General features: G+C 39.0%; 3 protein-coding genes across 10 annotated transcripts; 1 reads left to right on the top strand and 2 right to left on the bottom strand.

Annotated features, from left to right (window-relative positions):
* Window positions 1–6,182: 6,182 nt before the first annotated feature.
* Window positions 6,183–63,199, bottom strand: GSTCD (glutathione S-transferase C-terminal domain containing). Of its 3 annotated transcripts, none has more exons than XM_027890486.1 (12): window positions 63,195–63,199; window positions 58,127–58,558; window positions 56,398–56,859; window positions 52,841–53,095; window positions 52,057–52,150; window positions 20,294–20,409; window positions 20,027–20,071; window positions 19,488–19,616; window positions 15,890–16,023; window positions 14,090–14,120; window positions 10,205–10,274; window positions 6,183–6,863 (listed from the first exon to the last, which is right to left on the bottom strand). In XM_027890486.1, the coding sequence occupies exons 2-12, from the start codon at window positions 58,535–58,537 to the stop codon at window positions 6,727–6,729; spliced, it is 1,884 nt and encodes a 627-aa protein (XP_027746287.1). In that variant the 5' UTR covers window positions 58,538–58,558; window positions 63,195–63,199; the 3' UTR covers window positions 6,183–6,726. The 3 variants fall into 3 exon arrangements, with proteins under 3 accessions (XP_027746287.1, XP_027746286.1, XP_027746288.1); XM_027890485.1 differs by lacking the exon at window positions 63,195–63,199 and adding an exon at window positions 61,756–62,503; XM_027890487.1 differs by lacking the exon at window positions 63,195–63,199 and adding an exon at window positions 59,840–60,546.
* Window positions 63,200–63,254: 55 nt separating this feature from the next.
* Window positions 63,255–80,318, top strand: INTS12 (integrator complex subunit 12). 6 transcript variants are annotated; one of them, XM_027890488.1, is made up of 7 exons: window positions 63,255–63,341; window positions 69,009–69,172; window positions 71,126–71,269; window positions 71,820–72,007; window positions 75,816–75,975; window positions 77,313–77,465; window positions 79,354–80,318. In XM_027890488.1, exons 2-7 carry the CDS (start codon window positions 69,017–69,019, stop codon window positions 79,933–79,935), a joined length of 1,383 nt encoding a protein of 460 aa, XP_027746289.1. In that variant the 5' UTR covers window positions 63,255–63,341; window positions 69,009–69,016; the 3' UTR covers window positions 79,936–80,318. The 6 variants fall into 6 exon arrangements, with proteins under 6 accessions (XP_027746289.1, XP_027746294.1, XP_027746295.1 ...); XM_027890493.1 differs by lacking the exon at window positions 63,255–63,341 and adding an exon at window positions 63,651–63,673 and having other exon boundaries at window positions 79,354–79,935; XM_027890494.1 differs by lacking the exon at window positions 63,255–63,341 and adding an exon at window positions 63,904–63,914 and having other exon boundaries at window positions 79,354–79,935.
* Window positions 80,319–86,634: 6,316 nt separating this feature from the next.
* ARHGEF38 (Rho guanine nucleotide exchange factor 38) lies at window positions 86,635–122,794 on the bottom strand. Its single transcript, XM_027890506.1, has 14 exons — window positions 122,608–122,794; window positions 112,566–112,756; window positions 110,122–110,245; window positions 105,705–105,852; window positions 102,754–102,771; window positions 98,620–98,819; window positions 97,995–98,128; window positions 96,227–96,331; window positions 94,942–95,064; window positions 92,214–92,534; window positions 90,139–90,279; window positions 88,770–88,968; window positions 88,315–88,574; window positions 86,635–87,604 (listed from the first exon to the last, which is right to left on the bottom strand). Exons 1-14 carry the CDS (start codon window positions 122,792–122,794, stop codon window positions 87,419–87,421), a joined length of 2,337 nt encoding a protein of 778 aa, XP_027746307.1. The 3' UTR covers window positions 86,635–87,418.
* Between the last annotated feature and the right edge of the window lie 4,731 nt (window positions 122,795–127,525).

The following is a 127,525-nucleotide window of genomic DNA, read 5'->3' as shown; positions in this document are numbered from 1 at the left end:
AAAAAAAAAAAAACACACCAAAAAAACCACCAAAAAATCCCATAAGCAGTTCTTACCTCTATCAATTCAAACAGCCACAGATAACCCAGAAATGGTCCACAGTCCAGGAAATACCAGATTAAAAACCTTTCTACAAACATATGGCAAGGTAGGGAAACAAAATTGCTAGAGGGAGAGAGTTCCACAGCTAGGTTATGTCAAATACCCATAATCCATTCAACTCACACTTCCTTCTCTACATTTATGCCTCACTGCTCCTCTCCATAGGCCTGCACCAGAAGTACCCCAGCCCTCTTGAAAATATCAGGTTAAAACACCTGATCAGTGGAGTAGCTACTGTATGGGGGTTTCCTCTTTTTTTTTTTTAACCCAAGTAAGTTAACAGTTACATTGTAGACTTGTTCATGTTTATTTCAGAGATCAGAAAACTTACCTGTTTCCTCCATGTTTAAGATTCCCACAGCCACAGCCTGTTTCCCCCACTTGGATGCAGTTCTCTAACTCATACAGATCCATAGGAGTAGATAGGACCCATCTGAGGATACTCAGAGAGCTGGCTGGCATCATTGTGAGGCTGCTGTTTACTGTCTTTGAAAGGTTGTAAAGCCTGGAGAGGTTCCCCAATCATTTCAGCAAGAAGGACAACACAGGGAACTACATGGAGGTCACTATTCCTAGGTCTCTTGGAAACCCTATAACCCAATACATCTATGATTTCCATCTAACTCCACAGCCTCCTTAAGAAATGGACATCACCTCCCCACACAAGCTCCTAGAACTACAAAACTTCTCTATCCTTCTTACCTGCAACACCATTTTGAGAGCATTTGGCCTGTCCACCCCTAATAATTCCAAAATGTTACATTTCTAACTGGAGTCATGCCAAGGCCTTTGAGATGTTACTGCTTGCAAGTGAATAAAATTTCAGAAATTCACTGAAAAGATCCTTATTTAAAGTCTCTGAAGTCTTGACATTTTCAGATGTTCATCTATTCCTCTGCCAGAATTTCACAAAAGGGCTGGGAGTTTTGCTCTGCTCTTGGGGACAGCATCTTCCTACCAAGCCCTGCTCTGCTATGAAAGGTGAGACAACCAAAAAAGTCAAATTAAAATTCCATTTGCCTTCTAGCCAGTCTGCCACTGGGCCTGCATTTAGAGGGATCAGCTGGGGCTCCTGAGAGAGGCAGCGAGCCTGTCTTAGCCCTGCCAGATGCAGGGATGCTCCTCAGCCCCTGGTCCCAGGGGTATTCTCAGGTATGGGGAGGATGGTGAAAATTTATCTAAAGCTGTGGATAGTGTAAGGATATTTTCAGCTCATGTTCTACATGAGGAGGATCATTTCTTACAAAAATTTCTGTTATGACAACTCTTGCTTTTAGGTAATTGGCAACATGTTAAGAGTTGTAAGAATGTGTGAGGATGACCTTCCCATTTTCCTGAACCCTGTGTCTGGGAACTGAAGCAAAGGTTTCACTCATTGTATTTGTGTACCTAATTTCTCATATTCAGTGCTTTGAAACCAGTACGAGGTACTTAATTATTCGTATATTAAATATGAATTACTTTAGCATCTTAGAATTTCTATATCAAGCCTTACATCTCCTTTATGATTTTTCTAATCTAAACTTCTGCCCTTTGGACCTAACACTTTTGGAAAGCAAAAGTGTTTAAGCTGAGATAAACACAAGGGGATTTACTGGAGTATGAAACATCCCACATGTTTAAACAGGGAGCCAGTCCACTCACACTCCAGGTACAGCTGAGATTGGCTGAACAGACTAGGCACCACTTCTGTTTTGGTGCAGAACTGGATGGCTTTTAGCAGGAATGTGTCCTCAGGGGCAAGGGAAGAGGAAACACTGAAGAAAAGGAGAGGCACCTTTTAGTAAGCCAAACATTTGAAGGCTACTGGGCTTGATCTCTCATTGCTGCTAGACAATCGCAGCAGGGGGCTGAGAGACCCTTATGGTAAGGCCCAACACTTCTTAATTAAACCTGCTTTTGAAAATACTCATCACTCAGTTGTGGGAGGGAGAGAAATCTCCTGCCCATTCTCTGCACACCCCAGGGAAGCTGTAAAGGCCACATACCTGTTTTATCTCCTCCCATGTGGGCCAGTTTTGAAGCGAGGTGTAAGACCTCTGAAACAACCACTGCCTTTCAATCTCAGGAAGGAAGTAGTTTATTAACTTCCAAAAGGAAAAGGTTAATTATAAGAGATGCTGATTTTGAGCTGTGGGTAGACAAACAACTGGACTACACAAGGTGGCATTTCAGTTCATTTCAGTCCTTGGTCCTTGGCACAGGATTGATGATGGGTCTCACTGAGTAACTATGGCCTGTAAGGGGGGAAAATTGTTATTGAAGATTGTTGAAGCAATGTTCCTTCGCTTTTGAGAGGTGCTGTTTCCAGCTGCTCCCTCAGGCAGTCTTAATACTTAGAGTCTGTGTTTTCTAAGTGAAAATGAGTAACATTATTCCCACATTACCAAGGGGAAAAAATGAAAGTGAAAGTGCGTCACTTTCACAAGGGATGACACACACCTGTGGGGACAGGGACAGCAACTCATGCAGGCTCACTCCTGTTCTGCTCTGCAGGTTTAATGCCCAGGAAAATACATTTCAGGCCTGAAAAACTGCAAGAGAAACAGAAACCAAGGGAAGTTGCAACTTCTGATCAGCTTTTTAGAGGCTAATATTGGCATAATGTTAACTCCTCTCCTTTTATTTTTCTAATTGACCTAAGTGGTTTATTGTTAAAACTATCCTCAACACCCTTACCTATTTTAAAAATACAGGTATTTTCTTAAATTCACTTTGAGGAGAAGAATGCAGAGCAGGATATTTCATTCAATTTTTCATTAATTAAAAGCTATAAGCAAAGAGAAAATTATTTTGGTTTCAGTTTCGCTGCTTGTATAGAATCTTCATATATTAATGTAGAAAATTTAATTTCTTTTAATGATAATTGTAATAAGCTGAAACTTGCTAAAAATAAGCTACTGAAACCATGACAGCCAGGTAGTTTAAGTGCAAGTCTGAGCATGGAAAGTTCAGAGGTTGTCTTTATTTTATTAGAAGCATGTAAGTAACACTAGACATATAGAGAGGTAAATGTATGATACCTAGTTTTTCCTTTTGTTAGAAAAGAATGGTAATAAAATCACGGGAATTTAGACTGAGACTGTACATCAGGAATTTGTTATGACAGGAAAATGCTCCCGGGCAAAAATACTGAAAGTAGTACCTGGCTTAAAGGAAAATGTGTTTCTCTTTGTGCTGACAACTAAGCACTAAAACTGAAACCAACGTCAACTGTTCAGTTACTTTTTGCTAATCGATACTTTTCTAGCTCAATACTTTTTTCAAATTATATGTATATTCATTGAAGGGTAAATTACTAATGCTAAATCAAAATCTCAAAGAAAAAAACCACAGTTGGAGTTTAGCCAAACTAACATCTATTTAAACCCATTATAAAAACCAGCTGTATGCCATTTCATTGCAGGTTACTTAAAGCTCAAATTTATGTGACCATAAAGGGTTTTTTAATTGTTCTTTTCAATGAGAATACCTGGCACATCGTGTCACCTAGGAAATACAGCTACTTAAAACATTTCTATTGTTATTGTATCCATCAGGTAGCTAAAAGTCAGGTAATAATGAGGAACAGAAGACATCAGTCAAAAAATTTATGGCCATCCTGTGAATAAATCATTTTGTATGTGTCTTTCTAAGAATGATCATTGAGTAATTTTGAGAACTTGTAATTTGTCTACTAGGAATGTCCCTTGTTTATTACTACCCCTGCCTAAATATGGCAACAGGACTAAGAAAGCAGATCATTAACACACTAAAAACAAAAATGAAAAACCAAAAATCAAGATACATCTACACACAGGATGACTCACTTTAACAGACAGAGCAGCTCAGTTCAGTTTGGTCATCTGTTTCCTGTTATAAGCTTACTTTTTCCAGCTTTACAGGCTACAAGGGTAACATAGAAGAAAACTGTCAAAATGATTGAAAATTATGACTGCGCTAGGACAACATTTTGTTCATCCTAGAGCTGGTCCCAGTGGGGCCAGACACAAAACAAACACAAATAATATTTAGGGATGCACCTTGGACATCAAACTAGCTTCTTGTATAACAAGCTGCTAGAAGAACAACAGCAGTCCACTCACCAGGACCACACTGTGTAGTCACCTTGTTTGGGGAATTCTAGGCTCTATTTAAATTCCTTACCATTTATGTATACAGAAACATAGAGCAAAGTAACATAGCTAAAAATTAACAGAATTGCATTCACATCTCTAGAGGAAAGTACACGGCAGAGAGTAGCAATTTTATCTGTGGTAAATTAGGTATTACCAGTTGCTGCAATTATCTTCTGCTTTTTTTGTGCGTTTTTTTCATCTGCTCCTCTTCAGTTTTCAATAGACATAATTTCATCTCAAGTATCATCCTTTACTATTGATAATAATATAGCTCAATCCTTAGACATGAGGAAGGTTCTGTTCTGAGAAGAAAAGAAACCAGAGCCCATTGATGCCAATAGCAACAAGGTTGCAAAGCAGTATTACAAATGGAATGCAGTCTCACTAATCCTGTAAACCATCAAGATGACAGACACTGTGAGATGCCATCAAAATATTCCCAATCTCTAGGGGAAGGAAAAAAAAAAAAAGTCACAAACTCACTTTCTATAGCTTGGCTCATCCAAGAAAAATGGGATATCATGACACATATAAACACAGCTCTACTTTTTCTCCCTTGCTTCTATAAACCTTTTCCTCCTGTGAAGCCTATTTCTATGTGGGGCAGCAGATATAAAATAATTTACTCAAGTTACAAACAAGAAACACCTGTGGGAAATTGTCATCAACATGAAAACAGGTACTTAAAAATAAATGGGGAAAAATCCACCATATGAAACAAAGATTGGCATTTGGGTTCTTGCGTGACTAATTATTTTTCTTGACCATCCAAAGCCTCTAATACCCTCTTAGACTATTTGTTCAAATAAGGCTCCTTTTCCTACTCTGTTTCTAAGAAATACTGAAATTTTTATCCTTTATTCAGTAGCACACACGCTCCCTGTGGCACATCCCACACACCTTCTTTTCAGGGAGATCAAAAAACTATTATAGACTATTGATACAGGTATTGTAGAAACTGTGAAGCACGTAACAGCACAGACTTTTGCTCTACTGAAAGTCATTTATTATTGCATAACATCAGACCATGCCAAATATTCAACATCACCATAATTAAAACATTTATGTTGCTACCCATTGCCTGGAGCAGAGCAGTATGAAAGTCCTTACCGTAAACAGCATCAAAGTTTCCAACAGGTATCTCACCTTGGTTGAGTTCTTCTTTCGGCACAAAAAGGTCATGAAGAGACATTTTCTCACTCAAGAAAAGTAACTTAACATGTTCAGATTGACACCCCACTACCTTAGAAAGTGAATTCTCTTTAGGCAAGTGTGAGATAAAACCCTGGAGATAATTGGTATCGCCATGTATTTTATACCTGCCATTTATACCATTGCCATACCAACCTCCAGTCACTCCTATAACTACAGAAAGTTGCAGAAAAAGTATTCCATCATTATCTACTGAAGAACTCAGGATAAAGGTAGTAATTCACTAAAACATGGTAGAAGTCATAAATGTGTAAAACACTTAAACATGCAGAAAAAATTTCATTAGGAGCTATTTTCCATTGTGTTAGTGTCAACAGATAATTTTAAATTAGGGTAGAAAACTGAACATATAAGGTTTATTTTCACTTTAGAGTAACATGACTGTGACTGATCTTTTCAAATGGTTCCACAATAGCAACTTTGACCAAATTTTTAGCGGAACATAAAATCAATGAAGAGGGAGTATATAGACACATGAACTGTTCTTAAAAATTTCTTCTGACAGCAGAGTTTCTTACAAACAGGAGGCAATACACTTCAGCTAGCAAAGGTGACAATGAAGTGTGCATTTGCTGACATCAGCAGCAGCTCCCACTATCTGGTCAATGGATAACTAGGGGCTTGATTTCTTTAAACACAGTTTCAAATACCTTCTAGCAGAATCCTTGTGTAATACTTAATACTTAAATCTTATTAAAAAATGATTGGCAAGTTTGAATAAATTTTTAATAAACAGAATGAGGCCCAAAGTAATCTGATGAACTTTTATTAAAAAATAATCTTCCTTCAGTAGTAGGGAATTCTTTATCAAAGTCAAGCCACCACCTGTTCCATATCCTTCTTCCCTAACACTGTAAATCTGATCTTTGCTGTTCCTCTAGTGATCAGCACTGCTGGCTGATAACTGCTCTGCTTATAAACCCAAATGCAGTTTTGACCACGAACGCAATTTTCAAGCAGCCAAGAAACAGCTTTACCGAAAAGGAAACCACCTCCCCTTCAATGAGACCAACTTTTTGCTAAACCTTTACAGATGGATATAATTCCACACACAGCCATTAGATCCAGAAACTTCTCAGAAGAGAACCAAAAGTTGCTTAATGACACATCGCAAGTTGATTTGTGATGCTCTGCGTGCAGTTTGCTCTTTCAGACTTTTTGGGCTGCTTCCTCTTCCGAGCGCAATGCATTCAAGATGCGTGATGTCTGGTTCCCAGCTTTGCTTCTATCTGCTGGATGTCATTACGCACGGAAGATTTATGTTCGATTTCAAATCGAATGCAAGTTTCACACTCTAAGTAGGGGTGCCCACAAACATATTGTTCTTTGGAGAACAACTCTCTGGCTCCATAGATATAACTTGGACAGAGTAGTTCTGTTCTTCTGCAGCCCATGCCCGATCCAGATCCACAAGCCCCATACACTGTTTTCCTAAAAGGAGAGCAAGGGAGATCATGGAAACTCAGAATATAGAAACATTATCAGAAACGTGCACTTCAATGTTAGCAATATTCAATGTTAGGAAAGCACATCAGTAAGCCATCTAAAAATAAGTTCCACATCTACTTTGAAAAACTATCTTAATCTGTTTTACTTCAAATAGACACTCATTAATAGTTCCAAATCACATCTGTGACTCGTAACCCTCATTTAGCAAAGATCTTGAGAAGATTAGCTCCTTATATATGAAAAAGCTTAAAAACAGTCGTGCCTTTCTCAAAATATACAGAAAAATCCATACTTTAATGTAAAGACCATAGGAGGAAGAAAAATGCCTTGTTTACCCCTTAGCTCTCTGAATTACCAAATTTCTTCTCCCTTTATAACCATAACTGTTTTCCTCCTGCACTTTCATCTAAAATCCGAAAATCTCTGATTATTGAACTTCAACAAAAGACTACAGTAAAAAAAATTATCCAGTCTAATTGATTTGAGGCATATTAATGTAACTACCTGTAACCAAAGATACAACATTGGTAATGTAAATTAAGCTTATCTCAGATTTATCTGCAGAAAAAACAGGAAGGATAAATCAAGGGAGTTTTTCAGCTTAGACATTTGTCTTTTCTTATTTACTCATTATAATTGATTATTATGTTCTGAAATACCGAATTGACTTGTCAGATTGTATTTCGGCAGTTTGAAACTCTATTGCAAGAAAGATTTAATATTTCCCTGAAATGTTTTATAACTAATAGTCATACAGTCTCAAGTTCTGAACAGGGCACAATCCTCCTTTGGTCTCAAAGCCAATGATCCTACCTCTTCCTGCTCCTGAGGAAACTGAATAATTAAATATATTTGGAGTCTGAGACAAAGGGAAGACACAGGAGCACATCATGTTTACCATCAGGATACAAGTCTGGCATATTCCTCTGTAGTTCCTCTGGAACTACTTACCTCTTCCCTGAAGGTAACATACAGCTTTTGTGCCTGTACCATTATAAGCCCAGTTATTTACCCTGGTTAGGTGCCTGTAGAAGTTTTGGTAAGCAGCACAAGCGCTCCTCTGAACCCTTGTATTTCAGAACAGCTGGTGCAAATCACTGTTTAATATAGTACTCAGTCCAACCTATTCTGTCTTTCCACAGTGAGCTGATGGCCAGAACTATCTTCTCCTTCTCAGCTGAATTCCTTAGTTACAAAATAATGTCACTACTTTGAATTCATCAACATTATGACATTTGGACTCTGTTCTGTTGGTGGCTTGGAATTTGAGAGGGGCAGTAATTGGGTAGGAGACAATTTACAGACAAAATAATAAGGGAGGGCCTGAAAAAAATCCATACTTTCCAAATCAGTCCTGTATGGATCTATATGCTGCAGGGAGAAATTAGCAATTTATAAACCCAGGACACAACCCTGCAAATTACTTTTCGTGGCACTATTCTTCCTGCATTTGTGGCTTCATAGAAAATCACCTTCTGTGGCTGGTTGAACAAGATGGCATGTACACACTCCTGCCACTGACAGCAAAACCCTTATTATTCCATATATGCACACTAAAGAGCAGCTGGGATTGTCACAACTGGGGCCTGGCTATCCAGGTGCTCTCAGTAAGACTGTGTGAAATGCATGAAGCAGTTCTGTGTAAGCAGGTGGGCTGCAGCAATGCCCACAAAACCATTTAGCCATTCAGTCTGCGCTGCTGCACATAGTGAAAAGCCATACGCCCAGTGAAAGTGATACACAGAATTTAGTTCATTTAAAAGGGAACTGCTGTGTGCACCAGAACTGGGTTCAGCTGCATATTTTTACCTTCACAGATACTACAGAAATCGGTGATAACTCCTTCTACAAATGTGTTGTTTCAGCGATGAGTCACAGACAAATGCTGTATGTTAACTTACAGGTAATGAAAGCACATGATTTGTCACTTCTCTGAAGCTGCAGTGGTAATTGCTAAAATGTTTACATATATAATCCTAAAATATTCAAAAAGTAGCAGAATAAGTGATTTTGCCACCATTTACAACAGAGAAGAAAAAGCCTCCACCTGCTCAGGAATACTCTCATTAAATGAAATACACAGTTTTCTCAATACCTGATCATGCATTTACCAAAAACATTCTCACCGTGGCTGTAAAACCGATCTCATGCAATTGTTTGCAAGGAAAACTTAAAAATACTGCTAAAGAAGATTCTCACAAAACCAGTTTCAAAGCTTCTTCAATGAAACAGACTAGAAAAAGTAACATTCTTGAAAACAGAAAAAGCGATGATGTAGGGGAAGAGGAGAATAAGATTTATATTTATGGTTTTTGTCAGAGCAAAACACATGAAAGTTACATTTGTGGAAAAAAACCCTGCAGTTTCAGACACGGTCAACAGATAAAAATTACAATCTTTAAAAAAAATTAAAAATTTAAAAAATTTTGGGTCCTATTTCAATTTTCAGTCCACAGTGTGGGGTGCTACACTGGTAACTGAATACTGCCCTTTTTAATTTCTTTTTTCCAAATACTGTGATGATAACAAAAGGAGCACAAAAATTTGTTATCAGCTTTTATACAGAATCTGTATAACTTACTTCTGGTGCAGCGAGCATTGAACGCTTCAAATCAAGCTTTTAAAAAACATTATGATTATTTGCTACTACTGCTTTAATGTCATTTGTAAATATTTCTTCTAAGCCAAGAATGGAGAGTTATGTTCTTAAGAGTTCCAAGCCCGGTCTGTCTTTTCTGATCTGGAAGCTCATTTATATCTTCCATCAGAACAAGGACCGCGTTATATGCTTTTGTAAGTCAAAGATTATTCCACATATTTGAAGTGGTTTGTATTTTGCTGTCCTTCTGACCAAAGCCAGCCCAACCTCTGCAATTTACCCTTACTGTTTGCAGCTGGCATTAGATGTCTGCCCTTCTAAGAGAGTTACCCCCAGTGACTACAAGCAGGAAAAAGAGGGCACACTGAAAGTCACTACTATGAACTGTCTGTGCTTTTAATGTAAGATAAACTGGCAAAAGCAGGACTTCAGTGAACTTTACAAAGATCATAGAATGGTAGGGGGGGGGAAAAAAGATCAAGCAATAAAATAAAATACATCAGTTAAATGCAAACCCTCTATCTCATATTGGTGATTTCGAAAGAAGGGATAGTTCCTATACCACAGATTGTAAGAGCAAGTGAAATGTGACAACTTGAATTTCTCAAGTTTTATGTGAAGACAGCAATCTAATGCCCCATTCATAAAGGTCTACTTCTTCCTTTATATATCAAGGTGAAATCATTACTGAGGTGGTTTACACAACAGCTGCAGAAATTCATACCAATTAGCCTGCGTTCAGGTGGAAGCTGAACAGCTGTCTGATCTGCAAATCTGCAAAGAATCATGTGCTCCTAAAAAAAAAAAAAAAAGATAAAGCAAGAAAAATCTAATTAAATGTTTTAAAGTATTAAAAGTGCTATTACACTGAAGACTATATTTCTAGAAAATTTATCTGCGTGAAAATCCCAATTCTTATTCTGCAAATATGTGTGTAAATCAAGAGTTTGTAATCATTGTCTTATTTCTCCTCATCAGTATTTGTTTCTTTCTAAACTTCCTAATTCTTTTCAGCAGTTGAATTGGGTGCAGTGTATACAAGAGAGCATTCTTCAGAGACATACTGCAGACTAATTTTGCCTTCAATAACTGATAAGCAACACGGTCATCTTTTAGCACAGTCATCACAGAGCTGCATCTCCGCATCAATAAACAGCCAAGATAAAATTCTTAAACAGGTGATTTGAACTACTGCACATTTCTCCAAGCAGTGATTTTGAATCTCAGAAGAAGAGCCTCATGGTCAAACTTCCTCTGCCCTGCCAAATCCAGATCCTGAAGGCAAAAAATACCTGGCTGTGAATAGGAAAGCCTCCTCCATCAAAATTGCCATAATGCAATTTCAACCTATCCCTGTTCCACTAGAAGTTTTTGCAAAGGCTTCCACAACAGCTGCTGTTGATTTCTTCCTGTCCTGTCAGCCAGGGGAATGGTGCAGTGGAGGATGCATTTCACTCCCTGCTTAGATCACTACACAAGTGGGCCCAACCCCATATCCTCATTTGCCTTCAAATCCCACCACCTATGTCAGCATAATCATTCCTCAAAGACCAGCCAAGCCAAGGAACGCAAGCTAGCCAGATGGTGAAAGAAAAGGCCTTGCAGGTGTATCAATGAAATTAATGCTCTGATGACAGCTGTGCTCTTTGGGACAGCTGCAATATGTAAGTACAGGACAGCGTAAATCAGAACCATCTTAGAATTGTACAGCATTCCCAAGTCTCCTACAATGTCACAGGGAGAAAACAGAGATGGACAACAACAAAAAGTGCTCTCCTAAGCAAAGCTTCCAGAGCTATAGTTCTGAAAAAAAAGCATGTGTCTTGCATCAATTTTTTTATTTTTTTTTTAATTCTTGCTTGATAGAAAATGATGACTTTAAAGATTTGGTTCTTGTACCAGGCGGAGAGAGCAACTTCACCTAAGGACACTTCAGGTTCTTTCAGTATTCTGAAATAAGGATACTTACTCCAGCTTTTAATTAGAGGGACATAACATCCAAGAGTTTTTATTCCATTAAAAAGCTTCATATTAAATCAAGATGGTAACTACCCCCACAGTACACTCCATCCAGCTCATAAATTTAATAGACACCTGACCGCAAAAAATTTTCTTACATATTATAAAATAAAATATTATCACCATTTGATACTCAAATATTAGTCATTTAAATAAATTAACACTATTTTGAGGCAAGGGTATTTGTTCTCTAGTACTGCTCATTGGCATGAAGGTTTCCAGCTCACAGCTTCGTAAAAGATATGGAAGCAAAATGAGAACATATTATAATACATTTAGGAGTTAGACACACTCCACCCACCCAGTTCCATTCAAATGTGGATACTTTTGTAGTACAAAAGAGTTGAAAATGTTGACCCAGACATGAGTACTGGAGAATGAAGGAGAAAGAGAGCCATGGGCAACATGGTCACAACTAGAGGAGAAGAGAAGCAGCAGTGAAAGGCAGCTTGGGCAGAAAAAGAGGGATTTAGAGGAGAAGGAAAAGATCCATCTTAGCACACAACTCCTCACCAGCCTTCAGGCACCCAAGACAACTTGGCTCTTTGTAACATCAGTGTTCCAGCTCTCTGGACGAGACCAGAGCCAAGGTAAGCCTTGTCACTTAACCTGAAAATCTGGACTGACTCCAATGCCTTGGCTTCTTAGAGAGGTGATCCAAGGAGATAAATTAGAGCATGTTATGACTACATGTTTTACCCATGACACACGTTAAATTTTCAGAAATAAGAAGAAAAGCATTTCTAAAATAATGAAGATTATAGACTGCCCAAACTTATGTGTGTGCATTTGCTTACTAGAACACCCTTACCTTCAATTCCTAATAAATTTCCAAAGTGAAAATTATGTGCAAAGTTATACAGTTCTACTTTCCAATTCTCCTTGTTTTTTGAGAAACAGTCTCAAAATGTATCATGCTAGAAATCTACAGATATCTTATTCTTTGCAACTATCAACTAATGAATTACAGCATAATGTTCTCATCAAAAAAGTTTTGGAAATGCCAGACTTCTGGATGTCTTATTAGATCTCACGAAAATAAAAGATAAGAGAAATTAATTTAAAATGAGAACTGGAGGGGGTGACACAGACAATGTCTGGCTAACACATGGCAACTTTGACTGCTAGCCAATAACCTGCAACAATTTATTAATATGAAATATAAAAATGCATACAGCTAGCTGCATAACAAAAGTTATTTATAACTAGGATTACTGGAGGCACCAACCAGCCTGGACCATTTGTATAGACTTTTACATTATTAAGAGTAGCAGTATTTTTTAGCCTTGTCTTTGACTCCTGTGCCCTCTGCAACATGAATAATAAAATGCTGGAATCTACAGTGTTGACAAACCCTGTGATTTAAATCTCCATAGAATAACAGATTAGGAAAAAAATTCACTGAGTTGTAATGAGGTTATGCACACTATCCTAATCCAGGCACCCCTGACTTTGTAACAGTCACCATCTCCCTCTGTACTGTTAACTGGTTTACTTTTAATAATGTTAGTAAATGAGGTTTTTCTAAACTGAAACCTGAGTTCTTTGTGATTATGTGCTAGAAACACATAAATTTAAACAAGGGGAAAAATAATAACAGGTCCAAATCCACTGTATGGCTTTTGTCATCTCAATCTATGAGCATTTATTTCCATGTAAATTAGTAAAGTGTACATAAACCAGACTGTCATGAAGGTAAAATCAGTGTATTAGCAGATAACTGAATTTCCCTTAGAGGATGGCTGGAAATTTTCTTAATTTTTAAAGCTTTCACATTTCTGTTATAAAGAATTATTCTGCATCTCCAACATTTATTTCTACATTGTAAACACTAAGAACCCTGTCTAGAGTTTGACACGTAAATTTAGTAGTTTCTCTATAACCTTGCGTCTCTCAAAAGGAAACATTTTCTTTCCATGCCACAATAAGTGCATCTAAACACACATGACAAAGTTTAACAGATCAGTGCCAGTTTCCTGTTGTCCACTTCTCTGCTCTTGTCCTTTTTCACTCCCCTGTTATCCTCACTCTGTCAGGCCTGCGTGCTTCATTGATTCTTTCTCCCACATTTCTCTCGGGCTGTCTCCATAGACCCTTCCTTTGCAGGGTCCAAACACACTTGAATACTTTTAAAATAATTTTGAGCAACATTTTAAAAACAATACTGCATGAAATTCTTGCTAATCAGTACAGGCTTTTCCTGCTTAGTATGTCCAATCTTTTAGACATAAATTAGAGGGAAAAACCTAATGATTTTTAGAAAATCACAGCTCTACTTAAGACCTAAATAAATTGGCATCTTGTAATTGTTAACAGGTACATGCTGAGTACTTCAGAAATGGCTCACTTATACATTATGATAAAACAAGGCTTTATTTGTGGAGAAACTAATTTCATCGAAGAAGAAAAGCCTTAAAACATGTATGGTGGAGAAAAAACATGACATCTGCACTATTAATGAATATTGCACATAACACATGCCACTCCTTGCAATTAAAAGATAATCACCTATACTTCAATTGATAAGATAACCCAGTGAAACACAGGAAACTGCACATAAACCTTCCCCTCCCCCCGCCATTTTACATACCTTGTAGGACAAAATTTCTTTGAACTGATGACTGAAAAAAAATTAAACATACCAATTTAATGAACATCTAAAACCAGCAGAGGTGGAAAATAGAAGCAATCATTTAATACTTGAACACATTTTAAACAAAGTAGCAGTATTTGTATCCTATGGAAAGGCTTTCAAGAATACCAAAGCCCATTGCAGCTCCCATTCACTGGAAAAGGAAAAGTGTACCTGATGGGGTCTTTTTTTTCCCTATCATGTTATTCATAAAAACATTCTCTCTCTAAATCATTATAAATACACAGATTTACTGTTCTTTCCTCATTGTCATATAAATACTTTATATATATTTAATAATACCCTAGGTAAGCATATATTACTTTTGTATCACAAAAGTAAGGGGCCTCTACAAAGGGATCGACCACAGAACACTATGGGGATATGGGCAGACTATCATATTTTATGATCATATAACATAAGGAAAAAAAGAAGAAGCAAACCCTAAAATGCAGCTTGAACTAGGGTTAATAATTTTCTACAGAGGCTTGTGGTGTTAGATTCCAAATTTTAGCAAACACAAAATCCTAATTTATATTCTTGCAGCACCTATAGCAACAAAAGTTTTCTATCACAGGGAGCATTTCTACTCTCAGTACCAAAACTGTAACTGGTCAAAAGTCCAACATTATACAGCCAATTTTAAAACAAGCCAACTGAGAAAAGCTATATGCCTGCTAATTTTTGAAGGCTTAAAATTTTATTGCCTCTTCCTTAAGAAGACTTTTTGGTTTCATTGTGTCACAAGAGAAAACAAAAATGGACACACACAAAGAGATGGCAGAATCACATGGACTAAGAAAACACTGTTAAATCCAAAGCTTATCAAACTGACACATTCTAAATATTTATTCTCCACACTTCTGTGCCAGCACACTTGGACATTACAGAAAAATATGAAAATATAAAAATATTAAATATGGGTGCATACGATTTTTTAGATTTATTGATTCCTTGTAGGACTGCATGTTTCAGTTTGTTATTTTAGCTAATATATACTTCACTCAATTCCTAGTAGAATTAAATCTTGGACATCAAAAATGCAAAGCTCAGTTTTATGGAAAAAAAAAAAAAAAAGGCCAACTAAAACACAACCCTCTTCCTCCATCTAGTTCTGATTCAGAAGGCTACAGCCTCTTCTGCCACTTTATGCTCATCTTTTACATTTTATTTATAGCAAAGGCATTAAAATTCTTAAGCATAAGATACATAAGTATCTCCCACATGGCAGATTTGAAGACAAAATATGTACACAGTCCATTGAAAAAGTACTAAAAATGTGAACTGAAATACAGGAGAGCTTGTCTACCTGGGAATAAATCAGAGAAGTTTCACAAGCAGTAAATTGTGTTATAAAGCAGACCCACTTCTTAAGCTGATTGCTTACATATTTCTGCAACATTAAAATGTCAATTCCCCTTCTTACAGTAATTTTTGTGAGTTTTCTATTAACTTTGTGATTTAAAGGTAAAAGGTCTGCATACTACACGCTATATCTACTATGCTCCTTGCACAAAAGTCTCCTGAACTATGAATAGATAAATCCAGAAAAAAAATAATCCAGGAATTACCAATCTGCCTCCCTTTCACGATGGGTTGGCAAAGACAAACAGGAGGAAACAGTTTCATTACAAGTGTGAGTCACCTTAGCCCAGAAACGCGCAAAGATCCCCAACTGATTAATTCTATACTCTTTTAGTATTTTCTTCCACCACTTAAGTTGATATTTTAAGGCTTATCTTGTTAGCTGTCATTTACCTTCGAGGATACTTGAACTTGACTGTGTTTTGAATGAAGCCATAACAGCACGGGGAGATGACAAAGGCTGCCCGTGCCCGGACGCAGTGCTCAATCACCATGTCTGTGGCCACACCACAGGCGTGCAGAGCCACCTACAGCAGGAAAAACAAAAACCAAGGAAACAAGAAAATTCCTTATAGCAACATTCTAAATACAATCCTGTTCAGCATCAACACTGAAGAAGGGTCACTCGCCAAAAGCACTCAGAAGGCAGGTGCACCGCATTGTGATATCAAATAAATAAAAAGCAAAGTTCCAGAAAAATAGTAACAGAGAAACTACTTGTGGTAATTAGTCAAAAGCTTTCGTCAAGGAAAAAAGGACTTAAAAATACAAAGAACTGTTTCAAAACTGGATTTCAACTCATCAACAAGACAAGTAACAGATATAGCTGAAGGTCACATTCGAATGAGAAAATTTAACATAATTTTAGATCATTATATTTTAAGATGTTGAGTAAAAACTTTAAAAAAATAAACATTGGAGGTGGGGGGATGCATCCAACACAACTTGCCCTCCTTTTTTTTTTCTTCTCCTTAATCTTTTCTTTCTTCTCCTTAGTGATGGGCTCTTCAGCTAAAACTAGAATAACATTTCATCTCAACTACTTGTGAACACGGACATGTGTTTGGGCAACACACAGGTTGCACCCAAATTCTTCATGCTCTGCTGCAGAAACCAAGTTACTGCAGCAGTCAATATACTGCAAGGAAAGGCAAGCAGCTCTCTCATCTCTGTGACGCCAAATAGGCCAGGTGAAATGGAGACATTACTTACCCTGTCTCCTCCCACATACTCAGTACCTCAAAGAGTAAGCCTGGTGCATAGATATTGCTCTGTTTTCACTAAACTAAGGACATTTTTGAGACATTTGTAATTTTATGCAGCAGTGTGGATTTATAAAACTACACTGTTTTCTTTGCTTCTGGTTCCCTGTCAATTTAGGGAAAAGCTTTAAAGCTGCACAGCTCAGATTACAGGACTCAAAGTTGTTTTTCAAGGTAGAGCAATTGGAAGATAAAAACTTTGCTCTCAGATACAGATTAAAACAAAGTCTTTGTTGTTTGCAGTCTGCTTGCTGTAAGCTCAGCTGAGCAGACCATTAATCTTCAACTGAAGTGTAACTGCATACAGACGGAAACAACTATTTTTGTCTCAAGCAGAACATTAAAAAATTAACAAGAAAATAATTTCACAATGAAAATTTTCTGCTCATATGAATTTAAGAACAAAAATAAAACCAGTTTAACATCAGAAATAGAGTCTTAATATCACAGCTATCAGATTAGCATGGAATGTAATTATAGTTACTTCCTCATCTATCCAAGCAGAAAACAAAGATTTCTTGCACATCTGAAAAAGAGACCTTAGAACAGCAGCAGATAAAACCAGTAGCTTTGCTGAGCCCATATGAGCTGTTACACCAACTGGTTTCTTCTTTGTGTTTCTCGGAACCAATCTACTTATGGAAAAAAAAAATCACAGAATTAATGACAAAGCTTTCTCAGGATATCCTGTATATCCAACTCACTGCCTGAAACAAAATAAATTGTGAAGACTAAAGCAGATATGCAGATATTTGGTCCACAAATCCAAACATCTGTAGACACAGGAAAGCAAAGTGGTCTCTGAAAAGAGCAAGAGAGCTAATGCAGTGCAAGACCATCACCCTGTATTAGCCCTCTGGTACTGCAACTGCCCAGAACACTCCAGTGCACACAGAAAAGCAAAGGGAAAAGAATGTTTCCTGAAACTTCAGGTTCACTTTAGTGACCTTAAAAACAAGAGTACTCAATACACTACAAAATACCCCTGCTGTCCAAGCAAACATTAAACTTTTCAACTTGTTGTCACAAATTAGCTGAGATACTGTGAGTACTATAGAAATATTAAAAACAGCTGAGACCTCAAAGACTCCTTTGGGTGTTGGCATGTAAAGGAACACTGCACGCAAGTATTTGGAAGCTTTCACTTTAAGATTGAAATAATTTATTGTGGTAGGTGGTTGTACTACAACATGTAACAGTACAATGCACCGGTACGTTTGGCAACTCAAACATGTTGTTTCAGACCCTTGACCATCATTATCCCAAGAGTTTATAAGGGTAGAAATTTTGTGCAGAGCAAAAGGTAAGTGGTTGACATAGGGTTTTTAACCTGCTTTGGAACTCTTGACAGATAAAGAAATGGATAAATAACTTACACTTGATGTCAAGGTAACTAAAATGCATATAAACCTATTTTAAATGAATACCAAAGCCAGAGACAATGACTTCTGTCACATTCACTTTTCTATACCTCTTTAAATTTCAAGTACTATTACCAGTGAATTTGTCATTGTGTCCTTCCTCAGATTTACACTATTGTTTTACTAAAAATGATGAAGTCATGCAATGAGTGAATAGCTTTACAAGTCTAAGAAGATGGGTTTAAAAACAGCACATTGATAAACTTTTCATTTATCTATGTATTATGGTATTCTACGCCCATTTATGTATCAGACCAGTGTTTATGACATAATGAGGCAAAAGCAGCTAAACTTTATATTTTTATGTTCAAACACAGGTCAGCAAACCAGGTAGCACTCATCTTCAATAGGCCAAGGAAAGCTAATCCTAGGTTAATGAGCTAATCCTGAAGATTGAATCATGGCATGATACAAACTAATTCTGAAGTTGACACTGATACAGGTCTCCCAAAAAGGGAAAGCTCCAGGTTTGTCTGTTGAATAGAGAAATCAAGTCAAAGAAACTGAAATCACAGGCCGGGAAATGAAGAATTCCCAAGTGAATTCTTCTGACATATAATGCAGTATTATCCTTGTCACAAAACTTGAAAGAGAGAGTATAACATTTTTTTTATTAAATAAAAACTCTACAGAGATATTTAACATACTTTTAAAATAGACCCCCAAGAATTAGGACAGCAATTCCAATGAACACAAAATTGGAGATGCATTTCACAGAAAAACTATTAAACATTTCACACACACAATTCAGGAAATTATTCACAAGATCCTGATATTCCTGAAATAGATCTCTAGTTCATCCACTGAGATTTATATGACAATGTAGCACAAAAGATAAAGCCAGAGAATTGGAAATTTACACCTGAAAGGACTGGGCTAAAACTATTTAATCTTTCCACTTTCTCCTGCTTTATGTTTCTTTTCCTTTATTAAATAAACCAACCAAATAGTTAAATGGCCCTGTTCATATACCATAAACCTTCAGCATTAAATGTCCTCAGTTACAGCCAAAACAGGTCCTTAGATGGATGATTTAAAGAACAGCATGGAAAGCTTGAACCTTGCTACAGAAGTTCATATTCTATTAACAGAATCAAAATTAGAAGACAGGAATATTTAGAGAGTTACAAAATACTATTTATACCTTATTCTACACTAGGGCTGCAGAATTCTAGAGAACATTCATCTCATTTTATTTACAGGATCTGTAATGACACAGAGAATTTTCTTCTCTTGGCTATTTTAGTTATTCTAAGGATAATGAACCAGACACTGAAGTTTTGAACTGGAAAAGGTATAATCACTTACCCCAATGTTAAAAGTCCCCTTAAAATAGTCCAAATTTGCTTGAATGAACCAAATGTTGTTTAAACCTAGTTCATCACTTCTGTCTTTAGCACGGATCAGAGACAACTCCTTATTTTCTATGAGTACCACCTAGATGTCATACATAAGAGAAAGAAAATAATACTGAGAAATCAAAGTACAACATTACCAAGTTGTACCAAGAAAACTTTCTAGCTTAGCTGAGAAAACCTCTGAATCACTTGTAGCAGAGTCTGTGATCTATAAAATTATTATCTAGAAACCCAATAACAATTGAAGGTATTTAATACTTGCCAATATTGATCAGCTTTCAAATATTTTATATTTTCATACAAACTTTTGTCTTCTCAGGAAAGCACCATGCACATTTGGGAGTTACACTAAATATTTCCATGTTTCAAACCTAAGTCCTGTGCTGAGACAACTGTGACGCTATGTGCCCTCCTGACATGCACATCTTTTTAAAATGATCATCAGAGACCAAAAGCTCATACTACCTGTACTTCTTACTGAGAATTTACCTGGCATGATGGTATCATGTGAGCAAGGACAATTCCAACATGGCCCTGTGAAAACAAAAACAAATGACAACGACCTGAATGACTTTTCAGTGTTCGCAGTTGTTCGCTCATTACATGATGAGCATCCCATAAACAGTGACAGAACCTTTGAAAGCAGGTAAAATTTCAGCATTTGTACTTCTGCTTTGCTTTATGGCAGCAACCACCTAGAACTGCAAAGATGAAGGCTGAAATAAATGGTACCACATAAACAGAAATATACATTACCCCTCCACTGCAAAAATCCACAATCACATTTCCAGGCTTTGCAAGCTTTGTCACCACTGCTACCAAATTGTTCAGTTGCTGCTGCTTCCTGAGAGCCCGGTCTCTAGACATCTTTCCTGGGAACGACAGAGAAAATGCCTAAGTAGAGACCTGCAGTTCTCAACACTGATACTTTTAGATGGGTAACTGCAAAGCACTGCAAATGAAGTTTGAGGTTAAAACCGGCTGGAACACTTGTGCATCTTAATCCGCTTCAAACCAAATTCACATATATTTGGTAGAAATTCCTCTAAAATTAAGTTTCTACTTGTTGCTGTTAATGTATCCTTAGGAACAGACTTGTATAAACTTAATGTAAAGCAATCAAATCAGTGTCAGATCTAGCCTGACTATACTCCAATCCTGTGACTCGTTCCCAGAAAAAGAGCTCAAACTTTCCCTAATAACCAGTCCTGTTTATTTAAATGACTGTGTGCAAAGGGGTACTTTTCAAAGCAACTATTCTTACATAGTGAAGTCTGGCTTTCCAACACATCTGTAACACAACCAGAAATGGAAAACCTATTAATTTCTTTCAAATGTTCTTAGTAAAATCCAACATACGGTTGCTTCAGATATAACGAATTTGTTTAGTCAGCACTTACATGTTTGTAAAAATGCATTTTGTCTCAGTGGGACTGAGTGCTGACAGACCTATTCAATACTCCTTTTGCTCCTTTCAGAAAGCAGAGTTTGGCAGAGATTTGACAGCTCATCTTTACAATAACAAAAAAGGTACTGAAACAACTCTCTTGAATAAGTTTTCACAAAAGAGGTTTAGCTGTACCAAACGATACCAGTGTTCTCTGAAAAAAGGAACTTTTTCCTTGGAGCACCACGCTAGTAGGGACACTCTTCAGTTTTACATAAAATTCCTTACATTTGTCTATCTAAAATTCATGTTTCCCAGTCCTGATGTGTAGTTTAGAATAAAATCCACAAACCAGTGAAGTTTCTAGGTTACTATAAATAGAAGCAGTTCAATTCTCATCATCATCATCAATTGCTTTTATTATTAAGTTTATTTTTAAAACTATCCTGAAAATGTATATTTTGTATATTTTATAACAAATAACATTTCACTTTAGAAACAAACCATCAAATTCAACAAACTCAGATAAGATTATTACTACACTGCTCTACACAGAATGAGAAAAAAATCACTTTTCAAGATATTACATTCTATACTGTCAGGGCAAAGAAAAGAGAAAAACTGCCAAGAAGAGGCAGAGGAAGTAGGGCAGACTTCATCATGTGCAGTTACTGCATACTTTTTAAAAGAACAGAGTCATGACATTTTAAAAATATATTCCTAGGTCACTGCATGGTGATGTATTACAATGTGTCCTACTTCTTAATGGAAATAAGAGACTGAACACAACCTCCTCACTTATCAACTCTGTATGTATAAAATTGTGCATTTTGTAAAAACAAAAAACATGGTTATATTTCAAACATTTTTTACACTCTGTGAAAGTTACCATAAAGAAGAGTCCCAGAAATTTTATCTTTCCAATAATAAAAATGTATACAGGGACTATAGATATGAAGCCTTTAACATATTACTTAAAATGATAAATACATTTCTAGGAATCATCACTTACACGAGTAGACCCTTGGGAAAAAAGACTACACCGGAAACCCTAATTTCTTGTGTCTGTGTCAAGTGTCTATGTGAACTGCTCCACAGCTTGTCTCTAACTTCCATGCTTCCATCTGATAAACTAATGTTCAACTGTCCTCAACACCTACAGTTCTGACTGTAGTCAATGAAGATGCAGGAATTCCAGCAAGTGTAAAATCAAGCGCTGTCATGATGTTTGAGCGAGAAGTTCAGCTTCTGAGGTCAAACCTGTAATTTTTTAGGTAGACAGGTGTTGTAATTATTAATACCCAAAAAATCCTGTACCTAAACCTCACTCAAATATATTCTCTGTATATAAGTACACATATATATGTTCACATACCTGCACGCACAACCACAATGGATTGCTTGAGTTTTAAAAAGGAGCAGTTGTCCTGAACATAACTTTAATCCCACTGAGGCTACCTGGGTAATAAATTAAAAGACTCAAGAAATCTAATTCATACTTGTCTGCTACATGCCCCAGACCTGAAATACAGCTGTGACAAGGGGAACACAATTAACAGGGACTTTTATCAGGACATTACAGGCTACTACTTGGGTTTGTTCTCAGCAATCAACATATCTTACTGTTGCAGCCCACTAGAAGCTGTCTGTGCACAGTATCTACATCTGACTATGATTACACAGCTGTAAGAGGTGTGACTGCAGCTCAGCGTGGTAAATCTGAGCCTGCTTTAAACAACCCACTTTGGACACCAACAGCGATCCTGCCCTGCATTTAGGGCAAACTAGTCTTTCAAAAAATCTGTTCAGCTCCTATGCTGCTAAAAACCAAGCCACCAGCTTAAAATTAGCTCAGCTTATGTCTATAAACCAAAAGCACACTTCTAACTGCAGCATAAGCCTGCTCTTGTGGTATTGCAGATCCAAGACTATTGGACAGCAGCAGCAGGTCTAAATAGCAAGAAGTAAGGAGAGATATATCCTGGATATTATCCTGGACAGAATTTCAGGTTCAGCTAAAAACAGAGGTTTTCCTCTGACAGAATTCAATATGGACTTGCCCTTTTAATAATCTCAAGACTGCCAAAGCACACAGAATCCCTTAGCTAGAAACACACGGTGAAGATAAAAGCTCAGCTCTGTTCTCCAAAATGAGTTTGAACACAATAAAACTTGCCTCATAAGCTTAGGTAGCTTAATTTATACTGTAACTAATTTTTAAAAGGTTGGTTCTCACAAGTATTATCTTAAAAAAATAACTTCTACCTTCACAAATTTTCTAATTGGTGAGCACAGGTAATATAACTACTTAAAGCTCATTCATGATACAAAGTTGCAAGCTCTCTTGGTGGAAAGCCTTTAGAATTCAAGACTTCCTGAGTTCAAGTAGCTGTCACAATTAATTTAATGGGATTGTTTTAAATGTTTTTTTTTTTTCCTGATAACTTTTGTATCACTCCCTTATATCCACTTTCAACTTCAATCTTCCTAATTATGAGAGGGACCAGGCCGGCAATTTTGTTTCCAATCCTATCTCTCAACAGGCATTAACACAAATGTTCTGAGTCATTTTCCTGCACAACACTGAAGGACAGGACACACCTGCCATGTCTCAAACAGCACAAAAATCCATGTATGGAAATGCTTGTACTTCCTTATCCAACTTCTCTGTTCTTATTCCCCAACACTAAGGTTTTCCTAAGAGGCCTGGGATTTATTAGCATCAGGTCCAAATCCTGAAAAGCACCATCAATTTTCATACTGAGTAAAGTTAGCGAAGAGATTCTACAGTCACTAAAAATAAAAAAGTAAAACAGTAACAAATATCATCAGCAAAAACAGATTCACTGCTTAGTATTCAGTTAGTTGATCTCATGAATATTAAAGAAATAAGAAATATTTTTGTAAAAAATTAGTCTACAGCCTTTAAAAACTCTAGAAATTAACTCCTCATGGTCACAAACCAACAAGGTTTCATCCTCCCTTAACGTGCAGGCAATAAGGAGCAAACATTCCCTTGAAAGATGGATAAAATCAAGCTTGAATCAATAGGTCTTTTGTCTGCTCTACCTCTGTATTTTGAGCTCAGTTGCTAGAATTACAGAAACACAGCAAGCTGTGACATTGCCTGTAGAGAATGTTAGTTAGCATGGCTAACTGGTCCTTCATTACAGGCAATAAATTCAACTAAAACTTCTGTATCTAAAAGTACTACAGCTCACTTCTCATTTCTCAAGCCCTGTGATAGCAAATAATGTTAATTGTTGTCTGCAAGAACAGTAAGAGTAGCTTGAAATTTAGCCCTAGCAGGCAAAACCTTGAAGAATGTGACCTTTTCCTACAATACACTGAAAGGCCCCCATAAAATGATTTGTTCCCTTCGTAAGAACCCAACTGACAGACTGCAATACAGTCCCAGTAAGATTAATTTTCAATAAATGGTCACAATAAAAATATTTTATTTGGCTTCACAAATTCAACATTACTTTTAATTTAGCCCTTGTCAAGCAGAACTTTAAAGTCTCTGTGGCACTTGGAGGTCTTGCATTTTGGCACAAATAAATATTAACTTCTAAGAAGGTAACCCCCCCTTTATTTTTGTATTACCTTGGTCAGTATTCAAGTTCACATAATCCTTTAGTCCTCAAATAATACTTTCATGTTTCCCAAGTTTAACTTGAAAAGTCATTAAAGCATCCTTAAAAAAAGCAAAACCCAAATCTCACCTGTAAAAATTTAACCTTTTTTAACTTTCAAGTCCTAAGGTAGTACATCTGAACACTGCTACCAGCACATTCACAAAACAAACAATATGTGCATTCTCCTATTCCATGGAGTACAATTGCACACTTCTATTGTTTTAGCACAAGTACCTTTTTATTAGGTTTTCTGTAAGCTGCAGTTAACTAATTCAAATGATAACTCTACTTCTCATGGAAATTCAGGGGAAGTATATTTATTGCTATATTGATTAAAGACAAAAATAAGTACAGCAAAAAAGGCTCAGTAACTACACAGCAACAATAAGAGTTTTATTACTTTATACTAAGCTGAAGAAGTTTTTCTGAAACCAATGCTCCAAGGCTTTTTTTTTTTTTCTTCAGGTAGTTCCTTATGATAATTCAGCATATTCTAATTACTTCTTAATACTCACAATATATCCTTCTAAACTGGTTTTGATAACTGTTGGGGGGGGGGTATTTGCTTATTTGTTTCGTGGGTGGTTGTTGTAGTTTTGTGTTATGGTAGTGTCTCATTTCTTTTCAGCTCGGGCTTCCGGTATTGGCGTAACTCAATTTTCTCTTAAAACAGTTTTCTGATTTAATTTCAAAAGTTATAAGAGTTGGGTCAGATTAAAAAAAAAAAAAACAAAAAACAAAAAACAAACAACCAAAACCAAATGAACTAGTTCTGATTGTATGAATATTTCCTTATTTCTGCATCAGAATTTTAATGCCTTAGTCCTATCATGAAACACACTACATAGACATTGTAAAGGGAGCCCCCGGTGGTCCAGGGGAAAATACACTGCACTGTCACTGCAGAGACCCGGGTTCGATTCCCGGTCGGGGCCACTCCCCAGGCAGATGGAGCTCGTTAGCCCATAAGGCAATCCATCTACGTCCTGAGGACCTCGCTGCCACCGTCCAAGCGTGCTTGGCCCCGGCAGATGAACCTCAGGATTAATGGGTGGGCTCAGTTCCGCGCACACTGTGTCTCACCTAAAAAAAAAATCCAATGCGCAGGCTGGAAGGTGGAAAGACCTTCCCCGGTTCTTCGTTCGCGAAGAGACTGGCCATTATATTATTATACATTATAAAATAGAACGAGTAATAAACCACAGCAACATTAACTGAAGGACTGTGCTTTTATTACTGTCCTCCACACCTCACCTCCTCCCATTTTTAAGTTCTGTCTCCATACACTCCTGGAAGATGAAAGCATGAGCTAAAGATTCAATGAAAACACTGTTTTATAGATCAAGTTGCAATGGAGAAAGCCTCGTTTTCCTTTATTTTTACATTTTACGAAATAACTTGTTTTATGAAATGCCTGTTTGAAGTAGAAACAAACATATCCTGCTGCCCAGGGTGTATCAGCAGCCACATTTATCCAAACAGTTCAGAGTAAGGTGGTTGGGGTTTTGTTTGTTTGTTTTCAAGGGGTTTTTTCACTCTGAATGGATGTTTATCAAACCATATTCTGGAACTATGAGGTTTGGAAACACCCTACATGCTTCTACTTGTTGGCAAAAGGGTTTCTAAATGCCTTTTAAAAATACTTTTAAAATACTTTTTAAAAATACTCTTTAAAAGAAGTAACAGGCACAATATGCCAATTATGCAGCTTCATATATTTCTAAAAGCAGCAATCCCCACTAAATGAACAAATTTACTATTAAGTTGTCTTGGCACAGAGTCCATTCACCATTTCCTATCAGAGCACTGCCCTAATTTAGCTAATCAAAACAATTACTAGATTTTTTGGGAAGTTGTATTATTATTTTGTTTTTTAACAAACCTCTGAGGAGGATGGGACCTACAAATGGGTTGACAGAAGCCAACATTTGTTGTCCGGAGCCTCCTTACAGCCAAGAACATGAGGCTGCCCTGCACTTTGCAGTTTAGGATGCACCAGTCTACGTTCTGCAAAGACCAGACTTCAAACACTTGGATGTTACTGAGAGGTCTAAGAGAACTAAAGCATTCACATATGCACATATGTAAAAACAGCCTTAGTAGTCACTGGGGTGGGGAAAACAAACAATCACTAAATATCATTAAAAATAAATCCTATAAACTACCCTTCTGGGGAATGTGTAGCATGTACTGTCAGTCAACAGGTAAGGCCAGAAGAGAAAAATATCAGAGTCCACGTTATTTTTTACAACATAAAGGGTTTTATGATGAAATGTGATGATGTTTTAGCTGCAGTCAAGGGAATAGGAGAAGAGAATGCTACAATGCCTGGTTTAAAATATATGGGGCAATAATCAAAAGGACAGGAAAGACAACTGAACTTCGTGAGAGCATTTTATTGGGATTTTTTTTAGATAGAAGTCCCTCCTGATCTTACTAACCAATCTGCGCTTTATTAAGGCAAGCTGTGCAAAATAGCTTTATCACTTCAGGCATAAAAACTCCCTTCATCTCACATACACTATCTTGGTGTAGTCTAAAAAGGTCAGACAGCTATGAAAACTGACCCTTGACAACCTCAGCAGGAATTTGGCCTGTTTTCTTTTTTTTTTCATTAGAGGATTTTAAGCAAGCAAAGAATAAGTCACCTTTAAAAAACAACGAAAGATCAACAGATGTCAGAAAAAAGAAATTAAAATTAATGTTGCAGTCCCCCTGAATGTAACTGTATTCTACCAAAAAGAGATTTGTTCTTTGGTGGTTTTTTCCAATTGCTTATCTTCAAAACTCATCTTTGGAATAATCTACAAACAGCAAGCCAGGCACAAAGAGCTAGCATAATGTTTAAACATTAATCTACTATTTATAATATTTTTAAACTATTTTGTACTAGATTATGAAGCTTCTATAGCTACTCAAATTAATGTGTGCTATCCACACTAGTATGTATCTGCGAGCCATGCTCTTCCCAGTTTTTCACATTATAATATTGCCAACAGCAATCTTCAGAGACATCATGTAGCAGCACCTTTCCCAAAACACTAGATTTGTTCTAAAATTCTGAGCTACTGCGCATTTCAGCTAACTGACATTGTCTGTTCATCCTTCTCATTCTGAAGCCTTCTTCTAGAATCCCAAAGATTAGGGAAAAAAAGACTTTGCATACACCCTTCTTTCACATTTTTGCACATAACTCATATACTACTTCTTTTCCACTCTTCTCTCTTTTTCTTCACATTTCTCCCTTACCTTCACCCCTTTAGGGTCAAGACACCATAAAGTGAAGACAACGTGTTCAGAATTCATGAGCAGCTGCAGGACCTCATAACTGAGTTCCCTTCCAACCTGAAATATCTTACCATTCAAAAACGGGTATGTTACAGGTAGTAAGCGATAAACATTTTGCTCAAAAAGCAGGTGTCAGAGCAGTGTCAACACAGCAGACAGGTTATTCTAGCAGCTTTATAGCAGTGGTGTTCCTTTCAATTTTCATCTTCTGTCCTCACCTTGCCTCCTCAATTGCTGCTACCTGAGCACTCAGCCTTTTTGTCAGTATCCTATGTGCCCAAACCCACCCACCACTTAAAGCAAAGTGTTAAAGTAAGATGTGAGGAGGAAAGCACAGAAAAGCAAACCTTCAAAAGCACAAGATGATAAAATATTTGGGGAAGAATAGAGGAAAGGAAAAAGCAACCTCTGCTGTACTAAATGTTGGAAAAGATCTAAAAGATCTCTAAAGGGAGTGCTGTTCTACCGACACACAATGCTATACCAAATGTCAGCAACATCCAGGCTTACGAGGCAGGGGTTGCTCACTTTCTGCAAAATTTCTTCAGGTGAAGATGTCACTGTCTGACAACGAAACAAGAATCAAACAGTTTCTTTACCTCTCACAAGCCTAATATACTGATTAACTGCTACTGTCTTGCTGAGAAAGGGGAACAACTAATTCCTGTTGAAGTCGGTGCTCACCGGGGGCTAAGAGTGCTTGTCTCCTGCAAAAACAGGAGAGCTACTTCCTCAGCAGGAGCCAGAGACGGCTGCTACCGAGGTCAGAATAAGGGCCAGAATCCCCTGCCATTCACACCCACAGCTGTTCAGCAGCAGGTTGCCTCCAGGGGATCAGCTCTCAGTAGTCAAGAGGCAGCAGGAACAGGTTTCCCTTTCTGAGCTCTGAATGCTGAATCGTTTATTACTGAATGTTAAGGAAAAGGTAAGGGCTAAATGCCTCTGCAAGGTAAGGAGTAGTGAATCACAAGGAGTTGAAGAAAAAACCAAAAGATACATCATCTGATACATATACCATCTCATTAATCCCCATCACTGCCTCTAAATAATAAAAAAATTTACTTTCAGCTTAACTTCACATGTTATTCCTGTTTACTTTTCAAGGGTTACTGGCTGGAGGAATCCCTCCAAAACACTTACCCTGATGAAAAGGAATTTCATCCTTGAAATTTCCTCCTGCATTTCAGCCATTACGAAAATTAAATCCCACACTGCAAAGGTACGATGACTGATTCATAATTCATTCACATTTTAATATGCAAATAACATCATTTCACAATGGCTGTATATAACAACCAAACAAAGACATTTTAGTTGCACATAGAAAGGCCAAGGTTACACATTTCTATATTGTCTGATCTACACTGCAATTACCGCAGCACTTACAGCTTGCTCCTGTACAAATCTGGAATTTATGAAAAATTTAGTAAATTCAATCAGATTTGCTGTATTAAATGAGCATCTCTGGTATTCATGTGGTTTATGTTAGTCAAAAGGGCTGAAAAAACATTCAAGAGTTGAGAGGAAATATAGGAATTACAGAACTCCATCATAAGGTTTTAATTCACTAATAGTAACTGCTTGACCACTTAATTGTTTTCCTTTCATTTCTTATTTTTCCAATTAATTTTCTAAGCAAAGTTGGGGCGGGGGGGGGAATAAAAATGAACTGCAGTTTATAATTAATTAAAGGAATTAACTGTGCTTGCTGTCTACAGTTTAAGTGAGTCACCAGCTTTGAATAAGTGCTCTTTTAACCTCTGATGTTGAAGGTCAATATCTGCTTCTGCCATGTTACCAGTCTGCCACTGTAAATACCGATGATCAGCATTTAAGTTTATATAACCTCCAGAGTTCATTCTATAACAAATAAACTTCTGTTGTAAGTAGTACACATGACAGATTAAAACACCACCACCACCACCACCACCACCAAAAAACCCAGTTCAACTGTGCTTTCTCATACTAGGGAGGCAAAATGAGTAAGCCACCAGTGGCTGAGACAGCAGTCCTTCAGCCATAATTAAGTACCTTTTACAGAGTGCCTGATGTGCAGGTGGCACACCACAGTCAAGTAGGGTTACTAAGTAGCCCTTTGATAGGTTTATGGTGCTCTGGGTAACCAGTTTGGGTCAGAACCAACACATATCTCAGCATTCTCAGCTTTGAGGAGTTCTTTAACTATATAGAACCAGACCACTTGCTAATCAAAGTTGCGTTTACTATCATGAAAAAAACCCCAGGCTTTGTAACAAATACATTCATAAAGACAACCAGTCCGTTGGTCCCCCTTCCATCTTTAAAGTTGTCACAGATATTTATTCACACTAATAGAATCAGGGCACTTTGCAGAATGCTCCCGTTCAAAGTGCTCCTTTATGTTATAGTCAGTTATCCAAACCACCCATACAAATCCTGCCAAGTTCGGCAAAGCCCAAACTGACTATAATCAGCACGAGCAAATTATGATGCAGTAGAGGACAACCCAAAGAAATGAAAAGGATAAATGTCCACTCCTTTCCTTTCAATATATAAAAATAATGGTGGTATCACCTGGATCACACTACATAGCAATAATCACCCATCATGAACACATGCTACTTTATTTCACCTTTATGTCAGAAGGATTGTGAAGTTAAACAATCCTGCCATCAACAGAAATTTTTCATGACAAGTCAAAACCATGCAATGTGCAGACAATAACCTTTTGCATCAAGTTTAAAAGAGGAAAACGGAATAAAATTTCAACATGTTTTAATGCACTTCTGAAAGACTATAAATTAAAAAAAGGGGAAATGCCTCTCCACAGAATTGTTGGCTTATGCTATACAACACTTCACAAATAAATACATTCCTAGAAGATTTTCAGAGCATGTATAAAACACCAGTTAGAGACAACTGATTGTATCAATTCAGAAAGCTGCCTACAGATGGATTTTTTTTTTAATTCTTACTAATTCCAACGTAAGATCACCTCAGAAACACTGCTGAAGAGCTAACTATACATATAGTTCTCCCCTACATACATACATGCCCGACAAAAGAGAAAAAGAGGGTCTTCTCTTACTGATATTATAAGAAATAAAAGCTTGAGAAGGTTGTCACAGGTTAACTTACTTTCTTGAAATCCAAAGCAGAGTTGGATTTCTCAACTCAACCAAAACTGAGTTTCCAAGACAACAAATATATACAATTGGCACTTGTTGCCCAATCAATGGTTCCAGTAACAAAAGGCTACTTTTACTTGTGTCTTAAGCAGCTTTTTGCTGAGTGGCCTTTTGTATTATTCTTACATAGCTTATGAAAGCAAATAATCAGGAAAATCCATAAATCCCTTCAACCATCTTTGATACAGAGAACTAGATTTAAATGGGGAAAAAAAAAAGTTAATGAAACTGTGGGCATCAGCCCACTACTGCACTCCAGTTCCCCAGGCTTTTCAAGTAAAAAGCATTAGGAAACAAAGCCATGACTTCATTTGGCCCTCCCATAGGAAGGGCCTTGGAACAGCTGGCTGCTAGACAAAGAGTAGCACTTTCAGCTCAACTTTACACATCACTCCTGTTTACTGTACAAACTACCAGCATACTTAAGTCCATCTAACTAAACAGAAAGGTCACCCATAAACTTATCTCCAACACAAAACCTCAGTAATAATTTATCTAAGGGAGGAAATGAATGACGGTATCCTCTTGCTTTTCATGTTCTCCCTTTTCATTGCTTTATTGTACTTGAACAAAATGAGACAAATAGTTTTGAGGGGATGGAAAGAAACAGAAAAATTGTGTAGCATGGAACAAAGTCATTCTAACAGCTCGCTGAATTTCTATAAATTGAAGCCAATAGAAATGAAAAATTATGAAGTCTTTTCCAACTGAAATTAATCAGCTCAGTCAACTAAGCACTCAGGCTAAAGAAACACTCGCCTTCAGAAACTTAGAAAGAAAATATATCTCCCACTAATTGCCAGGTGGCAGGTTCATCAAAACATCTTCCTTAATGAAAAAATACACAACTAAACACGAGCAAATATAAAAACACTAGGTAGTTGAACAGTAGTATAGAATATAAATCTGAAATTTTAAAAAAACAGACCATTTTTTGTAGTGCAACGCGTAGAAGATGGTCTCTGATGCCAACTTTATGTGCCAGTGTGATGTCAAAGGAGATAAAGCTGGAAAACAATCAAGAAACTCCCATATCAACAAGTCATCACAGCAATGTTTTTTTTTTTTTTTGGATAAGACCTCTGGAGGCCCTACTGCCCACCATCATAATAGGACACCAAGTATCTGTGGCTACAGACCCCCTCACCACTTAAATAAACTGTGATAGGGCATGTTCTAGTATTGAAAAAAAACAAATAGTTTATAGATTTTATAGAAGTACCTGTCACAGAAATGCTTCAGTGGTACATCTGCCAGGCAGCGCCTCAGCTAGTAGTTCTTAAACATAAAATCTACTCTAATGCTTATAAGCATAGATATTTCTGATAAATGACTGCAGGAATGCTTCGCATCATTTACAAATGAGGACACTCTAAAATCGCTACATAAAAGTGGAAAACTGAAGATATTATTTTTGAAATTATTTAACTTCTAAAAATGTACATAGAACATACAAAAGCTACTTTAGCATCACTTCCACCTTAAAATTTCTTCTTTTATATATATAATGCAGAATTAATAAATTTTTCTTTTCTCAGGAAAGCAAGCACAGTCATATATTAACCACAGTCATATTTTAAACAAAAATCAAGAACCACTTCTGCTAGAAAGAGGAGAATATAAATGACTCAGTATATCAAGCTCAACAACATTCACACTATCAAGACTAATAATGAACCCAGACCAGTAGCAATACAAGATTCTACACTGCAAGGGTTGTTTGGTATATTTGAACAGAGTTTGCCTGTCACACACAGGTCCACACACAAACTGGGCTCAAGCAAACATATATGAAGCTCAGACAGCAATGCAGTCACCTTCTTCAGAGTGGGATTAATAGTTTGCACGTTTTGTTACCCCACTGTCCTAAGTTTTCCTATTCACAAACCCCACACAGAAGAATCTGCAAGATTCCTACTGCATCCCATTCTACGTACAATGTACGCACTGACAGCCAGCATTATCTATCTGGACTCGTAACTGTGTGGGGAATTGAGAAGGAAAGATCCCAGTAACACCTCTCTCAAAGAAATCAAGGCTCCTCTAAGTAGCTAAAAGGAACTGAGAAACATGGGGATGGATCCTTCACCTTTGTGTGGACCCCACCTTTGAGAGCAAGGAACATACACACTCCTGCTGATAGTTCTGAGACAGATGTTCTGCAGATGCTCAAGCCATCATATACCCAGAGAGCAAAGTAAGCATTCGGAGGAGAGCGAGCTGTGGGGGTATTGACACTGTGCACAAATTCTCCTCCAGGCCAAAGACACAAAACTGTTTTGGCAGTAACTAATACAGCGTAGCACAAAGCCTAACCTACAGTGAAAAGGGCCATCAGTCAGATCAATAGTGTTATACAAATAAAATCCTTAAAATGGATGTTTGTGGTTTAAGAGTGGGATTGTTTTGAGGCTATTTGATGGGATTATTTTATTTAGATTATACCACTTCTTGAGTAAACCAAGATGAAAAGACACAAAGCCAGAACAAGCACCTCTGTATTAAAAAATTATATGGCAATTACAGGGAGAAAGCATTTATTACAACAGGGCAAAAAAAACCCTATGCATGAGTACAGGAGTATCCATTAATTAATTAGTACTGAGTTGAAAATACTTCAGAATATTAACTTTAAAAAATTAGTTGAGCACTGTGCTCAGTCCCTCTCGGACACACAACAAAATTAAATCCAATGGAAAATTAATGCAGTAGGGAACACTCGACTATGCAGCACATTTGTGATATAAAACCGAAAAAATACATTAAGTCTTGCTACTCAGTTTTTACACATGACCTCCCTCAACAGGACTATTTCTACCCTGAAACAAGGTACACATATGGTTGCAGTGAGGAAGAGTAAGCTCTAACAGCCACTGTAAAAATTAAATTTACTGAATTAAAAAAAAAACCAAAAGGAAGTTTCCTTACATCTACTTAAGTAACTTGAGAAACAGATGGATTTTTAGGCAAGTATTTCCTGATGGTATTTATCAAAATTAACAACAACTTGAACAAAAAAAGCTCTACATTCATAAAGTGTCTTGAACTAGATATGATATATTACCTAATTATTAGAGATTAATTTATTCTTGCAGGGTCTTCAGGAAAAAATACACCACAAAATCTGCCCATCTCTCCAAAAGCAAAATCATGATACAAGTATGTTCACATAAACCTCCATGTTTTGAACTTGACTCAAAACCAGGTGAAGTGGAATCTACAAACAACTACCATGTTTTGCAGAAAGATACTGCAGAGATTTTCAGCCCCACTGCTTGCCATTGCAACAGCTACAAACCTATCTTTATATAAAATTTCTGATTTATGGGTCAAGTAGGAGCTCAACATTTATAATCTTCACCATATGTTTCACTTGCTACCTAGAAGTGAGAATCAACTGTGATTCTTCATGCCACAGTTAAAACCATACAGAGATGTAAAATGCATGTATTAAGCACAAACAAGAAAAAAATGGGGGGTACAAACACAGAAGGAATGATCCAACCTTTGTTTACAAAACAATTAAGATCCAAAATGTTGAGAAAGCTTGATTGAAGAATGATTTATTTTCTGCATCACGTCCTACCTAACATCATCCAAATAAGTTATAGAGAGCTTGTAATGCCAATATACATCAAGTGAGATCACAAGTGGGCCAGAGCATCCTGTAACAAGCACAAGCAGAGGAATGTCAAGTACGTGCTGCAGATAAGATGGAAAGTAATCCACTTGGCAGATGTTTCTGAATAGCTTAGAACAGAGGATTAAGAAGCGTTCTGTCTCCGCTCAGATTGGTTTTTTGGGAATTCGTTTTTAGAGAAACAGATTATTTTAATTAAGAAATCATTTCCAGTCTTGCAAAAATTATAAGAAATACTGAAGAAATAATGGCAATGCTTCACAAAAATAGTACAGCAATAGATTGAGTTAAAAAAAATAATTTAGAGAACATAGGGACTCTAACAATTTTGAAATGTGGCTATATATGCATTTTTGTTGGCTTTTATATTCCTCAATATTCAGGATTAGTCCACATAGAAAAGCTATACAGCTACTTTATAGTTAAAGTAAAGGGACAAATCACCTACAGGAATAAACTCAGAAGGTGTTCAAGAGTAAATAGTTGTTCTTAGCCCTTGATTCTAAAAGTTATGTAAAAAGAAAATTACTCTAAACCTCCTGGTTACAAGACTTTTCACAGTACTTGCTTACATTTTCATCTTTCCATTATAATAAGAATCAAACATGTCCATATATACTGATCCATAAACATAATTATTTTAAAGGATGTCACAAATATCCTACAATACAGTTTTACATTAAAAATAAGTTCTTGCTACTTGCTTAATATGACACCACCCTGGTAAGTAACAGGTTTCTGGATTACAGGTAGATTAGGCCTGGAAATCCCAATTTATTGTTTTGGAAACCATTGAAATTATTATCAGGACTCCACAGAGTCTTCAACAAGGCGAAAAAATGGGAGAGGAAAAATTATTCTAAAACCAGTTAAATCCCACATTTCAGCCCAGCTACGATATTCAGAGTCGAGTATGATTAAAATGTATTCATTCTTACATTATTACGCATCACATCTAAAGTTTCAGTTTTGTTCGAGAAGAAAAAGATGGGTGATTGGCTCATATGCTAACATAGAAGCAGAGTTCAGGTTTCAGCTGTTTCTTATTTCTCCTGTGGACCTCCTAAGGCACATCAGCTAAGCCCAGTGCCTCGGCTGTTATGTGGGTATTACTGTTGTCCCATGTCACAAGTCAGCTCTGATTTTTAACATCTGAGAAGCCATAAACCACATACTACTGTAATACCAGCAACATAAACATCTATGATTAAAAGGATACAATTAAAAGTCTTCCACTTCTGGAAGAAACTTGTGAAAGAGAGCTACGCTGGAAAAGAACAACTAAGGAACAACCACACTGCACCAATGCATTCGTCAGGAAGAGATTTTAAAGGTACAGAAAATTAAAGTATTTCAGAGGCTGCACAGACAAGGGGGAAGAAAACCACACAACAATTTGATTTTAAAAAGCCAAGAAGAAGAGAGATTGAGATGAGCATTACATGTCCTTTCTTGTGGTATTTTTTACTTTATTTTTAGTGCCAACGTATGCTAAAAGACTAAACATATATTATTCCACCTCCTTCTGTTCTGCAACCTCTTCCTCCTTCTTCTACAAAAAATCACTAACTACTACTAGGTCAAATGCAATCAGGATTTTCTGGAAAAACAGAAGTCGGTAATAAGAAATGTTAAAAATACATATTCCTGTGATTATATTAATTGAATATGTACAGATATATCCATGTAACTGTCTTGCAAACAATTGCAACTACTTGGATAAAGACAGAATGAAGACTTGATGCCATAATACCTATAACTTGGGTTTCCTTATTTACTGATTATCAGTAAATTTACTGCTCAAAGATGCAGTCTTCTCAAGGAAATTATTTCAAAATCAGTCATATTACTGAATTATTCTCAAAAGCAACAAAACAGCACATTGGTTTTATATTAGTCCAGACTTCAGCTAAAAATGTTTTCATAGGGTTTGTGGGAAACAAATTTGATAGTACTGAAATGGTGTAATGGACAGACTGGTCATACATCCTTTCTGATGTTCAATACGAGAAGTGAAGTTGATATTAGAACTGAGATACCCATAACTCTCTGTTACAATTCTATATCCTTATCTTTTCTTCCTCAGGAAATTACTTTGGAAATTAACCAAGTGGTAGAATAAGACAACTCCAGGAAGAACAAGGGACAGATTCTCCAGGAAACAAGCTCTTCTGGGAAAAGGACTTTAAATACAGGTACATGCAGTATTAAGCAAAAGAAAGAATTTGAGATCAGGGGGAAGCTAAACAAGTTATTAAATGATGCTTGTGTGCTACGACCGATCACTGGACCAAAAATGAAGGTTCCTCATATGGCAAAGCACTGATTCAATATCTCCCTGGGGACTCAAATAAACTATTCTAATTCCACCCCCTTCCACACCCCCCACCCCTCCTTTTTTCCTTTTTTATTTTTTTTTTTTTTTTACATTTATCTTGTACTGAAACAGCTTTAATTTAGACAACATTCTCTCTACAGTCATGTTTTCAACCAAGTCAGGTTTCAGGTGTCCTTTCACGACTAGCACAGCAGTGTCTGGGCACAAGTTCCAAACTGTGTGCTAATTTGTCGCAGATACAGTAGCAGGCCAATGTCTAATTCAGATCAGAACTGTGCTGCCAAGAGATCTGGCAGTGAGGCCATTGCTTCTGTTGTTAAATTGATTGTTGCTAAAGGAATACAAACAACAGGGAAGTCCCCGGCCTTAGAACTCTGCAGACCAATAGATGACTACTGTGATAAGAAAACTCAGTTTTCTAACAGTAACACGAAGCTTGTTAAAAGTAAAACCAGCAATTCTGTCCATAATAGTTGAGAAGGTTTAGAGAATTAAAGTTAAAAAAAGTCGAAATCATCCACTTAAAGTATTAAAAATGTTAGAAATTTATCCATATTAATGTCAAATCTGTCATTAAAGTAAAAAAAATTTACCTTATGTAGACACTCTTGTTTCTCAAGCTTACGTATATATATATTTGATACCCTGGTTGATTTTTCATGTAACTACTTCTAAACAAAGATTTAACTATATCCTTTGCCCTGCATGAGGGGAAAATGAGCTACAAACACCAAATCCATTATTGAAACATGAATTCTGAGAACAGACAACACATACAAGTAGTTTCTGTTGATGATACAGAAACATCAGAATTAGATAGATAAATAAAATTTCAAGCAAAATATACCCATTATTACTGTAAGACACAAAAGAAGTATGAAAAAATTCAAGGTATTATATCTACAAATTGACTTATTTCTTTCAAAAAGTTAGTAAATATGGCACAAGTAACAGCACTGTGTTCTTTCCTGAAGACACCAGTTAATTAAATTCCACTGAAATTGTACCTAAATGCATGTACCCACCCATCCAGGATGCAGCATGAAATGCCAGCTCATGGAAGTCCATGACACATACAAATATTTCCCCATGTCTTCAGTGACGAAGGACAGGGAAAGAAAACGAGCTTCCATATGCAGTCTTGAACATCACACATCCAGCTTAAAACCATTTACAACCTGATCTGACTTTCAGTGCAGCCTTAAAAATACCAAGTACAAAGTTTAGGACAGCAACGAGTGTCTGTATAAAACAGAGGAAGGTTTTAAGAGTGCATTTTTACTTTTGTCCAGTATACTCTGGTTCCTAACAAATGAAATCCTGCAGAAGACATGCAGTGCAACCAAGAACTTTGGCCAGTTGAACTTCAGGGAAGCACTCAGAACAGTTTATACCGATAAGATGTATCTTTGGGGTGTGGGGACATTCTTTTTTTCCTTATGCCTTGTCTCTAAAAACGCAAGAACACAAGAAAGATCTACAAATGGGATATTCAAAAGCATTTAAACAGATTTAAGAGCACTTCACCAATTGGACACATTAGAAAGTTCCAGGTAGTGTGTGCTGCTGGAGTGACTACAAGAATAATACCTCAACTGGTCTGCTCACAATACTTACATAAGCCATTTCAACATCAACACAAAGATCAACAATGTGACAGACCTGCAAAAGTCTTAAAGCACATACTGAAATTAAATAAAAGCATCATATCTCTCTCTCTCCATTACATCTGGATTCTTAGATCAATGTTCTGTACTAAGAGGGGACAAATTTTATTACTTCAGATTAGGTTTAGCTGATTTTAATACTGAGATTATTCTCCAGTTCTTCTACACTTACAAAATAATTCTATGAACAGATGAATTTCCTACTTGCCTTTGCTCTTCAATACTTTGAAAGTCTTTAGAGGATGTGAATTCCTTTTGATATTGCTATGGTAGGATGCCAGAAATTTGACACGAGACATGCACCAAAAATTAACTTTTTAGAAGCATTTCCAGACCATCTGGAGAAGATGCATTTCAAGCACAAAATAATTATTATCACCTTCACTAAAACACTAAAGATACAGTAGTCTTGCCTTTCCTTTGTCTAATTAAAAGCTTTGAAAGTATCAAACTATTCAGAACAGACTACAAATCGCTCATAACCAAATAATTTTATCTTATTTTTTTAATACTATTCGGTTTATGCTTTTTTTTCCCTAAACACAGAGGTGCTGTATTCCTTGAAACTGCTGATTAGACGAACAACTGTGCATAAAAACTCACTGTCAGGAAGAGCCAAAATGATACTCCTAACCTTATGCAATGTAAAATTGTATCCAAACCAAGTAATGCATTCATGGTTCTTAACACGGATATCTAAAAACAATGGAAGTGCAGATGGAAGCCATAAGTAACTTCAAGACACGGAAAAAATTCCTCCCTAACTCACGTGTTGTCACAAGTGATTTACGGATTGGAAACAAATTCTGTACTTCAACTCTGCCCATAGAAAAGATCGAGGGATGGAAGAAGATGAGATGTGTAGCCACTCGCACAACGCTTACCTTTGAGTGCCCACTCAAAGCACAAACACCCTGTTCAAGGTATGTTTCATAAGCACAGGGCTGTTGCATTGCCTGGATGAAATATGCTGTGATCCATAAACACCTCACTAAAGGTCAGGGAAGAGCTTACAGGAATTCACCAGTGCTGCACAAAACTTCATAAGTACCTCAGTACTGATTCTGACAGTACCATGAGGCAGTCCCATACCTGCAGCGTACTAAACTCTGACACTGGAAAATAAAGCTGTTCAAAACCCATTTGCCCACATTTATGAAGGAAACTGTCTAGTTCAATAACCACAAAATAAACAACCATTTTATTTATTATGAATTGACATAAAATCTGGGTAATCACAAACTCTGGAAACAACCAGTAGCCTTAGCAATAACTAAGTAAGAGAGATGAATAGAGTTTCAATAATCAAGTAACATAAGAAACTGTGAATTAAGAATGCAACTTGAATTACTTTTTTCACAAATAATCTACAAATAACCTAATGGGTTCTCCAAAGACCATTACAAAAAAAAAAAAAAAATTAAATCGTCTATGAAGAAGCATTTCAACTTCCAGCAAGTTCGCTTCTACTTCCCTCACAAATAAGTAAGAAATAATACTTTTAAAGAACTTATTCCCACAACAAAATATGTCTGAGAGTCAATAAAATTAAGTGAGAACACTATATGAATTCATTTGATGGGTTTGCAGTGTTTTGTTCCAGAAGAAGAGGAGAAAGAGACACAATCAGCTCAGTTTCCTTGGTTTTTTTAAGCTGCAGTCTTTTCTGTGCTCAAGCACAGAAACTAATCCTTCTTTCTCACATTTAGTTAATCTTCTGATCTCAACTTCTGTGTAATTTCCCAGTGACTATATTTTTGAAAGCAAGATTACATCAGGAAGAGAAGTCATAAGAGGTTCAATTAAGAGAGAGTATCTTTTGTGACCTGTTTCTGGCGTTCATCTTCAAACGTTTGTTTAGGCTAGACAGCTCTTCACATTCTGACTACTTTCCTCCCTTCCTAATGAGGAGGATCACATATTCTTATGGGCTCACAGTGTTGTTACAAAAAAACCTCAAACTTGGTAAATTACTAGTTAGTTGCTTTACATCCTTTCATTTGTCTATTTTTTTTCTTCTAACACATTAAACAAATTATTTCCCTTTCCTCTGAATTCCAGCCATAACCCAACCTTCAATGCTACCATGTTTTTTAATTAATGAAACACTGGCCCTTGAACTACGGCAGCCTTTATTGATCACCAAAAAAAAAAAAAAAAAAAATCCCTTGCATAAATCTTCTCATGTTGTTACTTGTAAGCCAGGAATAAATTGCTGGAAATTTCCATCAAGCTCCTCATTTTCTTACAAATATCTTCTCAGTATTATTCCTTTATCCCAAAGAATATAACACTCCAGCAAAAGTCGAGCTGATCAACCTTCCCCCTCCCTCATTTTCTGCTCAGCTGTTACCTCTTCTTTCATGAATGTGAAAACATTCATGGCGGAAGGTCTTTGTATAGCACGTAGCACAACAGATTCTGCAATTTTTGCCTTTAGGTGTTTTCTAACACTATCTAATACACCAACTGTTAAATCATCAACTCTAATTTAAAGAGTTAAAAAAAAAACGGCCGTAAATCACTTTTTCCAAAAGGTCGTCCCAAATTTTGGGATTAGAGGTTACTGAGCTGAGAACTGCCACTTAAAAAGCATCTTCTTCGTAGGTGACACCCCTTAGGCACAGAGCACAGCTCCATCCATCCAGGTACAGCTCCATTTCCAAAGACATTCTGCTGCCCTCCTGTGGCCTGTGAAGATTTTTAACCTTCAGAAGTCACACATGAGTTCAGTGGCGAAGCAGCTAAGAAAATATTCTCATTTTTCTCTTGAAAGACAGATTGCACAGCTCAACATTACACTTTGAAGAAAGTAAAAAAGCCAAAATGTTGTTACAGAGGTACTGGAGGTCTCTTGATGCCTCTGTTTGAAAGGACCGCTTAGACTTTGTAGCAGAAACACAGAGAACAGTCCTGCTCACTTAACGTTGAGCTGATAAATTTAAAACTCAGCTGTCTCTCAATTATAATGGGTAGAAGACAACGATGTATGTCACCTATAAAAATACTGCAAAGAAAGGTAAAAAAATCCCTAACTTTATATCCTTGAGTTGATTATGCTACATAGCTATGTGAATTATGAATCCCCACACCCTGGGAAGTGGCAAATGGATGACACACAAAAGAGCTGAAGGACAAAAGCTGTACCACCTATCATTGATGTAGCTGGGATTTAAACCTAATGAAAAAATGAAAAAACTTAAAAACAGCCTTCAAATAAGCAGTGAAGACGTTTTACAGCAAGAAATACCAGAATATTGAAGCAGATTAAGTATCTCTTTTGCTACAGAAGATCAATTTAAATCACATAGCAACTGGAAATACTAAGATATTAGTATATTCTGGAAAAAAATTATGAAGACTAATGTCATCAACAATTTTACTTTTTATCAAATAGCATATTCAGAATATTTGGAGACAGACGGGTGTTAACTCCTTCTCCTCCTAAATCTTTCTAATTAATAGAAATATGATAATACATACGGAATTCATTACTACAAGATTTAATTAAAATATTTAGAAAGTTAATACATCTTTCAAAAAGGGAAATACTGGTCCAACAGAGGTAAAAGCAATCTCTTTCACTTCCTAACGTGGAAATGACAGGACTTCTTTACGCACCCTTACAATTTTTTAGATGGTATCCAAAAGTTTTTAAAGGAATTTATATTCCAAAACCCAGGCGCATCATTACAAAAGCATGAGGAAAAAAATTAGGTGCATACAGAATTAAAACTGGATGAGGCATAAGAATAAATATGCTGTAAGTCTGAACACTTGATACACTCAGTTGGAAAGTTCACATCTGTTGTGCAAAGAGCGAAACTCCTGGAACAGGCATTTAGCTCTTCCTCACAGGGGCAAACAAAGTCAATTTTGACCTCATTAGAGGCAAACAAGAGAACAGGAACAAAAGCCACAGAATTCCTCCATCTAATGAACTGTTTATATTTCGCTAAATTCTAAAACAGGTAAATTTTTTGACATCTAGTTATCCAGCTGCCACGAGGACCTTCTGAGGGCAGCAGTGCGCACAGAAAGGAGAAAGAAATGCGTCGTCACTGTCTTCCCTATGAAGTGACACTTTGTACCACAGCATCACTCCTGACTACACCTTATTGACTACTGAAGGAGATAAATTTCTATATAATTCCTCTTCCCTCAAAATACCCTGATTTTGAGCCAGGTTCAGCAGAAAACGTCGTTTTGAATCACATTAATCATCTGTCCTGGATTTTTGCTGGACATTGTTCCAAAACCGTAATTGCTAGAATGGACCATTATTCCTTCATTCCTCAATAGTAATCTTCCATAAAGAATGACCTGCACCTCCACACCACAGAGTACTTAGCACAAACTTAATCTCTAAACCTCTGGCTTAAGAGATAAATAATATAACTTTGGGGCTCTGCTATCCTATGAACAAGGAATATAAAAGTTTTAAAAGGGAGAAAGAAACTAGTAAACTCCACTACAATGATAACAGGAAGAAAAGAAAGACTAAATAGTTGAAATGAAACAAAGACCAGAGTTACATAGCAGACTATTTAACATTCAGTAAAGATTTCTGATAAGATATGGAAAATTAATTTTAAAATTCTGTTAAAAAAATACCTGTTAGGCATCTATGAGTTAATGCTTTTGGGGTTTATGTCCTTCCATGTGTCTGAGAATTTTAGAGACAAAAAAAAAGAAAAAAATCCTCACGGTCTAACGAATAAAACTACTTTTTCTCTCTAGGGCAGATCACACTCAAATTCTATCTAGATACAGCCAGTTTAGGCCAATCACTGTCAAGTGCAGACACTTTGTAAAAGTTCACTCTGGATTAATCAAGAACACGCTTCAATTTAACTGTCAGAAGACTACTGTGAATTTACAAAAACTAATCATTAAGAATTGCCTTCAGTACTGAAATCATAAATCTGTAAAGCATTTCAACTGGCAAGTTACAGTATTTAATTTTAATCTTTATGTATGTTCAGTAAACAAACACAAAACCACAACAGGACTAAAAAAAAGGTACATTGAACTTTATATACTGTATTTTACAATAGAAATCTCTCAGAAACCTAATAAACTCACAATTAACAAGGACTTGTGAATTGTAAAATCATACCTCTAGGAATTAGACTTCATCAAACCCTGAACTCCTGTTGTAGGGGATATCCAATATGAAGCATTAAAGCTTCAGAAATTCTCTGAGAGATTATACTTATTCCACAAAGCAAGGTACTAAAACAAATGCAAATGTGACACTTTTCAGTATGATTATCAGTCTTATGAAAATCCATCAATCACCCTCACCAGAGCAACATTTTACAGAATAGGCCAAACACCAAGGAGAATGTGTCCCAACTGATTCAAAATGCAGCTGTTAGAACGTGGTATTATTTTAGTATGATTTTCAATAAGATGCACTAGCAACTGTTGTTTTTTCTTCGCAGATTTTGAATATTTCAGAGGCTGTAAGCATGTCATTTAGATCAAACTGTTACAAAAAAACGCAACAGACTTGTATCCCTCATTATGCATATGCACTGATTTCATGAGACATAGAAACCATCTATGTTTTCAAAGAAGAGTATTCATTTTAGTGCCTAAAAATCATTATTCATACTAATTTAATTTAGTCATATAATAGCTTTGCCTCCTGTCTCCAAATAGGGATCTTTAAAATAATTAATTCCCTTCCCTTGTTTTGCTTGGTAACTAGGACAATCACAAATGAAAAATGGAGGAAGAGCATAGTATTAGTAGGAACAGTGTACCTTGTCATGGATGAGTTATCTGGTTTGGTGGCATGCCTAAATTATTACTTCCAGCTACACATAAAGAATTTTTTGTCCAAAAATTAGTAATTGCATTCAAACTTCAAAAAAAATTGTCCTCAGGCCAACTATGCAATGTTATATCCTTGAACAGTCAAAAGACCCAAAGAAGTCACATATGAAAACTGAAGTTTTTCAAGAATCATCAACAAGTCACATAAAAGAAGAGTGAAATCAAAGTAATAAACTTCCATTTTCTTATATTTATCATCTCAAACACCCATGTTAAAAATAAGCATTTTCCTTTCTCTTTGTTACTGCAAATTATTTACTTCTCAAGCTTTTATCAAGAATATGAGGCAACCTGACTCTATTGCCATCACAGGTTTTTCCAGATCTTGAACTGCAAAATACAATACACACATAAATGTGGTTTAAACTTATTTAAATGAGTGCAGCAAAACTGTAACTTTAAGGAGATAATGAGAAGCAGCTTCAGTTGAGTTTCCCTTGGATTGTTACCCATGTGGCTTGCAGGCAAAGAGCTGTCTGATATGGAAAAATCAGTTGAAGAAGAAGGATGAGTTCCTGCTTCAGGATGCCTGAGATACTGAAATAGGCTAAAAAAAAAACTATTAAAAAAAATCTTCAAAGTCTTTTAAAGTTCTGACAGGCTTGAAAGGGAAATAGAGATCTTTAAAGTGTTTCTTTTAACTCTTTTTGTTTTACAGAATAAATGACTGCCTGGATCTAATTTTAAAAATACAGTTGCTTTTAACATTTAAAGTAAAACACATAATTTGCATCTCTTGATTAGCAAAAATTTTATTAAAATATCAGATTCCCTAAACCAGCTTTGATTTTTAAGCACCATGTATTCTCAACTCAGAAAACATCTCTCAAATCTAAATATTCAAAAGATAATACCAATATAAAAAGAACAAAATAACAATGACCTATCTTCACAAAACAGTCCTAGAATCAACCTGAATATATTGAATCAATTTTGACAACAATTTTAATCATATAACTGCATCTGAAACAGCATTTATTCCACAGTTATTATGTTGGTCGGTTCTATGAGCAATTACAAACAACTTTAATATGGACACCAAGTCACAAACTTTTTAATTGATTAGAAGGTAATTACATCACTAAGTGCTGTTCCTTTAATTAAAACTAATTTTGTTTATGATGAGAGTTAGAAAATTTTCAAAGTTTTCTTCTTTCCCAGTTGAGAGGCTGAACTATATTAAAGTACCCTTTACTTAAAATCAGTTCTGGAAGCTGATCCTTCAGGGTTGTTGTCTGGTACACCACTAGGACTGTTTAATCAAAATATCAGTTAATTCCACAGAACTGTATCACTATGTCCTGTGTTATTGTTCCAGCCTGTGTTATTCAAAGGTACTTCAGTTTTGAAGATGTTTCCAAACTATAAGTGTAAACTTCATTTTATTCTTGTTGGTCCACCTGATAAGTTTAGCAGAAGCTCTTTTAAAAACTGGTACCCTTTCTAAATTATTCTTTCAGTTTACAATATCTAACTTCAGTTGATCTAGATAGGTATCTAATATCTAATTTTATCTAGTTTAATCTGCATTCTGAAGAACTAATATCATAATGTGAACTTGCCACTCTTCCTTCAACCAGGTATCTTTTTAACATTAATATTCAAGCAATTACAAACTCAGCTTATAGCCAGAATCAGATAGGAGAAAGGTACAGATGATCATACCATCTATGTAGCTTTAAAAGGTATGAATTGATGAGTTTAAAGTGTGTTCCTGCTATAAAGAAACAGTACATAGGCATTACTAGATTAGTATTTCAGGTCCTGACCAAATAAAAAGAAAATAAGAGTTATTGGGAAAGGCAGGAGGGTAGGAGGAGCTGGGGAAAGTTTGGGGACCTGAGAAGTCATTTTACAAAACAACACCCTAGTAAAAAGGTAAATGAATTTTAAAAATAGCCTCATGACTATTTGTATATTTCGTTGTCAAAGAAAGACCAGAGACGTTATCTCAACCGTAGACAAATCAGCTGATGCCTTAATTCATTAGTTATGCACACTAGAAGAACAAATTCACAGCTGATACAAATTATTTAGAAAAAGAAGACAACCGAAACAATATTATGTATCTGTATTTCCTGAATGCTGCTTCATTTCACCTCCCTCTCCAAGGAAAAAAAAAAAAACAACAACCCACATTTACAGTATAGTATTAATTATTCTACGGCTTTTAAATCAAGGTAACAAATCTCTTCATAACAGTGATTTAAGGGACAGCCTTTTCACTGAACAGCAGATGTTGGGCTTTCCAAATTTTGTCTCATTTTAAAAGCTAAGCATTCTAAAAATCTAGCAACTTTCTCTAAAGTCTGGAGACTGGAATGCAAATAAGGGGCATGTATCAGTCAGGTTATCATTTTATTCAGGCCAACCTTTCTCTGACAGCTTTATATAGCAATTTAATTTGGCCATCAACTCTCTACTGACCACAAAGCAAGCATAAATCAAACGAACTTGATCAGAGTCATTTTGTCTTCAGCTGGGCAAGTACGCATTGCCTTGCAATGAATTAACACCCTTTTCTGTGTGCTGGACCCAGAAGATGTAAGGCCTTTCCATTTTCCATATGGGCCTTTTAAATTTGTACATGGAAAATTTCACCTCCACAAGTCAAAACACTTGTCCCAGGAATCCATTTCTTACTAAAAATACTGAAGCATATGATAGACTTTACATGATTCACTGGAAACTGTATTTATATTCAAACCATTGGATTTGTTTAGGACCAATCAAACTTAAAGGACTACACGTGTTCCATGGATTGGTAAGAGCAAGCTGCACTAGTAAAATGCATTCAGTTATTTTGATCTAACTTTATTTATCTGCCTACAGTTTTTAAAATGACTTCCTTCTCCTCAAATTCTTTACACATTTTGGAACTGATCCCTCTATCTCCTACTGTGCATGCACAGTGATCTTTCCAGTTCCTCCTGGCAGTAAGTCATATTTCAGCTAAGGAGGTCTTTTTCTGACCTACTATAATGCCTTCATTCAAGAAAAAAAATATTTTTATGAGGAAGAGGGCATCATCTACAAGCTCACAGAATGTAGTTTACTACTTGCTACATTCATTCTGTGGCAAATTTCTTCAGAAAGAATAGCAAAAACTTGTTCACAACTAACCACTACCTTCATAAGCATGCATATTGTCAGTCTAGATGGTTAACTTCAGAATGAGATATCACAAACAAAGAACTTCTTTTAAGTACTTTTTGCTTAACAAGTATTTCAGCTTGTGAGAAAAGAAGTAAGAGTTTGTGAAACTGAGGGTCAGTTATTTCTCATTCTTGAATTTCACATCAGTAAATAAAAAGCTGGTTTAGAAAAAAAATAGATTTCTGCAAAAAAAATCTTTTTTTCTTTTTTGTTTCACAGGGAACATAATGTTTGATGAAAACACATGACAGTACCAAAGACTCCATATCATATCACACATATATCATCAGAATAATAAAGCAATGACAAGGGTTATTATCACTGTTGTGGTTATCACCACATTCACACATTTTCCCACTCCCTTTAATGTGCTTTGGGTGAGCCTAAAGGAAGCATCTCTAATCATAACCAATCAAACCGATCTTAATATCCACAAAGCCTTTACAGGTGGTAGGAAATTAACCTTAGGACAATGGATGGTTTAATACACACAGGACCAGGAACACAAGCAAAGACTGCACACAATTGACTGAAGTTTCAAAAAGGATTAAAAACTCCCATTCTACTGCTGCCTCATATGATTAGTGAAACCACAGAAAAGATGTTGCATTTCTTTGTTGCTCACGAATCTAATTAAACATAATCCCCTTTTTCCCAGACCTCGCATTTAATTAGCACTAGCACAGAATTTCCACTCAACATTCTTATTTCAACAAGCACCTCTTCCAAAAATTTCAGCCACTGCCTTGCTGGGGAAAAAAGATGAAAACACTTTCTATTATGACATACATCCTGCAATTATTTCCCTGTACGGATGTGAGTATTTCATTTTCCTTCTCTCTCATTTTCTCTGTCTCTCTTTCCCTCCTTTCCTGTGACCACCTACACTTACATATTCTGACCTGCCACCCTTCTTTTCTTGTTTGTACATATTGATAACTAAATGTACCTTTACTTCTATGGAAAACTCAACCAAGTACTGAGCCTGGTTGGGACTTTTGGATTGTGTCTACTGCCAACTGAAGTATTTATTGGAAGTATTTCAATAAATATATTAATGGCATATAAGTATTTGCCTCTAATACAACTTAAAAATTCTTTTGAAGTTTTACACAAATTATTTTATCAATATCAAGATTTATATTTAGCCAGACAGACTTGATTTGTGTGCTTGGGGGTAAGTCCTGATACACTGTGGTTTGGAAGAAACAGCAAAGTGCTGAGGCATTTTGGCTTCTGTATTTAATAAACAATAACAACATATTTCTGACCTAAACATAGATTTGGAAAAATAAAGAACTGGCCAAGTTTTTATACACTCAACTAGAAAACAGCATTTACAACACATTTTAAAATAAATGAAATATTTTGTGTTAGATTCCTTCAAAATGGGAAAGTTTGTAACAACAACTCAACAAATACAACATTCTAGAACATAAACAGTTACAGAAGGCACAAAGATATTATACTATGGGATATATTCTTTCAAATACAGTCCAGATGCTCACAAAGGCTTATAGACTCGCATGTCTCAATACACACAATTGTACAAGCCATACATTTTAGAAGTAACTGACATAATGGCAGAAATTTTAAAAGGCTGGAGGAAATCTAAAATGGGAACATGACTCCATTTTAGTCAATCAAATACCTTTTACAAACTGCATCAGGACTAGAACTAACAGAGGTTTGCACATGGAAGTGGTTCCAAGCTGCACCAAGAGAGGTATAGACTGGACAGTAGGAAGCATTTAATTACTGAGAGGGTGGTCAAAGAAAGGAAGAGGCTTCCTAGAGAGGTGATGATGCCTCAGGCCTGCCAGTTTAAGAGGCACTTGGGCAATGCCTTAACAACAACCTAATTTAACTTGGTCAGCCCTGAAGTGGTCTGGCAGTTGGCCCTGATGGTCATCACAGGTCCCTTCAAACTGAAACAGTCTATTCTATTCTATCTCACTCTGCTTCAGAAATATGACTAAGCAAATGAAATGCAAATCATGATGAGATAATCTTTAGTTGTGCAACAGTAAATAATCCTCATCAAAAAAACTGAACCATCTTAAATGTATAATCTAAATAATACATTAAAACTGCAATCATCTGTAATTCTTTCCTGTAGTAAATAGCTGTGACAGCAAGGTGGTCTAATTAGACTTACAAACAGACTAAACAATTCAATCCCAGAACTTCTACAGACATATAACACAAATTGTGAGCAAAGAAAGTAAACCATGTATGCTATTAAATTAAGATTTGCTGCCAAATTAAATTTACTGTGGATAAAAAAAAACAAAGGGAGTTTTAACTGAAACATTCTCTACTTTGTCTGTCAACATTAGTAAGAGGAAATTTATTTACCAGTCATAGGGGTAATCTGTTTGAAAGCTTGAACTGCATTTCTCAGATGCAGTTTAAAACCCTGCCAGAGCCAGTGACTATTTTCTGAGTATGCCAGGTAGGATTTAGTAATGAAATACTGAGAATTCAATTGATATAACAATGATTAGGCTGCAGTAGGAAAAGAATCACGAAACAGAGAATAGTATCACTTAGAACAGCAGAGGCAAGTATGCAGATGTATCCTACTGAAAAGCAAAATCAATTTTCGTATCAGGAAACGTCTTTTTGTCCTGTGTGACTAAATGGACAACCATTTGGACTTTCCCTAAATTAGAAAATGGCGTTACTGTGGTCTTGAGTGAAGGAAGCTGAAATATCTCTCTCAGCTCCTTCTTGTTAAGCTAGCAAAACTTCCCAAAAAAATGGACTGAAATTAAATTTCATAGATCAATGTCATTAGTAACCACTTCAGGAAACATGAAGAAAAGAGAGAGCAAGCAGGAAACACAGGCAGGGAAACAGCAGGAGTTGATTTTTCTCCACAGTCTAACCAAGTCCAAGAGCCTCCTTACAGCAAAAAATTTCCAAATATATATTCAATATGTGTTTTTTTTATGTTATGCATCTTTTTCACAATTTTCTTTGAAACAGAAGAGATCTTGACAAAAGTATGAACTAAAACTTTAGCCAAAAGCCTAAACATTGGAAAGTAGCAAAACTGTTCATTCACTTCTGACAAAATACTGGAACTTATCACAGAAGTTCAAGACAAATAATCCTCCCCAGGCATTTCAGCAGACTACAAAGGCTATTTTAATATAAGAAATAAATCCAAAACATCCACAAAAGTCTGAAAAAGCATGATGTAACATAGACAGAAGCAAATCTAAGTTTGGTTTTGTTTTGGGATTTTTTTTCTGCTATGCTAAAGGAAGAATCTATAACTAAAGCAGGGTGTGTAACATCCTAGTAAACTTTTCTCTCAGAACAAAACCAGAGGAAAATAGTGTTAGAAGGATGGACACTTCCTATAAAATATAAATCTACTAATGGTACACATGTGAGCTTTGTTATAGCTTTGTGAAATACACATAGATCCAAACCAGAGGACATCAACTTGAAATTTGATCTTATTTTTACAGCTTGTATATCAGAGACAAGAACACATGATTGTATTCAGTTAGATAATTTTTTAATTATTTTTTTTTTGTAAATGTATAGGTCTTCAGTGACTTCTAACTTATTCAGTGAGGAGTTCCACATATTGGTCACTGAAGACCACCTGTACATTGCATGTGTATTTCTGTATTCTTCAAATCAGTAGCCACCGAGTATAAACTGACTCCAGTATCCAAATTATTTTAGTTACCCAAAACAACACAAACCTTTTTTCTTTCTTGAAGAAAGAACTTCTTACTGTCTGGCAGTATACATAAGACATTTTAGAGGACACTCTACATCCGGGTGGAATTGGTATTCAGTATTCACAATAGTGATGAAAACAATAAATGTTGTGATAAATCAGGGGTTTTTTTTCTGTAGAACCACAGCCCTTAGGCAACAGAACTGCCCTGCAATCCAGCAAAGCAAACTGCCCCTACAGGGCAGGGAACAGTGCAACAAAAGGGGACACTCAGTATGTAGCTACCACACTTTGCTAATGACAAATATTTTCGTCACAATAAAATCATCATCTGCTGCTTTGGGAGACACAGTCCATGCACCCCTTTTGTGCCGATGACATTAACATCATGTAGTTTACTATTCTAGGTATAAAGAAAAGTTTAGGGAAGTAGGAAACAGTGGGGAAAAATATGGTTCAGAATTCCAGGTCAATTTTTTTGTTCCCAGTTTGGTCATCAGCTGTTGATGACCTGTGAGGGAAGTCGTGTCACCATGTATCAGAAACAGATTGAATTTTAGAAAATTTGAAATTGCTTATCTGTTCCATAGAAACACGTTGAAAACTGACATATTTTCCTAGGAAACAGTTAAATGGCTTCACCAGAAGAAGGCACTGTTAAATATGCACATATGTACATAAACCCCCTTACCTTCCCCAGGACTGACTGCAGATGGTAGACTGGTCCAGTCTAGTGTCCAGCTGGGGCATGGATGCGGAGAAAACTTTGCTTCAATTCCATTTTCCTACATGAAAGTAGGAAAAAAATAAGTTAAGACCCTGAACCTTTATCACTGAAGTTGGTATCAATTCACACTGAATTTAATAGCATCAGATCAACAACAACACCTTCAGCCTAACTGAAACTAAACAGACAGATGACTCCACATTACATGAGATTCAAATTACGTATTTCTCTCATTTTCACATGAAAGCCCGGTTAATTTTTTTAGGAAATGCTGTCAACCTGTATGCAAAAAGTACTGAGAGTTATGGAACACGATGGACAGTTTTCTTTAACAAAACTAATTAGAGTTCCCAGATGTTCAAAGTTCTAACAAATAGCAAAAAAAACCAGAAAGGGTTGAATAATGAAGCCAAACATAAAAGCAACATGTTTTTTTCCTCATCCTTTACATAAATATCTTTAAAAGATGAATACAATATGGAAATTCAAACAAAAAGTTACTTTGATTATTCTGAATTATTGACAGGGCTCCTATCTTTGCTCAATTCCTGAATTGGTCAAATATCAAAAGTGGCAGAAAAAGAAAAAACAATTCTAAGTAAATTCATACCAGATATAAGAAAAGCAAGACGTATTAAACTGTTCAAGGCTGTCAGAATTAGCTTCTACAATGCCAATAAAATTTTACTTACTACAAATCAAGCAGAATATTGCTACTGAAAATAAGTCATTAAAAAGCTTAAATTACCATTAACTTAGTCATAGTTGGCCTTGGACCACCTATAAAATGACTGTCTTCACTCTCCTCTTCTAACTCATCAGGAACTGAAGAGAAGTCCTGTGCCTCTTCCTCTGGAGCAGACATCAACTCTGGAAGTTGGAGAAGCTCCATATTGCATTTGCCAGCAGCTTTCTTTACTCCAGGCACTTCTTGAACTCTTCGATACCAACTGGATATCAGAGGCAAATTTGCCAGGTTTCTGCCTTGTTTCTTGCTGGAAACCTAGAAAAATAAAATGGGAAGGTTACTTGCTACTGCAAATTTCTTCCTACAAGCCATCAGAATGCATGAACTACGGAAGTGAGCTCAGCTCCGTGCCAAGCACGTGTATTTACAGCATGATGGTAACACAACTGCAGGTGGAATTGCCAGTTGGCCATTTAGACTTTACCTGCAATCCCTGTCTGCTTAACAGGATGAAAAGATTTACGTGACCAATGTTAATCATAATTTCAATCAGTAACAAAAAAAGCTCAATTTAAATAATCTTCTTAACTATGTGCCATTTCCCAACACAAGAATGATTCGTTTTGGTTGGTAGTCAGAGAAGTAATTTGCCATGTGCAGTAATTTGCCATGAATACTGAATTCCAAGCAAGACCATCTGAATGTTGCTCTTTCCTACAAGTAGCCTGCAGTTCTTAAAAGTTCATCCACCAACAGCTATTTTGCTGGGAACTGGAGGCTTGAAATACCTTACACTGTGGGGCAACAGCAAAACAGAAACAGGCATACATTATCCCTCTTCTTTACTGAAGTCTTTGCACTACATCTGCGACTTTTTCTAGTCGTAGTGAATCAAATTTTTCCTTTTTTTAAAGTCCTGTATTTATTCAGACTTCTTTTACAATCTTAATTACGTATTTTTGTACAACAATGGTAACTAGTATATTTCTTTTCCGAATTAAGTGTATTTGATTATGAGTTGATGTGGCCTTCAAGAGAAATTAGAATTTAAGTGCAAAAAATAAAATAAAAAATTTCTTTAGTAAGAATACATTGCACATCTTAAAAAAATTACACCAAATAACACTTTACATTAAAGTCTAGTTACTTTTAAAAAGGATGCATTTGGTGAAATTAAATAATTTTCTTTAGATTCCCAAATGTTTCAAAACAATGAAGATCGTACTCTTAACAGGAGAGGTTGTGAAGTCTCCATCCTTAGAAACACACCCAAAATATTACTGGACATGATCCTGGACAACCGGATCCAGCTGACCCTTCTTTAAGCAGGGGGGTTAGACAAGCTGAGCTCCAGAGGTGCCCTCCAACTCCAGTTATTCCAGCCTGAACTACTACCCTGTGATGCTGTGCCCACTTTAAACAGAACATTAAAAATCATGATTACAGGAAAAGGCAGAAAAGGCCATGCAAACACAGCATTCCTCCACTTATCTGTCCACAGCATGGAAACAGAAACTGGTAAAGAACACTTGAAATGACAGAAATTTCAAGCAGCTCTCTTGTGTGCTGTGTTTATAATATGTTCAGGGTAATCATAAATAATTAGCAATAGCCAAAGGAGCAAAAGAAGGATGAACTATGTGATTTTAGTATCTAATTTAATACTCCAATAGTAACATAGGCAAAGATACATTAATTCAGTTAAGGAAGAAGTCTTTTGGAAAGCAATTCTAAGAGGCATTGTTACACTTGTTATCGAGTGTTCTAAATTGTTTTTTAAAAACTGAATAGTCATTTCTCCCAGATGAGGAACTGAGCTTCTGTTGCACTTCTGTTAATTTTCAGCAGTTACAACTAATAGAAAGTGTAACAAAGCTAACCTCAGAAAGATAACTGCAATGGAATGAGGTAATGGAAAACAACTCTTCAGCTTCATTATCTTACTTTTGGTAATTATAATTACAATCACCTAGTCAGGTCTCCTCACACTTAGAGTGTGTTACTTTCCAGACACATACTCACTGAAGACTTCATTATTATTCACACCCTTAAATCAAAGTGGAAATGCAACTATAGTGATTTTTTAAAACACAATCCAGGAAGTCCAGTTATACAAGTGACAAAAAACACTTGAATATGGAATTAAACTCTGGCACTTCCATCAACAAGAACAGTTTCAACTCACTGCTCGCAAGAAGCTTTCAGATGCAAGTTATTCAATTTCAATGATAACTGTAGGAATCAAGGTATAATTTCTTTAAAAAATGATCACTTATCAGAGAAGAGAAATACAGTAACATTACCTGAGAGCTCTTAGAATTCAGGTAAAAATGAAACTGAAAGCCAGGTTTTTAGGGCAATCCTTAGTGTGAGCTACACAAGCGTATTATAAAATATATAGTTCATCATCTGCAGACCAGGGATCAAGGGTCACACAATGTGAGTAAATAAATACATCATTCTCAGCTGCTCACAGTACATCTACAGAACAATTTCAATTGCATTGCTGAAATCAATTAAGCATCTGATCCAAGAATCGTCTCATGCCCAGCACCAGTAAATCAAAAAATTACTATAAAAAGTTACGCTCTTCTTATTTAAAAAGGCCTTGGAAAACAAAGACTGAAATACTTTAAAGATTTTTAAATAGTAGGAAAGCATTTTGTCTTAATATTTTTGTTTAGTATCATCTATACAGAACTTGCCGTTCATCTTCAGTTATGGGATTCACAAAACAAACAAAGCAGATGTGAATTAAAAACCATTTCTGTAAAATAATTCATCACCTTAATTCAGAGGTAGCCGTATTAACCTGCTTCTAGACTCCAATATTGCTATCATCAATCCACTGAGGATTATGATACTGGTTAAAGAAGTTATAAAGTGGACATCTGTCACATTATTAATATTTGATAGTCCCTATCTTGATTTTAGATTGTTTCTCTCAATCTGACTAGCAGCATCTTCTCCAGGAATTCCCTTTGCTTTCAAACACCCTAAGGCAAATCTGGCAAAGCAACTTGCAAAATCGGGATGCCAATACCAACCTCACTCAGAGCTCTTCCTGGCAAGAGACACCAGCTTAGCTATAAATGTCACAGGGTAAGTGCAGGAATGCTGGTAGCAGGCAAATTCACTGTATCATTTTATTGTAATGGGAAATAAAGACACAGTCGTTTCCTTCAATCTGTCCTGTGTGTACATCCTTATAAAACTAAGTACATAGATTGTGCTGAGCAAGACTCTTGCACAGTCTTGCCACAGAAGTTTTTCCCACTGTAGGACCAGTTTTGAAGTTGAGCTCAAGCCACTTATACCAGGATTCTAAAATTACTATTTTCTGGGCAACTTGGTACCAAAATATTTCAACATAATATTTTAACAGTTAACAGTGTTTACGAAGTATTTATATGCTATGTATTTAATAGTAATTTTAATGATCTCACCAATCCCTGGTTTTTGTGTTTGTACAAAAACAAAGACGTATCTTCTGGTTTGGGTTGAGGTCACATTATAAACGCCAAAATATGTTTTAAAATAACATATTTTACAACTTTCAAATTCTTAAAAAAACATACATACGCACTAGTTAATATCTGCAGAATCTGTCATCTTACCAAGAACTGATGGATGCATGGAAAAAGCACTATATCTGCCACAGTAAAATAAAGTCCTTCTGCAAAGATGTGGTCCAAAAGTGGAAGGTCAGAGGTTTTTGTTCTCCTGATGTGGGAGGCCTCTCTGTTGACTGCATCTGATGCTTCCTGGACAAGTAGCTTGGAGAAAGCTACACTCAGTTCCAAACTTGGGGATGGATGCTCATGCACTTCCCCTGCTTTTAATTCCTTTGTTGCTGCTTCACCAAGTACAGGCACTGCAGCCTTGGCACCTGCCTTCTGCTGTTGAAGTTTTTGCCTACGAATTTTGTCGTCGTTATGCACTCGGACAGGTTCTCCAAGCTTCCTTTCAAACTGTAAAATGTCAGGAGGAATAGCCTGACAGTGCTCAGGAGGTGCCGTCAAAAACCTTTCCACAGCCAGAGGAATGCTGATCTCACAAAGTCTGGTCCACTGGCTAACCTGTCAAATAAAGTTATGGAATTAATATCTCTACAGAAAGGGAAACAAAACCCAGGATACATTATGGTTCACTTTAAGCAAAGAAATTCCACCTTTCTTTGTGAATCTTGGAAACTCAGATATTCTCTATTACTTTTGTTACAGTAGAATTAGAAAGCTAAACCTTATATATAACAGAATGAACAGTTATCTAGTATAGTATATTTTTATTCCCTATTATTGACATAATATTAGGGTGGCTGCATAACTCATGACAAGCAAAGCTGTGATCAATTTCTGTATATCGTCTCTACCAAATGGTGGTGATAAGACCCGAATACACCAAACAGATTTTAAGCACATTTATTTTCAGAAATGCATTATATTATTAGTGGGCTTTTAACATGCAACATCAAAAAAACTTTTGTCTAACTGAACAGCACTTTTAAAAAAAGCATTTATTTTTTTCACGCTCTTATCCTGGTTCTCTTTCTCTCATTACCCGTACTTGAAGGTTTTACAACTTTTAAACTCCTGTCTTTTCTCATTCATTTCACTCACTTTGCAGGCCTCTGAAATACTGAATGAAGCTCTCCAGCAGTTCCAAGAGATTAGAGAGGTTTCTGGAGGATGTCAGGGACACCTTCTTTACACCAGCACCATGTGCACTAACACAGAATGCTCCTACAGATCAGCTACACACCAACAGGGATGAACAGGACTGGAGGCACAGTAATCAGTGGCAAGCATGGGCGTAGCAATCATGACAGGGTGGAGCTCAGCTTCCTGAGAGCAGTGAGGAAGGCAAGTCTAGACGATGAGCTGCCAGAGGAGTAAACTGCTATGTGATAAATAGACTGAAATCTCAACTCAAAGGGTAGTGTTGGTTAGCGAGGATAAGCTAAACATAAGCCAGCAGTGCACCCTGGCAGTGAAGGCTAACAGTGTTATGGTGCTCTTGAAATCAAAATTTAAAATAAATTAGATATTTCTTAGTTTACTTCAAACTTTAGAACTCATTTATACTGCTATTCATGAAACAGAGATCTGTCATTTTTTGAATTTTAAGGGGTTTTTTGTGCGGCTAAGTAGACTCTTCAAAAATAATTATTTTTCATCTGTATGCCAAAGTTCAGGTACTTCTCCATTGAGGAAATTTCATTTTCTAAGCAAATTAAATTTCTCACTAAAAGAACTTAGATTACATCAAAAGTAAGAATCTACTTCGGAGTATTTAATGCTAATAAAGAAACATCTTAATGTATCTAAGAGAAAGAAAGGCACTTACTTCAGCACAGGCTTTTAAGCAAGTCTTCTTAAAGCCCAAGAGTTCCAAAACATCCTTTTTAGATGGATCTGCCTCGTACGTTTTTTGTATTATATGTCTTAAGACAACAGAAAGCCCAGCTCGGCAGAATTTGCCATCTTTCACAAGAACTGCAGGTAAACTGCAGCTCTGCACAACCTCTGGAAGCTGACACCTGGAGATTAAATGGACCTCGAGATCACCAGGGAGGTTTTTTGTCACACACTGATCACCCACATCTTCGCCAGTCGGCACTAAGAAAATTTTAAATAATTTGCAGTCACAGTAGGATAGCAAAAACAGGGAGATAGATGTATGAAGAGGAAAGATACTGTCTCTGTACTGATGAGAAAAAGCCAAATATAAATGTTCTTCAGTGATGCAATCTTTCATCTTCCTCCTGAGCTGAAGTTCCTGAAATAGAAATCAGAGCACGACATTCATAAAAGAAAACAGAATTTAGAACAAAAAAAGTTTTAAAACACTGGTTCTTTCATTATCTGCTGCAACTGATTTTAACATAAGACACTACTACAGATGTCCTGCCTGTGTGTTTGGACTGCAGGCCCTTTTTGAGAGAAAAGAACAGCTTCATGTATACATAGTCTCTTCACACACAGATCATGGATAGGAAAATGACTTGTGTACTTTTTCTTTTTCCTTTTTAGCATATTTCTGACATCAAACAAAACCAAAAGAAAATGTTTTCTTTTCAATTTTTAGGTGCATAAGCATTTTGTAGCAAGGGTTTTTGGTTGGGTTTTTTTTTACTGCTAAAAGGCATTTATGGAGGGTATTTAGGCCATGGGAAATAATATTGGTTTCTGTATTAACAATAAATCTAGAGCCTGGGGAGATAATAACTGAAGGACACATAGGAAAATAAACATTCCTTTCACAAATGCTACATGAGCACCTCAAACACCCAGCTACTTTAAGCAGTTGAATACAACGGTAGCATCACTGAAATTAATATCCTCTCCATATATTAAAAGCTAAAATTATTTTTTTCTCATAGTGGGTGGGAAAGAATACATTTTTCCTGTTACAATTTTCCATAATGGCTTAACATAAAGCACTGATGCAATAATTTTTATGCTCCATCCTCGGTGGAATTGCCCATTAACCTACAAAACACAGCTTGCATTGAAAAGCCTTGGACACTAGATGGGGCTCTTACAGCAAGCGTTAAAGACGACAGCTCTAGCGCAGTAAGAGAAAGAAATTTAAATGTTGCTAAGGAAGGCCAGAACGTTTTTTATAAACATATATATAAAGCACCAGTGACACTGGAACAACACGAGTCTTTCAAATAGCTGTCTGGATTAACAAGGTCTTTGTGCAGATACATGAATATGATGGAATTATTTAAAAAGCAAAAAAAGGTTTTCATTTGATGTATCCTGATTATTTGATTATTTTTTCTTCATATAGACATGTACATCAAATTTACTACTTCCTATTATGTATCACGGGGCCAAACCAACTGCCTAAAAGAAGGCAGTGGAAGAATAAAACCACATCCACCCGACACTAAGATCATACTAATGACTGTTGTAGCAAAGTATTTTTAAACCATTACATGACATGCTATTGTCTCAGAAGAACAGTGGCTCTACTATGAGTACTGTTGCTTTTCTTTAATTAATACACCTGCCACACAGAGAACAGGACAACACATAATGAAATACCTACTTTCCCAGAAGCTATTTTAGTTGGATAAATCTTGACAGCGTGTAATTTAAGACAGACTCAATACTGTAAGTACAGCTCTGTGGCAGAAATCACACAGTGAAGGCACTGCTAAGCAGGCAAGTGAAGAAGAGCTAGTCTTACCTGTTAAACCCATAGTGACCAGCACTTAAACTCCTATTCTCAACTACAGTACTACTTTCAATATTAAACAGTACCCTCCTATGCATTTGGGTTATTATTTTTATTTTTCATGGGAACTCAAGGAGCACACAAGCCCATCTTTTCCTGGCCACTCTGACACACACATACATCTTACTAATCACTTCACTGATTATTTTTTTTTCTTGTTGTTGACCTTACTGGACACAACCAGTTCTTTTGGTGATTATCACACTATACAGAACTGACAAATACTTCGGTAAATTCTGATGAGGTTTCTATTTCCAAGGTATACTATTCTATGGTTTCCAGCTATTAATAACCTCTTCTTACAAATTATTCCACATCCATCATTCAGGACTGTCCAAGTAAAACATTAATCTTTTCACGACACAGGAACTCTCAACAGGTACACTGACCCTTGCCCACTTTCATCCAGAGTAGCAGCTCTGAAGCACTGCAGTTTCACCACAAAGGGTTATGTGTCATTAGACTAAAAGTAAAACAGAAGTGTTTAGAAGATGCCCAAGTAGAGGTACTACTAATCAGACTACTGCTTGAAAACTGGTAGACGAAAGGGCCATTTTCTTGTTGACCTCAATGTGAATTCTCCTCCAACCTGTTGAACAAAATTACTTCTAGCCAGTAGCAATGAGTAACAGAACAGACAGCAGCTGGCAGACAGTCCCAGAGACAGTAACTTACTGGAAAGAATGAATTGTTGGTCATTGGCCTGCTTTGTATTCAAGCCAGTAAACACAGCTGATGCTATCCTATTAATCAACTGTATTGTTTCAGTTTAAAATACTTCTGGTCAAATTAAACCACTCTCATCCTCAGGTAGTACAACTCTCAAAAGTCATGCAAACCATGTAAACCAATATTAGGATCTTGCTGAAGCAGGGATGTAGTCCAAAACCATCCACTCCATTCTTTTTACAGGGTTAGAAAATGGGAATATGAATGCAGGCTTGTACAGGCAATCAGATTTCTCTCAGCTAAAGGCCCTGATCCTGCAAGTTCTCATGGTGCCTGACCCGAAGGTGTGTTTGCAATATACTGTTCCACTATTTTAAAATATAGTCCTAAATTCTTCTCATACACTACACTATTATATTTTTAATTCCCAAAGCCCCAAAGAACAGGAAATGGCAACTACAGGGATGTTTAAAGTTACATACTTTTCAGACCAGGAGAACAAACTTTAAAAGGAAAGGAGAGCAAGCTTTGGAAAACCCCACTCTGCTGAGCTTTTCAACATCAGTAGAGCCAATACTTTAATTAATTAATACTTTAATTTCCATAAGAACTTTAAAAAGTAATTTTAACAAAATGGGCTTCTGTCATGACCTCCTTACGTATTTCATTAGAATAGCAAAGCATTCAGTCTGTATTTATTTGTATTGCTGGTTATTGTAAAAGCCTCCGTGTCCCTTCATCACAACGGTAACTGCAAGTCTCCCAAAAAACCTTGCAAGGTGCAAGTTTCCTGTGTTACCATTACACATTTGAAAAAATAGAAGCACAAAGAGAATTTTTAGTTTACTGTCACACAGGAAGTCTGTCCTAGAGAAAGTCTAAAAACCAGACATTTTTCTTAAAGGATTTGTTATTTGGCTGGTTGTGAGATTTTGGGATTTTTTTAAGGCCAGTCTATGACAATGAAAATTACAATCAGGTTAATTTTGTTCTCAAGTCTCTCACAGAAGAGAAACTAAATTAATCTGTCCAGGATTTCTGTCTATAAGTGACTTTACCTGTGTTTCCATATTATTTCTTGTGAGAAGATAAGGCCGCCTTGAACTGTCACCTCAACCAAACTGTACAGCCGTACACTGCCATATCCTACCCCCTCACATCTTTTACTTCAGAGAATTCCTCCTAATATCTCGTCTCTAAGCACTGACATTTATAAAGTTGTTCCCTATACTTTTTGTTCCCAAGACAGGTGTTTTTCCACAGTGTTTTGGCTCTGTAGAGTCTACCTTCCTTGTGAATTTATGTACAGCCTTTCGTCTCAACAGCCTGCCTGGCTGCCTGTTCTCACTTAAGTGTTTTCACAGAACTGCTACCCTTCCATTAAATGTGATACGTTGATTAATCCCTTGGCAGCTCACTAAGACAAAAACAGGCACAAGCATACACAATAAAACAAAACATGCAACACAGAACTGACAAAAACCTAACACGACATTGCACTATTTGCTCACAGCATTTTTCCCAGCACTTTTTTTCTGTAATCAGACAATAAATTCTGTGGGAAGAGGTGGCTTTTTATTCTACTGGCCTTATTTACAATGGTCACTATTTGAAAGAGAGGAAATGAGAAGCAATGACCAATACAGGATTTGAACCATAATGCAATATAAATGCATTAGATAAATGTTGTCTACCTTTGGTATAAAAGTCACCGTGGCTATAAAACAATAAACATTACATAAGTATAATGTTGACTAACTGTACTGGGTTTTACCACTTTCTCTTCCCTTTCAACATGCACTAAACGACAGATTACTTAGGTTCACTCAGCTGCCATGTTAACAATGTAATAAAATCACTGCGTTTCCCGTGAAAATGAAAACCTAAAAAATTCAAAATTAATAAATAAGTACATAAGCATCCTCTTCCTTTCAGTTTGAATGAAATTCATTCCTTTCAGAATGAAAGACATCATTCATTTGATGATTACTACAGGGCAACACAGAACTTCTGCTACAACAGATGCATTAAGGCTTCAGAAACGTCCAGTATAATGTTATTTAAAAACGCAGCCAATATTTAACTTAGTGCAAAGCAATATGTGTGCCTTAAGGCACATAACTTTGGAGGATGGAGATACATTTCTATCCAGACGACCCATTCGCTGTATGAGTCCAGGGCCACCACTGCACCCTCGAGGGAGCCCAGAAGCTTTCCATGAAGAGCTTCGGACAGGTCTACCGATAAAGTGGAAGCTGCGGACGGTTCAGGAAGACAGGACACAGGTCACGGAGACTAGGACCAGAACTCAGGGAGGCAGCGCGCTGGAACTCGGCTGTGGCAGCGAACAACACCGCCGGGAGAGACCTCCCTCACCCACCCGCTCCGCTAAACCTCCGCTCCCAGCTCCTCTCAGCGCTCTGCCTCCCCGCCAAAACCGGGCCCGTTGATTCCACTCCGACCCCTTCCCCCCTCGTTTCGGTCTGTTGTTCCTTACCCGGCCCGGCCCGGCTCCGCCTTCTCCTGCCCCGGCCCCGCGCACCGCCCGGAACTGCCGCCTGCCGGCCTCGGGGCGCGGGGGGACCGGCGCGGCGGCGGACCCGCTTCGGCGCCTTCTTCCTCCTCTTCCTCCTCCTCGCCTCCGGTGAGACCCCAGCGGGCGGCCCTGCGGGTATCGGGAGGAGGGAGCCTGGGAGAAGAGGGGGTTTGGGAGGAGGAAAGGGTGGCTTGGGGGGAAAGAAAAGGGGGTTTGGGCGGAGGATGAGTCTGGGGAGAAGGTGTTTGGGAGGAGAAAGAAGGGGTTTGGGGGGCTGGAAGAAGGGGTTTGGGAGGAGGAAGGACGGAGGTTGGAAGGGGGAAGAGGGGGGTTAGGGGAGAGGAGGAAAAGAGGGGTTGGGGGGAGGGAGGAAGAAGGGTTTTGGAGGAGGAAGAGTGGAGCCCATACCACACCTGGCGGCTCTTACCCTCGGCCCTGGGGTGAGCTCCGGGTCTCCTGTGGGGCCGGGAGGGGCGGCGGCCGCCGCGCTGTCCCGGGGAATGCCAGGATGGTCTCTCCCGGGAACAGGGCACGCCCGGAGCAACTCGGTGCAGGGCGGTAACGGGGGCAGGAGGGTGGTTTTTTTTTTTTAATTATCTTAACCATTTTAAAGTGTTGCTTTTAGGGGAGAGGCCTTTTGTTCGTTCCTAAGGGGAAATCTCAGGGAGAGATTCGCAGCAAGTAGGTTGCAGAGAGTGGTGTTGTGGCTTTAGTGTAACTATTTCGGAAATTCAGTTTTAACTAAGGTTTGTATTTGTCACTGAGAAGTCTCCAGGAGGATGATATCCAGGAATTTATAAGCTTGATAAGTTCCATTATACGTTGGATTAAGGAAAGGTGAAAACGGCACTAGAGGTAAACTCAGTTTGCCAGTGACTTAAACCAGTGAGCAGTGGCAAGTATGGAAACACCATCTGCAGCTCCATCTTCACAGAGCTGCTTTTTGTCATCTTTTTAAGGCCGTGAGATTGGGTGAGATCCCACAGACTGGAGAAAAGGCAAATTTTATGCTCATCTTCAAAAAGGGCAAGAGGGACGAGCAAGAGAACTACAGGCTGTGCTCCTTCCATCTGGAAAGGTCGTGGAGGAGGCCATTTGTAGGCATAAGGAGGAGCAGGTGGAGACTAGGGAGAGCCATCTCAAGATCTACCAAGGATAAGTCATGCCTGACTACCTGGCTTGTCCTCTGTGGCAAAATAGCTAGATCTGAAGGTGAAGGGAGTGTTGGATGCCATCTACCAGGGGCTTAAGGGGACCTAATGGAAGCCTTTATAGACCCAAGGAGATTTTCGAAAAGATAGAGCCAGTCTTTGTAGTCAGATGCTTTGAGGGGGAATGAGAGAGAGCACAAGTTAGAATTTCCAATTCCAAGCAAGGAAATGGGGGCAGTAAGGCACTGGGACAGGTTGCCCATAAGGTTTTTCACATTCCTGTATTTGGAGGTTTTCAGGATCCAACTGGAAAAGTCCTGGGCAAACTGGTCTGAATTCAGTGCTTACTTCACTTTGAACAGGAGTTTGCACAGGGTGACCACGTGACATCCCTTCCAAACTAAATGATTCTGTGATTCTTAAATAATTCACTGCTTCTGAGGAGAAAACAGCAAATAGTGTAATCTTAGACATTTTGGATAAATGGATTACAGTGATATTGATTGAAATATTAATTTAAAAGTACATCATGAAATATGGTGTAGAGTAGAATGTAAAATTAAGGATACCGGTACTAGTAACTCCACAGCAGGAAATTTTATTCTAGTCTTAGAAGATTCTTTGGAGAAGATGACAGATAAATGAGAACCGATTAATGCAGTTGTTCTGATTAATACAGTTTTCCAGACTACTGAAGTGTGTGAGTTTTGAAATGTCCCTCGTGGAAGGTAACTGAGAAATTACGCTGTCATGAATCAAGTCCTGATTAAGACACAAAAGCAAAAACTGAAAGTAGAAGTTTGCTTTTTCCTGCTTTTAAGATTTTCCTTGATATACTGTCTTAAGACTTACATTACATCTGAAAGTGATCTGGAAAAGGCATTATTGGTAACTAAGCAAAATCTGCCACTGTCACTGATTAGTCAGGGAGAGAGTAAGTTCTGAGGAACAGAAAAATCTAAAGGAGAGGGAAAAAGTGAATTGATATTATCATGATAAATTAATTATTGATAAACAGTGTACTGAGAGTGTTGGCAGGAATTATGTGCCGTTGTGTCATGTGACTGGGTTTTAAGTTAACTGCTACACATGTTGAGGGTAGCTGAAAATATCACTTTCACTCATATCCATCCTTTTAATCATCAGTGTCAGTGAAAAATAAAAATATTTTTGAGTTTGTAAAAGAATGGGTTTGATAATAGCATTGCAGTATAAATTGAATGTGTGTGCTTTTTTGGAAAAATATCTTCAGTAGTACACCTGTCTCAGAAAATAATAGAAACAGGAGTTCTGAAACAGATGGATAATAATACGACCATATCTGAAAATGTAATGGAAGTAGATCCCTTTAACTGCAAGTTAGAATGAATAAGATAATACATATGTAGGCACGCAACATAGTAGATGGCAAATAAATTAAAAAAAAGAGGGCTCTTTTGTCCTCCAGATCCTAGAAATGTAAAAAGTCTATTAAATTGGTGGACCATGTATTCTGTATAGTGCTCCATTAAACTTGTGTGTATTTGGCAGAAGAAAAAAGTATGCTCGAGAAATGAGAGAATCCAAAAATTCCTGGATGTTTTAAAAATAACAACCTACTAATTAGCATTGTTTTTTCCCCACGGGGATTTAAACCGCTGCAGGTATGGGAGGTTATGATTGTTCATTGTAGGATTTTTAATATTATCTCTGATGCTTCTGGGAGTTTTGTTGCCTTATATTTGGTCTTGTGTATGCATCATCAAACAGTTCTTACATAATAGTGAAGAAGTACCAAACAGAGACCTAAGTTGAGAAAAGTGTTTTTAGGGCTAGGCTGATGGCTGAATGCTGAATTGCAAGAAAGGTGAACTTGCTTTGAGCAAATCCAGTTCTGCTCTGGGTTGTTTTTTTTTTAGCACAGTCATCTAATTTCACAGCTGTGTTATCAAACTGCTACGGAAAAAACAGTGTCATGCTCACCTTTTTTCCTAAACAGCATTTGAATTATTTCTTGCACAAAGATTCCCCTTCAAGAAGAAAGTCAAGGTCTGTCTTGCAGAGCAGCCTGTGGCGTCATTGTTAGAACACTCTGCTGTCCTTGTCTCAAGGCTATCACGTTACTGTATGCTGCTTCCACTGTCAGAGGAGCAGTTTATGAATGAAAATATGAATGAATGTAATTGAATCTTCAGTTTATAAGTGTCAAACCACTGTTTTATACTTAAAAACTGTTCATTCTGTAAACATCTGGAAAGGGCTACTACCAGAAGCAATAATTTGCCTTTTGGACCAGGCCAATTACTGGTGTTAGCCTGTTTGGCAGTTGTGTTGTTATGGTTCAGTAAAGAGAGCTTAATTATCAATTTACTTTTTTCAGGTGATGCTGTTTTTAAGACAGCTATTGATGTGTTCATCTTTCCATTGAATAGACTTCCTTTCTCTACATCACAAATAGATACATTTTTTCTAATTTGAAAATACATGCCTAAGCTGAGCATACTGGAACTGTTTAGGAAGCCTAGTTCCTTCACTTCTCTTGAGAAACGTCATGTTAGCTGTAATTGAAGTAGCCTATGACATTACAATTTACCCTCGAGAACAGAGAAAGCATTGCTGCAGTTTCATAGCAAATAAAAGAATAAATACAGAGAACCCTTTTGAAATTTGGGGTTGACAGTTCCTTTCAATATGTGTCTTTAAAAAGCTAGAGTAGAAAGAAATTTTCAGCTAGATGAAAATGGAATTAGTATGTTTACACTCGTTCTGTCAATATTACAGGCATCCTGAATGGGCTGCTAACAGCTGTTTGGCTACCTGTTCTTCCTGTACACAAGTGTGTATTCCTAGTAAAAGCCTCAGAGAAGGACTGAAAGTATTTTTTTTTTAGCAGGGAATTCTACAAAATTTTTGAAATTAGTGTTTTGATTCTACTTTCATTCAACAGAGAGTTTAGCAGAGTCCTAATTTAAGAGTATGTGGTACTGACTCTTGTAAAAGGCATATTCACAGAACAAAGAAGTGGAGGAGATAACCTACCCACAGATTTCAAGAGCAGCCTGAGCATGTATCAGAGGTAGATGCTTTTAAAAAAGGGTATCTGCTTTCCATGCACTGTGAATTCACTTTTTGTAATCATCAGAGAGAGACTGAATTGTCTGGATGGGGCTTGCACCGCAGTCTGTGCTTGATCAGTGGAAAAGCAGAGTAACTGGTGTGTAGCACTTACTAGCAGAAGTTCTGTGGCCACCAGAAAATGATTTGTCAAGTAGCAAAGATTAAGGAAGAGAGAAGAGGCTCTTGAAGAGGATTCTTAACTCTCTGCTGGGTCCATTGATAAAATCCCTGTGAAGTCTACTGTATGTTGAACTCCTTGATGATCTCAGTCAAGTGATTCTCTGGTGTCTCGTGAAAGCTCAGCATGAGATAAAGGTTCCCAGGGACTTCTAGGCAAGTGTTAAGGGAGCAGGCTGCCACTGCTGGTGCTTTGGCCAGAGAGGTAAAAGTTCACTGCCATGAATATCAAAAGGAATTAATCAGGCAAAACCTTGGAAGCTCCAGCTGAAAAAGCTGCCCAGTGCTTTTGAGCAGAACTGATGAAAGGCTTTTCAAGAACATCTTATAGATTATTGGATTAAAAAAAAAAAGGACCCCAAAACAACCACACAATAACATAAAGCATCCTGATGTGTTCCCATAACTTCCCATGTTATTTCCTAAATTATTAATTGGTAATTATTGATTAAGTTAGATCTTTGTAAGTACAATTTCCAATATAAATGCAGTTCCTTAGAACTTTTGTTAAAGAAACAAACAGAGAAGGTTCCAGAGTGCCAGAATGTATTGCTCCAAAGCAAACATAATTTTTTTAATTAGTTCTAACCTTTTTCTCACTTTGTTCCATTTACATTGTCACTGTAGCATATTGAAGCTCGTCATAGTCATCACTTGACATTAAAACTCAGACTGTCATATGGGGGTGTGGATAAGTCACTGTCTAAGTTATAAATTTTCTCCCTGTTGCAGCTAAATTTAAAAATGGATAATGTGCTTTTTTGGATATTTTATTTGTATAAAATAAAATACTAGCTGTATATATCTCTTATATTATATGCTACAATGAGCTGAGTTTTTGTCAGAAATTTTAAAAGTTAATTTTTCTGCAAGGAAGATTTTTTTAGTTACTCTTCAATGAGCCATGAGTTAGAAATAACTGTATGTGCAAATAATGTGAAGGAGAAGGGCAGTAATTGCTTTTCTTGAAGTTAACGTTTATTTTGCATACTTTTAATTGTTCTTTATATATGGAATATCAAGAATATGAAATATTTATTTCATTTACCTAAATGTGATGAGTTTAGTTTCTGAGTATCAGATACGCCTAAGAATTAATTTGACTTAATTTCAGATGTAAAGTAAAATTCAAGTTTTGCAGCTCTGGAGTTCACAATCAGTCGTCTTCCAGTGATAATTAATTCCCATATAATCCTTCCTGTGATTTAATGTCATTGCATTTTGCAAAGAAAATAGATCTTCCGTTAGCCACATGCTATTTGAGTTATGCTCCATATGAATAAAGTTGTCATTGATTTTCTTTTTTCTTGTTTGTTTGTTTTTGTTTGTTTTGTTTAAACTTCCTCTGAAGATACCACTATGGCTGCTACAGTGAACTTGGAGCTTGATCCCATTTTTCTGAAAGCCCTGGGCTTCTTGCATTCAAAGAGTAAGGACTCTGCAGAAAAGCTGAAAGCGCTTCTTGATGAGTCTTTGGCCAGAGGAGCTGAGTCAAGCTATCGTCCATCTCAGAAGGTATTAGTGTTAGAGAGCATGGGTCATTTTGTTTTATGCCTTTAGAGAGCTCCTTCTATTCCTAGTTCCTCTTTTATAGCTGGAAAGTTAAAAGAGAATCAGAAGTTGAGGAAAAAGTAATTATGGAATGTTCATTTTCATCATTCCCCTTTTATGCAACATAATCTATTCAATTAACAGAAGTTAATGGGGAAAAAAAAATCTCTACCATGTTGATGTACCAAGACCTTTAAAAGAGATATTCAACATTATATCAGACATGCTGCGTAAGGTGAACCCAAACTTAATATATTTCTACAGTCACATTTCAGAGCTAAAAGGTCTTTAAAATGCAGATTACTTTTGCCACAGATAAATACAAAACAGAACAACCTATTTACTGATAAAGCTGGGTCCCTTTCCGTGAAATTCTGTTGATGAAGTCATATGAGAATGAAAACACAAAATGGTTCAAAGCAGAAATGCTTTGCAGGCTGGAACCATTGCCATCCAGTGGACAAACATTATTTTTCATCTACCGAAAATCACTGAACACCTGCTAGAGGGACTATTTAAATCCAAGATTAGTGTATGGAAATAACCAAGCGGGGACATCCTCATACTGCTGCGTATTGCCATATGGATAACGAGGTAGTGCCCTCCCCTAGGATGCCTGGAAGTCAGCCTGGTATGTTATAATGATGGTCTGTATGCTGATGCATCAGTAATATTTCATTTCTACATCTACATGGTTCCAGACAACTAAAAGGCACTATTACTGCTCAGCATATATCATGCTTGTACTGTGTGGTCTAACTCCTTTCTGTTCAACTCCCTGAAACCTAAACTGCAGTTCCCCCTAACACAGGTCTCAAAACTCTCGAGTGCCCTCAGAGCTCAAAGAAGCGATTTGTGGTTTAGAGAGGAAGCAGAGAGATCAATAATAGTGCAAAGAGGCTTGGGAAGCCAATTGTAATAACAACTTGGCTGGCAGTCACCTGCCCTCAGGTGAAACTGAGGCTCAGGCCAGAGGAAGAAATCTTTTGTTTCTCTTCTTTTTAGTATGTCTCCAGTATCAGCTGAACTGCAAAGCTCAGAAATGAAAAAAGTGTAAGGGTTCCTTTCCTTGCATTTTCAGGCTACAGGATTAATTTGTGATTGACCATGAAATCCGAGAACAGAGTAGGGAGCACAGGGTTACCACGGTCTGGCAGATGAGGAAATCTGTTTCTGACCCTGCATGCAACAGGAAGTGGACAAACTTTGGAGGGCTGAAGCTCAGGGCTTAGGACTTATCTCAGTACAGAGCAGAGAATCACTGCCTGCTTACCAGCTGAGAGGAGGTACTTTACTCCTGTGCATTGGTGCGATTAATCACTCATTTACAGACTCTGTTGGTCATTGTCCACTGCCAACACTAAGGCGTTATTAATGAGAACTATTGATTTCTGTTGAGATCTAAATTTATTCATCTGGTAGATGAATAAGGACTAAATTTATTCATCTGGTAGATGAATAAGGACTGAGATTCAGTAGAGGTCAATATTTTTCTCCATGAAGGAATGAGATATTGATGTCTGGTTACATCAGATGTCAGATTATGTTTTCGGCTTATTTTTAATTATGTCCTCAGAATTATCTGAAAGTTTGTGTTCATTATCTCTTTGAATTTTAAAAGCAGAAATGTCTTCCTTTTTAATTAATGTTCCAAAGAGGATCTGTCTTTGGAAAAGGAGCACCTTTCCCTCTGGAAGGTGAGTGGTAAGGGGAGGTCTTACTAATTGTCTGCATCTTATGCACACTAATTTACTGATGTGATATGAAGATATTTAAGAAATGTTTTTTGAAAAAGTGTGTGTGTAGATGATTAGTGTTGTATGATATGTTGTTTGCCTATCCTGGTATCTAACTAATTACAAACCAGGAGGTATCTCAAGTGTAGGGTTTGCCTTCAATTTTTTTTTCTGTTTTCAGGAAGCAGAGCAACCAAAAGTATCTGTTACCAAACCTATTAAGCAAGAGCCTAAAGCTTCTTCTAGTTTGCCCTCCGGCAACAACAATGGCAAGCCCACTGCGTCAGAAAAGGTGAAAAAAGAAACAGAAAAGAGATCTGATAAGGTAAGTGATTTTTGTTCTCTAATGAGATAACTTGGTATATGAACTCAAAGATGTTTTAGACAGAAGGTTCCCTTTTCAGTCTCTGTAGCTCAGCTCATCTAGTGGTGTGTAACCTGTGAACTGCATTAGCCAATCATGTCTTTAGGCACTCCAACAAAAGTCTTGTTATAATTATTCTGTGATTGTTTTCCCTTTTGACTGCGGGAGGAGTTGGATTTCATGACCTTTTAAAGGTCCCTTCCAAGCCAAACCGTTCTGTGATTCTGGGTTTTAAATCATCATGATGATAACAAGTTACTAAAATGTAACAACTTGAAATGTGGATTTCCCAAAGGTTTTTCAAGGATTTTGAGGTGAAGTACAAAAAGTGGACTTGAGCTTCTAGTTCATAAATATTTTGAAGAAAATATGTAATTAAAGAAATACATTGTATGTGTCCTCTGTAAAGTACACCTTATACTTTTAATCTAATTGTACCAGTTATTTTCTCATTTTAATAATATCTACTAGCATCTTGAGTTTTCACATTTTGTATGTGTATGTTTATTAGACAAAAGGGGATACTGCTGAAGCAGCTGATGCACCAAAGAAGCCCAAAGTAGAGAAGCAAGAGGCTCGTTCCTCTCCTATTACAGTTCAGACGAGCAAGGATTTATCCATGCCTGATTTATCTAGCTTTGAGGAAACCAGTGCTGATGACTTTGCTATGGAAATGGGATTAGCCTGTGTTGTCTGCAGGTAAGTTGACATTGCTTCATTGCTAGGTAGTTACCTTTTTTTTTTTTACTGTGTACCATTGAGTTAATGCTTCTTTTAGTTTTTATTCTGGAAATCACTTAAGCACATATCCAAAATTGATAATGGATTTAAGCATCCTTCATCAATAAGAATAGTTTCTTGAAGATAGAACCTTTAATGAGAAAAGCAGCTTTTCTTCAGGAAAAGGCAAGTGAAAAATAAAACTAGACATGATGCAAAACCTATCATGACAAATACCAGTTTTTAGTTATTGGAAAGCAAGTTAAAGTATTAATGGCTAATGACAAGCATTTTTAAAAAAATCACTTCTCTTCTGAAAGCATTTGTAAGTGGCATTATTATGAGATGTATATGTGTTGCTCCTCTTTTCCTAATCATTTGACATTAATTTACACATAACTATGTTTTCTCAATAAATATATCTTGCAGTGAAGACAGGTTCTTTTTGCTTTCCAGTAAGGGCTCTGAAATTGGATTTTAGTAACACTGTGCTAGCAGTACATTCAGTATTAACAGAAGCATAAAATACACTTTTGAATATCTACCTTAGGATCAAATCACTCAAACCAGGATCTGGTTTCACAGATGATTTATGTCCTTGTTAAGCCCCCACTGCTACCAAAAGAAGCAGCTTGGCTCTCCCAGTTGTACGTCCTTCCCTGTACTGTTTAGGGGATGTATTGCACGTGGAGTTTTGTGATCAGCTGAATCAGCCTCTGGATCAGCTTTCCACTTGGGTTTTTCGGTAGGTTTAGGTTTCAGTCAGCTCAGTGATAGTAAATGCTTATGTTGGCACATGTGTGGATACAAGAATGTAGAGCCAGGACAGAGAAGGGTTTGGAACTGGCCTTTTGGTAGCAAGTATGTATTTCAGCTCAGCTTAAGTCTTTTGTGAAACTGGGCTTTAGAGCTGCGTTGTTCCATCATGTTCATGGTTGTTCCTGTTGTGTAGGTAAGGAGGCATCTGCAGGCCAGGGATGATAAATTTCTGTTGTTGCAGCTAATTAACTGGTAAACAATTGTGGACTGATGAGATTTCATGTCACATTATTCCCATGTGTTAGCTCAAGTGTTTAGTTTCTTAGTATAGACATTGAAAAAGGAAGAAGTATGAAATAAGTATTTCAATTTTGCCTTTTTTTCCTGCAAATTCCACTTTTGCTCTCCCCTAAAAGGGGCAAATCTCCATTTGGTATTATGTTAAAATGCTGCTAAGAATAGTGTGGTACTAACTTATTTGGCAGGAGGGGATAACAAAAAGGTTTTTTTAGACAGTCTTGAGCTGTTGTGGATTATTAATTCTCTGTCTTCCTTGGCAAAGAAAAACACAAAAAGGCATAATGAGAAATGCCTGCAAAGTAAAGAAACTAAAGAAAATACAATTCCTGTGCCCAGCATGGCTAAGACTTTGCTTTGAAAAGCACAGACTGGGTATGTAGTTTCATTAGCTGTTCCACAATCAATGTATAACTGGCTGCTGAAGGTGTTGATTCTACGTGCTCATGGTCACCAACTCAGGTGTTCTTGTAAAAGATTTTTCTGTCCTGACTAACTAAAATAGCTCTCATTAACTGATGCCAGAGGAAGGGAGAGGTACTGCAGGGAAAGAAACAACCTGTTAGAGAGGGGGTGGGGACAGTCACCGTGACACTCAGGATCACTTTCGTTTCACACAGAACCTGCTGAGACTGATGTCACACGGTTCTTAACCTCCAGCTGATGCTGGACCAGATGTTTTTCGGAGGATTTGTGCTTTGGATTTCTGACTCCAGCACATTGGTCAGACAGTATTCCTCTATTTACTGCTCGCTTTCAGTATGTGCACCGTTTTTGGGGTGGCTATCTTGAGCCAAAATAATAACATCCCCATACTTGTGAAATATAAAAGCACTGGATAGTCTGTAAAATAACTCAAGTATGAATAATATTTTTGAATGACATCTTTTAATAACTCAATCAGTTATTCAACCCGTTGTGAATGAAAACATCATGTCCAGTTGCAGAGTAGGTGGAATTCATAGGAAAAGAGTTTATATTTACATTGCTTAAGAAGACAAGTCGACAAGTCAGCTGTGGGTTCTCAAATGCAAAAAAAGTGCATTCGAATATTAACTAGTCCTCTTTATAGATGTAAAAACTGAAGCAGAGACATGAAATGTTTCTTCAAGATTTGCCAAGTGTCAAATGTATTTTCATAGTCATTACAAGCATTGAACCTTGATGCCTATGGTGTTTTCCTTCTTGTTCTGTTATGCCAATTTAGACATAAGGAGGGACGGAATATTAAAATAACTCCACCTTCTCCAGTACCTGTAGGTCTTGCAAAACAGGACCCACCAGTTACATGGCTCCTCAGTTATGTGAAGAGGAAATATTACATGCAGTTTGTAGATGATTATGAAGTTTTCATCCCAAAAAAATCTTTAAAAAACACTGGTTTTGAAATAATAAAATTTCAAATTTTTTATTAATATCTTTTTTGGGGTTTTTTTGATGGCAAAAAATCATTAGATTTGTTTCTTAGTTATCTTATAATTTAAATGTAAGTGGTTTGACTTGTTTCTAATTGTGAAGAGTTCATGTGTTTTTATCAGTTTGGGATTATTCTTGGTAATTTTAAAATAGGGTGAGTCTCCCACCTTGAGACACGAGGTTGAAAAATCACTGCTTTGTTCTGATCCAGTTTATTTAGAAATGAGTAACAAACAAAATGTCTTTTAAATATCCTTCCTGTAGAATAATGGACCCTGAAATTTCAGAAAGGTGTCTCCCTCTGTTTTTAAATTGCCTGTGTAAAAGAGAAATATTTCTTAGAAAATGTTGTAGTATCAGACTTCATTTTTCTGTTATATAAAGAAATAAGGGATTACCTTTCCCCACCCATCTACAAATAGAGTTTCCATGGTTACCTGGGTACCTGCTCCTCAGGGATATGAGCAAAAGCAGCTTAGCAATTAAATAGCTTGATTTGTCATCTGAAAGAAGAAATCATTAAGAAAATGGTATCTGGCTAATTCACAGGCAGACTCCCAGTCATGTATATATCACTAATTTGTCATTTACACAGCACGATTACTTTCAGCAGAGGCCCATGCAAAATGAAGTCCTCATCACCAGCTTGCATGTTTGCTTCAAGGCAGGACTGCACAGTTAATCCTTCCTATTCCATCTTTCCATGGTTCTGGTATTATCTCGAATTCCACGTGTCTGTTTATGTAGTACGGACCAAAAGGATGGCTAATAAAACATCTTCAAGGTAATGGAGAGCTTGGATGATGATGCTTTCAAATGCTGTAGCAGAAAGCACTCTTACCAGCTAATTGTTGAGAAATTATTTGTTCTTGAACTGTATTGCTCTAAAGCTCACAGCAAAATTCTCCAAATGGAGACTAGGCCTTCATCTGCTAATGTAATGAGGAAGTCTTATTGTCATAGAGTGATGTATCCATAAAATGCCCAGGTGAAGCAAAGCAGGCAAGACTTACATTCCTAATATAAGAACCAAACAGAGAAATCAAAACTGTCATATACGCTTGTTTAATAGCATGGAAGTTTTAGATATTCTTGAAAAAAATTACCCTTTAAAAATATCGAGTTTCTAGAATATTAGTTAGGAAGAGCTGATACAGGAAGAGAAGGAATACATTTCATTTGCCACAGGTAGAAAATATATGTGAAAGCAAAAATATTTTTAGTTTTTTATCTTAAGCCTTGCAAAATTTTCAACAATTGGATAATCCTCTAAGTGCTTTCTTCCATAATCTGTTCTTAACTATTTGCTCTGCAGGCAAATGACAGTTACTTTTGTGAATCAGCTAGTGGAGTGTCAGGAGTGCCATAATCTCTACCACCAGGATTGCCATAAACCTCAGGTGACAGACAAGGAAGTGAATGATCCTCGACTTGTATGGTATTGTGCCCGCTGTACCAGGCAGATGAAGAGAATGGTAGGAGTCAGTTTTTTGTCTCGTGTGAGCACTATTTGAATACAGCAGGCTGTTTCTATTACGTGAGAGTATTTTATGAGTTAGAAAAATCCTTGGAAGCGTGTTGGAGAACTGTTTTTCTCAGCGGTGCTTCCCTTGCTGCAGGTGTGGGGTTTTTTAATGTAGCATCTCAAAGAGCATTCTGTAATGTGCTTCTTGAAAAAAGTTTTTTAAAAATTACAAAGTTGAGCGAAGAAGAGTGAGATAGGATTATTTCCTACTTGGCAGGCAGCAATTGAAACCTTTTTTTTTTTTTTTTTTTAATTTCGGGTGATACTCCATTTTTAGCACATGTGTACCAAATAGCCCTACAGTTTTAGTTGTCTTCTCAGCTTTGGACATTAATGGTTGCTTTCCTGTAGGACAAGACTGCAAATTTCAGTCCAGATCTTAAGCACTGAGTTTTCTCAGGCTCAAACCCAAGCTGAGGGTAGCATATTCCAGTTAAAAAAGAAAAAAAAATTTTTTTTTGATTGATCTGCTTGTTAATTTCTTGACTAAACAGAATCCCACTGGAATCCCGCTTGTCTCATTATGAGAAACAAACATGAGAATAAGACAGCACCTTTGGGTGCATGAAACATTAGTGACTTTAGTTCTGAAGTTTTAAAATCACACCCTTTTATACAGCAGAAAATGTGTTTTGAAACTGCTCTGTAATAACTTAGCAATTTGTTATCTGTTGAAATGACTACTAAGAAACAAGAAAAAAAGGCATTGTAACATCCTGGCCTAGGAATTATCATCACTGACTGAAATACATGATTGTTCTGATGATCATCAGGCCTTTGAACTCAGAGGAGTGTTTGCTGAAGGTCAGTTCCTGCACAGGGTAGCCATTGCAGCCATTTAGTTGTTGCCTTCAATATGACATTTCCTTTTTTTGTTTTGGTGTGACTTCTGCCATTTTGCCTGCCACTTTTTAGCAGGCTCTTGCAGCCCACATCCCAGTACTGCTGGATTATGTCCCTTTCTTCTGCAAGTTCACCTGCCTTTGCCTTATTCCTGTAAAGGCCCAGTGCTTTCCTGTTCTCTAAGTGTCAACGCTGCAACTCTTTCCACGCTGAAATAGCAAGTTCTATTCAGGACGCTTTGTGGCTGGACCCTGTCTCCAATACCATAACCAGCACTGTCTCCACATCCCCTATTACCTCATTTCTCATGGACTATTAAACTTGAAGTTGTAAAGACTAGATTGCAATCTTGAAATGCTAATGCTTTTTGTTAACAGTCAAAACAGTCAATGTTATAGGGTCCGTAACTAATTTGGCATGTTTTTTTTCCTACCACCTATACAGGCTCAGAAGACACAAAAGCCACCTCAAAAACCAGCTCCTGCAGTGGTTTCAGTTGCACCAGCTTTGAAGGATCCATTGGTCAAGAAGCCAGAAATTAAGTTAAAACCTGAGACCCCACCAGCTTTTCTAGCATTCAAGAGAACAGAAGTCAAGGTAAGTCAGTTTAAATTTGCCAGAGGAAAAGTTTATGTTTCAGTGCATAGATTATAATCTTTTCTTACAAGAATCATGAATGAAAACAGTCTTGTGGACTGAGCAGCACCATAGCATTAACACTGAAAAAATGGAGAAAAAACCCTCACTTCACCAATAAGTCCCTGAAACATCCAGTTCTTGACTATATTTTTATGTTACAAGGGAAAGAACAGAATTGACTCTATGGATTTTTTTAAAGATATTTTATATAAACAGAAGTCTTTAAAAATGTGCCTACAAGGCCAGCCATATCCTGGGCTGCATCATAAGAAGCTGGCCCAGCAGCAGGTCGAGGGAGGTGATTCTGCACCTCTACTCCACTTTTGTGAGCCCCTGCCTGGAGTACTGTGTCCAGCTGTCTCAGCACTGGAAAGACATGGACCTGTTAGAGCAGGTCCAGAGGAGGCTGCAAAGGAGCTGGGAAGGGCTGGAGCCTCTCCTGTGAAAACAGACTGAGAGCTCTGGGGTTGTTCAGCACAGAGAAGAGAAGGCTCCAGAGAGCCTTTCGGTACCTTAAAGGGGCCTACAGGAAAGCTGGAGAGGGACTTCTCGTAAGGATGGGGTTTACACTTTGAGTTGATGGTCTTGAAGGTCTTTTCTGGCCTAGACAGTTCTATTAGTCTATAACAGGGAAACTCTAGCTGACTCTGAGATCTAGTTTAGGAGACTACTGCTTCTTACATATAATCTGATCTAGTGGGTAGTGTGGGCAGGGGCGTTGGAACTCGATGACCCTCAGGGTCCTTTCCAACCCAGACCATTCTGTGATTTTATTCTATGATTCTATGTTGCTTCGTATTTCTGTTTTTCCCCAGTTAAAATACTGCCACAAGTTGCTCAAAGGTGGTAAACCAGAGGCAGTATAATAAACAACATAGTAGTCTAATAAAGCATGACCCTTACCTAGGAAAACACAGCTTTAACTCAAAATGAAAGCAACCATTCACGCCTCCAAAGTTATGTTTGCCGTTGCTCTACCTGGATGCAAACCATCATGAATAATATGATGGGTATTACTCAGGCTCTTATACTTGTGAATACTTTTTACACCTCAGCAGACTTATTTATTTGCCTAAATGGATTATAAGACCTAAGGCCTGATTTCATCCATCATCTTTACTGTTTAGAAACTGTCTGGAAATACTATAAAAGGGATATTACTTGAATAGAGGGGTTTAGTTTTCATTTTGACTCTGCCATTTGCTGTAACTCTGGTTTAATAACCAGAGCAAGCAAGGGAACCCATGTGTGCAGAAGGTTTGTGTTTCACAGTACCTGAATGGGAAGAGACCTACAGGAAAGAAGTCCAGTGACTTCTTTTTCTTTTCTTTTTTTTAATTTTCTCTGTGGTACAGGCTGCTAAGAACCAAGAGAGGGAAAGAAAACAGTTTAGATACTGCTACTTTGACCAAAAGACTGTAAGAAATGCAATAATAAATTGCTCAATGTCTGATTTTTGTCCAAGCATCTGTCATCTTGTTAAAAAGTGACACCAGGGAACAGCAGTAAAAAAAAAGGAAGGCAAGCCACCACCCTTTATATAGTTCACAAATTTGGGCTTTTATCATTCATGGAGGGTTCACAATGCTATATAGTAGCCTGCTAACTGTATGGAAGAAAGAGGAGAAAAGGTATTATTTGTTCCATATGGCTGGGTGATTAAAAATTGGCTGCACCTGGCATCCTTTCTTGTTCATGTTAGTACTTTCAACTGCAGTGACCAGGGATGAAACATTGTCCATTGGGTGATCCTGGGAAAAGAACTGTAATAGAGGCTCGATGTATTCCTACTGTGATGTGTTGCACAAATAGATGCTACTATAATAAGAATGCTTATTTATTTTAGACCTCAGCAGCAGTTTCGGGGAACTCTGCCAGTACAAGTGTTTCCTCTTCAGCAACGAGTGGCCTTACAGGATGGGCTGCTTTTGCAGCCAAAACCTCCTCTGCCAATCCTTCAACTGCCAAACTGGGGTCAACAGCACAGAGTGCCAGTGGGAAACCGGCAGCTTCTTCAAATAACCAGAAACCTGTGGGTTTGTCAGGGTTGGCGACTTCAAAAACAGGACTAGGGTCGAAAATAGCTTCTGCCAACAACAGCACAAACCCTGTTCAGCTGAAACCTCCTCCACCTCTGACACTGGGGAAAACCACCCTGAGCCGCTCGGTGAGCAGTGACAACGTCAGCAAAGTGGGTCTCCCGAGTCCCAGCAGTGCTGCTCCCAGCACCAGCAGCCAGGGGAGCAGCGGGAATGGCAACAGCGGGAATTCGGGGAACAGCGGGGGCAGCACGAGTAAAACCGCCGCGGATACTGGTAATCAGTCAGCCTCCCTGAAGGGCCCAACTTCTCAGGAATCTCAGCTCAATGCTATGAAAAGGTTACAGATGGTCAAGAAAAAGGCTGCTCAGAAGAAACTCAAGAAGTAGTAGGTCTGCTTGCTGATTTTGTTGGTTATGTTCTATGAAACATTCTTGTGTTCATTGGCGTTTTTCTTAAAGAAAATCCCCCAGTTACTGGACTGAAATGGAGGTTAAATCAGGGAAGCCCAAAACCCATGTTATACAGGAGGTCAAACTTTGATAATTCTAGTATTCCTTCTGCCTTTGCAAATCTCTGAATTGAGTATGTTGGAGGAATTCACTATTATATGCTCCTGTTTCTGTAGCTAAGAGCACTGAAACTTGAAATTGTAAAAGCTGGGTATTTTTGAATCTTAAAATACCCACGTTTATGGGGACACTTATTAAAATGAACTTTCTGAAACCATCATTCTTAAATGTTAATAATAAAAGGATTATTAATCTGGGAAGTCATTGCCACTTTTCTTTCACCCCATATTCCAACACTTTAAGTGCTTGAGGTGTTCAGAGTTCTCTATATTGCGCAGAGCTAATTATCTCAAATTATCAGGTTCATCATGGAAAAAATGTATTTTCTTTTAAACATTTTCAAAAATTAACTGTTAGAAAATAGTATATTTAAATGGAGAATTTTGGGTTTGGCAGTTTGGTTAATTGACCTATTTTGGTTTTATACAGTGAGAAACTTCATTCAAAAAGAGTGGAAGACAGTCAAGGCAGTGTTTTCAAGCTTTCTTAAACTGTAGAGGGCCTTAATATTGTCCTGTTGAATAGGAATGTAAAATAAGTGGAAGCTAGTGTATATTTTAATTCAACAGAATTGTTCTATGATGTGAGAGAGGGGAAAAACTAGAAGAAAATGAAGGGAATTGTCTTGAGTGTTAGTAAGTTTGCTTCCTTCCTGGCACACCTGAAACACAGAAGACTTTTTGATTAGTTAAGTATTCTTGCTGCAAAGTATTGCTGTAAAATTCATGAGCCTGGCATGTGCCAAAGAAGAATTGCCTACCAAGTGGTCTGGAAAAGGAAGCCTCTGGTCTCTCCATTGTTCTGCCACAGCCTGTATGGTTGTTATCTACACTTACTGTGTTCTCAGACACAGAAGGAACAGAGGGATGAGCTTTGTCTCTCTTCATTTTGCAGAGCAAAAGCCCCCTCTACTTCCCTGCCCCAGTGTGATCTTGCACTTAGCCCAGCTGCTGCTATGAAGGAGATTTGCGAGCTCTTAAGAGCTCAAGTGTGGCTCTTGGTAGCTTCCTATGGAGGTATTCATGGCTTTTTCTTGACTAGATCTAGTTTTTTACACCCACAAACATCCCTTCAGTTGTTTCCACATATCCTGCCAGTTTCTGTTATACTTCTTCAAATCTGTCCCAGCCCTGTGTGGGTTAATGCTTTAGCATCCCAACTAAAACAGGTAGTTGGGAAGTATCGGGTCTTCCATCTCTCCACTCCTCCTGAGCTCTTCTTCACAGTTTTTGGTCCATCTCATTGTCCCAGCTGGTCCAGGTTGTGTTCAGCTCTGCAGAACTGGCTCAAGTTGGGCACTGGAAAATGATCTTAAAGTCTTGCTCTCTGTGACCAGCATTTGGCAATTTCTCTCTATTCCTTCTGTGATGAGGGGAGCATCTCTAAACGTGAAAACATCTCTGACTGTATTGGATTTGCATGGCCAGGTTTTGGCAGTGAGGGGGCAATGGGGTGGGTTCTATGAGAAGCTGCCCAAAGCTTCCCCTATATCTGACAGAGCCAATGCCAGCTGGCTCCGGCTCATCAGCCTTGGGGATAATATATTAAGGGGAAAAAAACCTGTGCAAAAGCAATTGTAGCCAGAGAGAGAGTATGTGAGAGCAACAACTCTACAGACATCCAGGTCAGTGGAGAGGGAGGGGGAGAATGTGCTCTGGGAGTTGAGGTTCCCCTGCAGCCTGTGGTGCAGACCATGGTGAGGCAGGCTGATCCCTGCAGCCCATCAAGGTCCATGGGGGAGCAGAGATCCACCTGTAGCCCGTGGAGTATGCCGTGCTGGAGCAGGTGGATGCCCAGAAGAAAGCTGTGACCCCATGGTAATCCTGTGGTGGAGCAGACTCCTGGCAGGACTTGTGGCCCCACGGAAAGAGAAGCCCACGCTGGAGCAGGTTTGCTGGCCAGACTGGTGACACTGTGGATATCCATGTTGGAGCAGTCTGTTCCTGAAGGACTGCACCCTGTGGAAGGGAGCCATGCTTAGTTCTTGAAGAACTGCAGCCTTTGGGAAGGACTTGTGCTAGAGAGGTTGGTGGAGGACTGGTTATTGTGGGAGGCACCTCACAGTGGAGCCCGAGAAGAGTGTAAGGAGTCCTCCCCCTGAGGAGGAAGGGACAGCAGAGATGATGTGTGGTGACCACAACCCCCATTCCCTGCCTCCCTGCACCGCTGAGAGACATGGTGAATTCGTGAGTAAAGCCTGGAAATAAGGGAGGAGTGTTTTATTTTCTCCTTACCATACTCTGATGGGTAGTAAGTCATGTTCATCTTCCCAAAGCTGAGTCCGTTTTGCCCGTGATGGTACTTGGCAAGAGATCTCTCCCTGCCTTTAACTCGATCCTCTAAGCTTTCATCTTATTTTCCAGGCCTCCTGCCCAGCTGTGGAGGGGAGTGGCAGAGTGGCTTTGGTGGGCACCTAGTGTCCATCCATGGTCAACCCACAATTAAGATTTAGGCTAACGTTCCTTAAACATTCAAAGGAATAGTTTCATTTTCTCGGGATTGCCTCAGCTACCTGGGAAATTTGCATATTTTTCAACTATTTTTTCCTTTGGAGGAAAAAAAGAAAGTCTTTTTCTCTTTGTAGTGCCTGTGGCTTTCAGGGCTATGTAAAAATAACAACATGAGCGGGAGGAATCCAGAACTTTTACTGCTTTTTGATCAGCCCATCCTTCTTCCTTTCCAGCACGGAGGGTTTTTAATGGTGGTATACTAGGAAAAGACACCGAAGCAGTTTCCATTAGCAAGCAGCAGGCATATTTTCTTTCTAAGTGTTAATCAGAAGACTGTTGCCTAGATCTAAGTAGTAGTGTGAAGATAGATTCTTTAAATGGCTGGAGTGCTCCTATGTAAAGTGTTCATTGCAGTAGTAAAACCTGCTCCCAGAGCAATGTTCAAGGTGCTAGCTGCCTCTGCCTTGCCTCTGAACATCCATATAGCTTTGCTCGTGAGAGTTCAGGAGCTTACAGCTGAAGTGTGCAGATTACTTTGGGTGCCACCTGTGAGGTGAACACAGGCAGAACAAAATTGATCCTTGTTTTTAAGCTGTGGTAGCTAATGCCATTTAAAATACTTCTAAGACCTGATTCAAATGTATCCTGACATTTTTATGTCTGTAACTCTGGCATGGTTGGCTGTAGGGTATTTGCATTCAGAATAAAATAACTTAGGCTATACCTTTTTTGCATGCTGGTCTTTTCCCTCTAATAAGGCCAATTCTAGCTGGACTTGTCGATATCCCTGTATTAGCAAAATCTGCAATACAGCTACAATTTGTACCAGCAAAAGACTTTCTTCCACTGTAACTTTCCCAGCTTCTTATATGAAATATAAAGTCTCCTTCTGTTGGTATAAAAATGTCAGTTAGGATTGTGATTCTTTGAAGTATTATATCAGGAAGGATTTATAGCAGAGACCAGGTCTTTTAAATCAAGTGTTTAGCTTGAATATGTAAGATAGGCACTGGTGAAAAACAGAGTAGATTGAAGGGAACAGTTGCTTTCTGCTTTGATGTTATAGTTAGGATGGAATTAACAACTGTATTTTCAGGAAAGGAGTCTGTTCTACAGGATTGTTTGACTGAAGTCGTATGTCAGGTTGAAGAATGTAGTGTAGGGCAGAAAGAAGGAAGGCCTGTCTGAATTTTGAGAAGCATACCTCTTATTTAAAAAAAATAACTGGAAAATAGTCCTGTGATTTTTCTGTCCCTAGTCCAAATTGCCCTATGATTTACTATAAAACCAGCTACATGACTTTCCTTAAACATTTTACAAATTTGTGTGGTGGTATTTTACTTATACTTAAATACAATGTTTTTTTCATAGATGCCCCAAATTTGATACCTTCTGTAATGTGAAATGATAGGTTACTCTGGTTCCATAAATGCTCCTTCTGGCTGGACTAGGGGATGCTGGTGATATCTGTGTCTAAAAGGAAAAGTCTGACCCAAAGCTCTGTAATTTACAAGCTTTTATCTGCTACAACTCATGACAGACCTCTGGCTGGACACAGCAGTAAGTAATGGTCACAACCTCAGGGGCAGCTAGAAAAGAACTGTGCTGATATTTGGAACTGTGAAGTGTATTTTCAAACTTGCCTAGTATTTTGAGTGTTTGACAAGTTCTGATATTTTTCTAGATAAGCTAGGATGCATAGTAGTAATGCAGCATTTTATCTGAGGCAACTCTTGGTTTCCTCTGCTAATTTTGCAGGCAGATGTTGGATAGCATATAAAGATCTTTTCTTCCGGAAAACATCTTGTTTAAAACAATAAATAAGAAACATCTTTACGAAAATAGATTTTTATTATTGCAATAATTTAAAGAAGAATTTTTTCACTATTTCTGAACAAACAACATTGTAAGAGGAATTATCAGTAATAGATCTGCGGGAACAAGGATTGTCATGGCTGTGTTTGCTAATGCAGGTGTTAGGTCCACTTCATTTTTCTTCATGAAAAGAAGCTATCATTTAAGCTATCTTAAAATGACAGCAAAAGTATACTTTAGTTTTTGAAGGAGGTAATTACTCAGTGAAACTTCCAAAGATGGAAATTCAGAAGGAACAATTCTTCAATCTGTGTTTGCACTGAAAAGGTGAAACCCTACCTAAAGTTCACAAGCACCATCCAAAGGGAAGATGGTAAAGCACACGTGCCAGAGGTCAGAGCCTAGGACTCTGCTGTTCACTGGATTGGACATTTTCTGGGTTGCAGGTTATCAACGGCAACACTTAAAAATACTCCCTAAATGGAGAAACCCTTCAGTTTGAGTGTTGAGTGGACCCAGTCTTGGAAGTACTTGTACAAATTTATTGTCACAACAGCTCAAGTAAGTAAAACGCACATTTGAACAAACACAAAATCAGTCCAATTAACTGCAGCCTGTCCCTGCTTCAATCAAAATAAATTAGTTTCATCATTAATGTAGAATACTGTACCCTTCCCTACATTAAAAAAACAGCAGCAAAAGCATTACATATTCTTGGGAATTTCTGGAGCCCCAGCGTAGCTCAGTTTCTAGTATTTAAAGCATTATTTTAAAAAAAAATATGACTGAACAAGTCTAATATGAAGTATTGTAAATCTCCTTAATGTCAAACAGCTTTAGATTCAAGGAGCCAATCCACCTGCGTACCTAAAAGTACTTTTTCTGGATCCCAATTTGTGAGGCTATAATAAAGTCATATTATCCCACAATATAAAAACTATTATGGGTCCTAGCCAAACACTGGGATTTCATTTGACCTATGAGGAGTTCCCAAGTCCCCTAGAAATTCAATGAAATTTAGGTGGTCAGCTCCAGCATATTTCATCCTTCATTCCTTGTTACTTCAGGATCAGGATACCTAGCAAGTATTTTGGAGAGCAGCATTTGAGTACGCTTTGAGACACCTTCACAGAGCCTGATTTTTCACAGTGAATGTACATTAACACTCAAAATCAGAGCTCTCCCTATGACTCAAGCTGAGTTCTCAGAGCTAAGACTTCAAAAATCTTTTCTTACTGTCTCTTTCCCTTAATTAATTTTCCTGCCTGACATGCAAACTTCATCACTGTGCTTATGTGAGTGCATTAAGCCTATTAGTACAATTGTGTAATTTCTAAAACTGTTTCAACTAGTGCAAAGTATAGATCATCTCTAAATAAAAGACTCTAAATTGTAAGACAGAACTGAAAAGCTTCTTTTGTGTATCTTCCCCATCATCTCAAAATATAAAAGCCAAAGGAGTGCAAGCTTAGTAGAGGTGAGTCTTTCAGTCCATCCTTTCCAAGCTGATACTCCCTCTCCACTTTATTTACTTCATTTAACTAAAGGCGAAGTTTTCCGTAAAAGCAGCTACATCCATTCATAAAATGAATGAGAACCCTTTTTGCTTGCTATGGAAACAGCAAGATTACAGTGCCCGAGGTGATGTACAGTAAGGCAAAATAACGCCTTATCTATTGTTACTGCTCACTGGATAGCAGTAACTCACAGAGATTCCCACACCAGACTCTGGATATCCATCTCAGAGAACTCTAAAAGTTTCTCTATCATATGATTTAATCCAGCACAAATTTCAGGTTCTACTCTCTGTGATCCATTGCATTCATCCTCTGAGCAAGATTGACAACTTTTCTCACCCTTTCATGAATAATATGAAAATTGAGGGCATCAAAGAAAACGAAGGTAGGTTCATTAGCATAGCAAAAACTACTGTTTGCATCATCTACCTTAACTTTTCTTATCCTTTCTTTGCTGACAGGTTATTTCCTATTACATCTTGCTAAGCATTTTGAATCTCTTCATCTTCATACCCCACATTTCTGGAAGAGAAATTTTTATGAATCTTAACTCCTAGCTTGTTCATTAGATGATATGATCCCTGTATCTGACTTAAGGAATCAGATAGGCACTAAATATTCATTCAAAGGCATCACTTGACTCTTCTTCTTTTTTTTTTTTTTTTTTTTTTAATCAATAAATTTCCCATGACTAATAATACGGGATTCATTTCACTACACAAATCTTGCACTAACTGCTTAGTGTGGAGACATATGTGGAATTTCAAACCTGTGGTACTTCCATATTGCTACGAACTGTTTATACCATATGAAGCAGTTGTGTAATTCTTCTGAAAATTGTAACTTTTTAAAATTCACAGTATCTGTTTCTTGTGTTCCCTCTTTTCCTCCCTGCATTTCCATATTTAACTAAACATACTTTCTTCCCTGGGACCAGTCACTGGTACCACCACACTTGGTATACCATAAGTTGAAATATTTCCTAAAAAATGAAACCCCTTTTCCCAATTCAGTAATCTCCACTGAGAAAAAAGTTCATGACAAAAGTGGCTGAGGATAAAAACAGACAGTCAAAAAGTTCAAGTTTTAAAATGCATCTGTGCTCACTGAAATAGCAGTTAAGAAACAATTCAGCCTACAGTATCCCTGATGACTGAATTTGTCCTTTTTCAAGGTTAATTCTTTTCATCTTGAACATTATTTGCTAAATATTATAGAAGAAAAACATAATTTCAGCTGTGGTTTGTACTTGTAGGTTGACTCTTGATATAGGATGCTTTGAAAAAGAGAAAATTATGGGGTAATAGAAAAGCAAGCCCTTCAGGATGTTAACCAGGATCAGTCTTTGTGTTAAATCAAATCTTGACAAAGTGATAGCTTTTGGAGGATGGAGGTTCCCATTATCATTTGTCTACTGGATACCGTGGCTTCTTGTAGGTTTGCCTTGCTTGCTGCAAAATGTAACAGATGATTATTCTATCTGCTTCAGAGAGACTGGCTCAATGGGCCCTTCTCTGCCTAAGCATAGGTCATCTTCCCAAGATAATTAGATGGTACATATCCCTTCTGACCTTTTGCTTCGGCCAGCCACCATTCTTTATTGCCACTCAGGTCAGAAAACCGAAGTATCCTAACCTTCTGGTACTCCTGAAGACTGAGTTCTTGGTCATTTCTTGCTTGAAATGCGTAAACAGCATAGAAGGTCTGAAAAACGAAAGCCACGTAAACCAAAATCGGAATTGAAAAATGTAGCCACATCTTACCCTGTCATTGTGTATCGGTATGAATTCTGTGTACAGAAAACATGTAATAGCATCTACAAACCAGTGCACAATCAGTGCCTGCGATTGCTGGACAGGGCCAAAATAAAAAGCAAAATTGAAGGTTCTGGGGAATTCTGCATGAGGAGGAATGAACCCAACTCCAAGATCTCATCACTTTATTACACCGGTTTTCAGCTCACACCAAGTGGCCGTGGACCGCATGAAGAATTTTCCAGCGAGGTTTTCTCAGGGAGAATCACCTTTCCCAAAGCTCTTGTATTCAAACGTGGTACATCGGTCACTTCTGTGCCTTGCTGCTCAGCATTGCCACAGCTCCCTTGTCAATGGTAAGTCTAAAAACTGAGCTATTTTGCAGGTTCTTGCTCCATAGAAGAACCATGAGGCATTGTACGTGGGATAATGCAAGAGCCTATTTTCTGTGACACAGAACTGCAATTCACAGTTTAACTGATTATCTTTTCTTCCCTCATAGCTACTTAAAACCAGAGGATAACAAATTCCCAAGTCACACTGATAGACTAGTGCCAGTCTTTTCTGGTGTAAAAGGAAACCATTTAAGTTATAAACAGTATAATTCTAGATTTGAAATATGAGCAACAAGAAGACAGGCACGGTGTGTATCATACTTACATGCTGATCATCCATATCCTGAAGTGCATCAGTCCCTGTGCCATTAATTGTGGGATTTTCACAGAATTGAAGAGAAGAGCTGCTGTCACTCCTCTTGTGCCCTGGACTTCTTGTGCTGCTGTCAGCAGAGGGCCGTGAAGAGACAAAGAGGCTGATGTTATCAAAATCATCATCACCAAAGCCGTTTTCTGTGACATCCTTCTGTGCTTTGGCTGGATTGTAAGGCCTCAGGAAGGAGGAATACACATACCCTTTAAGAACTAGAAATCAGAATAAAGAGACAGAAAATAAACAAACAGCAAAACACTGCTACAACACCTAAAATCATTTCAAAGCCAGCCATTTTATGCAACTGTCAGTATGACAGAGGCAAACAGAGAGGGCCACAATGGAAAGAAATCAATATCCCAAAGGGAAGCTTTGGGATTACTGGGACCTCCGTGCAGAGAACTTACTTCCTGTGTCAACAAGCCATCTGCTTGTACTTCCAAAGGGGTCCTTTTGCTCCGCGACAGCCACCAGTTCCCCCTCATGTAAATCAATATCAAGTTCCTGCGTGGCATTGCACTTGCGCTTAGCTTGGTACAGCGATTCGGGGCTGTACGTAGACAACAGCTTGGACCTGTGGCCTTCTGTTTGACGTGGGGACTCCACCTGAAAAGCAAAATAAGAAAAAAAAAATATTCAGACTCAGTAATGCTGAGGTCATTTCTAGAGCAACTTAGTTGCAGAATAATCTGTGTATGTTGCCAACGGACCCCACGTTTTTACAGGTAGACCAAGGTGGCACTTACACAGCTATATGTGACTAAATGGCCTTTGCATATGCAGGAAGGACCTGTCCAACAGCTATATTAATAGGTGAGCAGTAAAGGTCAGATTTTAAATAAATGCAGAAATTTCACTAGTTAAAGACCTCCTAGTCTGTCCTCTGCTCTCTAAGGAATTGCGTTCTGTACATGAACTGTCTCTTGCTTAACTGTTTTTCCGAAGAAATTACCTTTGTATTCCTATGTAACATCACCAAAAAAAAGCATAATCCAAAAATAGGCTGAGGTGTGCTAAGACCACATAACAACTTGCATGATAAGGCACTAGTAAAAAAAAATCAGTGGTACCCAAACTGTCTGCTTTTTGGGTGAAATTACCTCCCTAAATGAGGCATGGAGCTATTAACTGCTTGAAGTATATTTGTTTCAGAGTTTGGTTAGAGGGCAGGGAGAGAGGTGCTGCACATCAGTATGATCGTAACATACCACAGAAGGAAGAACACATTTGCTTACTGATGCTAAAAGGAATCCTACAGCTTCCTCAGCTTCTCCTTTAAACCTGCACTTGAGTCTTTATTTTACTTTAAACTAGGCTCCTAAAAGCTCTGGAAATGTCTGATAAGATTGGGAATCTTTAAAATCTTCTGCTGTGAGGGTGTACGTGTGTGCGTATGTGTGTAAACACCAGTAGCCACAGCTGAGCATGGGGGAAAAAAATCATCTGAATTACAAGACTAAGATACACTATAAGAGTAATTAACAAAAGAAGTAACCCAGGTTTTTTATACAACCTTAGACTTAATATGTGTTTAAAGGCCTAAGAGTAATGAGGGGTAATTTCATGTGGATTTTCAATAATAACATGAAAAGTAACATGAAAAAAAGAGAAAAATCTTCAGAAGATACTAGTCAATGAAACAGTTTCACTCTAATGACCTGATTCAGAGAGAGTTAAGAGACCAAGCCCAAACCTTTAGGTTGCATAAAAATGGATTTGTTTCAAAAGTGATCAAAAGAGGATGCTTCATACACAATTCAGACGTATGGTACTCACAGGAGAAGGGACAGGTTTCTTTCTTTCCAAGCTCAATTTTCTCTCAATAAACGTTGCACTGCTGTTTTCTTTTACAAAATTCAGCTTGTGAACCTCCTCTATCAATTGATTCTGCACTTCACAGATGCTTGAGGAGGACAGCTGCAAACACAAATGTGGGTTAGATCTCATGTACAAAATGGTAAGGAGATTTGAGAGAGAGCAGATTTGGCTTAATGGGCTGAAAGCTAGGAGTCAGGAAATCTGACAAGTTATGCCAATTTTCTGCAGAGCCCGTAGTGCAGCGTACTCTCTACATACAGGCCATAAAGAGAAGAAAGGGTCTTGCCTAAAGAAAGTTTCTAGTAATTGCTATTAGTTTTAAAAGACATGGCAATTGAAGTTAAATCATTAAAAATATTCTGAGCGGTGCTGAAAATGAACAGTCTTGTACTTATGCTACTGAGCCACCTGCTTTCAGATGCAAATGTGCATCTCAGCAGCTTTCAGAGTAGCCAATGTGCTGCACAGCTTGGAGCAGCTTACCCCACAGCTGTGTGTTTGTGCAACTGGGTGCTGCCAACAGGTTAAAAATCATTGGGTAAACTGAGTCTCTGTCTGTGGCACTGGGTAAGTGCTTTTGGTCTATGCCTAACCCAAAATGTGTTTGCTGATATAAACAGAAAAGAAAGAAAAAGAATTTGATTTTGTAGCCAGACCTTCACAGAAAATGATGCTCATACAACAGCTTTCAAAATAGGACAATGTCAAATTACAGGGATGCAATTTCTTCATGCGGGAAAAGCCTTCATTTTCCTATTAAACACGTAGCTCTGTTTTAATCCTTATCTTGCTTTCTTAATTTTTTCAGCTACCCCTGACTATAATGTGCTCTGTTCAAGCCCTGATGGGAAGGAATACCCTAGAACTGCCTTACTGCAACATGTTTCCTATACAGAGTCTTGCTCTGGTTCAGGTGAGTGGATTTGGATGCGTGGAAAGCATTGTTGCAGCTGTGCTTCTCAGGGAGTTCAAGTCCTCCAGGCAAAAGTATGACATAAATGAAACACAGTATGATTTTCACACAAATTGAGAATAGTTTTTCAATTTCAATCTTCAGGTAATGACCATGGTGCCCAGAAAGAGTAGAGTGGGCTGGAGGAACTAATGCCCTCCTGCGTAGCCCACAGAGGCACCTTTGGTAATTTTGGCTACATAAGTGAAATGATTCAGACTTTCTATGCCAGCATAGACAAAGCTATTCCTTACTGCCGAGAGATGTCTGCAGGAGCTTCTGCAGCATATTTGGGTTTAAAAGCAACTTGCTTTCCATAAAAATTATTTCATCAGATCTCCTAACTTGTTTCTCTTTTGCAGTCGTCTGTGACTCTGCAAGTCTAGCAGCCACAGAAATGTTCATGTACTTTCTTAGAATTTCTCTTTCCTGCGTTTTCTGGGCCATTTAGGGTAGATGCTAAGAAACAAGACTAAAATGCTAGCAGCTGCCTCCCTTTTACCTCACTGTAATGTTCTTGCCATTACTATCACTGCAATAGCTGGAACAGTTCCATTAGGATCGTTCTCTATGAAAAGTTTCCCAGAACTCAGGTCTCTAGGAGTCTGGTGTGACCTTATCACAGCCTTCCAGTACCTAAAGGAGGCTTAAAGGTTTCAAACTGAGAGGAGGTAAATTTAGATTAAATATTAGGAAGAAATTCTTTACTGTCAGGGTGATGTCAGGAGGTACTGGAACAGGTTGCCCAGAGAAGTTGTGGATTCCCTGTCCCTGGAATTGTTCAAGGTCAGGTTGGATGGGGCTCTGAGCACCTTGGTCTCGTGAAAGATGTCCCTGCCCATGGCAGTGGCGTTGGAACTAGATGAATTTTAAGGTCCCTTCCAACCCAAACAATTCTGTGATTCTATGAACTTAACCTTGAAAGGAAAAAAAAAAAAAAAAAAACCTGATTGTGCTTAGCAGAACAAAAAAAATCAGTGTAGCTTGTGGATATGTGTCCTACATACCTTTAGCCAAAACATACAGAAAAAAAAAAAAAGACAAATTAAATCAGAGCTATACCTGTTTCTAATGTACTTACTGGAACAGGCACCACCACAGCAGAATTTGATTGAAGTGCTGCAGACATAATATTCCTGAGGAAGGTGATGAAGCAGTATAGGCAGTTCAACACAATCTTTTTGGCTGCTCTGTTGAATACCTGAAGTTCTTCCACTAGCTGTCCATTTAGAGCCTCATAGTCTTTCTTTGCCAGGTCCAGCTCTTCTCCGGTTGACCTCTGAAGGCAGCTGTTGTAGTCCAACAGCTTGTCATAGCGCTTCTGGATGAGCTTCTGAGGGCCTGAAAACAAGGCTTGTAGTGCTGAGAGAGGAGTCAAAATCAGCTTGTCCAGTTGAGCCATCTGGAAAGGTATAAAACAGACCTGCTCATTACTTCATTCATACAGTCCTTCAGACCCCGTAACAGATTGAGCCTGATGTCAGCCTGTCATGCCACCTGTTAATTAGTCTTCACAAAGTGTTGCTTTCAGTGGCAGCCTCGAGCAGGGTCCAGCATGACTTAGAATCTCCTTCATGAGACTGCAAAGGAGGGGCAGTTTTGCAGCCTGCAGTGTCTGGTAATGGCAGTGGTGCCTTGGAGCAATGCACCCTGTGGTACTGACTGTGGGGTCTTACCACTGGGGGAAAACAGCAAGGATTGGTATAGTGGCCCAATAAAACCAGGATTTCCGTAACTGAAAGGTACCATGCCAATATACAGCCTAAAAGCAATGAGGTCTTGTGAAGTGGCAGTCTTTTTTGCCTTTTTTTTTTTTTTTTTTTTTTTTTTTTTTTTTTTTTTTTTTTTTTTTTTTTTTCCTCGTGGAAACAGCTGTAACTCAATTCCTGTTTAAGCAAACACAAACAATCACTTGATTTGATTAAATTAGGTTATGCTTGTTGGTTTTATCTCTAGTAATCAACAAAATTAGACACCTGGTAAAAAAAAAAAGTCTCAGACTTATCCATTAGTCTCTAATTGTCTCAAGGGATTAATATTGCATGAAATAAAATTTATTTTTGCAAGTCACTTGTTCAGATACAGCACAGGCTTGTAGTGAGTGAAACTCATCATCATATTAAAGCTCTTGGACGTTCTATATGAATTAAGTTGTTGTGTTGAATGTGAGAATACAATCAGCTGTCTCTGTACCCTCCAAAACACATTACAGTTGAGGACAGATCCATTTTAACCCCAGAATTAGTCTTCCAAGGCCAAGATGACATACACTGGCTAGATAGATCCTATTTTATTTCCACTTGAAAATTTTCCCAAAAATCTAAGAAGATAGGAAGGTATTAATTATTGAAAAATACGCAAAGGGAAAAAAAAAAATTAACCCAAGCCCAGTGCTGAGACCTCCCTTGATAAAAACCTTTCAGGAAAACATGTGAAGAACCCTACAGGTTGTTCAGTGAGAACATCTACCCATTGTGCAATGTCAAGACAAAAGTTTGGTTTTAAAAAAACCTTATACATAGGACAGAGAATCCTTATAATCTTGTAAATCCAAGACAGAGAAATAAACAGACAATTTAACATGGTTAATAACAATGTACACAGTTAAAACAAATAAGATTAAGTTATTTGGGTATTTTTTTAATTACATAGACCTTCAGAATAACTGGGTCATGAGCTGGTAGGTGTTACAATTTTTTTTCTAAAAAGAAGTATTTTGTTTCAGCTCTTGTGGAATTACTTTTACTTCTCTTTGATGTTTCTGAGGGCAGCTTCCATAATGGACACACTCACCACTGCAATGATAGAGGGGTACTCTTTTGCACTTTATGCACTCTTTCCTTGGAAAGACATTGAAAGTATCTTTCTGATTTTTGAGATTAATTTTTGAGATAATTTTCAAATGTGCGAATTTCGGAGAAAAAGATATACATCATCATACTTCCCTGTCACTATCCTGAAGGTCGTGGTCTGCCAAAGAGTGTTCTTTTTCTCGCAGGCTGAATGTTTTGGAAAGGATTGAATGGCTATATTTTAGTCAGCACAGAGCTAGGAAAGTGTAAGAAAACCTCCACCACTGAATTTTTCCAGCTTGAGCAGCTCTTTGAAGAAGCAGTCTGTCCCATTTTGAAGAGACATTTTAGCTGTCTTATTAGACCCAGACATTAGAGTTTATTTGAATTCTGAAAGCAAAAGACTAGTTGAAAAACTCTTACCTTTTTTTATTTTTTTTAATTGCTTTATTAATTACTACGGGGTATATTCAGATTTTTCATGGTTTTCCCTATGTGGAGGACTTCACAATGCTGTGTTAATATCTGGACTGATCTTAGAGGCCTTCTCCAACCCAAACAGTTCTATAATTCTATGACTCTAACGATAACAACTTACTTGAAAAGTCACTAAATCTGAGATTTTCACCAATCTGTGATTCCAGTAGCTAACTGTACATGAGCCCAGTATAGATCACAAGAGTCACTCTTAAACTGCAAGTGCTGGTAACAAAAGTAGAAAGGCTAAGACCTGCTGCTCTTGTCTGAAGACATACAAATCTAGCACAAAGATTTTAGTTTAAACCCAGGAATTTAGCTTGAGAAGTTTTCTTTAGTTCTTCTATGGAAAATGCAAAGCATTTACACTGAATTTTATCTTATTTCTTACAGAAACTCGACCAAAAACCCCACTCATCTTTCCCAATGGATTCCTAAGGTGGGGGGTTTTAGTTCCTTTCTGTCCTAGTCTTCCTCACATACACCTGTTTTCTCACACATACAGATAGCAGTGTAACACTGGACATTGCATAAACTTACAAGGTCTTCACAGAGATTTGCAGTGTTGTTCCCTTTTTTCAAACAGTCATTGGCTTTGTCACCTTTGTCTTGCAAGATTTCCTGAAGCCCAATTATATTCTGGGCAGCCAGATGTATAGAATCCTGAAAGAGAAGATGCCAGGAAGATGAAACAGTATTACAATCTGTTTTAATATACTGCATTTACTCGGCCAGATACTGCTGATGGAATTTTCCATCTCTGACACCCGTGCAGCTGCTGTGCAGTTTCCAGCCATTGTGGGGTTGTTTACTCTGATAATATTTTCCTGTGGTTTGTCTATTTTCAGTGCAAACTACTTAAGAATCAAGTTGTTAATGTTCACCTGAAAAAACTATGCCCTAAACTAATGAATGTCCTATTGGAAATCAGCTACTCATCAGCAAGAACCCAGTTCGAGACCCATGCATCCTCAAAAGCCTCTTTTGGGGACTAAGTAGAACTAAAGTGGTGCATTTCAATTACTCAGAATTTTAATCTTAATGAAGTGTGGATCCATCTGGATAAGGAACTGTCAGCACCATTCCAGGCATCAACCCTTGCAGGCTGAGCTCACTGGCCTCACTCTGTTTGCTGAACTAAACAAGGTGCATTTGCAATACGCCCCAGCCAGCTGGCTTTTGATCTTACCCAACTCTCTCTCAAACAACTTTCAAGTTTGCTTAGGACACACTTACACTTTGGCCTCATGCCAAAGTTGGCAAGTAGTCCATGAGAGGGAGAGGTTGATAAGTCACAAGCCAGCCCTCAACTTCGGAGAGTTGAAGCAAAGACATTTACAGAACTTGGACACTCTGTACATCTAATGCCAAGCCTCAACACAACCTAGCAATAGGAAAAAGGAAGGAGCCTTCACATCCAAAATACATATTTTGGGACATTGTAATTCATATGGCTGCAACTCAGTTCTTCCATTTTTAATGAGAAGCAGTTTGTGCTCGACTGCAGCAGATGGGCGCGACAGCTTCACACAGCGATTGAAAGTCCTAACTGTGCCACCAGACAGCACCTTTCTCTGCACTGCACCTGTGGGTCTCCACAGAGCCTGCTTCTGTCAGGGGAAAAAATGCAAAAGAGACGGCTTCAAAACTTCTTTGCCATGGGCTCAGCAATGCAGCAGCAGCACAGCTCATTTATTTAATACTCTGATGTAGGCAGGCCTGGCTTATAAATAATTTGGTGTTGCCTAACCAGTGGCAGAAATCTGAGTCAGACTGGTTATGGACAGGGTTTGTGGCCACAGATTTCAAAAAGGCTTGTACCCACCTGTAAATGTTGCGAAGAGAGCGAAATATTCTTCACACACAATTTCACAGTCTTCTCTAAACTTCGAAACAACTTTTCTTCCTTATTAAAGGTTTGATCTTTCACCTAAAATAGACATTTCCACTGTTATTCTGGCAGCCCAAAGGAGCCTGGCTAATGAAAGAGACATCCGGAGTGCTGCTAAAAAAATCCCAAACCTTTCCTGAACTCCTCCCTTTGAAAACAGATCAACCCTTAATCCTCCCAAACTCCGGTTTTAATTCAAGAGAAAGTGAAAACCGCAAGGCAGCACGACAGAGAATTCGATTTTTAAATCCCCGTGGAGTCACTTTTTTAACGACCACGCCACCGCGAGCCGACAGAACCCTAAATTGTTGCTCTGTTTGAGGAGGGGACGGGGCAGATGGATGGTGAGATGTTTTGGTGTCGTGGCATCATCCCCTCGGCCGGGTGCCGGTCCGTGGGCGACGGGGCGCTTTCCCCGCGGGGGTCTGTAGGTGGCGCTGTTGCCCCTAGAGCCGCGCCAGCCCTTCCCTGGAAACGCCGGCAGCTGGGAATGGGCTTGTGCTGCTTCTGGGCGCCAGCTGGAAAACACCCTGAAAACGCGTTTGTTTCTGCCCACCTCTCACTTGGGGAGCCTGAGAAATCTCAGGGCTCGTCTTAGGTGTCTTGCTGCAAGGGTCACAGCGTGTTTCAAGATGTGTATTGGAAAGTTTCTTAGTCTAATTAAGCAGCAGAGACGGCTGAATCTTTAACAGATGTATTCTGATTCTAAAATGATTCTCAAATGTTTCGAGCTTAATGAGAAACAAAACCAAACAACATAAAGCAGAAGCTTCTAAAGGAAAAAAAAAATCACGTATCCTCTTAATCAAATTTAATTCCTTTTTTTTTTTTTCTCATTTTATAGCCTTGCTGTTGCCTGTCACATTCTGAATACAAAAATTTCCACTGTACAAATAAATGAACAGAAAAAAAAATGTGGGTAGTTTGCACCAGAGAAAGGGGGAAACCACTGATAAAAAACAAAACAGGAAAAAATGGCATGTGCCTTGTAAAGTCACATCTAGAAAGGCAAGTGACCTTGTATGATCAGCCATCTCATGCAGTGAGGTGCACCAGATATCATTTTCAAGGTCAGTTGCAATTGATTTTCTTTTAGATTTAGATTTAAGCCTTCCTGAAAATGTTTACCCTGCTAGGTTTTGAATTACAACCTTGAAATTATGAAGGAGCATTTTATTTTTGCTGCCCAACAGCCATCAGACTCATGACAGAGTTCTTTGTTTCTGGTAGTTTTGATGGTTCCAGGTCTTTACACGTGCAGAGGCAAACCCCATGGCCTTTCCTAATTAGAAGTATTGCTCATCTTCCTTAATGGGTTCTGAACCTGAATGCTACAACATGGAGCAAGACGGACTGAACATGTTCTCAGCACCAACAATAACTATTGCCAGTTTATCTGCCAAATGCTGACCTCAGGCTTTGTTTCCCAAAACTACCACTCACTTCCTCTCTACTGAAGATCAGAAGTTTGAGAAACTCTCGTGCAAAAAAAGGAAAAGGTGGAGAACACATTACATTATTTTCTATTTCAGTCACCAAGATCTTTCCTGTCTACTGTGACAGTCAGAAAATGACTTTATAAATTACGCAGGAAAAAAAAAGCAACACCACAAACTCCATTTCCAACATATTTTGAAAAACGTCCCGAGCAAAAGCAGAACTGAAGCTGTCGATGCAAATCTGCAGTGGGATGAGTAAGTACCTGAGGTTCTCCCCCCGTCAGTATTTTCAGATGGCTGGTGACCCTCTTGGATTTCTTGCTAATGGAGTGAATGTTCAGTCGGGAAAACTTTTCTTTAAGGGTTTCATCATCATCATTCTTCCTATACTTCAGCACTGCAGACAGAGAATTTCATTACATTAATAATCTGTATTCGCAGGACTTTTCACAGGGACAGGCACACAAATATGAAACCATTTGAGAGCAGACACTTTGATGTCACTTGCTGTAATCTTGTGTGAAAATGCTTGAGAGGATGAAAACCCTGTTATCAACACTAACCTTGGGAAGAGTGAAGTTCGGGCTTCAATGTGGCAAGCCTATAAGAAATATTACTATTACTGCATCTTAATTATTATCAGTGCAACTGCATTACAGACAATATAACATGAAGTCTTTCATAGTTTTGATACTGGAGTTACCAGGCAGATAACATAGTTGGCTGAGGATAAGTGACATTAAGGCATCTGTTACCTTTTTGAAACTCAGTGCATTACACAGCATGGGTGGCACCAGCAAAAACTGTTGTAGTGAAACACCTGGAGTTGAAACCTCTCTTGTAATGGACAGCCCAAACCTACAAAGACTTGCTGTGCTTTTTTCTTACCTAAATCTTTCCTCCTTTTAAGTTCATTGATGTTCACATTAATGTTTTTCATGGCAAAAAGGGCATCTTGTAGCGCCTTGTGGTCAGGGTGAGAAGCAGGAGTTGAATTCAAGAGCTCATGGAGTAACAAGGGATATTTCATCACCCGTTGCACTGGTTTAATCATCAGGGATCCCATGTCCATTAGATTTGGCTTTCCTCTGTAATTTATACCAAAAAAGTTGTCACAAAATGAGAAATTCCTTGAAGGCAAAACCTTGTTATTATTTCTGTCTAGCGATTGAAGCTGCTGCCTTTTATATCCTTCATCTGAGCTTTCACCTACAGAAAATATCAAAACCAGAGCAGTGCTTTGCACTGAGTAACAGTCACTTAAGTGCAATTAAGTAAAAAAAATAAGACACATCTGTCAGGGAACGAAGCTTGTTGTAAATGAAACTCTCCTGTTGCCCCCTCGATGTGAAATGCACCCAGAATTTTCTGTATTTTCAGCAACCTACCAGACTATTGCTTAGACATTACTTCTGAAATTGTCCCATTCAGTCTGAGGGTGCGTGTGGTATAACTTACACATCACAACACCCAGGAAGGGAGAAGTAGGTGGAAGAACAAATAACAGGAAGCTTGAGAAATGCACGTGAGAAGGGCTGTTACATCCTGCTCTAGTGCCTCAGGCTTAAAATTTCAACATCTACATGCTGTGAGTAACTAGGGAACCTGCTCACATGGCATCCCTTCTCACAAAATCTCTGACTTGCTACAGTGACCTGAGTCTTAAGCTTTACTGTCTTTTACTTCTGTTTTTAATTTGCTTGCTTCCAGATAGTTATTTCTAATGATGCCTGAGCTTCCAAAGGGTACCAGATTGGGCCTGGGAAAACGTTGAACACACGGGATATTCACCCAGACTTGATCCAACCTGCTGGAAGACTCCTTGCACAAAGGCAAAGCAGGCAGCTGGTCAGGGTGTCAGAAGGATGAGAGTAGGAGAGCCACAGCTTCCAGCACAGGCAACAGGGGTGCTCTGTGGATCTAGCTCAACCCCCACTGGCTGGGCAAGGGCAGCAGAGCAGCTTTCCCAGGCATCCAAGTGCCTCAGGCCATGAAGGCCACCGAGCTCTTGGGCCCCAAGCCAGCTGAACTCATGCTCCAGCCCTGCTCTGGACAAAAGCCTTTGCTTACACTCTCCAGGGTTGAATGGAAGAGGCTGTGCAGTGTGTAGGCTGTCACAACAGCCCGGAAGAAAACAGGGAAGGGCAAGACTGAGCCATGCGTGCTTTCATTACCTTCTATGTGGCTGGTAGAAACATGGGTTACCCAGAAGAGGTAACACCAGGTGGTCAAATCCTAAGACCAGGCCCACCCACTGCTGAACCACCAGCAGGAGGACACACATGTCCTTGGCCTCTCCTTGCTACAGTGCTCCTCAGCAAACCAGGCAAAGCTCCAGCATGATCTACCTGGGACCTCCCTGCCAAAACTGAGCATGAGCTGCTGGTAACAGTGTGGAGGGCAGTAAAGCAGGTAAGCTTTCCATTTGCAAGGCCAAAAGGCTGCTTTGGAGCAGAAAAAGTTATTTGACATTAACTACGCAGGAGTTAAGGGTAGGCAAAGAAGGGTTTCTGCATGTGGAAAGATGAAATAACACAATGTAGGAAAGTACAAAGAATAGGGAACAGCCACTTGGTTTTGCAGGCTGACATCTATTGTTTTGAGCAGCAGAGAGAGTAAAAGAAAAAAAAGCCTTCATTCCCATTTTTATATGCGTAAAAAGTACAAGAGCCAATCCTTACTGCTGACTAATTAACTAACAATTTGAATGTCTCTGAGAAGAGACATCTGCATATTTAAACCATCTCTCTCAAACAGACATTATCTGTAAAAAAGTTCTGCATGAAAAAAAGAATTAACAGTAGATGCCTTTTAAGGCTGCTTGATATCCCGAAACCTTCTCATCATTTCAATCCCCCTCATTTCCCCTGTACCCTACATTAAATAGAGTGCTATTTTCCCTTCTTTCAGCTTCTGGCGGCAATAATGAAAAAAAAAAATCTTAAATTGTTATTGTTTTCTCTGAAAAGCTCCATGAATGCAAATCTATAAAAGCTGCCTCATGAATGGAAAAATCTTCAAGTGTCTTCTCTTTATACAGTTGCACTTTGGACAGCTGCCCAAGTGATAAACAGTCTTCTGTTTCGTATCTGCATGACACAGTCTTGCAGTATGGTGTGAGAGATAGCAGGTTTGTTATAAGATAATGACTCCCTGGGGCACTAAATGCCACGAAGTTCAACTCATCTAATTCTCCCCAGCACGATTGGCTGAGATCGCCACTCTTCCTGGACAAGTCCCATTTGCAATGCATCCCATTAAGACACACCCTGCTGCTGGGCAGGACACTGCCCTGCCACACAACCCAAGCAGGACAGTAATGGCTTGTGACATATACTGTGCAGAAAATTAATTTGATAATTCATTTGTGACGCTACTTCAGCCTTCCCCCTGTGTTATTATGAATTTAGCAAGTATTCTAGGTCATACATAGCTGTACTAATCTCATTGCAAATTATTACCATAGCTCCGCAGTAAACGCAGCTGGTGTAACTGCAGTGAGCTTCATGGCATACCCTTCCCTCCTGCCTCCCAAAGTCACACATACAGAAAGATTCCCACCCGCTTAAAAAACCCACGGTGGTGAGGTACACAAAGGCACGTGACGCAGGATGTTGTTTCATTTGCTCTCATTAGCCAGCAGCTTGTTCCAGTGGCAAACACAACAGCCAGTGTGGTGCAGCTGGGCTGAGGCTGGTGGGATATGCAGCTTGCCTGTTTTGAAATAGTGTGCAGGCATCAGGCTGCAGAGCCAACTAAAGTCTCAGGCTCCACGGTTTGCTGCGCAGCTTCATTTTAGTACAAGGCATGTAGGACACATAATTCACTGTGCCGTAAGCCTCTCATGCAAACCCAGGGAATTCACTGAGGTCACACACTTGTTAAGCCAAGCAGAGTTGTTAACCTATCGAGCTTCTCGCAAAGGGCAACACTGTCTGGTATTTATGTAATTGTTTTCTTGATCGTGCTTGAATGAAAAGCAAGCTGGAAGCAGCAACATCACAGACCATTTGGAGTGAGTTTGGCTATATTTTTCAGTTCAACATCAATCAGATTTTTGGGTGCCACAACTCTGCAACCTCTAAGCTGAGTTGCAGGTGATGGGATTTCTGAGTGCCCTGCTGGTCAGCAGGGAAGGCAAATGCCACCACACCATGTGAGGTAGCCAAGCTCAGGGACAGGAGTATACAAGAACGTCCTTTATCAAAACAAAATTCAGAAAAACTACTTCCTACCATAGAGTAAAGCTTGGAACCCCCAACTTTAGAGTTTCAACATGCAAATCCTTTGAAGTGTATTTTACGCAGATCATAATTATGGCATGCGAATGACTGACTGATTAACAAATTCTCTAATTTTACAGGTAGGTCTGTTCCTCTGCTACCAATATAGACCACACTTGCTCCTCTCTTCTCTTAACATTTCATCTGAAGTTGTAATCTTTTCCTTCAGTTCAGCCATCCCCTCCTCTGACCTCTCACCACAGGTAACTACAGGCATTGCTGCATTTCAACGATCCCAACCTGCTGGATGTCCAGAAACTGCAGCTGTGATAAATTCTCCTTTATAGCTTTTCAAAGACGTCACATTTTGCACAGGAGTCCCTTAACCACAACTCACCAGTGGCTAGAGGAGTTTTCTGGCTAAGCGTTGCAATGAGCTCGTCATTGTCACTGTCAGAAGGAAATTCCTAAGGTGGGCTTCTCATGTAAGGCTACTGAAGGGGTCATCAGGTTAAAAACACCTTTACCTGTGAATCTGTCTGTATGGTAGTAGGTCTACAGCAGCCTATGCAAAATGATACCGGAATGTCTGAATTTCAAAAATTGACACTATGTTATTGACAAGCAGGTCTAGCAGACTTCAGAGCCCTCTACACATGTCCTGGAAAAACCTTTGGTTTATATTGACATAAAAATCTTATCTTCTTAAAATTTCCACCTGTACAATTTTAAACATACTAAAGTTAAATTAAAGATATTTTAAAGATTATTTTACATGTAAGAAAGGCAGAGTACTTACTCTTCTTCATATATCTTTCTGCAAAAGAGAAGAAAACAAAACATGTATTAGATTCCTCCTAAAAGGATTTATACAGATCAGGAGCCAGATTCTCAGATACATTTCAGTGACACAGAGCAGCTGTAACTGGCCAGATAACTTGGGTTTATGGATGCTGTGTGTCAGCAGAGCTGTACAAAACAGCCAGAGAGTATCAGTTAATCTGGCCCTATAACTTTTTGAAAGGACAGCCCCAAATGAGAAAGGATTGTCAGAAACCTGGCTTTGGCTATGAGACCCAGCCTTGTCCTCCCACAGTTAAGAGAAGGGAGTTTGGATCATTCTGCTAACAACTGTGAGTAATATCAAGTCATTAATACAGAAAGTAAAATTAAATATGTCATTCTTCTACTTTACATATATTCCTGTCTTCTCTCTTTAAAAAGAAATGTATTTCTAAATGAGAAATAATACCTTTCAGCCTTTTAGGATATAGAATCAATGAAGCTGTTAAGCTTTTTGTTGACTCCACATCAACTGAAACCTCTCCAGAGTAGGATGGAGTTGATATATATACTGAAAGCAGCAGGGACTTACAATTGTAGCTTGCAAGCATGCAAGCATGAGCACAGAATGTTTTGCTTGTGGTATGAATCACTCAAATGTAAGAGAACCAAATGTCCCTCCATCTCTGCATTAGGCTTTCCTGACGTCACATCCTCAGCCACTTCTTTTTGACTGCCTACACTCTCATCTCCTTGCCCACCAGTGTCTAGCTGAGCATCTGGAAGCTGGTGCTTTCACTGCTTCTGCACTGTCAGCATTTTGTGTGCTTAGGACGTCCCTCTGTCCCTGTAATATGTGACCGAGCTACTTCAGGCTGAAAGCTGAGCAGGTAACTGCCAGCATCCTTTCATTTTTACCATCTGCATTTCTTTGGCTAAACTAGCAAACAACATCCCCAGTTTGTATAATTACAGCTGAAACACGAGACTCTACAGAATTTGGATTTGCACATGTCTCCAATGCAGACACCTACATTTTGGGATGGATTTTTTTCCTCTTCAGTCATCAGGAATAGGAATCTCAGCATAGTTAATTAAATCTGATTTGTCTGTACAGATGTGCAGAGTGCCACTCTCAAATTGCTCCTGATATAGAACTTGTTTTTCACATGTCAGATATTGCTCAGCTGAGGAACAGAAGTCCCTAGTAATGTCAGCTAATTTAAGATTTTTTTTAAAATGGAACAGTATTCTTTCCAAGGGAAAAAAATATTTAACAAGTAAACATTTTGCAAGAATAGCTGTCACCAGCCCACACCCTCACACCCTGACCCCACCCCACCCCCCACCACCACCCCCCGCCTGCATTTGTTATGTCTCACAATGGAAAACAGCCTATAACTTATTTGCTAACAATCCTACATAGTTTTCTTCCTAGGGCAAATATTTTCCAGTGGGTAGTAACAGGTTTAAATGACCACAGTTCTGCATTTGAGCATTTGAGCATGCACTTTCGGGTCTTAATTGACTGCAATCTTTAAGCACTGGGAAAAAGCACAATATCGTATACACACACCAGTGCTTTTATCGTTGGTTCCTGTTTAAAGCCTAATCAGGAAAGAACAAGATAAAACAAGGCTTCATTGTAAGGAAGTCTTTGTCACTTCCTGCTAGCAAAGCTACAGTCGCTCAGCACAAAATATCCTTTCTCTTCAGAAAGCTCAGCTGTGATGTTGGAACAGGAGCACCTCTTGCTGGCTCTGGAATTCAAATGGCAGCATCCACCCTACCATGTACATGGATGCTATTTTTTATCTTTATTTTCTTCCATGCCCCCTTGCTTCAGCAGCAGGGAAGAATGACGGTAGCAGCTTCTCTTGATTAGCCAGGAAAGAATTTTGTAGGCATCAGCAACTAAAACATCCCCCTAGGGGAGTTACCTGGTTATCCTTTAGCCTGAAAGCCTGAGTTTACACGAAAATCTATTTCTTTCAACTTCCAGGGTAGCTAAAACCTGAGCACCCTGCACATATACTTTGTTATGTGTTTAATAACTGGACATATTGCACAAAAAAAGCCTCATTTTAAACATAACCTGCTTTCAAAGTAAACATTTCTCTTTCAGTGTTGTTGATATTTTCCTTCACCACTCTTTCAAGATTTCACTTGGACATACTTCCCATCTCCTAAGTCTTAACACATCTCTGCTCTGAAATTGTGGCATGTTCCCTTCTGACAGCTTTGTGTGATGCTTTTGGGAAAGTGAGGGGGCAAGAGAATTTATGGGTGGAAAGAGAAGCACTCTCCATGGAGGGGATCAGCAAGTTCCTGTGACTGGCTGCAGGAGGAAGCTGTGGCGAAGGAAAGATGGATCCTTTATTCTGAGGCATCCCCTTTTCTTGACACATTTCCCCTAGCCCTGGGGGCTGGCACTGAAGCCGATGGCATAAAGCACCTCCCACTAGTGGGACCTGGCAGCTTGCTCCATCACTGCTCACTCTCAAACACCCCCATCACAGGGGTTCAGCACCACACACCAGCTCCACACCCCTGGGGCTTTGCAACAACGGCCCAGAAAACACCAGCAGCTCCATTACAGGCTATTTAAATTCAAGCAATAGAATTGCTGAAGAAAGGGAGACAGCAAGTTTTCTGGGAGCTGGGCAAGGTGTTTCCAGTAGCCCATGATATGAGGCAGCACTTTTTTTATTTGCCAGTATGGGGCACTGAAACTAAGGGAAGAGCAACCTTTCTTTTCTTGTGCTATTTTTGGCCATCTTAGAGAGAAAGAAATCTAATCATGGCCCCTGGCTTGTCATCTTTTCATGAAAGCAGCATAAGCTAGAGCTCCCAGCAAGCCTTATAGAACTCCAGATTTACAGGGGACCTTTCATCTACATCCATTTAAAATGTTCCCTGCCAGGCAAACTGACTATGGACGGAAATCATCATTTGAAAAGATCTTACTTTAAGGACTGTACACAGTCTCTTAAATGCTGCTTCAGTTCTTCATCCTTTTCATAGGATTCCAGCATGGTGTGCGCATCATCGTGGTGATAGCAATAGATTTTATATGTGTCTTCTAGTGGGCCTTTAATCTGCAAGAACACTTCCCCTGTTAAGGAGAAAAACAAAGCATGTCAAGTCAGACAACAGCATCTCAGAAGGAGTTTTATTATTCTACCACATTAGCCGTGAGCTAAAAAGGCTGGCTTCCACTTTACTTCCCTTAGAAAGATCTTGCGTGTTTATGTGCATTATTTATTACATGTATTTCTCAGCTGCTCATCTTTGTCATAGCCAGGCACCATTATATCAGTGTTAATGCACAAAAATTCCCTCAGGAAAAACTCTGAAATCTCTATACCTCTCACCCCTTCAAACAGAGTCTCCTAATTCACTGCCCCAGCTTAATGCCCCTTCATTGGAAAACACACAGGAGAGCTTACTGATAAAGGGAGACCGTTTTTGTGTCATGGGCTGGCAGGAGGGATGAATGTAAGCCTGTTAGTTTTCCTTTTGACTTTTTTTTCAACTGAATATGAACTTAATTGGGTTATAACAGGAATAACGACTCTATCTTACATTAGCCATTTCAATTTTATCTGTTTTGCAAAATCCTGAAATGGCAATTGTTATGGCCTAGAACTGAGAATTTTCTTCTCATGACAGAGGGACAATCTCCACCTCTCCCCTGATCAAGTAAAGCCACAATGGCTTACAGCCATTTTTATATAGTATCTAGGCTTATATACAACTGAAGAGGAAAAACGCTTCCATTTCAAGTCCTCCACACCAGCATTTCCCCCCAAAGAACAGTTGGGAATTTTAGAGGCACTAAAGTGGTCTTACACTCATTTCCCATTTAATTCTGGAGCCTAATTCTCTCAGCCTAAAACTCCTGTGTCGGTTTCTATGTATGTAAGAAATACTATCCAAGCGGAGAAGGCATGCTTCATCTCTTCTGCCGAGATATTATGTCGGTTCTTACACCCTCGTGTGGCATTGCCCTGATCAGAGTCCTTGGAAATGCATATAATAAAAAACAGCAATGCTAAAAACTCCTGTCTCGGGCATTTACTGAAAATTACATCTATGTGGCAACAAGTCCAACGTTTTATAAACATTCCTTCTGAGTTATAGCAATGATTATTAAAGTTAGAAGCCGAACCCCACATTAATTGGGAGCTGTCTATTCATCCACTGAGCAAGCGCTGAGCTGTCAGGCATCCTGCATGTTCCATCCTGACCAGAGTGTGCTGTTTCATAATACATTGCATTGAACTGCTCCGTCTTAAAAGTGAAAAATGATTCAGTTACCACAGTAACACAGCTCTGGGTTTTTCCCCCTAGCAGCAAAGGTTAACTGGGCTGTCTAATGCATGTTGGTTTCAAGGTGCGAGTAAGGAAAAAACAATGAAGAGCTAAGACCACCGGAGTTCAGTTACTGGAAGGGCACAGTCAGAAAAGCACCAGCATCCTACAGTTAATGCTCTTTAGCTGTCTTCTCTGTCTTGTGCTTACTGTTAATGTTGAATGCTACCAATGCACACTGCATCCTGACTTTCCAGTGAACTCTCTATGCAGGTCTTTATTAGCTAACGATGTAACAGGAAACCTTAACAAGCTTTCTCTTGATCCTGAGCACTTGGTGCCCGATTCTCAGAGATGATGAGCTCTCACAGTGCTTAGCACGGCCTGTACTATGCTAAGCCCTCAAGTGAGGTTTCATTTTCAGTGGGGAAAATACCAGCTGCAGACTTACAGCTCCTTTTAGTATATTCTAGAGGCTGGAAATTATCTTCTCTGAGATAAAAGAGATGAGCGAGTTCTGTTCACTGAAGTATTGTGCCACAGTGACAGATACTTTCATTGATGCTCAGTGATGAGAAAAATTATGTGCTGATTTCATGGATAGGGCCTTTTAAAAGCAGATGGATTTCTTAAATGTAAAGCCCTTCTTGGTTCTGAGCCATATGGACCGAATCAGATGAGTTCTGGGCATATCACTGTGGGAGCTTGCTTTATGGACCAAAACCACACTGTATTTGGGCACAAATTTAAAAATGCTCTGACAGATGCAAATCTGCCTGATTCCTCTTCCAGAGTGTGGTGGTCATCAGTCTCAAAGAGCAAATGTCAGAAGGAAGGCTTGAGTAACAGAAACAGTTTCTTCCCGTGGCTTTCAGTGGTGGTCCCTGTGTGGACAGCAGCAGGAGAGGGAAGAAGAGGGGGTTTAATAGCTACAGCTGAGTTAAGGTTACTAAGTCTTCATATTCCTCTATATGCAGCATCCAGAACAGAGAGGAGAAAAAATTCAGCACAGAATTATAAAGGGTGTTTAACTTCAGAGGCATTTAGCATCAGAAGACCACAAAAGGTCTGTCTACATTAGCGTTTTAGCTCAGACTACAGAGGGCTTCTGAAGCCAATCACTCATTAGTCCTCATCTCCCATGCCTTGTATGTGTGGTGGAGCAGTCATAGAGATACACACTGGATCTCTTTGGGGATGGTAATTACCAGAAGACACACTCCAAGGGCACATCTTATGCAGTCCAACCACAAAGGGCATGTCTTAATCCACAGAAACAGGCTACAGCCAGTCTGAAGTAAGGCCTCTTGAAATGTGTAGTATGGATACAAGCTCCTTAGCAGAAACTCTTTAACTCTGGAAGTCTGCTCCTATTGGACATTAATACTTGTCAGTGTGGACATAGCCAGAGTTTGGAGAACATAGATTAAAATAAGACATGAATATGAGCAACCACATTGTTTTGGTTTCAAAGCAGTGAATTAGCAGTTCTCCTCAACCTCACCATGATTAGGTTGCCTTCCGAAGTATGATACTTCAATGCAAGATATTTAAAAACATGAGGGAATACGATGTATGTGTTAAACATTCTCAGCCTGGTTTTTCTGTAGGCTGGCTTCAACAACTTTTACACTGATTATGAAGATCACCCCTAAAAAATTATTACTTGGATGTACTTTCACGGGACAATAAAGCTACTAACTTACTGCTTATAATGATGCAATTATTCTCTGCATTTGTCTCAGCCTTTGGGAGAATGTCTCACAGCTTGACAGCTTTCTCCCTGGCACAGGTTAGCCAACTCTGTGATCCACAACCCCATACATTTTCAAGGGGTTTTGTCTGATTCTGGAGAAATACACCTACTAAATGGATGAAATTGTTTGTCTTTACTTCTGGATGTGGCAGGGAACTAATAGAATGATTTTCTTGGCTGTGAGAAAGGCACTTCCTGCTAGAATAGAACATTGCTTATTAAGAGTATGACTCATCATGATGCACTTTCACTGAAATACCGCCAAACAACAGACGTGTCAAACTACGTTAAGCTGTTGCCTTGGCAAACCTGATTGAGACATGCTAGGATTAATACTTTTCCCAAGCCTCATAGGCTTTAATATATCATGTTTCCTAGTCAAGTGGCAACCCATGTTTTTTACCCCCTTATCTGTGAGAAGAGGGGTACTTTGTGTGAGGTATTACCTGTGGTATGTCGTCAGTTTAGGGAAGAAAGAACCTCCCTGACCTCAGAATCACGGCTGGAAGTTTTTTAAACTAAATTGTTTGACTTTGCACTAAAGTAAATTAAATATTCTCACCTAATCCCTTAGGATGGCTCACCTACAACCTCTGCACTAAAGAAGCAGTTACAGGAGACCTGATGAGTGGTAACTTCTTAAATCTCTCCAGCTGTACCAGAATGTCAAGTGAATCATAGCCTTCATATTCATGGCCTGACCTGCAGACCTTGTGACTGCTGAGACATGTCCAGGGCCAACCTGCTTGCTGAAAATACCCATAATCCCTACAGACATTCCTACACAGGATACCATAAACTTCAGATTCATTAGAGCTTTCTTTACTGTCCAAGTCCCTTGCACACTTAACCACCTCTTACATGAACTGTGTCACCAGTGGGGTTGTGACATGCTTGTCATTCCAATAATTTTTAATGCTTTTCCTAAATGGCACAACTATGAGTATGTAATATAAGAGTTGGTATAAGCATGAGTGGATTTAGGAAGGCAATATCAAACTCAATGAAAAGAATCTTATCAGTAGGTTGTATAACGCAGCACTGCTCGTTCTAAACTCATTTTCTCTTTCCTTCCTCCCCTTCAACATCCAGATGGATGGAAAAAAAGAGCATCATAATCCTACAAGTACAGTAGAACAACTGGACCGGTTTCACACGTCATTTTTCCTGTGTCATTATGGACAGCTTCTAGTATGCCAGCTTCTGGGAGAGGTACTGGGGAGAAAGTCAAGTCTGATGAGAGTGGAGGACAGGAGAGGGTTATGTTTATTCTTTCACGTAGCTTTGTAGAACTCAAGAGGACGGTAAACATACCAATTATTTGCATGGGTGGTTCCACATCTGTCGTGGCTTCTTCCAACAATGACAGCAGTTTGGCTGATACTTGATGGACCAATTCAATGTTGCTAAACAAGCCATCCACGTCAAAGCGAGCAATCTAATGGAATACAAATATTAAGCAGCTACTGACAAAGGATAAAGAAGAACATTGTGTATGACGGACCTTCTTTTGCTATGCCCTGACTGTTCAACACTCCAGGAAGCACCACTTCTGCAAAACCTCATATAAACATCCTCCTTGTGATTTCAAGGACACATATACAGTTTTCAGATTAGTATAATATGGTTGACGCAGTTAACACAGGTATGTTATCAAGTGCTTTTAACCTTATTTTGAACTATCCCTGATCTGAAAGTGTTTAGCTAGAAAGGAAATAAATATTATCATCTGAATAAAGAAAAGATCCTTAGCAGGCTTTGAAATGTTTATTTACTTTCCCACTGAGGAAAACAATAGTTGACAGTGGGTTTTATTCCCTGATTAACACTAACTAACAGAGGCCATTACATAAACTGGGACTTTGGCAGTTTGGTGCCAGCTAACAGGTACAAAGACTTCTAGAAAGCTGGTATCATTTTAAGTTAGTTGTCCTATAAATCCAAAAATACAATCAAGGTCATATAATTTCCACTAAAACAAAGACATTGACCATTCTGTGTATTAATATAACCTAACGAGCTTCCTACAGAGCCTAGGCACACCACATGGATGTCAATGAACTGAATCAATTTATACCAACAGAAAATTTGGTTCTGTGCCCCTACTCGTTTTAGAGGAAGTAAAAAATTTCTAGGACGCATATTTTTCGTTCCATAGCAGGGCAATAGTTACTATTTGGGGACAACTGGAGATAGCCAGTGGTAATTTGCTAATATTGAGAACAAAGACAAGATCAATTTCATCATCCATATTAATACCCTCTGAACCTATCTCTCCATTTGGAACAGAATTGCTGATTTACCTAGCAGCTTACCAGATGCCAGGAGGAGAAAATTGCATGTTATTGTATCAGAATCAGAAAAATACTTTCAGTACTGATGCAGTTAATTTCTTTAGAAATATTATAGGGGCTAAAACATGTTTTATCCATTTGGAAATATGAAACAAATTCATTGTTAGGCCAATTTTCTAAATGCCATCCTTCTCTAAACACATTACAGACCTTCAATATGGCAGTTTATCCGAGAACTAGCCTTAAAACCGTACAATATTCTTAGAAACCTTTCAAAAATGCAGAGGTTATTAAATTAAGACAGCTATAATCTCTAAATTACTTTTCCTGTATACATCTAGCACAGGACTTCTGACCTCTTCCCCAGGACAATGTCTACATATATCCAAACTACACTGTGCATGGACACTTACACGGGTTAACATAGAATGAATGTTTTCAGCTGACTAAAAATGAGCAAAGGAATACAGAACTCTAGTCAAAAATCTCAAGTTCAGCCAAGGAATACTCTTGCTCAGTGCTCGCCAGGCTAGGGAGGGAGTCAAGTGGAGACTACTAAGTGGATGAACAAGTGAGGAGGAAGAAGTCAAGAACTCCTTAAAGTTACGTCATCAGATGCCAGCTCTTCTGAAAATGGGTTGTTCTTCCAAAAATGGGTTGGAACAAATTCTGACAGTTTTAGGAATGAAAAAAGGTCCTGCAGGAGTTTAAACAGCACAGAGTTCAGCTGACCACAGCACTTCCCAAAGAGGCATTGTCAATGTCATCTGAAGAACCCTTTGGCCTCTGCACCTGTATTTTGTCACTAGTTTCATAAGAAGCCCTACATAAAAAGTACCTGGGTTAAGGTCTATTTAAAATTATTTTTATTCCATATTTGCAGCAGATATCACTTGTGTAGCCTCTCTGAATACTATGCTTCAGGCCCCCAAAACACAAATCTTTCTCTGAACAATCTCTTCTACTCCCAGCTTTCAGCTCCACCGTTTTTCTACAAATCGAAAAACTGTTGAGGAAAAGGTGCTCTCTGAAGTCTCAGCTGCAAAAGAAAATGGGTATCATTGGCCTAATGAGATCTTTTGCCTGAAAGATAGTTTATGAGCCTTCCTTCTTAAATGTACCTTCTCTGTGTAGAGTGCAAATTTCCCAAGTGCTCACTGGCCTATCAAGCATGGTGTTTATCCACCACAGCTGTCTGAAAGGATGGATAAAGTTATCCTAACAACTGAATTTAAATTTGATGTATAAACTTGCTTTCTGCAAGGGCAGCACAAGTGTCAGGAGCATATCTGACCTTCCTGTCTCCTCACCAGAGCCCTGGCATATCACTTCCTGGAGTACTAGCTCCAGTACCATGTCACTCTCGTGCTGGCACTTGTGCTTGCATTAAGATTGTCCAAAAGCAGAATGTGGGTGAGTTGAGACCTTGACATCACTGCCCTTTCCTCTGCCCCCAGCACTCACCTGCTTGTTTCTCAGAGGCTGAACCACCTCCCTGATGTAAAGATCCAGGTTGCTGATATAGTCTTTCTCCGTCTGCATGAGTTCTGCGATGATTTTCACCCTCTTGGCCATCATGCATCTACTGACTTTTTCGTCGTCCTCCTGTGGCGAGGTGGCAGGGGTGGAGGACCCCACCTGTGGGGCCATTTTTTCTGTTTAAAAGAGAGAGAGAGATTTGAGAGGAGTGCACAATGCCTGCCCTGCACAACCATGGTGGGGAAACGTATCTGCTGCCTGCTGGAAATTCCCAAATCACCATGGAGAGCAGGAAAAGAAGCATAAGAAGTGGCAAACCCAAATCAGACTGAGTGTCATTCCATCTCCTTCCTCTAAAAGTGGACATGGGTTTGGCGAAGGAAACCGTCCCTTTGGCATTAAGAGGATAACCCATCACCAGCTCCCCCAGCTTAGATGTTATGTATTGGGGAGAAATTTTCTGTGGAGCCCAGGAAAGTCTGATCTTTGTTACGCTGAAATTAAAGGATAGCTGATGCCCTTCTCCTTTGAAAACACAGTCTTGGTCTGACATCTGTTATGATTTGGAGGATGGGAAAAAAATATGTTCTGTGAAACAAAAAGGCTGTTTACCATAAAAAAGCTTCACAATAATAACCTTTGTTTTGTACAATGTAACATTGAGTCTATTCATGGGAAACTGAGGGCAGCAAGTACTGGAAGACAAACTTTCAAATGAAGGAAACGTTAGTAACAATAATGATGAATCCTCTAATTCTGTTTAAAAATAATCTTTTGAAAGAGGCAAAGGAATTAAAGGACAACATGGGAAAACCTTTAATGATCAATAACAGAGATCACTGAGATCAGGATATTCTGAACTATTTTTCAATACTTAGCACCTAGAACATCTGATTTGTTTCAAATACATGAAAATGCAAGCGAGTCTTCTACGGATGGGTAATTTATGTACACTACAGGACCTGCACACAACCCACTTATCTGTAATGATGGTTTTTCCATTTGCTGGTTTGTAAGCCAACCTGCAGAGATCCATGTTGACTGTAAAAAGGGCACTGAGTTTTATCTGTGTACACTGACAATTGAATCTGTATTTTTCATGAGGAAACACACACACACAAAACCAAAAACAAAATAGTAAAAAACACAAGTGAAATATTTCAGAGGCTATTCTGGTGTTTTTCTGCTAGCCACAAGATGGTGCAGAGTACCAACAAAGATGCACACATCATTAGATGCTCAAGTCTGCATTACCCGGGTCGAGCTTTGACAACACGGGCTTTTATTGCTCAGCAGCAAAGGATGGGAATCTCCTCTGAGGATCAGACTGCTGCACCTTCGTGTCAACTTCTTGTAGGGAGTGTAACGAATAACAGCAAGCAGTATGCTTGCAGGTGCTTTGCTCACTGACAGCCAACATTGCAATCGTTTGAACTGATGGTCAAGGGCGAGGTCACGAGCACTCAAGTGAGTGTTGAGCAGCGTGAGCTCACCAGTACAACACCGGCCACGGCTGCAGATGATAACCTGGAGATGGACTTGTGGGAAACCCCATCAGCTTTCAGGACAGAGAGCCTTGAGCCACTTTCCAACAAGAGGTGTAAAATACAATAAATCCAGTGTATCATCTTCCCCAACCCCTTCTACAATTATGCTGACCACTGATTTCCAGAAAAGACAGGTTTGTTACTAATGCTTCTCTCACCAGGTTTTCTAATGAGACTGATGTGACCACAGTTCTTTTCAAATAGCTGCTCTGGGACTGCACCTCTGTCTCAACACCACTAGTTTTAAACAAAGAACCCAAAGAAACTGGGGGCAGGGGAGGTATTTAAAACTTTTTTTGTATTTAGATGTACTTCTCAGCTCTGAGTTTTTAGCCTTGAAGTCTGTATATAACAGGCGTGAACAGTGTGTCCTCAGACAATAAAATGGAAACATGAAGAGGATGTCTCCCCTCCACAAGGCCTTGGCTATCAAAAGAACTTTAAGTTGAATTTTGCCCCAGTGAGTCTGTGTTAGTGTGAGTGCATGAACTGCACAGGAGCTTGTGCTGCTGCAGAGCTCATACACCAAAGATGCTGTATGCTGGATAAAACAAACCCTTCCCTTACATTAGTCAGGAGAGCAAAATTGGTACCAGCATCACTTCAAAGCTCCCTCTGAGAAATTTTCTGTAGGAGAAGGAGACCACCTTGCCTGCTGCTGGCATGATAAACCAGCAGGTATTTTTCCTCCAAAAACTTAAATTCACAAGCAACCATGTACCCAATACATTTCTATTCGAGTTCTGCACCAAAATCAGGACTTTTTTTGAGATTGGGTGTGAAAATGTTTGCACGCATGTAGCTGTATGTGAGAGTTCAGGGCAGCTCCTGAGAAAGCACAGAGAGAACCAGACATACTGGAAGATCTCAGAAGTGTTGTTTTCTCTCTGATAAAGAACTGTTATGGTATCAGATGGAATTTTAAGGTAAGCACAAGATGCTGTGCAAAAGAACTTTCTAATCTCTTATTCTGGTGGCAGGGGAGGGCATTATACGAGCAAAATAAAGCCACTGTATCTCACTTCAGGTTGCAAGTCACAGTCCCTTGAGAGGCTGTTCTTTCAGTTTATGCCATTAGATCACCCTGATCAAATTTGATTCTTGAATTACGTCAGGGCTCATCTATTATCTTTATTGCATGATAGATAATAATGCTAGGAAAGAAAAGCTATTCTCAACAGGAAGAAATAATCATGAGAAATATCAGTTAGATGCTGTTTCCTTATAGAAAACATGTTTTTTCATAAATGTTTCCTTTTGTTAAATGTAATACAATTTTCCATTTTCACTCAATATGTTCAGTTTTTCATTTCAGGCATATCTGTCTCTACAGAATGCAACAGCAAGATCCTGAAGTGATGATTACAGCCCAAACGTATGATTTCATGTTCAGCTGATTGCTTTTGACCAGTTTGAGAACATTAGTAGCTTGCTGAAATCCTTGTGGAGTAAGTGAAAGTTTAATGAATGCACAAACAGCAAGTGCATATCTGGAATATAAGCACACTCATTTCTACCTGGTAATGTGTACCAGCCCTGGAACAGCTGAAGAGGGAGGATTAGCAGGAAGAGACATTGCTGAGGATTAACTGTTACATTAAGAATTTGACTCATTCATCCTTAGAGATGCCAGGTTTAGAAAAATGAAAAAATATTCCGTTGAATGGTATATTAAACAGTCACAACCTGAGCCCAGTTTACAAAAAACTAAGTGGCACTTCTAGTAGGCATAAAGATAAAAAGTAGAATGCAGTGTTTGAATTGTTGCTTTGTGATGTCAGCTATCTGCAGGAGCCACCTTTTGGGAGGACTTTGCTTTGGAGAGGAAGGTGATGACTTTGGTTTTCAAGCTGTGTATTTAAGCACATGGCTTTAGTTGCACGCAACAAGACGTTCACTATGTGATGACATGGACAAAGAAGCCACATGTCTTACAAAAGCAGTTTCCTGCAAGTGTGAAGTCTAAAGATATCCCCCAGATGGAGACATGCCACAATGCAGCAAGAGCATTGGAGGAACAGAGCTTGCAATGTGCAAATGCAGCAGCTCTCCTGTAGGCCCAGGGGAGGTACTGGGAGACCCACAGCAAGTGACCGGAGGAGCAGCCATAGCAGCTTTGCAAGACCTATGCATGCGTATTTCCCTGGTTTTCACACCTAGAGAGTGAGAAGCTCCGAGAGGTCTCCTCTATCCATCGTTCCAGGTAAGATGGTCTGGTTGGGTATTACATCCACCCCTGGGAAGGGAACCCATCTAATGCTTACCACGTGGAACTGATGGCACTGGCACAAAATACAGGAATGAGTACAGTGATGTTGGTGAATGGAGTGACCAACAGGCCTTTCCATTGCTTAGGCAGCATTCAAAGGACGCCACACTCGCACTGTACAGATATGAGGATTTCACCTGGCACAAGGGACTGGGGAAGGCATAAGTTATCAAGGTATAACAAACAAATTACAGCATTACTGTGTTTTCACATATAAAACATGGGGCTTGTATCACTCTGGATAAAGTTATTCCTCAGTGAAAGCAAGTCCTCAGATAGCCTGTACCCTCAGATAACCTAGCCATTACACACAGGAATGTACACCGGCTTTTATCAGCTGGAATTGGGAATGAAATGCAGGCAGCCAAGTTTAGAGACTGCTGCTGTGGCAGCTTTCCTCTCCCCCCTCACACCATCTCTCTGGCTCTGCCCTCTACATTGCTGCTTCTGCTGTAGGTGCTGGGAAGGCTGCGGTCCACAGGGACACTGGGATCCTTGGAAGTGAGGGAGCCTGAAATAGGACAAGCAGTGGGGAAGGATGAAGTGACCCACAGTGTGCAAAAAAAGTGCATCACATGAGCCAACACACAAGGAGTTTTACTCCAGACCCCCACCCCTTGTGAGGGACCACTTCATAAGGGGTGTCCTTACAGTTTTGCACTGCAGTTGTTACAGTGCAAACACGGTGTGAATTAGATTGCTGAAATCCAAGTTCGGCATTAAAATAGTGAAGGGTTGGGAAAGATTTGTGGAAAACCTCTTTCTTCTTTTTGTCTCAGAGACGTGCATAACAGCAACACTGTTCAGAAGCAGGTTTGTTGTGTACAGGCTGTGAGCTACACATGCAAAAAGCCCCTTTCCTGAACCCAGCAGCAAAGTACTGCAGGACCAGAATGACCTTGCACCTCTATTCCTGGGCAATAGGTTTGCTTATAAAATCTGCATCAGAGACTTCCTTCCAATTAGGTCATTCGATCTTTGATCATTTTTCTGTTCCATAAAATACAGAAAATATTTACATTCAATGCGCAGGTTCTTTCTTCAATTCCTTGACAGCAGACTGCTTTAATTATATGTGTGCTGACAGGACTACAGAGAGCTCCCATGTGACCACTGTGGAAGGGAAGAAAGCTTATCATCAGGTGACAGAAGAATGCCCTCATTGTTAGTGCCAATACTTACAAATAAACCTTTCCAGTGTGTCATATACCGGCATAAATATACCACTCCTGTGGCACTGAGCTAGTATGTTAATGAAGTTAGAACTGAGGAAGGGTTGTACCTGAACCTCTTCCCCTGGGACACACGTGCCTCAAGATTTGGGGTGGATTAGCTGTACAAACCGTGAGCTGTGTGGCTCACAGTGGAAAGTATCCCAATTAATAAAATGTTTGCTAATATGCTCAGAGGAGGATCTGTAAGCCTTCTTGGGTCCTAGACTTCACTCCTTTACCCTGGCTGCTGTTACCAGTTCTGCTGTGGTAGCTCCTAAGAGTCCTGAGCCACACAGCAGGGCTTGGTTGTGTTAAGTGCTGTGCAAACACAGCAATACAAAATGGATTCTGCTCTGAAAAGACGAGCTCATTTCCCAGCCTGACTGCCACTGCAATAAGTTCAAGGAATAACTCCAGCTTTATTGCAAAGCAAGTTAGCAGAGTAACATCCTCTGAGCTCAAATTTGCATGGGAGAAAATAAAAGTATTTGTTAGATCGTGACTTCTCATCACAGAGCACAAGGGGGTATTTTCATTGAGCCATCTCCTGCACTTCAGAAAATAATCCAGGCTTTTACTCCTCACTGTACTTTAGCAAACCAGCTGCTCCAAAGATCATTGGATGCATGCATTTTGCAGTGAAATAGGATATTATCTATATTGTAGTCCATAGAAAGTTAATCAGTAAGTACAGCTCAAAGCAAATAAGGAACTGAAAAGAGGCACAGAGGATCTTTACTCCTAGTGGGAGGTACAAGAAGCTGAGTGCATGAGCAGCCCATGCAGGAAGGAGTGGCAAGCTCTGCAAGCAGGGAGGAGCACGGGATGGAGAAAGTTGCCCTCCTCGAGACAGAGCTAAGGGAAATGAGTTGCCTCTGACTGTGCTTTTTTATACCAAGGGATAGCACCTTTCCAGGAATTTGTATCATTTCTATGTTTCTATGTCACTTCTGGTGTTGGTTACTTCTCATGACTACATTAGAAAACACTACACAGAAAACACGTGGCATTCTGGATTCAGATACAAGCTCTGAGGCAGTATACTATGATAGCTGTGTGATTTGAATCACTGTCTATTGCAGGTATGTCACTGATGCATTTTAAATTGAAATGTGTGTAAATCATTTACCAGGGCAGTTGACCCATTCATAGCTTAAGTTATAAAGGAGTTAATATGTAATAATTTGTAAGACAAGGAGTATTTTCAAGGTATGCATTGTCTTGCTGAACATGCAAATGTGATCTTTGATTCCTTCAGGAAACCCACCATTTTCTACCGTTCATTTTTCACAGCAAGTGCAAGTTTGGCATATGGTTATTAGCAAAAACCAGCAATTCGTCCAAAACCTAACAGACAGTGAACTGTGCTTTAAATTCCTTTTTGTGGTTTGCCCTTTTTGGTTAATAGCATCTATACCCATGAAACATTGTATGTTAATCTGCCCCGATCTTGCAAACATTTATGTGCTAATAACTATATCAAGCAAACCCTTTTTACCAAAATACATAGGTACTCACAGACTGGAAGCTTTAGATTAATTCAAAGACTGATTCCAACATTAATACAATACATAAATATTAATATAGCTACTTTTAAAGCTCCTGCTGACGGATTTTTTCTGCAGAAAAGAGAACAACTCCTACCAGCTAAACATCTATAGATAATTCATTTGAATATAGAGGTGCTAAATACCACTTTGTGCCACTGCTTATGGAGACCAGCTAGTTCTTCATTCCTCTGGAAAATACAAATGTGCAGAATTTTCTAGTGAATGCAGAGCAATGTCACAGGAGCTCTGTCTTAGTTCTTATAATATTATTTCTGCATTCACCACAAATGCTAGTGAATATATCTTCCTTAACCCCATTCTTTCCTCTTCAGAAAATTGATGCTTCTGTCCAGCTGATGGAAGAAAAAAAATGTATGGGGCTCGATCACGGCATTCCTGGACTCACCTAAGAATGCAACTACAGCCTGGGTTCCAAATGACTGCATGGTTATATCATGAACCTGACATTTGATAGCAATCACCTTATTTTCCTCTATCTAAAAAGGGGCTGCAGGCATTTGGTTATCTCACAGGATGAGCTGAAGTAGAGGCACTAACGCTTGCCAAGCTCCTTGAGAATAAATAGTTACTTTGCATCTTATTTCCTTTTTTAAAACAGTAAAGTTAGGAGGTGTTGCATGGCCATTCACACCAGATAAGGTATTGAATAGATGTATCCAGTATAGTAATTAACCATGAAAATGCTTTCTCGTATTCTAATGATTCCTTAATTTTAAAGTGAAAAACACTTGCAGAAGTTTTCACCTTTGGCAATGCCTTTGTGCTTATGTTTGTAGAGTGACAGAGCAAACCACCTGGATTACCCTGGAGATCTGGGTGGTAGGCTCTCTTTCTCGCTCTTTGTAGAAAACATTTTGGATTCTGTATAAAACAGCAAAACTTCAGTGAAATCCAAGGGCAGAACATGAATTCTCTGGAGTTTTTGTGCTTGTCTTCTTGCTCTCTTGTTTTTGTTTGGGTTTGGTTTGATTTGGTTTAAAGGCTTCTATTTGGGGACCCATGTTTCCAACACACTAAGCAAAGTATATAAACATATACTTCAGAGCTGCTGGAAATGGCTGTAGGGGGCAACAGTTTGGTTCTTACTCAGGGAATCATTTAAAGCATACAGAGGGCTGGAAGGACCCTTGAGAGATGTCTCGCCCATGCTTCATCTTGCACAAACGTACTGCAGTGCTAAAGCAGGGATGTGTAAGGACACCTTGGTTCTCCTGCTCTGCCCAGGTTTCCTGCAGAGGCGGTGGTCCTGAAGCCCCTGACTTTTAGCTGTGGAAACCTGCCCCACTCAGAAAAGATTCCCTTCTGCAGAGTTTGCTGCTGTTGCATCTCTCTCTCTCTTACACATCCTTGTCTGTGCTAATAACAACTCCAGCTCTGCAGACTATATGTTAGAGAACATATTAACAGGAGACTATAGGAGGGAGGGGCAACTAAACACTGAGTTTCTCCAGCAACCTGAATGGGAAGCAAGTGCAAATTACCATTTGTTTTTTGTTTTTGTTTGCAAAGCATTTACCGTTCATGGGTGATCAGAAAGTCCCGACCTGGTGATACACAACAGACTACCTGTCACCAACAGAGCCTGTGTTTTCTTAACAAGAAAAAGCTTTGTGCCAACAGAAACACTTCCCTCACCCTGAAGTGAGCTCTGCATCCAAGTGCTAGCGAGAAAAACAAAGAAAATAAAGGTGTAGGATCATAGCACATTTTCAGCCCTGGCAGGCACCACATTAGGTCCGGGATCCGTGATCGTTATCAGATTCCGGCACATCTAGCTCAGGAAAATTTGATCCAGGTCAGGCCTTGGCACACAGCTGCATTTCTTTCTATGGCAACTGTAAATATACTTCATGGGAATTTCTACTGCCTTTGTATTTTCGCTCTGAGGACAGGCAACCTCTAATCCGATATAAAGCCTGCAGGTACCTTGTTAACCTATCATTTCTTGAACAAAAGGAAGCAAGTGGAGAGAGCTGATACCGGACCAGTGCTTTGCAATATGTGGCCGCGGCAGTCTCAGCTGGTGGCAGGAGATATAAAGCTGGATTTACCGTCTCCTTGGACTGCTGCCATAAACATAACCTCACATTCTGCCATGACTTCTTAGGCTTCCCCCCCTCCTTTGGCATGAATATGGCCATCGTGACACGGAAAGATCTCACATTTTTTGCTGGATACTGCTCTGATAACCTTGAGCTCACCTGGGCAACCACATTCACGAGTTACAAAGTGTTTTGGTAGGACGTGTGCCAGGAGCTTGCCTGCTCAGCCATAGCAATCCATGCCTGTGCCCTGAAACACCCCTGCCAGATCCCTGAAGCACAGGCCTGACTTTACTGAATATTTTTCATCTCCTCATTGATTAGCTATCACGAGGAGGGAACAGCATAATTGATGAACCGCTCTGTTGTTCTCAGCACATGCAGCCCCCTAGAAAACCTATTATTTTCAGGCTTATTACTTTATTTTCTGCTTTTATTGTCTCTTTGAAGCAATGCTACTTCCTAATTAACTGCATCAAAACCATAATACAAGTATTTTTCTATTTTATTTCCCCATAACGGATTATGGTCGCAAGAGTAAGTGTCACTAGGTAGCTATATGACTATTAGTAATATACACTTACAGTATAATACTACTCAAATCCTGCACTTGTGATGGGACTCGTTGTTAAAAGACCCTGGAAACCCACAGGAAGTCATCAGTTGGTGTTCCAGAGCACTCTCAGAAACAGCCATTCACATTCTTCATGCTTTTCCTCAATTTGTTGAGGAATTTAATTAATCACATTTAATTTTTGATTGACAAGCCTAATACTGGCATACTTTACTAGAATTTGTGGTCCAGATGCAATTTGGTTATTTGAAAAGAAATCCTCTCCATAATGGTATAATTTGAATCAGTATATCCATCCAAACATTTATTTGGACATACTTAGTTCAGGCTTGTAAAAACTGTGCAACAGATAAACACATCATAAATCCTGATACTTTTAACTGAGGAAAAAAAAAAAATGCCCTTGATGCATCTAATGACTTGGCATAAAACCCACTTGATACAACAGCCAAAGACAGGTAGGACAGAACCATCCTATTTTCACATAACAGTTTGTGCTGCAAATGCATTCTGGTGATGAAGGAGAAAGATCTTGGTTGCATATGCGTTTTGCAGAACTCAGCAAAACCTTAGATTATATTTTGTGTCCTGTCTACACAACACAATTTAGAAAAATTAGGGGAAACATTTCATACCCTGGAGGTGAGGGGTAAAGGTGAGAGGGGCCATTCTCATTCCGACTATGAATGCGTGGCGGCAGAGATGACCATTTCCTTCTTTATCTCAAGGCTGCAGCCTGGAGGGCATCGAGATACCACCCCAGCACAGAGCATCCCTAGCAGCAGAGCACCAAGCAGGCTTCCCCAGTACCTTGTAATTTTTGGCTGTACTCTGTCCTGTCGGACTGACTCCTCCTCAAGGTGTCATGGTTCCCGGCGGTGGTGGTGCTCTCCACCACGGGCTCTGTCCTCCTCCTCTCCCCCATGTACAGCTTGCTCCTCAGCAGGGCCAAATTCCTCTTCCTTCCCCCCACGCCTTCCTTCCCCGGACAGTCCATGCTCGCTTTGCTTGGTGGTGCTGGTGGTGCTGGTGGCAGGGTGGGCAACAGCTTGATTTTCAGGGAGCTGAACTCACTGCCCAGGTGAAGGCTGGTTGCTTTGGGCTTGATTTTGGAGCAGGGCTCCCCAGGCTCCGCAGGGCCCCGGGCTCAGCCCTGCCACCTGTGCTGGAGCAGCTCCACCCCCGGGAAGGTGACGCCCCAGGCAGCGTTTGCATTCACCTGCCTTGTGTGCAAGCACGCCTGGCGGGGCCGCTTTCAGGGCCAGCCCCAAACCGCGGCCATTCACGAATCCTTTCCCTGCTTCAGGGCACGCTCCTCGCCCTGCCGCAGGGCCGTGGGTGTCGGCACCCCGAAGCGGGAATTGCATCATCCTGACTTTCTAGCAGAGAGATGCCCGAGTGCGGCAGGGCACTGCCATGCTTTCACCAGGCCCATTCCCTCCGTGCACTGCAGGGGCAGTGGGAAGCAGAGGCAAGGCAAATGGGAAGGGGAGGGCAGCCACCACGTCGACCCTCACTCCTTCTCCTTCCCCTGGGCTAATGCCCAACTGGCATCCTGGGCAGGGCCACAGATTGAGTTGCATCTGCCAGTCCCCCGATCCCACTGAGAGGTGTAGCTTTTGGGCTGGAAACTCCAGATCTGCAGGTTTGAAAGGAGGCCAATCCCCCAGGCCAATGAAGAAAGGGGCTGAGAGGGGACAAAAACCCCTCGGGAAGGTGGGAAGCAGTGTGGAGCTGACACTTGTTTCAAACCAGGCTCTGTCCTGCTTTACACTACACACAGAGAGGCCAGAGCCAAGGCAAAGCCTGCCAAGGACCTGTGCAGGTTGCTACAACAAACCACCGTGCCCTGATGGCTGAGGAACTGGACACCAAAACACCTGCTTCTTGTACCTCTGGATCAGCCCCTGGAAGAGATCTTATTATCCTGTCTGTTAGCAATAGCCTCTGGCACACATGGACTGTCTAGTGATCCTCTGTAGCGCTGGTCTAATCAAGCTCATGTCAAAACAGCAGGAGTTTCTGGCATCTAGGCTTGGACCGGACTTATCCTGGGAAGAGCCCCAACAGCCATCAGTAGCAATCACTGCTGCTGCTGCTGTGATACCCAACCCCGTGGCCCTCGATGCCACAGGAAATGCCTGGTGGGAGCCCCGTGGTGCAGCCTAATCGGTGTCAGTCTCACACACAGTCATTGCCACAACATCTGCCAGGGGACAAACTAATGTCCCTCTGACAGACGCTGGCAGAGCTTACAGCTTTAGTGCTGCCACGCTGTGTCCCCAAAGGACTGCCTAGTAAAAAAACAAGTGGCAATAAAACGTAGTAGTGTAACCTCATTTCCAACTTCTATTTTTCTTTACAAAGCTGGTCCTGTGATGCAACCTCCTGATCAAAGACCTTCATTTCTACCCAGCACTGAAAGGAAAAGGTTATGAAACTGTTAAGCAATTTACTACGTCAAATTGCAGCACCAAGCCAGTGCTGCACAAAGTGTCCAGCCCAAACACAGTCTGGCAGAGGAATAAAATGTGAGGGGAATACCGGGAAGAGTGTGCTCACACAGAGAAGTCACATATTACATAGGCAATTCATGTGTTACGTCTTGCCTCCTCTGATATTTCCTAAGAAACTCTTTATTCTGCAAGTCAGACCATAAAAGTTCTTTGACAGGCAGAGCAGTGGTGACAGCAGGGAGAGGCATAGGCAGGGACAGAGTAGTGACACACTTGTGACAAGCATCAAAGCCCCAGCAGCAAGTAGTACACAGATTAAGATGGGAGTTGAGGAAAATCAACCACCCCATTTCCTTACACTGGGGACTTTGGGAGGAGTTTTTTTTCAAGCAATGGCTTGGCATTCATTGAGGGTGGTAAAACTGGTTTAAACAGTCACCACCCTGACTGCCCCCCTTCTCCAGATGATTTTGTTCCCATTCTTGCTGCAGGGTGTAAACACACGAATTTGAGATGAGATGGAGGAACTGATCTGGCAGAAAATTCCCTCCCTCGCCCCTTTTCCCTGGGCTTTTTTCCATCTGGATCTGTGCTCCTGATTAGTTCATCACCCAGCTACAAAAGCAGTTGTGGCAGCTTGAGGCAGGGGATGACGCGGGGATCTGAGCAGCTGTGGGTAGGACTAATGGTCGCTTAAACCAGAGTTACCCACAGAAGGTATCTTCCCCCACCGGAATTTTACAGTGTCATGCTTTTCAGAAGCCACAGGTCCCATCGCTTACATGAGATTTCATGATATTTATTTAAATTAAGATGATTTGGGGGAGAATTGAGGAATGTATTTTGGCTGGGTGGAGGTGGAAGAACAAACTTTATTAAATTCTTGGCTTTGTAGGCTCTGCCACAATATGCAGTGTTACAGCCAAGATAGGATATAGTAAAGTTTGCTCAGGTGTTTATTACGACAGCAACCTACCCACATGCAAAAGCGGTCTTCCTCTTCCTCCTCAACTCAGTCACAGGGTGTGAAAAAGTATGTGTTCATTCAGCAGGGAAATTGTTACGGGGAAAGACAGCTGTAGCTTGCTGCTGCTGTTGTACTTGCAATGGTTTACCTGGCTTCAAAAAGCAGCATTATTTCAGAGGCAGCCAGGAGCCCAGAGCAGGCTCACAAAACAGTTTAGAAATGTACGTAAGTCCTTTCTGCAAAATTCAAAATACCTCTGTGTGCCACTCAGCATGTCTTCTGTAATTCTCCAAATGAAGGGGCCGCACTCAGGACCAGTGGCTTTCCTATCCCCTTCGGACAGAGGGAGGTTTGAGACATGACTTATCCATCATCACGTTAAATCCCATCATGGTTTTACACTAGTGGGCTGTACCTGTGCAGTCAGCAGGAGAAATATGTAAAAACAATCAGATGTTCATTTGAGTGAGATACCCCTATAAACTCTTATTAATGTTTACTGAACTTTACTTGGGCTATGACAAAATGCCACAGAAAACACAGTCAGAACTGCATGAGAAGTACTTGATTTTACCTGCCATGCACAATAGTATGAACAACCCTCTCTCAATTTCAAATTACTCCCACCCTCTTCCGGCCCCAGTGACAACAGATTTGGGCAAGCAGTATCAAAGTCAGTAATCCATAAGACAAGAAGGAATATTTGACATCTACGTGGACAAAACACTCATTTTACAATTAATATGAAAATCTGTTTAACCACTCTGTGTTGTGCTCATTTAATTCTACAAAGCAAACTGGAATCCAGTTGATGTGAGCAATCATATAGCAGTTATTTGCACGGAAGCCACCCTGCCTAAGAGACAGAACAGGTGCTGGAGTCAACACAGAAAATATTGGCATTGTGTTCCCAAGCAACTGTATTAGGCACATATAAGAGCTTATTGTTGCACAGTCAGTGCTAACCTTTATCTCTGTCCTGAGCTATAAATGAACCAGGAGCACCATCGAGACTGATGGCCATTAAGTAAGCAAACAGTTATTTGTTTTCTTGTAATGCCTCACAGCTGTTACAGAAGATTTCTTTATAACTGAGTATCCCAGAGGATACATGAAAAATGCTGGTGAGGGTTGACTTCTGTACCTGTTCCCTAAGAGGGGAGGCACAGACCGCTGCTGGAGTCCTGCGGCAGTGGGACATTTTCAAGTTTGGACTGGCATTTTCAAGTTTGTTCACTGCAATGGCCAGCGCAGCCACCAAGCGAAAAGACAGTCTCAATCTGCAGATGCAGAGGGACTTCAGCAGCCAGTAGCAGTATTGCCTGTGTAAAGAGAGAACATTTAACAGGCAGTGGAGAAGCAGAAAGGTGCCATGGTACTGTTGCAGAAAGCTGTCCTACCCTCCTCACAGGTGGAGCAACAGAGCAAAGAGCGCAGATGTCTCTACAGCTGCCTGCCTCCATACAGAGAAGCCAAAGTGCCTATAAAAGCAAGCCTGTATCTCTTGTCACTGTGCACGAGTCATAGCAAAGATGTCTTCTGAGGGAAAAAACCTTGAGGCTTTGATAAGAACAATCATGTGTAAGGCCCACCGAGGACTTTGAGTACTGGAAAGTTGCTGGTACGTACTCCCTACCTGTTTGCAACCATACGGGTAAGATAAGAGAGTGACAGTTGGGGATAAAAGCAATAAAAAGAGAAGGCTTAAGGACAGGTAAAACTGGAGTCTACACACTGATTTTTCACAATGAATGAATCAAAATTACTTTGAAATATACATAGGAAAAAAAAACTTCAAACACCTTGCAATATTACAAGAAGAGAAAAAAGCCTGTCTTGTAGGCGAAAAGTTATTTAGTGTGGCAATCTCACCTGTACTCTTACTGTTGATCCTGCCAGACTGGTGATTCCTGTAGAGAAACAGGTCTTTAGAAGTAAGTGCACAGCGATAATTTCTTTTAGCCCTGTCTACAATATTTCTTGTCTAAATATTTGTAGGAAAAATTCATAAAGTACATGCCTGCCGGTGCTCAGGCTGGGCTGCTGATATTTCTAAGAAGGGATGGCTCAACCTTTCAAGCTATGCAATCCATCTTCTCCAACTGCTGTGATGCCTTTTTAGTCCAAACAAAGCCTCTGCTCCAGTTTACACATACAAAAGGCTGACACGTTTTCTGCCTACAGAGGGGGACCCGTCTCTCAAATCAAAACACCTGCCAGAGAGGAGAAGGGATGCTGAGAGAGGGGTCGGCAGGGCTTGAATTGTCCTTGCAGTGCCTGTGGATCTGTCACTATCCAGCTGGGC

This window comes from Empidonax traillii, unplaced genomic scaffold, assembly GCF_003031625.1.
Source record: "Empidonax traillii isolate 1590-97213 ecotype Southwest subspecies unplaced genomic scaffold, ASM303162v1 scaffold290:size645333, whole genome shotgun sequence".
NCBI classification, from domain to species: Eukaryota; Metazoa; Chordata; class Aves; order Passeriformes; family Tyrannidae; genus Empidonax; species Empidonax traillii.
This window is presented reverse-complemented; position numbering and strand designations above follow the sequence as displayed.

What these genes read in the sequence shown, in the direction of transcription:
- ARHGEF38 (XM_027890506.1), bottom strand. Translation starts at nt 122,794, where the DNA reads ATGGACTGTCCGGGGAAGGAAGGCGTGGGGGGAAGGAAGAGGAATTTG. An exon ending in CAAATCTCTGTGAAGACCTT is followed by an intron (nt 92,535 to 94,941) that starts GTAAGTTTATGC and finishes ATACCTTTCCAG; the next exon opens with ATGGCTCAACTGGACAAGCT. An exon ending in AGAAACCTGTCCCTTCTCCT is followed by an intron (nt 88,969 to 90,138) that starts GTGAGTACCATA and finishes TTTGCTTTTCAG; the next exon opens with GTGGAGTCCCCACGTCAAAC.
- GSTCD (XM_027890485.1), bottom strand. An exon ending in TGGATTTTTGCAGTGGAGGG is followed by an intron (nt 20,072 to 20,293) that starts GTAATGTATATT and finishes TTGTTTTCACAG; the next exon opens with GGCCATGTTGGAATTGTCCT. An exon ending in AAGAAATTTTGTCCTACAAG is followed by an intron (nt 10,275 to 14,089) that starts GTATGTAAAATG and finishes TTTTTTTTTTAG; the next exon opens with GAGCACATGATTCTTTGCAG.
- INTS12 (XM_027890488.1), top strand. Translation starts at nt 69,017, where the DNA reads ATGGCTGCTACAGTGAACTTGGAGCTTGATCCCATTTTTCTGAAAGCC. An exon ending in CCAGGCAGATGAAGAGAATG is followed by an intron (nt 75,976 to 77,312) that starts GTAGGAGTCAGT and finishes CCACCTATACAG; the next exon opens with GCTCAGAAGACACAAAAGCC. An exon ending in TCAAGAGAACAGAAGTCAAG is followed by an intron (nt 77,466 to 79,353) that starts GTAAGTCAGTTT and finishes TATTTATTTTAG; the next exon opens with ACCTCAGCAGCAGTTTCGGG.